Source organism: Mya arenaria, chromosome 14, assembly GCF_026914265.1.
Source record: "Mya arenaria isolate MELC-2E11 chromosome 14, ASM2691426v1".
Classification (NCBI taxonomy): domain Eukaryota; kingdom Metazoa; phylum Mollusca; class Bivalvia; order Myida; family Myidae; genus Mya; species Mya arenaria.
Window position 1 is genome coordinate 14168906 of NC_069135.1, and position 115606 is coordinate 14284511.

At 35.7% G+C, this 115606-nt stretch overlaps 6 protein-coding genes across 21 annotated transcripts in view; 4 read left to right on the forward strand and 2 right to left on the reverse strand.

Moving 5' to 3' along the window:
• Positions 1-8075, forward strand: part of LOC128217831 (serine/threonine-protein kinase Nek4-like) — a 16216-nt gene extending 8141 nt beyond the window's left edge. For both annotated transcript variants that reach the window (XM_052925237.1, XM_052925236.1), the window contains 8 exons: positions 2982-3079; positions 3368-3464; positions 4807-4884; positions 5164-5494; positions 5658-5693; positions 6199-6253; positions 6506-6599; positions 6839-8075. In XM_052925237.1, coding sequence (XP_052781197.1) covers positions 2982-3079; positions 3368-3464; positions 4807-4884; positions 5164-5494; positions 5658-5693; positions 6199-6253; positions 6506-6599; positions 6839-6991 — 942 coding nt within the window. In that variant the 3' untranslated portion in view covers positions 6992-8075. The remainder of the gene's footprint in view (positions 1-2981; positions 3080-3367; positions 3465-4806; positions 4885-5163; positions 5495-5657; positions 5694-6198; positions 6254-6505; positions 6600-6838) is intronic.
• Positions 8076-10539: 2464 nt separating this feature from the next.
• On the reverse strand, positions 10540-22633 carry LOC128218459 (interleukin enhancer-binding factor 2 homolog). Of its 2 annotated transcripts, none has more exons than XM_052926132.1 (13): positions 22515-22633; positions 22100-22200; positions 21567-21666; positions 18724-18852; positions 18262-18364; positions 17499-17564; positions 16203-16319; positions 15736-15814; positions 15357-15444; positions 15024-15085; positions 14465-14579; positions 11665-11752; positions 10540-11327 (listed from the first exon to the last, which is right to left on the reverse strand). In XM_052926132.1, the coding sequence occupies exons 2-13, from the start codon at positions 22195-22197 to the stop codon at positions 11197-11199; spliced, it is 1176 nt and encodes a 391-aa protein (XP_052782092.1). In that variant the 5' UTR covers positions 22198-22200; positions 22515-22633; the 3' UTR covers positions 10540-11196. The 2 variants fall into 2 exon arrangements, with proteins under 2 accessions (XP_052782092.1, XP_052782091.1); XM_052926131.1 differs by having other exon boundaries at positions 18724-18873.
• A 14535-nt stretch (positions 22634-37168) lies between these two features.
• On the forward strand, positions 37169-70132 carry LOC128217143 (uncharacterized). Of its 12 annotated transcripts, none has more exons than XR_008258193.1 (26): positions 37169-37707; positions 39832-39921; positions 41627-41801; positions 43605-43724; positions 44084-44113; positions 45920-46065; positions 46233-46437; positions 46613-46639; positions 48249-48304; positions 48583-48711; positions 49098-49212; positions 49529-49789; positions 50178-50222; positions 51715-51863; positions 53059-53120; positions 53969-54120; positions 54863-54958; positions 56178-56283; positions 57206-57358; positions 57652-57757; positions 58116-58263; positions 58624-59466; positions 60217-60246; positions 63426-63645; positions 65000-65035; positions 68589-68674. XR_008258193.1 is itself a non-coding variant. In XM_052924061.1 (26 exons), the coding sequence occupies exons 1-26, from the start codon at positions 37285-37287 to the stop codon at positions 68601-68603; spliced, it is 3849 nt and encodes a 1282-aa protein (XP_052780021.1). In that variant the 5' UTR covers positions 37169-37284; the 3' UTR covers positions 68604-68736. The 12 variants fall into 12 exon arrangements, 10 of the variants coding, with proteins under 10 accessions (XP_052780021.1, XP_052780019.1, XP_052780020.1 ...); XR_008258194.1 differs by lacking the exon at positions 68589-68674 and adding an exon at positions 65982-65998; XM_052924061.1 differs by lacking the exon at positions 65000-65035 and adding an exon at positions 65982-65999 and having other exon boundaries at positions 63426-63574; positions 68589-68736.
• Positions 70133-74925: 4793 nt separating this feature from the next.
• LOC128216710 (protein lin-7 homolog C-like) lies at positions 74926-76809 on the reverse strand. Its single transcript, XM_052923355.1, has 2 exons — positions 76572-76809; positions 74926-76308 (listed from the first exon to the last, which is right to left on the reverse strand). Exons 1-2 carry the CDS (start codon positions 76797-76799, stop codon positions 75946-75948), a joined length of 591 nt encoding a protein of 196 aa, XP_052779315.1. The 5' UTR covers positions 76800-76809; the 3' UTR covers positions 74926-75945.
• A 2626-nt stretch (positions 76810-79435) lies between these two features.
• On the forward strand, positions 79436-99075 carry LOC128217440 (protein DENND6A-like). Of its 2 annotated transcripts, XM_052924594.1 has the most exons (20): positions 79436-79597; positions 84543-84581; positions 84910-84952; positions 85272-85381; positions 85781-85861; positions 86477-86582; positions 87644-87723; positions 88373-88435; positions 89099-89154; positions 89386-89446; positions 89775-89836; positions 90173-90268; positions 90612-90706; positions 93618-93683; positions 93924-93988; positions 94275-94364; positions 94523-94689; positions 95025-95124; positions 95626-95700; positions 96068-99075. In XM_052924594.1, the coding sequence occupies exons 1-20, from the start codon at positions 79454-79456 to the stop codon at positions 96185-96187; spliced, it is 1719 nt and encodes a 572-aa protein (XP_052780554.1). In that variant the 5' UTR covers positions 79436-79453; the 3' UTR covers positions 96188-99075. The 2 variants fall into 2 exon arrangements, with proteins under 2 accessions (XP_052780554.1, XP_052780555.1); XM_052924595.1 differs by lacking the exon at positions 88373-88435.
• A 2133-nt stretch (positions 99076-101208) lies between these two features.
• On the forward strand, positions 101209-115031 carry LOC128217444 (universal stress protein YxiE-like). Of its 2 annotated transcripts, XM_052924598.1 has the most exons (5): positions 101209-101376; positions 102532-102612; positions 104493-104510; positions 107863-107969; positions 112957-115031. In XM_052924598.1, exons 1-5 carry the CDS (start codon positions 101298-101300, stop codon positions 113167-113169), a joined length of 498 nt encoding a protein of 165 aa, XP_052780558.1. In that variant the 5' UTR covers positions 101209-101297; the 3' UTR covers positions 113170-115031. The 2 variants fall into 2 exon arrangements, with proteins under 2 accessions (XP_052780558.1, XP_052780560.1); XM_052924600.1 differs by lacking the exon at positions 104493-104510 and having other exon boundaries at positions 101211-101376.
• Positions 115032-115606: the final 575 nt, after the last annotated feature.

The window sequence follows — 115606 nt, forward strand, 5'->3', positions numbered from 1 at the left end:
TCAGTTCAGGCCTGGGCCAGCTCTAGTTATGGAATTCGACCCTTGGCTTACACAACAATGTCAGTTCAGGCCTGGGACAGCTCTAGTTATGGAATTCGACCCAAAGCTACCACAACAATGTCAGTTCAGTCCCGGGACAGCTCTAGTTATGGAATTCGACCCAAAGCTACCACAACAATGTCAGTTCAGTCCTGGGACAGCTCTAGTTAAGGAATTCGACCCATAGCTGCCACAATGTCAGTTCAGGCCTGTGCCAGCTCTAGTTATGGAATTCGACCCATAGCTACCACAACAATGTCAGTTCAGGCCTGGGACAGCTCTAGTTATGGAATTCGACCCATAGCTACCACAACAATGTCAGTTCAGTCCTGGGCCAGCTCTAGTTATGGAATTCGACCCATCGCTACCACAACAATGTCAGTTCAGTCCCGGGACAGCTCTAGTTATGGAATTCGATCCATAGCTACCACAACAATGTCAGTTCAGTCCTGGGACAGCTCTAGTTAAGGAATTCGACCCATAGCTACCACAATGTCAGTTCAGTCCTGGGCCAGCTCTAGTTATGGAATTCGACCCATAGCTACCACAACAATGTCAGTTCAGGCCTGGGACAGCTCTAGTTATGGAATTCGACCCATAACTACCACAACAATGTCAGTTCAGGCCTGGGACAGCTCTAGTTATGGAATTCGACCCATAGCTACCACAACAATGTCAGTTCAGGCCTGGGCCAGCTCTAGTTATGGAATTCGACCCTTGGCTTACACAACAATGTCAGTTCAGGCCTGGGACAGCTCTAGTTATGGAATTCGACCCATAGCTACCACAACAATGTCAGTTCAGTCATGGGCCAGCTCTAGTTGTGGAATTCGACCTATAGCTACCACAACAATGTCAGTTCAGGCCTGGGACAGCTCTAGTTATGGAATTCGACCCATAGCTACCACAACAATGTCAGTTCAGGCCTGGGCCAGCTCTAGTTATGGAATTCGACCCTTGGCTTCCACAACAATGTCAGTTCAGGCCTGGGACAGCTCTAGTTATGGAATTCGACCCGTAGCTTACACAACAATGTCAGTTCAGACCTGGGCCAGCTCTAGTTATGGAATTCGACCCTTGGCTTCCACAACAATGTCAGTTCAGGCCTGGGCCAGCTCTAGTTATGGAATTCGACCCTTGGCTTCCACAACAATGTCAGTTCAGGCCTGGGACAGCTCTAGTTATGGAATTCGACCCGTAGCTTACACAACAATGTCAGTTCAGGCCTGGGACAGCTCTAGTTATGGAATTCGACCCGTAGCTTACACAACAATGTCAGTTCAGGCCTGGGACAGCTCTAGTTATGGAATTCGACCCTTGGCTTCCACAACAATGTCAGTTCAGGCCTGGGACAGCTCTAGTTATGGAATTCGACCCTTGGCTTACACAACAATGTCAGTTCAGGCCTGGGACAGCTCTAGTTTTGGAATTCGACCCGTAGCTTACACAACAATGTCAGTTCAGGCCTGGGACAGCTCTAGTTATGGAATTCGACCCTTGGCTTCCACAACAATGTCAGTTCAGTCCTGGGACAGCTATAGTTATGGAATTCGACCCTTGGCTTCCACAACAATGTCAGTTCAGGCCTGGGCCAGCTCTAGTTATGGATTCGACCCGTAGCTTACACAACAATGTCAGTTCAGACCTGGGCCAGCTCTAGTTATGGAATTCGACCCTTGGCTTCCACAACAATGTCAGTTCAGGCCTGGGACAGCTCTAGTTATGGAATTCGACCCTTGGCTTCTACAACAATGTCATTTCAGGCCTGGGCCAGCTCTAGTTATGGAATTCTACCCTTGGCTCCCACAACAATGTCAGTTCAGGCCTGGGACAGCTCTAGTTATGGAATTCGACCCTTGGCTTCCACAACAATGTCGGTTCAGGCCTGGGACAGCTCTAGTTATGGAATTCGACCCTTGGCTTCCACAACAATGTCAGTTCAGACATGGGACAGCTCTTGTTAAGGTATTCGACCCATTGCTACCACAACAATGTCAGTTCAGTCCTAGGACAGCTATAGTTAAGGAATTCGACCCATAGCTACCACAGCAATGTCAGTTCAGTCCTAGGACAGCTCTAGTTAAGGTATTTGACCCATAGCTACCACAATAATGTCAGTTTAGTCCTGGGACAGCTATAGTTAAGGTATTCGAACCATAGCTACCACAACAATGTCAGTTTAGTCCTGGGACAGCTATATTTAAGGTATTCGACCCTTAGCTACCACAACAATGCCAGTTCAGTCCTGGGACAGCTATAGTTAAGGTATTCGACCCATAGCTACCACAACAATGTCAGTTTAGTCCTGGGACAGCTATATTTAAGGTATTCGACCCATAGCTACCACAACAATGTCAGTTTAGTCCTGGGACAGCTATAGTTAAGGTATTCGACCCTTAGCTACCACAACAATGTCAGTTCGGTTATGGGACAGCTCTAGTTATGGAATTCGACCCTTAGCTACCACACATAAGCCTGTTCTCTGGTGGTACCATTTACCTTAATATTAAATTTTGATGCATGTTGACCTGAGATATTTGTTGTATCATTTGAAAGGTATTTGTTTGATGAACAATTATATTCACAACCTATTACCAAAGGTACGTAATACTTAAAGTGATGACAATATGTATGTTTTCTCTTCTATTCAACTGAAAACATAGGTAAAATTAAATATTTTGTTATCTTTAAAGTCAAAAACATATTTTTTGTAATAATATAATGGGAAAAACGTTAACAGATGTTAATGCACAAACAGCGCCTTTCATGTGGAACCAGAATAATGCGGGGTCGACAAGTATCCGAACTTCTGTGTACAGTGGGCCGTATTCCGCTCACGGCAGAGCTCATATTACTCGAGTAACGTCTGCCAACTACCTGGTACAGTCTAACCAATAAAATGAAACCGGTTTCATATGTAGTTGTTCTTCTTTCATGTCCAGTACCTTCACGACAAGCATCTGGTCCACAGGGACGTGAAGTCGACCAACATCTTCATCAAGGACGGGGTCATCAAGGTCGGGGACTTCGGACTCGTCAGGTAAAACATATAAACTGGACCGAACCCGGTTGATTCATTTGACAAAATGGCTTCATCAGCTTACACAATTGATTGGTCAGTTGCCATCGTTGAAAACAAAACTGTCAATACATATTATATTAAATACAAATAGTATAAAGATGTTGTGAACTGAACAGTTAAAGGTCAAAATTACTGACTATTAATTTAAGTTAATTAGTATTTGTCATTTCCCATCATTATAAATAAAATAAGTATGTCATCCAACCTTTCAACGTCCTGTAATCGTTAACCTGTATATGTCCATAGAGACATGAGCCAGGTCGCGTCTCGCCTGACGACGTACGTGGGTACGGTGAACTTCATGAGCCCAGAAATGTTCTCAAATCAACTGTACGACAAATCGGCAAGTACCTAGAACTAGCAATAACATTTTACTCCTACTTTTGTTAAACCTTTCATTCAGCGATGCTGTGTATGCCCCCAACGTATTTGTCAGAATGAAGCGGAGTTTGAAAACACTTATTTCCATGCGCACTATTGGGCATGTTTCTGTTTTAAATGTCATGTCCGCAAAAAAATAAGAACGGTTTCACCTAGGTACATAGACCCTCACCTTGTAGGTGGCCCTGCTAATTGGTCGGTAGATCAAAGGTCAAAAGACATAGGGAACAGTCACAGTCATTTTGTAATCAACACCTCCAATGTTTTAAATGTTAATGTAGAACCATGAAACTGTATGTATGCCACATATTACCACAATATGACCCCGATAGTTTTGAGGGTAAGTAGGTCATAGACTGTTGCTAAAACTGTGTACGCACAATAATTAACACGCGTTCTGATCTAGGGCCATGAAACTCCACCTGTAGGTTAGTGTACTCTTCAACAGTAGATGATATCTTTTGTTTTGGGCAAGTTTAACATAGGTCAAGGTCACAACATACATGTACAGTGTTTCGAACTATGGGTGCACTATTACCCAAATCGGTAATATACAGATATATAACACATCATTTCTGGTTTGTACAGCCAGAAGATGACCCATTTGTTTTCAAGTCAATAGATCAAGCGCAAAGGTCTTCGTTAAAATGGTTTGGAAAGCATTTTCCACATCTATTACCAATTAAGATTTTGGTTATGTTAAAACTCAAGGTAACAACCAACAGTTTTATAACATTGTCCCAACAGTAACGTAATGATCTAGGACTATGAACTTATTTAAGGTTGTACTTGACCAGTTTGATGACCCAACTTCTTTCGGTGTCTCTAAGTCAAGGTCGTATTTAATGTCGTTTTGAATACGTTATTCTCAATATAATTCAAAATGGTTTGACTGAGGAAAAGGAAACTTTAAAAATAAGTACATTGTAGACCCTTTCGTGTTTATTTACATATATAAAGGTTACTGTCCGAGACTGTCCAGGGTTATGGTCAAGGAAAATGTCTAGCACATGTTTCTGACAAAACGGAGCTCATTGCAGGGAGTGGGGATACTCGTTCACAAACATCTCTTGTGTTTTTTTTAGAATTGTTATGTCCAGCGATCACCCGTTTCAAAGTACAGCCATGTCCTGGTGTTTGAGCCGCCTTGAGAACTTTATGTTGTTGGGGGTCGCAGTGATATGAGTGTATATTAGAAATGCCTTTCACTCAAAAGACCTTTTTATTTTACTTTTCTATACACGTTCTGTCGCGTATTAAGCTGGTTCGTCGACTTAAACAACAACACGTCTTATACACTGCAGACGGACATTTGGAGTCTCGGCTGCTGCGTCTATGAAATGGCGGTAAACCCAAAGAAAATGAATATAGATTTACAACAGGTAGATTTACTGACCTATTATTATTATTATAATTATTAGTATCATTATTATTATTACATGTATAATGCAAAATATAGTCACTGAAGAACATATAATGTTGGCAATTGTGCAATACAATATAATATCTTTTACAACTGGACATGTACCTGGTAGACAATGAAATTAAACGCTTCTGAGAACTTCAGCACTGTAAATGGCTAGCGATCTAGTAGTAAAACAAAAGCTATTAAAAGGTGGTATAGTATAATGTTTTAAAATTACTTCGAATGTGTTTTACAGCAGGAATTCTGGAGAAAATGGCCCTGGTCAGAAAAGCTGGCCCGCCTCGTTCGATCTATGTTGAACAAAAACGCTAGCGAACGGCCGACAGTGGACGCGGTCATCAGCGGTCTGGCGGAGAAGCATAGCTCACCACGCCCGAATCAGAGGCCACGCCATGAGGATATGAGCAGGACCTATCCACCCGGACCGCAATATGCGTCTACTAGAGGGAAAATTGTGGCGGAGAGGCGCATCCACAGAGAGAGGGAGGCGGTGACTTCAACTAGCGACTACCACAGTGAGGAGGATGAGGAAGAGGATGAGGGGGAGGAGGAGGAGGAGGTCACGGGTGGGTACAGCGTTAAGGCAGCACTACAAGCCGTGCGTAATCTTTAGATAAACGTAATTGTCTAGCGAAACATTCAGATCAACGATCATAACATAGAACATAGAGAAGTGCTCTGGTATACAGTAACTATTGTTTGTTTTACGTATTTCCGAATATGTTGCAGATTGCGAAGGAGACGAGGTCATCATGGATGTCCGAGGTATGAGACAAAACTTATGTTATTTTACGTTGCTTATAATACTGTATACTCCTTCATATAAATAGGTTATAACGAAATTGACGTTTTAAAAAAAATATGTAACTTTTTTCACTTTTTATATTCATAATATATCTATGTATATTACGATATTCAATCCCTATGACCGGGTAATATGTTTAGATTTGTGGATACCCTGGTAACCACATAGTTTTGGTATCATTTGAAAACAAGATATTTGTAGCTTGGCCATCATAATTAAACGTCATTGTTGGTTTGTCTTCAACAACAGAAACATATCAATAATGTTCGCATTTTTGGCATTCTACCTATATGAGTGTTTGTCCTTATTATCTAAAGGACAGGTGGAAGTTTAAGTCAGAGATGTTGAAATAATAATAATAATAATAATAATAATAATAATAATAATGATAATGATAATAATAATAATAATAATAATAATAATAATAATAATATTATTATTATTATAAAAATATTTTTGTCGTAGTGAAAATGACGCTCAAACAGAAGGATAGCTACGAGGATGCAAAGCGCATCGCCAGGTACAACAAATACTTTTGTATGTATTAAACACAAATAAAAAAATATTGTTCGGTAATAATCAATATTTGTTTTTTTATGGATTGATATTTCTTTCTTTGTACAATATAATTATATGTCTCTCATTCTTATGTTCTGTATGCACAAAGAATTTAGTTCAAACAGAAATGTCGTGTTCATGACATGTTTGAAGACAATTATAAAACGTTCTAATAAAATAAAGTGCGTGCATTCACTGATGTATTTAACTACAGTCGCATCAATGCCAGACTCGGGCCGAAAAGCGGGGACAAGATGAAACAATTGGAACAATTCGTCCATAATGCCAACTCCAAGGAAGAATATACGGTAGTTCTTTGTGATATACTAGTAATTCGTAAACAATGAAATGCTCAATTATACGCACATGTTACAACTATAGCTCCATGAACTCATTTCCAGTACACTTGGTGCGATGCCGAAAATACAAATAGAACTGCCGCCGAGTTTGAAATTCCGTTTTAATATAACAACCTGTAATGCAAACGACAGCAAATCGATGACACCAAATATGTCTTCATCTAAAATATTCCATTGTTTGACTAAAGGCTAAGGTGCGGAAACTGATGGGGAAGCAGTATGGCCAGAACGACACAGCCCTGGATGTACTTTGGCGCTTAATGGAGGACGTAAAGCAGATAAGCAAGCACGTGGCGCTGATCCCTATGGACGACACGCACCTGCTGCACGAGCCCTCGTGACCTCCACGTGCTGCCATTCTTCCAACACACGAGGCGAGACGGCTTCAAAACTAGATGACCTCATAGACTGTATAATTATGTTTATTGGACTATTATGACGCTTAGGACCATGTGTAGAACTTTCATGTAGAGAACAGTCAACAAAACCCATACATGTATACAAATCAGCTTGTAGTATAAGTAGAAAATAGTGCATCACCAAGAAAAGGATTTTGTCCATGGATTAGAGTTGACCTTCACACAAGTATAACATGCATACTGTTACATACATTCTGCATAGCACAGCCCCTAGCCAATACACCGTAAACGATAGCTCAACTCAACTCTTTACACTCTTTATTTCCCCCATGGCTGAAGATATTCGTATATACAAACATTGATAGACAGAGAACATATATACAATAATAATACTGATCAAATTATAGCGTATTTGTGTCAAAATATTTATACAAATATTGTAGGATATAGCTTCATATCTAAACATAAATAAAACGCTTATACTCTGCATGCAAATAATATTAGTCTATTTGACTTTAATGATGGTAAGGTCGTACGTGATCCGCCGTTTGGATGCAGAAATCTTGTCGAAACGAAATACAAGATTTACAGCAGCGAGTTATGGCATACATATTATTGTTTATGTTAATAGAAAGATAACATGAACATGGATTAATTGATAAGTTTAATCCATAAATTGCTTAGCAGTTTTATATGAAATGTGTCACTATGTTACATGGTGATTCCGGCCTAGACGAAACAACACATTGTAAAGCTTGGATTTTACTAAGGGGCCACTGTTACCCTTAAAACGGCGCAGGATGTCATATATGAAGTTATTGCTTGATATTGCGCTATGATTCAAATGTTTTAGAAAACAACCAATACATATGTTATGCTTTATTATGAGACATTTTACACGTGTTCAAACTATACAGTTTAAAAATGCCAGATTGTATGTACATGTATGTACATGTGCATTTTTGTTTTGTTTCCCTGTTCTTTTTAGTTCACTTCAGGCCAGTCACTTTATGTCGTCACTCTTCATTTGCCCATTTGTTTGTAAATAAAGGGTATTTTAACTCTTCCACAATTGTAATTATTGTCCTGCTGACTTATTCGACTCATATAAACACTTTGTTTTAAACTGATAGTATCAATCAATGATATTCTTAGCTGAATATATTATTGGTGTTGCCATTCTGGCAGTAAGGGCATGAGATATAAACACATCAGCTTAGAAATCGGAACAGTTATCGTGCATTTGATTCGTTACAACTAAAATGCAGTGAGCGCACGTGCGCGCTACCTCAGACAACAACGGTACCTGTACATGTTAACTACTGTTGAGTGCTGAGTTATCCGCGTGCAATGCACAAGTTCGACGCATGTAGCTGAGTATATTTAGTATTTATATATCGAAGCTCATATAATGACCCGGAAAAAAAATCATACTTATTTGCTGTATGAGTCAGACTTTTAATTATGCAGTATATATACATGGACAGTTAAGCAAACTATAATTTGCCTTGTAGACTGATGGACTGATGCAACATGAACAACACGCTTGCTTTTGAAGTCCATTGGTTATCAGTAATCAGATTCTACATAGAATGGCAAAGCTAAAACAAAGAATTTGGGGCTTTGTGTAAAGCGATAAAAAACATCATCGTCTAAATAAGCAATATTTCAGTTATACAATCATGTAGTCCATAAAAAGCGACACTGGTAGTGATTGATTGTCATTCAATCTCAGTCTGTCAAACCCCTCAGTGTTTAGTTCATAGTTGTTTGGACTTGCTAAAGCTCCAAACTTCACTACCGTAACAAAAACGGCCATAAGCATCAATAGCTGTAATGCCTTCTTATCTAATCGGTGTAATGCCTTCTTATCTAATCGGAACACGACTTGAATGGATTTGTTAAAATATTGTTGTGGAATTATTTCGAAATTGCACCAGATGTTTCAGAGAAGATGATTTAAAAAAGGTTCCGCTATATATCCGTATAAAGAAATCAAGTATTTGGCGGCCATGTTTTAAAGTTGTTTCTTACGACTACCATCGCAAACAAAGAAACATTGAACCACTTTTATTAAAGAAATCTGAAAGAGGACAAACAAAGGAACATTCCAGAAACGCTAGATTGAAATTGGGAAAATGGTTTTGGAGTGAAGGTTTACGAGACACAGCGTACGTTCAGAATAAAGAGGTCAGGTGGGCGTAACTGTGAGCTCAGGATTGGTAACAAGGCTTTACGATCATATTTATACCTTGTGTTACTGTTTTGACCATACTAATAACATACTCGAAGTTTACCTTTATATTACTACGACATATAGTCTGGCCAAGTTTCATCAAAAATGAAGACGAACATATGGCCTCTAGTGTGACAACGACCGCTTTCCAACAGTTGACCTAATAATCTGAATAAATAGACCCGTTATCTTACATGACTGGCATTCAATCAACACAACCGTTCTGAACATTTTTTAGGAATATTGTCTATAATATTTGTCGGAGTATTTCTCTAATTTGACCTCAGGAACTACTTAATTGGATTAGACCCATCATCAAACTTGGCTTATATATCATAATTTCAATTATTTTGACAGCAAAATATTTGATTTGAACTACATTCTTATATTTTTTGATAAAAATGAATAAAATTTACATTTTACAAAGATAAATTTAACTTCACTTATCGTTCCATTGGCACAGTAGAGCTGATACATTTCATGTTATACGGTAAAGAAAAGCACACAACCACCAGTGGACAACTTGACATGCTGCTCAACATTCTGGTCAAGTTTCATTACTCCATCTTATATACTGCTGCTATAGAAACGACACAACTCTATATGCTATTGTCTAACTAAGTCAAGGGCCATAACTCTGCATTACTAGGTCTCAAGTGCACAACTCTATATGCTATTGTCTAACTAAGTCAAGGGCCATAACTCTGCATTACTAGGTCTCAAGTGCACAACTCTATATGCTATTGTCTAACTAAGTCAAGGGCCATAACTCTGCATTACTAGGTCTCAAGTGCACAACTCTATATGCTATTGTCTAACTAAGTCAAGGGCCATAACTCTGCATTACTAGGTCTCAAGTGCACAACTCTATATGCTATTGTCTAACTAAGTCAAGGGCCATAACTCTGCATTACTAGGTCTCAAGTGCACAACTCTATATGCTACTGTCTAACTAAGTCAAGGGCCATAACTCTGCATTACTAGGTCTCAAGTGCACAACTCTATATGCTATTGTCTAACTAAGTCAAGGGCCATAACTCTGCATTACTAGGTCTCAAGTGCACAACTTCATATGCTATTCAACATAGCTGTTAAGATTTGTGACTCTGACTAAATGTTTAGAGATCGCATGACAATATTTTGTGACGGACGAAAGAGCGGAAGCAAATAAAGGCAGACTAATCTATAATGATGCGCCCCCTCCCCTGAAAGAGTACTCAATTGTATTGGCACATTTTCGGAGTCTGTCTGGACACTTCAAACAATTATTTCTTTATAAATAAACAACACACTATTTGAAGTTTAAGTATTTTATATATACAAGATCACATCACAATAGACTCATTAAAATGATCAATAATATATGACCAATAATGACATAAAGACATTTACAATGATGATCAAAACTTCACACAGAGTTCAATACTGTATAATTAACAGACATGCTGAAGAAGCAGCTTTGATTCTTATTTGAAATTCCTATTAAATGTTAAACCAACCAGTCTATGATGCAGTAAATCCTGTGTGCTCTTCATATACATGTTGTATTTAAAGGTAAGTTCACAGTATTATGCCATGTTGATCCCAATCTTGAAAGCATCTCTTCCCGATATTCCAAAACAGTAACACATTGAAAGTGTCGTATGTTGTCCATCTTTGATTCAATTGCACTAACCACAACAAAACCACCTTTTATAATTTTTTTACAATACACAATATATCCACAGAAAACAAATATCTTTTTAAAACAATACAATATAACTTTTTCGAGAGTTTTCAGTGTGCACAAAATACCTAGGAGCAGTATTCATTGTGTTCTGCTATTCTCTTTTAGTCTTACAGAACATGCGCAAAATTGACTTCAGAAGAGTTTTGTTTGATTAGTGGCCTTATATCATCTAGGACTACTTTCTTTATAGACTTTTCTCCTGGAGGACTACTTTCAGTAGGACTATTTGTTTTCTGTCTCCATTTCGTCTTCTTCCTCTTCCTCTTCTTCTTCCTGTTTCTCCTGTTTCTCGTACGCCTTGTCAGATGGCGTCACCACCACACCCTCCCATACGCTCATCTCTGTGGCTATTGCTGGAATAAAACATGTCTCGACTGTAAAATTATATCATTATAAAGGAGTATGAATTTCATTTTGATGAAGATTTTTATCAAAAGCTAAGAAAGGAAAACATGCTGTTAATATAAAGCCTAATAATCATTAAAATGTTTAATGTTACAATAACCAAATCATATAACTCACTATAGCGACTAAGTCTTTATATAAATTTTATGTTAAAATAAAAGCAAAAAGTGAATATCATCCAAAAAAACTTGTCTCCAAAATAATTTTAATAAACATAAATGGCCATTGTTACATCCGAAACAGTCAGATTGCATTATTCCCAGTAAAGAAATAAAGAAAACATACTGGCATTGCCCTCCATCCCAAGAATCTGTTTAAATCCCCCGTGTGAGAGAACGCGTAGAAGAGTCTGGGCAGTGTAGCATACCTGGTCCTGGAATATAGCATATCACAGTATTATCGAAGAAGTATAATATAGTGAATCACTATTAAATATGGTTGTTAAGGCTTTATACTGATTTACTGTATGGAATGTGTTCCAATTAATTGACAGGTTCTCCTTAATGAGAGCTACACAAAACATATTTTAATATTTAATTCACATGGGGAACACGACAATGTATTTACCTTCTACAATGAACTTATACTTAAAATACAAAACTAGTTCTACTCTTGTGATCACCTACTCCATTAAGTAAGCTGCATTTTTACTGAATTCAGTCCCCTTTATAATCTGGTGTCATGTTGTTGTGAGTGCAGACGGTACCCAGCTTGTAATTGTCTACTTTACATGTTATTCTAGTATCATTATAGTGTGTGTCTGGACGGTGCCCAGCTTGTAATTGCCTACTTTACATGTTATTCTAGTATCATTATAGTGTGTGTCTGGACGGTGCCCAGCTTGTAATTGCCTACTTTACATGTTATTCTAGTATCATTATAGTGTGTGTCTGGACGGTACCCAGCTTGTAATTGTCTACTTTACATGTTATTCTAGTATCATTATAGTGTGTGTCTGGACGGTGCCAAGCTTGTAATTGTCTACTTTACATGTTATTCTAGTATCATTATAGTGTGTGTCTGGACGGTACCCAGCTTGTAATTGTCTACTTTACATGTTATTCTAGTATCATTATAGTGTGTGTCTGGACGGTGCCCAGCTTGTAATTGTCTACTTTACATGTTATTCTAGTATCATTATAGTGTGTGTCTGGACGGTGCCCAGCTTGTAATTGTCTACTTTACATGTTATTCTAGTATCATTATAGTGTGTGTCTGGACGGTGCCCAGCTTGTAATTGTCTACAATATCTATTGTTCTAGTGTCATTAAAGTCTCAGCCTGGACGGTACCCTGCTCGCAATGGTCTACAATATCTGTTGTTCTAGTGTCATAGTGTGTGTCTGGACGGTGCCCTGCTCGCAATGGTTTACTATACCTGTTGTTCTAGTGTCATTATAGTGTTAAGTCTGGACGGTGCCCTGCTCGCAATGGTTTACTATACCTGTTGTTCTAGTGTCATTATAGTGTTAAGTCTGGACAGTGCCCTGCTCGCAATGGTTTACTTTACCTGTTGTTCTAGTGTCATTATAGTGTTAAGTCTGGACAGTGCCCTGCTCGCAATGGTTTACTATACCTGTTGTTCTAGTGCCATTATAGTGTTAAGTCTGGACAGTGCCCTGCTCGCAATGGTTTACTATACCTGTTGTTCTAGTGTCATTATAGTGTTAAGTCTGGACGGTGCCCTGCTCGCAATGGTTTACTATACCTGTTGTTCTAGTGCCATTATAGTGTTAAGTCTGGACGGTGCCCTGCTCGCAATGGTTTACTATACCTGTTGTTCTAGTGTCATTAAAGTGTTAAGTCTGGACGGTGCCCTGCTCGCAATGGTTTACTATACCTGTTGTTCTAGTGCCATTATAGTGTAAAGTCTGGACGGTGCCCTGCTCGCAATGGTTTACTATACCTGTTGTTCTAGTGTCATTATAGTGTTAAGTCTGGATGGTGCCCTGCTCGCAATGGTCTACTATACCTGTTGTTCTAGTGTCATTATAGTGTTAAGTCTGGACGGTGCCCTGCTCGCAATGGTCAACTATACCTGTTGTTCTAGTGTCATTATAGTGTGTGTCTGGACGGTACCCTGCTCGCAATGATCAACTATACCTGTTGTTTTAGTGCCATTATAGTGTGTGTCTGGACGGTACCCTGCTCGCAATGGTTTACTATACCTGTTGTTCTAGTGTCATTATAGTGTTAAGTCTGGACAGTGCCCTGCTCGCAATGGTTTACTATACCTGTTGTTCTAGTGTCATTATAGTGTGTGTCTGGACGGTACCCTGCTCGCAATGATCAACTATACCTGTTGTTCTAGTGCCATTATAGTGTGTGTCTGGACGGTACCCTGCTCGCAATGATCAACTATACCTGTTGTTCTAGTGCCATTATAGTGTGTGTCTGGACAGTGCCCTGCTCGCAATGGTTTACTATACCTGTTGTTCTAGTGTCATTATAGTGTGTGTCTGGACGGTACCCTGCTCACAATGGTCTACAATACCTGTTGTTCTAGTGTCATTATAGTGTTAAGTCTGGACGGTGCCCTGCTCGCAATGGTCTACTATACCTGTTGTTCTAGTGTCATTATAGTGTTAAGTCTGGACGGTGCCCTGCTCGCAATGGTCTACTATACCTGTTGTTCTAGTGTCATTATAGTGTGTGTCTGGACGGTGCCCTGCTCGCAATGGTCAACTATACCTGTTGTTCTAGTGTCATTATAGTGTTAAGTCTGGACGGTGCCCTGCTCGCAATGGTCTACTATACCTGTTGTTCTAGTGTCATTATAGTGTTAAGTCTGGACGGTGCCCTGCTCGCAATGGTTTACTATACCTGTTGTTCTAGTGTCATTATAGTGTTAAGTCTGGACGGTGCCCTGCTCGCAATGGTCTACTATACCTGTTGTTCTAGTGTCATTATAGTGTTAAGTCTGGACGGTGTCCTGCTCGCAATGGTTTACTATACCTGTTGTTCTAGTGTCATTATAGTGTGTGTCTGGACGGTGCCCTGCTCGCAATGGTCTACTATACCTGTTGTTCTAGTGTCATTATAGTGTTAAGTCTGGACGGTGCCTTGCTCGCAATGGTCTACTATACCTGTTGTTCTAGTGTCATGATGGTGTGAACACGGACGGTGCCCTGCTCACACGGATCTGTGATGCCCACAGAGCCAGGAAGGAAAAAGCCTGCTGCAAGAATCTGTAGGCAGCGTCTGAAATATCCATGAGTTTGCATATAACCTCTAGCCTGAGACTTTCTGTTTTCAAAATGTGTGATTGCAGCTGACTATAGGATAGGGGAAGCCAAATGAATGTATTGCAGAATAAGAACTTGTGAAAAATGCAGACTTCCTTTCTAGAAATTTGACTTACAAATAAAGTTTAATTCTAAGTCTTCAAAATTCTGGTTCAATTTTGTTAATGCAGACAGTAAAAACTCCTTATGATAATTTACATGCATACTTTACCAGCACAGAATCAATTAATCACATTGAGAAATGATTTGCCAACATCATATTTAACAGAAAATGGCTTCAAAGATGCATCGTTTTGACCTGATTTTAAAATGTAATGGTAGCATTAATAAAAAAAATCTCACTACTTCTTCAAACATATATCATCTTTTCTCTTTACAATTAGAAGTGTTTTATACATACTTGAATGCTGTGTTGATGGGGAGGGGTTGTCTGGCTGGATTGTTCATGATGGCATAGTGCGACTAAAACAACAACACCCGTATTAACTAAACAAGCCAGCATACAGATTTTATGAACTATTTCAAGAAAACAGAATTTGTACAGAAAATGTTTTTCTCAGAGGATTAAAATTTGTGTTCATAAGCATCCAAGAAAAATAAATTTAAGCAATAATCTGATTAAAACTATATAATTTCTACTGATGTGATGTTATCTATGAAAATTTCAGGTTATATCAATAGAGAGAAGGATGTACACACACAAATTCTGTATGACCACACTAGGTAACATTACCAGGAGATCTATGATCCAGAATGTGAGTGGTGAGAAACCTTCAAACCGATTCTTCAAGTCCTGCAGAAGCCGGTTTAACACTTTAATACTGAAACAATCAAGGCAGTTAGTGAAAAATCATGTGAAGATTTTCATATCTTCACATTTATTAAGAAACAAAACTATTTTACAAAAAGAGATGATTTCCTTGACATGAACATGCAATGGAAGCAACAATGTGTACAACTTAGAACTACTTATGTTTCACTCTTTTTTGCTGATTTCAAACAAAAATACCTGCAATACTGCAAATCAGACTACGGTATGATAGCAATGAATATTAGCACACTTTTGGCTACTTTGGTATACATAAATCAGCCCAGCTCATAACAAGTTTCACCTTGAATGAGATGCATTTTCCTCAAACCAGCGAGCATGTCTTATTGCAGCCAGGTGACTGTTCATGATCTTGGAGTCCACTGAAAACAGAAATAAACAATTATCCCATTATTTTATTACACTATTAACTGGTAGTATACCAATATGCAGTAACTAGAAGAACATTTTACAGCAAAATATTGATTTGGAAACATTTCATCTCTCACACATGCAACATTTTAGTTTTCCTTTTTAAGTTGCACAGAATTTAAGCTATAATGAAAGATATAAGCAATGAAACCAAGTAAAGGTGAATCAAACTTAATGCAGACTGCAGAGGTTCTAAGTGCATGGAAAAGTTGTCATTGGCTTCTACCTCTATCCAGATCTTGTTTGTCACCAAACCACCTTCTTCGCGGTATGATAATGTCATATATAACATTAAAACAGGGTTTAAGCTGTGAACCATATTCTTATGAATAAACTTACAATGAAGGTCAGGGTCAAGTTTCTTCAGGTTTGGAGGTATGGTTGTGATGAGACAGCGGACGGTGGCATCTGAGGAACTGATCTCGAATCCAGTCTCACTCGTCAACATAGACAACACTGAAATAACGTAGTATATTTTACACATATTCAATTTCAGTCTCAAGGTACCAACTTAATATGAATGTTATCTGGTGAATCATTGAAATGTTGTTGCTGTTTTGATAGTTTATAATATGGAAAAGAAGCATGTTTAAACAATCAACTAGAACTCCACGAGACTGATGTGTAGCCTGGCGATTTATTTACTGTCAACATTATAGCTGTTAGATTGGCATTTTATTCATTTATAGACAATGATGTTGCCATTTAACTTTCAAGTGTAGGTGGCATTTAAAGTGAGGGTAACAAAGTTAAGCCGTCCAAAATTAACAACAAAAATAAACAAAGGGCACTCTAAAAATATGGAAGAAAGAGTTACGGTTCTAGTGCACTGCACTTGCCCTCAATGAGATCTATCTACCTATTTAGTTTCAGGTTGATACCTCCAATAGTTTATGATATATGCCCCTGACAAAATTCAAGCTTCAAAATTAACAAAGGGCAATAACTCTAAACATATGGAAGCAAGAGTTACGGTTCTAACGCACTACACTTGCCCTCAATGAGATCTATCTAGCTATGAAGTTTCAAGTTGATACCTCTTATATTCTTTAAGATATGCCCCGGACAAAACTTTAAGCATGAAAATTGCAAAGGACAATAACTCTAAATCTAAGAAAGCAAGAGTTAATGTTATTGTGCACTGCACTTGCCCTCCATGAGATCTACTTACATATGAAGTTTCAAGTTGATAAATCTTATATTCTACAAGATATGCCCGGACTAAACTTTAAGCATGAAAATTAACAAATGGCAATAACTCTGAATATATGGAAGCAAGAGTAACATTTTATGCACTGCACTTGCCCTCAATGAGATCTATTTATGTATGAAATTTCAAGTTAATAACACTAATAGTTTACGAGATATGCCCAGGACAAGAGAAAATGGGACGTGACCGCCACCGCCGACAAAACTAACCCCTATATGTCGCCTAGTCAGGTGACACAAAAAGTATACTGTGTTTATCTGGGAATGAAATGACATTAAATTTCTGATAGATTTCTGTGAATACAATAAAAGGAATCTACATAATGTACAAGACAGCGATGTAATGTTTATACAGGAATAAATGCAATTTTATAAACATGAAATACCACAGAGAACTGATGATATGTTACAAAGCTTGAGACAAACCTTCCCTGGGCTCAGCTGTCCTCAAGTCATCCAACACTTTGTTCCCGAGAGCTGTAACTGCCTCCTCTGAAAGTCAAGGCATTCATCATTAGCTGATGACAACCAATCTACCATTTATTTCTTAATGGAGATTTGCATGTTATTATATTAAATTATATAACTATGACAGAAGCATAATGACTAAATCTGTGCTTTTATTTTCTTTCCTGTTCTGTAGCCGGTCATGGAAATATAGAGACACTTTAACTATCTTACTATCGAGCTCACTGCCACTGAGATTACAGTGGCAAAGCAAGCAGTCCAGCAGTTTTTCCCCACCAGATGAACATTGCATAATTACAATGGATTATACTTGGCACCCAAATGTTATCTTGGCTTGTGGTTAATAAAATGAACATGTATACCAGTACAAGTAGCATTTGTTCTTGTTCAAGTCCAAAAATATACTAATAAAATATTTTTATGCAATCTACATTAATATATGATATATGAACTTTTTACCATTCACAATGAGGAAAAATGAAATGAAACAGAAGCAGTGCAAAGTGAACATCCCCCTTTAACCAGATTAATTCAAAACCTGCATGAATGGTTCGATGGACTCACATACTTCAGAACCATCAGTCATGGGCAAAATTACCGGGTCAAAACAACGAGCCCCAATGAAAAACAATGAGTATAGGACTCAGATGAACAACAAAAAGAATCACTTTCATTCGGACAAGAAGTATTTTCAGACCAAGTAATGCTCAGTTGAACTCACTTGTAGGGAGAGTCTTCAGCATGACCACAATGTCTGCCACATTGCTTCCTGCCATCATTGTGCCCTTCTTGAACGGACCAACCTGACGGACTTCCTCTATTTGCTGAAAGCACACATCAACTCCTTTTTACTCTTAAGTGGTATCTTGGCAAATTAATCAAGTGTACGTTTTGTTAACTAAACAGAAATTACCTTTGAACAGTTAAAAGTTTTAAATAAAATACTTGCACTACATTACAGTGTACACAGCATATTGATTTCTTACATCATAACTATGATACATGATGTAAACAGAATGTGCTTATTATACAACAAATTACTTACCTATGAAGTTAAGAGTATCAATACTTTGAAGAAAGAACTAAAATGATATAGTAAAGTCTGTTACCATCTTCAAGGGGAATAAAATACTAATATGTAATATTCATTCTATTGAGTAAGAACTGTTGTGGCGGGTCTTACAGCAGCATCAAAGTTTCCAGGTGTGATAGTGACGCTGTCAAGGACAGTGTTGATCTTTGTCACGAGGTTCAGTATCGAGGCCTGCTCTGTGGTGGAAGGGGTGAGATCGCCATTCCGTTTTAACAGCGCCTGCCAGGTTGGTAAACGATTCTCGGTAAAGGAAAGGTCATAATAGAACTACACATATTTCATTTGCGAAACAAACATTGTCAACATTAATGTGTGTCCATACAAAAGGCCTTCAAAAAAATTACATAAGACTACCGGTACATACATGCAACACATTTACGGTACTCATTCATTTCAGAGATTTTATGTTTGCAAAAAGTTTTTTCAAATTGATTGAATATCAGACAGTTATTATATTTACTTTATGAAAAAACATGAAACAGCTTCTTATAGATACAGTTACTGATTTCAGCTAAATTTGGTCAATCCAAGCCAAAAGTCATTTAATTTTAAATAAGCGTTCAGAAGCTTTTCGGCAAAATAAAGCATTCCCTCTTCTTTTTATTATTAAAAGTTATGAAAAAAGGGCTATTATTCAACTCCTGATGAGGTTTTATCATTGTTGCAAGCAAATATGTTTGCAATTAAAATGAAACATTTATTTGATAAACTGAGATTATATGGTCATGTAACTTTTAATTCAAAACCCATTCATAAGGGCTAATATTTTTTATTTGTACACAAGTTATACCCATTTTAATTTTGATCATTTTGGTAATTGGAATCAATCTTTATTGTGAGCCTACAACACAAACACGTCCCTTAAATGTGAACAAGTCAAAAGTCCATGAAAATAGCAGTTCCATCTTGACATCATGAAATGCATGTACATGTATGTCAAGCCTTTTTTAGGAACCTCTCTGAGAAAAAAAACTGGTCTCTTAAGACAATTAGTCTCTTAACTAAGGATAAGCATTAAAGATATTGTATAAAAGATATTGTGAACTGGGAGTAAGATTATTGGTCCCAGTTGTGATATAAATCAACAAGAAACGCCACAATGCGCCGAAACCAGGTTTTTAATGATTGACAGAAGAAGTTCAGTCTGTGTCTGTTTTTCTATTTTTAGTAACAGTGACCTTGAACCTAGGGACCCCAAATGCAATCCATTGAAAGGTATCCATAAACTCTTACATTATACCAAGTTGTGTCAGGATATGTCAACCCTAACTTAAGTTATTCAGTTTCAACCATTTTTCTATTTTTAGTAACAGTGACCTTGACCTTGAATCTAGGGACCCCAAACGCAATCCCATGAAAGGTATTTATAAACTCTTCCTGTACACCAAGTTTAGTCAAGATATGTCATACTGAACTTAAGTTATTTAGTTTCAAACGTTTTTCTAGTTTTAGTAACAGTGACCTTGACCTTGACCCTAGGGACCCCAATCGCAATCCCATGAAAGGTACCCTTAAACTCTTTCTATAGACCAAGTTTGGTCAAGATATGTCAACCCTTACTAAAGTTATTCAGTTTTAAGCGTTTTTCTATTTTTAGTAACAGTCACCTTGACCTTGAACCTAGGGACCCCAAACACAATCCCATCAAAGGTCTCCATAAACACTTCCTATAGACCAAGCTTAGTCAAGATATGTCATCCCTCACTAAAGTTATTCAGTTTCAACCGTTCTTCTATTTTTAGCAACACTGACCTTGACCTTGACCCTAGGGACTCCAAACACAATCCCTTGAAAGGTTTCCATAAACTCTTCCTATTGATCAAGTTTGGTCAAGATATGTCAACCCTAACTAAAGTAATTCAGTTTCAACCATTTTTCTATTTTTAGTAACAGTGACCTTGACCCTAGGGACCCCAAACGCAATCCCATGAAAGGTCTCCATAAACTCTTCCTATAGACCAAGTTTAGTCAAGATATGTCATCCCAAACTTAATTCATTCAGTTTCAACCATTTTCCTATTTTTAGTAACAGTGACCTTGACCTTGACCCTAGGGACCCCAAACGCAATCCCATGAAAGGTACCCATAAACTCTTTCTATAGACCAAGTTTGGTCAAGATATGTCAACCCTTACTACAGTTATTCAGTTTCATAGGTGAGTTTCACTATGTGAAAACCTGGTTAAAAATGTGAACCATATTCATTTCACTACAATTAATATGTGTGTTAAAACAGTTTATACAGATAAAAACAGATAAATGTATAAAATAAAAAAATATTATTTGTACAATAAAGGTTTATGAAACTAAATAAAATGATCTTTTAAATAATATTTGAAAAATGTTCCTTAGATGCTGATAAAGTCACAATCTCAGAGTCTGCATATTGTAATTTGCTTGGTAGTCTTAACCACTTTAAAAAAGATATGTTTGTTAATGTATGTCACTATTTTCAGTACTACTAACATTGTTTTTATAAATACCAACCAATAAATTCCAAATTTTGTTACCATTTAGACTGAATCTCCCCTATCATCAGCTATTTTGAAAAATGAAACGCCTCAGTCAAGTTTAAATTTCTCTACAGTTCTCCCTTCTTAAGTTGACATTTTTTTTATCTACTGTACACATTACTATAAACGTTGACCAGACTACTCGATAGGTACGGATAACACTGTTCTGGTTGGTCGAATTAGTAGAAATAATCATAACGCCACCACTTAAAAACTAAGCATCAGGGTTATTTGACAGGTTGACAGGCAGTCGCATAAAAAAAGTTAAATAATTGTTTATAACCACTTGGAAGGAATTTAACACAGCCATACAAGGTTGCATGAAAAACAGGTCGAAAGGCAATTCCTTTGCACACTCATTTTTTGCAAATTGGGCATTTCAATATGCAAAAGGCCAATAACCAAAAAATGCTTTACTTACATCTGCAAGAGGTTTATCATCTGTTGCTGGACGTGCCTGGGGGAAACTTGTCTCACACTGGGTAATGTCGAATGGAATGTGTGGTATAAATGCCCGGAATCTATATAAAGAATAAATAAAAGGGTGAACTTAAATCATTGAAATATATTTATATCATTATTTACAGAGATTTTTTCAAGAAATTACATCATCAATCAAGCTGCACAATTATTATCACCACTTTTTAAAAAATATGCCCTAAAAGTACTCAAAATATAGTTCAGGCTGTAAATAACACTGTGTAACGGAAATGGATGTTTCGGAAATATTGGATTCAGTGGAACTTAGGGATTGTTGGATTATAATGGACTTATTGGATGTTAGGAATGATATAAAAGGAAAGGATTGTTTTTTGAGAATTGAATAGTTTTTGGATTGAGTAAATACATCATGACACTCTGTTACGGGATTACCAAATAAAACGTGGTTGAATGTTTTTCTCTTGTTTATCCTGCCCAGAAAATTTTAGGCGCTACAATTGAAAATATACATACGGTGGTCCTGGTTTGAATCCCATCATGCCACCTCTCATCATCCCGCCACGCATCATCGGACCACCGCGTCCACGCCTAAAAGGTCTACCACCTGGCATTATCTAAAAGTAATAAGCAGGACCTTGGTCACAAAAGATATTCTGCTAACATTTTATTCTTGTATAAGTGTTTAAAAAATACTCTTTAATGATATTTATAAAATGAAAATAAATCTGAACAGTTGTCAATTGTCCGAATAGACATCCGACTTCTATGCCTGTTCAACTATGTATAGAAAATATGCCAACTGTAGCATCATGCACGGAATTTTTCGGATTTGTTAACCTAACATTGTTTATCATATCAAATGCAATATTTATTCATGTTAGTTGAATCATATAACATAAGAAAATGCTTTATTTAGAAAGAAACCCACGCTTTGTTTTGACCGGAAATGTTTAGCGAACAAATGCGCATGCGTAAAATAATGAAAAGCGTAGCACACAACATATGATACAGGAAACTTTCAGTCTTCATGTCAATAATTGAGTCAATCGTAACAACTCGGCCATCTCCGGCAAGCTTCGAGATAGACCATATCTTGATACTAGCCGAGGAGTTCCGATTGTAATTGAGTATATAAAATAACATGAAACAATACAAAGTAGCAAAAGAACAAGTGCATGGCATCTGGGACCAATTCTACTCCCAGATGGTAGATACGAAAGGTTAGAATAAAACACGCCACTGTAATGCAGAATTTTTACATTGCATTAAAATTCTCATTGTAGCCTACAGGTCGCGCTAAAATGCGGTCTTTTAGCGGACGATATAGAAAACGTTGTATAGTGCGGACGACATAAATAAAGAAAGGGTGTGAAAACTGCGACCAATATAGACAAAGAAGGCGTTCTAATACTAATGTTTTCCTTGTTTCGCGATAGCGGAATGTTGCAAATTTTTATGTCGTTATTTTTATTAGAATTAATTTGGGACCAATAACAATATCTAACATGTAATAAGAGCTTTTATTTGTTTAATGATTTTAGTATAAAAAAAATCGGCTTTTTGTGGCGAAAATAAGATAACATTGGCAAAAATAAGCACATATTAAATAGTATTATTGTATTTATTTAAATTGATATAAAACTTATTGTAAGAGTGTACGCGTTTAGTTGTAGATGGATTACTTTTCTAATCATAAGCGATAGAAAATATCTAATTACATCCAGGCCACACCACGTGGAGGCGATCTTGCCACGGATCGTGGGTTGTTGAATGAATGAATGAATGAATGAATGAATGAATGAATGAATGAATGAATGAATGAATGAATGAATCAATGAATGAATGAATGAATCAATCAATCAATCAATCATTCAATGAAAAACATTCCCGACGTATAAATGAATGTACGAGTAGTTTTGCACAAACTGTTAAACATTAAGAACATCAAATATATAATCAAGTGATAACAGAAATATAAATCTGACATGACATGAAATTATCTTGAAACTAGTAACCTGTTATACAAATACACTCATCATTAACTCAAATACACTTTGTGCACACAAATTCGACGCCAATATGAGAAATATCGCATGGTATATTTACAGAGTGCTTATGATACCACTGTGAACACTTATCACACTGTACTTGATCCCTATAACATTCTGGTAAATTGCATATACAATAATTTTCAATAACACTATTTTTTTCTGTTTTTTTTACGTCGCACACCGATTGTCTTTTTAGTATTTGGAAATTCTGTTATTTTTTCGCATTCAAAACATTGTATTAAGTGTACCCTTCGTTAAACAGAATTGAATATGAAATCATGACAAGGTTTTTTATGTAAACAAAATGAAGTCTGATGTGCGATGGCCTATCGCCAACAATCCACAGAATTATCTTGCCTTTGAACAGAAGGCATAATAATATGAAAACTGTTTTTATTTCCACCATACATTTGCGAAAGTTGTATTTTTAAACCGTCGGGTATTATTCTATCATTCAGTCTGTCACATCCTAAACTGTGTATGAGGTATATATATATTGTTTTATAGTTCATTGAAGTTAACCAGTGATCTTCATGTGTATATGGTGAACTTGGCAGGAAAATTCTTCATCTGTTGGTTGCAGCGGAATGTGTGTGGTCCATATATTCTTGTTATCGTCGTATTTCGGTACCTTTTCCGGTTATTGTAATCCGCCAATTTTATTTCCAAATTGATTTTTTAAAAGTTTATTTGCTGCATCAATATGCTGTGAATATAATTTCTTAAATCGGTCACTTAAAATATTTTTTTCTACATTGAAAGTCCAAGGTTTTTTATTGTCATTTTCATAAGCACTTTTATCACAGCGACTGCTTAGTTCAATGATTGCGTCTACTTCTGTAATCTTGGAAAGTTCTGATATTTTGGCGTATTTATTTTAAGTATTGGAATCTGGATATGTAAATGAAAGTTTTCTTTTCTTTTAAGTACTGGTTTGTTTTGAAGTCATTAAAATTGACCTGGGCGTTGAAGGAAATACACTTCTTCGAGCTTCACTATTAGTTAAGCTTTGTTCACTTTCTTCTATTGTATTTAAAGCGAGCGATTTGAGAATGTCCCTAAATTCCTTTTTAATGGTTGAATCAGGCGCCGGATTTTCCACTACATCCGAGTTCTCTTTCCTCCCTTTATTGTGCCACATTTTTATTACTTGTTGGTCGACAGTTTTTTCTTAATTGTGTTAAATTATAAACCTTTTTGGTACCATTTGAGCCTTGTACCATAAACGCACCCATTTGAGGAACTACTAAAGTAATACAATAATATTTTCTTCTACCACTTTAACAGCAAGTCCTTTTTGGGTATTGGATTTTGGTGGCATTTGTTGCGATTTATTTTCAACAACGCTATCCCATGGTTTAATTTCTGTAATGCGGGAAAGTTCCCCTTTTATATATTCTATCATTTTATCCCAGTGACAAACATTTTTAGGTAGTGACACTGTTTCAGGATCGAGGGCCGCAAATTTAAAATTGTGTTTGAGCGTCAATTCACTTTCTCCACAAAAAGCACGTGCTAATTCAGAATGTCCATTTCCTTGTAAATAATACAAAATCAACACAATTTCGTCTATGGCTTTTCTTTATAGTCGATTAAACGTTTTAACAAGTAGCTTTGAGACTTTCACTAACGTTATTAGTAATACCTGAATATGGATTGAAAATGTCTGTTCTTTATAGTATCCACTTAGCGGAGTAATTTAGCAGAGTTATCATCAAATTGGCTTCGAAATAAGTTTTAAAGGCTTCGCTTCAGTTTAACTTCATGGTTGTTAACATTTTTTCAAACAGGTCTTCAAACAACTGTTTTATTTTCCAATTTTCATTTGCACCAACACAACCGCAATAAACCAAACAAAATACATATGTTTGAATAGAACAAAACTCTTCAATAGTGCGGACGACATAGAAATAGAACAAATTTCATCAACTCTGTTTCAATATTGCGGACGATATAGAAGTAGAACAAATCGTAATATATAATCTATTGGAATACTGCGGACGATATAAAAGTAGAACAAAACAAAACAATACATATGTTTGAATACACATTCAACGACGACATAGCAATAGAACAACATTCAACATGTCACCCATAGGAATACTGCGGACTTTGTAGAATCAGAACAAATTTCTTTACACTTTAATTTTGGTCATTAATTCCAAAAGCAACATTTTTACTAAAACTAGCAAAACATTGCCTAAGGAATTGGTGCATGCGCCAAGGTGCTTTTCCTAAGTTGCGCCCCCTGTAACACCAAAACCTATATCAGCCATGGGTTCAACGCTAACGAGTGACACACAATTGAAAAGAATACAAGGACATATTAGATATATATATTCAAATCTCTTTATGAAAAATACTTCGCGCTCGTTATGTTAACATTCAATAACGATGGTAGTAGGTGCTACGCTAGCGCATCAGATGTCCATGTATGCTGTCTTGGCATAACACAATATGAAAAGATAGGACCAGATAAGATTTATTTTTAGCCGGCAAGATAGCAACAAGTTCAACATAAGCTCGCGCGAGCTTTTTTACCGACTGTTACAAATAAATATACATGTATACCTATTTTGAAAAAAAATGGAGGGAGATATTCCAAAAGGACAAAATTTTAGTGTACCTATCACGTGGGTTCTGATATTTCACGATTTTAATTCAATATGATGGCAAAGTATTTCAATACTGGATGTTTAGATAATATATTGATGATAATAAAACAGAAAGTTTAAGTTATTTACCCTGATATATTGTCATTATTTCATAATAATGGGATTGTATGTCACGTTGTTATACGGTCAACTCCGTTACGACGGCTAAAATAGTGAAAATATCAATTACTCAATTGAAACGGCAAGAACTGATGACAAATGGCCACAATGACATTTTGATGAGAAAAACAGAAATTTTGCTAGTATGTCAGTAATTGCATGCGTATAAGATACCTAATAAACTCTGTTCTCGTCTTACAATATATTTTTAAAACATATATCAATCATTTGTAGATAGTTAATGTTAAAAAAACCTTTGTTTACAAAAAAGGCGTCAGCCGATCAGGCTACAATGATACACATGTCCAAATGTCACCTTAAAAGCCGTTACCTACAACTCCGTTACTTAATGACTAATACTAAATGACTACAAGAGTTTTCAGACGCTTTTATTTTTCAAAGGAGTTTTCAAAAAAAAAAAATGAAGTAATGTTAAATCAGCATTAAACAGTTGATTTTTTTTCTTCAAATATTTGGACATCAAGTATTATTTTAAATCAATCTGAACTATTGACTGTCTTTTCTTATTCTTTAAAATATTTCGGTCGTCTATAAATCTACTAAGGTTACATTCAAACTAATTTTAACCCTGAGTTCGTTCCAATCTTACAACAGTTAATCCTTGGTAAAATGTCGTTTTCCGTTATGATGCTTTAATAATAATAATAATAATAATAATAATAATAATAATAATAATAATAATAATAATAATAATAATAAATGGTGGCACATTATCGCTGAAACTGAGCGGCCCCATGCATAATTCAGTTATTTGAAATTGAAATCCAGTCTTTTTGTCGGGTGGTGGTCTCACAGGGACTCTCAAAATACCGCCTATCGGGCACAACTCGAGGTCCACTTTAAGCCCGCTTCATCTCTTATCTCGTTTAGCAAAACATTGGCATATACTACAACTAGGATTTTTTTCTACTGTGTTATGGAATTACGATCTCCCACCTTCCATTTTGTCAAATAACATGCAGGGTTCCACCACCGGAAGATGCACACCATAGCGAAAGCACCGTCGCTGTTTGAGGTGTGCGTACAGCAGGCATATATATAAAGGAATGAAAAATAATATATACTACTGCATTGCTGTTCAGAAATATTGAAACTTGTTGTCTGTTTCAATTTGCTCTTTGTATACAAAAAAAATCAACATTACGGAATTAGCCGAACAATACCGGTAAAATCGACTTTTCGATGGGTCGGTGGAATTACCGAAAACCCGAAAATCTCCGTAAATACCGAAAATCCCTTCCATTCTCTGAGGTATATAGCGTTTTCTTTAATACGCCCGGATTTACTACTTTATTGTGTTCGAATGTTGTATGCCGTAATTGTTGGAGGTTGGAGAGGGGTGGGGAAGCCTAGGGAGGGTGGGGATGGGGGTCGTGGTGACTAAAACCCGGGACCCCCTTTCATTTTACATCGAGTGTGCGAGGTGGTTTGTACGCCGGGAGTAATTACTTATTATTAGTGTCATCGCTTGTATGCCATAGTTGGTTGTAGAGAGGGGGAAGGGGAGTCGGTGGAGGGGTGTTGGGTGACTTAAACGTAATCAAAACCAACGAAGTATGATAACAAGATTTATTCATTCAGTTTCGTTTATGAAAATTGTACTGTATTGGATGACACCGCACAGCAAGACACTTAAATGTGTGATCTGATAAGACAGCAGACGGTAATAAAGATACACAGAAGTTGTGTACTTTACATGGGCTGGAGTTATTTTGTTATCGTAGATATTGATATTTAATGTTTCAACTTCAAACTAGTAATTCAATTGATATCACATTATATTTTTTTATTGATTTTCTGATTTTTAATATGTCGTACATTGATTGTTTAATAGCTTTTGTATTGATATTGCTTGTAATTAGTTTATATTGTTGAAAGCGCCTTTGAACGTGTATATAGAAATGGTGCTGTATAAGTTAATCGATAAATAATAATTAATTGTGTATTGTGAACAAGTTGTGTGTCGAGAAAGGTGAATAACTGGTATCAAGCGGGAGTTGATTATACAATTGTCCTTATGTGTATCATAACGAATTGTATGTGTCTCAACTGTTATGTGGAATCGCTTGGTATGTTTCATTGCACAATCTCGTGAAGAAAGAAATGCAAATTGTACAATTTCACTTAAATACCATCACTGCAACTAAATACGAATCATCAACATCATATTAACATTGGTCAAGATAGGAAAGTGTTATTAATGAATAAAAGCATAATCTAATATTTTATATCGTAAAGCATACCGTTTAAATACGTTCATGCAATACTCGTCTCAATATCGATATGGACATGTCATTGTGAGATATTGGTCCATGTCTGTTATCTATCAGTAATGACACCCCGCTGTGACAGATTCTTATCGTGCGGTCAGTACCTGGAACCATGCTGTCACTGATGACTATATTACGATGTGTATTGAACACCAATCAATGGCGTTCTGGTTCGAAACGGAATGCTCCTATGAACCAGAAATTAAATCTTGTATTTACACGGAGGTAACAAGTAAGAGTACGCGGTGTATGAAATAAACATCGGAAGTCTGAATATTTATTTCTTAGTGTAATGCAGTTCAAGAGTACGTTGCACGTCAGTGTTTACGATATTAAAGAAATTTAATATAATACACCACTGAGGGCCATATGACATAATAAGGACAGGCCATTTACACATCGAAGGTGTATATGGACCGAGGCGTAAGCCGAGGTCTGTTCACCTTCGGGGGCTGAGTAGGCGGTTATTATAATGCCATATGTCCCGAAGTGGTATATTATATGAAAGAGGATGATCTTAAGCGAAGTGATATTGCTAATTTTCGACCATATGAGAGCGTTCAGTTATGGCAGGATGAATGTGGACTTGAATTGGACCAAAGATTTGTATTATATATATATTTTTTTTTCTAATTTAGATGAAAAACAGATTGTTCATTCACCGTGCCATATCCAGGCCACACCACGAGGAGGCGCTCTCGTCATGGCCCACCCCCACCCCCACCCAAAACCTACCCTCATTTAGTTGAAGAAGTTTCAACACATTCCTAATTTGTTACGTACTACAGCTTCAGAGAACATTGAAATGCAACAGCATCTTCAAAAAATCATAAAAAATTGGTCTAATTGCAAATAACCTCCCTCCCTTATGGACTTTCATTTCGTATTATTTTAAGACGGACTGCTTATGCAATGTTAAAAATATTCATCAATTAATCCCGAAAGAAATCGATACTTATTTTGAAATAATCATCCTATTCTGCGAAAACAGTTAGGTTGCCGAAACATTCACGGGAATGACCGTAAAGTGATATGTTCGAATTAAAGGTAATTAACAACCGTCTTGCCACTATGACAGTACTCGTGAACTGTACCTTGTTTGTTATATAGACCTATCTAGCTCACAAACATTTTTCTATAAACCTTAATATCCCGTTTTAGAACTATTCACATAAAGGCATACCAGCATTTAAATGGGTTAGTAATCATACAGAAATGCAATGTTTTAAGTCCACGTAAGAGAGCTATGTAATGGCTCTCTTCAGCAGCAATGTAGCACTAACGCGCAAGGGTTGTGGCAAATGTAAAGCATGTATAATAATAGAAGTTAAATACACATATGATAGCCTGAACATTCAGTGTATAAAACAAAATAAATAAAACATATGTACAAGATGTAAAACTGAGTTGACAAAACAGTTGTATAATGACTGTCAATTATCAATCAAAGCATACAAAGAACCCATGGCTAGAAAGATAGGTATAATGGTGTGACATTGTTGGCAGTACTGTTGAATGTCACGTCAATGCATATGTCTCAGCTTTCCCTAAAGGGGGACATAAACTGAAAACATAAGCACCCTTTTTTTCATTTTTTAAGTACAGTTGTTACTTCATGCGTACCTCAAAGACTCGAAAGCGAAACGCGAGGAAAATATGCCTGTAACATGTCATGTTGTCGAGCAAGTTCGAACTCTTCATGAACTTTTTCTGAACTATTTTTATTTATTTGTTGTTGATGCGATATAGAGAAATATTTTATCATAAAGCGATGATTAAGGAATAATCCATCCCAGTAAATGTAGTCGACATCAGCTAACCGTATTTATTGCTGGCACAAAAGGAGTAATTGCATTTGCGACGTGAGTTGCGCTGAGAGATATGCCACCTCAGTGAGACTGAAGTTTCCCTACAATGGGATTCACGGTGGGTCTCTGCAGCAACAAACTCACGCGCTTAAATGGGTTTCACTGATTGTCTAGCTCTGACATAAATGGTACACCCCAAACTTGAATGTACCATGTATATCGTTTGACCTAAAAGTGCATGTTGACATCAGCTAGCCGCTATTATTGCTTATTATTGGCGCATGGTTTTCGACGACGACCAAAGGTTAACGCAATTTGGAAAAAGGAGTAGTTGCACTTGCGACGCGAGTTGCGCTGAGAGATATGCCACCTCAGTGCGACTGAAGTTTCCCTACAATGGGATTCACGGCGGGTCTCTGTAGCAACAAACTCACGCGCAAGCACTTCAAAAGGTATGACATGTTTTCCAGAGTAGACACAGCATGGCACGAGCAAAAATGATACAAAATGTTACACAATTCAAAAACACATTATATGAACAAAAAGACATACAATAAAACACATAACATCTAAAATGACAAAAAAAAAATGTACCGGACAATGGCGCACAGTAAATCCACAACAAACAATTGAATGCGCCTATGCATGAATTTGATGTTACTCCATTTAATGGGAAATTTTCGTTTGGTAATTTTCAACACGCTTTTTTCGGGTACGTCGGCGTCACATGATCTCCCATATGAGGCGCCCTATCAGATATGGTAAAAAACAGTAAAATTTGGGGTTAGTCCGTAAGTAGCTGGACATGATGAAGGCAACGACATCAGCATTTACGTAGTTTCAATTAATCTAGATGTTCCTGTACATAACGAATGTTCTGGTCTTACCGAGCGCCATATCCGGTGATCTTATATATATATATATATATCGAAACAATTAACACACATAATTACAACACAACTGAGAAGCACAATTAAGGCGTTTTCGAAACACAGCTAGACAAACTGATAGATGACATAGGTCTTTAATATATTTAAATGTCCGCTGACTGGATTTAAATGTATGGTTTTTTTTTAATTTCTTTGCCATTTTGCTTTCATCTATATTTGTTTTAATCGGTGGTAGCTGTGTGAATTATTTTGTTGTATTATTTTCATTTTAAAGAAGGATTTTGAAAAGTTATCTGCATTTCATACAGCGCCCTTAACTGACTGTGAACACAAGTGGAGGTTACACAATTTTTACAAACAGTAAAAAACGGGGACCAAGTGACAGTTGAAAAGGTGGAAATAAACTGGGCAAAAGAAACGCGAAATTATACACCAATAGATTATGTTTGGTAAAATGTGGCAAATATCACAACAACACAAGCATGACATGGACATAAATAATGGTTGCATAGGAGTATTCATGTTGAGCTCCATTTTTTCGAGAACAACCTCAGTTAAGAAGGTCCGTAAATTCTACATTATATAATGAAAAAAAATGTGTAGATTTAAGTTGAAAATAGTTGCCCGTTAATTTTATAAAATTGCAAACATAAGTACAGCTGCTTAATTCAATGTACAACGTATAACGCGATCTACTTGCGTGCGGCGTAGTTAAAGTGTACCGATTTCTTACTTTGTAAACCGTTCATAGACATTTGAGGTTGTTTTCGTAGGAAATGGCCAAGGTGCTCCGAATGAAAACATCGGCGTACATGCATAAATAGATTGCATAGATTATAAATATAACAAAGTGACCACGAAAAAAATATTGCATAGAATAATTAACATCAACTCATTGCACACAATATCTGATACAATACAAATAAAACATTACAAAATCATGTGCTACTGTCACCGACTTTAATGTGAACTGATTGGTAACTGAATGTGAATTTGCAGTGAGCATTAAATGTCCTAAATGAGCTAATTCTTGAAAAATAATTTAAATTAAATTATAATACCATATACATCTTTTCGTAAATTTTTACAGTTGTTACAATCTGTGAAATCTTGTCTTACTTAGCAAGAAGCGATGCTGTACTTTATCAAACAGTCGGCTAACCACAATAGAAAATCTGCACAAGTTAGAGAACAAAAGGTGACACACATTACATATAATATTAACATATATACAAAAACAACACTATCTTGAAATACTCATGTAGTTTAGTATTAAGAATTGTCTTCTGAGAACATTATGCCAAAATATCGAAATGTTAAACCGTCTCATTCTTAACAAATTAAGTTGGTGAATCCCAAACATCTATTTCAGCCGTAATTGCGAGTTAAAAAACGTCAAAGAAGCTAATATATTAATATGTGTAAACATCTATCTCATTACTTTTAATTAAAATACAATTTGAACTTTTGTATAGAAATGTTAGGTAATGAAACAAAAAAAATAAATAAAAAATATTGCAATGTGCTTCTGGCTGGATTCGAACCACTATCATGAAACCCTCAAAATATTCTTAGTCCCTGTGCTTAACACTACAGGCTAAAGCATTGAGTATCGAGTGGAGGTTTTATTAGGGGTGTGCTACCTTAATGGTCGCATACTTCAGGAACTGTACAAATACATTTCTATATTCCCCAATGTTCTTTCATATTATTTGTACACTGGTGACACGTCATCTTGTTTTGAGTAATAGCTGGATTATACACTCAATTCGCCCATTCTTAATCATCATGATTTAATTTCAGCTCATATAACTGTCTTAGAAAACAACACATTGCAGGAAATGTGTATCGGTTTAGTGGCAGTGAACTGCTACTACCATTCATCTTTGTGATTACGCTTGGCTAGAATAAATCGCGTTATTAATCACAAGCTGAGGGATTTCGCTTTCTGTACGGCAAATTGGATTCGCACGCACGCAAGCACGCACGCACGCACGCACAACTGCTTTGACTGTAGTCAGTGGCAAAAGTACAATAAATGAAGACAAACTTCATCCTGCAATGTTTATTATGCTGAACACATGAACAGATACAAATTAACATTATTGACGAATGAAAAGAGCACAATTACATGTACCGGCACACTGCCGACCTAATTCTATACAAAAACTTTTTCAGTCCCTTCTCATTTAAATGTACTTTGTCTCGCATGAACTCGGCTGGAAAACGTATGTGGGGAAGCCGCAAAACTTCAACGAGCTCTCTCTTCCCCAGCAACTGGTTAATTCGTGCGCGCTGGCTTGCAAAAGACCTGTACCCCAACCCGTCCCGGAATGCTCCACGCTCCCCAATCTCCAACACCAGGATGGTAGATACACCACTGTCAAGGAAGTCCTGGGCAATGTCAAGTACGGCCGCCACTATGTCCTTCGGTACGGATGTAGTTGTGATATCTTTGCCGCCCAAACTCACTACCACCAAGTCCGCCCCGTACATATTCACCTGTTTCAAAAGTCCTGGTTTGGGTTTGGAAGCTTTCATCCCGCCCGCACCAAAGAAACGCACCGCCATAGGCACCTAAAAGAATACATTTAATATTGTAAATGGCTTCACAGTCGTTGCCTTTGTAAACTTATTTTTAATTATCACCTCATTGCAACATTGTTTTAATAATTGTCATCCGTATATATTCAATTGAAGTAAAACATAATATATACAAAACAGAATATATATGCGGCCTTTCAATTATAGAATTACTACACAACTTATGACTGTAACATTTCACAGTGTGCAAAGTGCTTAAACATCACATATGAATACATAATATATCATTGTACATTCAGACCTAATATTTAGTACGCTTAATTAGGTTGAGTCATTAAATCGTGACAGTAGGTGTTTACGAAAAGTCTACAAGCTGCACTCTCACAGATTGACCATCCTAAAACTTTTTAGTACGAGTACATTGGCATGTCGTTATATGACAACTAGAAACAAACACGTATAAATCGCCGATGTAAGCTAACTAAATAGGAAGTTAGGTTTTACTGTACATAGTGAGTGAACATGAAAAAACAACGCACCTTGAGGTCCTCATTGCAGAATGCGCCTAGTCGCCAGACGTGACTGTCCCCGAAAATTGCAACTTTCTTCATTTTTAATAACAAGAGTGAACACAACATACATGCAATATATTTGAACACACCTTTATAAATACTGACAATCTGACGATTGTGCTCAAGCCATGCCAAGGTGTTAATTCTGCTTCAAACACTCATTACACGGTTCTAACTTTGATATATCAACAAGCGCTTTCATTAGGTACTGCGAATTCACACCCTTTTACCAAACACGTGAAATTTAACATATCACGTTCTCAAGGTGTTCCGACTTTAATTAGCCAATTTTAAAATCCATATTCGCTTTCAACTATTCCCCAAATATCCCTCGCCTTTCTTTTTAAAAGCAAATGCTTACAACGCTTTTCCTAAAATGTATTCACTAAATCTATATTGTACTATTATTATACCAAGAACAATACGAATATAATTGATAAAACATACATATATATATATAAATAGAAACACTGACGTGCAATGTACTCTTGAACTGAATTGCATTAAGAAATAAATATTCCGACTTCAGATGTTTCTCTCATACACCGCGTACTCTTACTTGTTACCTTCGTGTAAATAGAACAGAACAGATATTTTATTAAGACTTGTACAACGTACATCATCTTCTTAACCACAAATGAAATAGAATCATAAATACATTCAAAAAAATATTCACATCAGGTGAGGATGAACAAAACTATTATAATTATAAGTGAATATTTAAAGTTTATCTTCAAATACTCCTTTGTGTAAATACAAGATTTAATTTCTGGTTCACAGGAGCATCCCGTTTTGAACCTGACCGCCATTGGGGTTCAATACACATCGTATTATAGTCATCAGTGACAGCATGGTTCCAAGTACTGACCGCACGATAAGAATCTGTCACAGCGGGGTGTCATTACTGATAGATAACAGACATGGACCAATATCTCACAATGACATGTCCATATCGATATTGAGACGAATATTTCATGTATGAATTTAAATAGTATGCTTTATGATATTAAATCTTATATTAAGCCTTTATTCATTAAATACACTTTCCTATCATTGTCATGACAAATGTTAAAATATGTTGATGATTCTTATTTAGGTACAGTGATGGTATTTATGTGAAATTGTGCAATTTGCATTTCTTTCTTCGCGAGATTGTGCAATGAAACATACCAAGCGATTCCACATAACAGTTGAGACACATACAAATCGTTATGATACACATAAGAACAATTGTATAAATTAGGCACACAATTGTTAGATATTCTTTTTCTTATGTACAAGTGATTCAAAGGTAATATTTCTACTATTGATACAACCTTATTCATTGTGATTTGACTATAATGTTTTCTGGCTTCATGTGAATGACCGTCCGATACTCGTATTGGGTATCATATGAATTGTAGTTAGAAATTTACATTATATCTGCCGCCATGTTTATATGTTTTGTATAGGACCTCATTTGCCATGTTTATGGTATGAGAGAATAAACCGTGTTTGACTTTGACTTTGAATATAATCAACTCCCGCTTGATACCAATTATTCACCTTTCTCGACACACAACTTGTTCACAATACACAATTATTATTTATCGATTAACTTATACAGCACCATTTTTAACCACACGTTCAAAGGCGCTTTACAACGAAATAAACGGATAACTTATTACAGGAAATATCAATAACAAATAATACACCTTTAAAACATTCAATATACGATATACTTAAAATACGAATAGCAACCAAACACAATGAAATGTGATATTGAACTAGTCGTTAAAACATTAACATATATGAAATTAAAAGGACTTCCCGGGATTTAGCCATCCCCCTCGTCCGACTTCCACACCCCCCTCCACCCACCAACAACTTTGGCATACAGGACGACCAAAATGAAGTATTAAATATCGGCGTACACACCCTCGCATACTTTTTTGTATACGGTAAGGTACGACCCTACCCTCCCTTACCTCTACAATTTGAAATGAGATATGTGAAAGTAGTATTTGAGACTTCTTCGTAGCCACCACCCCCTCCTCCGACTCCCCCACCACTCTCCAACCAACCTCAACCACGACATACAACCCACTTAAACACAATACAGTTTTAAACCATACTGCATACTCTTGTGTATGTACTTAGAAATATGAATGGGGTTCGCGGGGTTTAATCACTCCTTGCCCCTCTCCAACCACCAAGATATACAGCATACAACCCACTAAACACAATGCAGTGGTGAAGGAACGGCGTAAGAACCTCCTCGCATACTCTTCTTTTGTACGAACTTTTGAAAATGAAAGGGGGTCCCGGGTTTTAGTCACCACGACCCCCATCCCCACCCTCCCCAGGCTTCCCCACCCCTCTCCAACCTCCAACAATTACGGCATACAACATTCGAACACAATAAAGTAATAAATCCGGGCGTATTAAAGAAAACGCTATATACCTCAGAGAATGGAAGGGATTTTCGGTATTTACGGAGATTTTCGGGTTTTCGGTAATTCCACCGACCGCTTTTCGATTAAACCGGAACCCCTCGGCCATTATTGAACAGATTAACTATCACGAAGCTTACCGGAGATGGCCGAGTAGTAACGATTGGATTCGGTTCTGCAACGTTTTAGCGAAAAGATCCGAATGATTCCGAGAGTAAATTGAAAACAATAATGGCGACTCCTTAGTTACGAAGTACGCCAAAGTCATTTCCATATTTTGTTTTCCCAAAATGTAGCGTTAGATGATTGCAACAAGAACTATGGCATTAAATCCTCATGGGGAAGAATAAACAAAATGTGCCCGACCTATTGAAAGATAAGTTTATTCCCCGCATAAGTTCTGCCAGTCGAAAACTTGCTGCCCGAAGAATCGAGCAAGCAAGTTTGGATGGTCTCCCTCATTCCATGCGTGAGATAAAATGCCAGTCCAATGCTCCGCTAGGTCCAATAGTTACAAAAGATTCACAGAAACCGCAATTAACTAATGAAGAAGAATCGGAGGATAAATATAATTCAGATCTTGTAAAGTCAGGAAGAGAAGTTTTGAAACCAATCACCATGAATAGTAAACCATTACTGGATGACAATGTGTTTACATTTAAGCCAAAAGTGAGCACTGCCAGTGCAAAAATTGTAGAAAATATGGGAACTGACTTTATGGCTAGGCAACAGCAGCATTTGGAAAAACAAAAGAAAATTGTAAGTACATAATTAAATTATCAAAGTTGTGTGATTTATTTGGCTGTTCATCTTGAGTCCTTGACTCATTATTTCGTGAGGACCCATTACATTAAAACACTTCCATCTACCGGCCACCATCCACAGGATGCATATTTCATTAGTAAGCTGTTAGCAAAGATATTGTTGGGTTTATATGTTAATGTACTGTGAAGGGTTTTTGTGTTTATATGTGTAACTGGGAGTCTATCGTTGAAAGAAGCCACATATGCAGTGTACGCGAAAACACGTCGGACAGTCAGACATTACCGGTAGATTTTCAAACTGTCCGTCGTATCTTCAAAGAAAGTAGGAGAGATTTGTCCGACATTTATGTTTGGGTAAAAATAATATCCAAAGTTGAAATATTCATCGCATATGAAACCTTTTGACATCTGTTATTTTAACCGGATGTTCATACTCCTATTCTGTGTAGTACGCATGTGCAACAGATGGAACTAAAATGCGGCTTCCTGGTAATTCCTGAAAAGACGTTATTTTGATGTAATTTGCCAAGTAAACCAGTATTGCCAAATTAATTAACTATGACAGCTTCTTGGATAATGAACATGTACATGTATCAACATATGTTAGTTTAATAAACAGTTTTTGTTCTAAAGCAATTAATGGTACATTTTCGACGAGACGATAATGCAGTGTTATATCTCAGTTCCACACTTCAAATTGGCTGTCATGAGAGATTCTCGGGTCAAGGTGAATGAGGTCATAGCCTTGTTATTAGTCTCTTTGGAGGTGTAAACAAGTATGTTAGGGTTAAAATATATAACTGGGGCTAAACCCGGTAGTAAGAAAAGAAAACAGCCCGATAGTGAAAAAGTAAATCCTTCCAAAGTAACAAGGCACTTCTCTGAGAAGTGGAAAATCGGTAAGCTTTGGCTACATTATGACGTCATATTTGAAAAAATATCCGGCTGATTTTGGATATTGTGTAAATCAAAAGGACACGATTGTTTCTAGATACAAAGATGGGAAAGGTCATTATGTAATACAACCATTATTTACATGTCTTCTGAAAAATGTCCTACGTAACCAGAAATTGTCCTGCGTAAACTATAAAGATGTCAGACAAAATGTCCAGCGTGTCCAAAAAGTTTTCATGTACACTGCATATGTCACACTTATAAACTGTTACGTTCAGTATACAGAACAGATAATACATTAACTATGATGATGTTTCAATTGATAAAAAGAACAGGTCATATGCACATATGCACATGTATTCCCTTGAGGATAATTTTCATCATATCGATGCAAAATATGCCTTGGCTCTATATTTTAACTCAAGACCCATGGTTTGCATACATGTATGTTATATTCTAGCAGAATTCAAAATGAATCGCTGTATAAACCACAGATATTTTTGTGTATCTCTGACTGAGATGATTGTAGTTTATAGTCTGCCATCAAAAAGTTTTAAGGCGTCAAATTTCTATCATACTTTTTTGGAAATTTGTATTCTTCTTTGGGGATAAGGATTGGTTATTGGTTAAGATATTAAGGGTAATTTTGAGACGGACCAATTTTAAATTCCTTTCGGGCATAAGGTAGCTGCTTCTCATCATATTGGTCACAGATGTCCAATGGTGAAGGCTGGTGTCTCTTACCCAAAAGGCAGTCAAGGTCAACCACAACAGGGGATTTATTCCTTTAAAATGGTAAAATGAACAACATTACTCATTTCTACCCAAGAGACAGATTAAATCACACTTCATTATCACTAGTATAGAAATGATTTAAAATTAGTTTCACTACAAAGATATGATTAGAGCTAATGTTACGCATTTAGCAATGGGAGGGTTTGTTTAATGTATTGAATATGCTGGGAAATTAATCTTACTTTACCTTTTTGGCTTACATGTACCTAAAAATCATAGGTGTTCCAGAATTTTTCATTCAAGTCAGTGTCATTCGTTAAGCCTTTCACGATTATCAAAGGTTGTGGTTTCAGGAAACTATTTCTGACCATGATTCTATACACTGATGATGTTGCTGAAATACTGATAATTTATTTAAGAAAATGCACTTATATGTATGATTTTAAAGACGTCACTTGATTATTATAATGGTTCCTGTTTACTTTTGCAGATTGAGAGAGCTGGGTTTTCCTACAATAGCAGCGGTGGTCGCCTGTCTCCACTGAGTCAGTACAAGAGATTGAAGGAGAGAGGCTTCAAGGTACTCATACTCTGTTCACTGACTAGTGCAAAAATAAATATCACATAGTTATCTCAAATGTTCAGCAGTTGAACCTTTGAGTAAGAAGTTTTTTTACCTGAACTATTCAAAGAATTAGGAGTGCTATTCTACTAACCCCAACATCTCAAAGTCTGCAAGTAAAGGCTTTTAGTAACCATCAAAAACCATACCTTCAATTGACTGGATACTTACACAAGTCTTCAAGGCCATCAGGAAATTAAGTAAGAAAACTCTTAATGATCTTCAATACAAATTATTGCCGCTGGCTGCCTAAGAGATTTCTTGGCAGTTTTTTTGAGAGATTCTCAGTCACTTTTGTTATTTGATAATCAGTTGAAAGGCAAGTACAATGTTATATTCACCTGTTTCAGTTTCGCTTAACATTGTACAAGGTAATCTACTGATATTCCTTAGTTTGTTTTTTTCTTACTTTTTTAGTTGATTATATATATATTGTTGGAAAACTTTTAACCTACCTTGAGGCTGACACCCTCAGGAAACAGAGGCTGTCTGTGAACCAAGGCTTTATTTAGTTTACTGTTATATGGAGGATTGTGATTTGGTGAGAAACATGTATGATAAATTCATAAATATGTTACGTATGACAAATACTATTATATTATAAACTTCTTATTCCACATATATTGAAATACTTCATAAATTATAATGAAACAGATGGACAATTTAGTAATCTTTCCAAGGATGATTTAATGGTTAATATCATATCATGCTGTTTAATAAAATATGTTCATTTGAATGACAAATATTAACAAAGTGGAATGAGCTGTTATATTAAAAGATAAATTGGTGGTAGATCTTTGAGAAAGTAAATCTTTGCTCATGCAGGGAAAGTAAAGATATTCTTTTCATCTTGAGAAATCAATTTTCTGATATCAGTTTTAACTCCACTTTCTACTACGGTTCTTGGGTTAGATCAATAGCTTTAACACGGAGAGGTAGCGGGATGTTACGTTTGTGATTCCTAACTACCTCCACTTCTGGGACACTAAAGTTGTGAACAACGCGTCAACGTCTTAAAAGTGCTGTAAAACTTAGAATCTGTGGAGTTATGAGGTTGTCAACAACTTGAAATGGGATTTTTATTGTACTTTAGAAGGTGAACATTAGAATTATTCTTTGGTTGAGTGTAGGACTGATGGGATGGGAGATGTTTAATGTTATATCTTTCCATAAACTTAATGTTATTTATAATGATTATTGAAGGGGTTTTATACTTTGGTTTTCAATGTGTTACTGGTATGCTTACCTTTAGAAGAAAAACAACATTTAAGCTATTGTTGACACAGTTGCATCTTATTTAATTTGTAAATCATAATGTAGAACTTTGAAATTCATAACTGCAATATTTTACTGCGATATTTTACAGAAGCAATTTCGCAATGTTTATAAAGTTCAGTATTCCTAACTTATGGTCTTCATAGGCTCACAACAGGGTTATAAGCATGTGATAATGTAAACAGTATGATCGATCAAAATAGATGAAATATTCTTATGCTACTTGATATACTTGTATCATTTTACAATATCCATTTATAAAAGTCCCATCACTATGGCTACATTATTTGTTATTATCATTTACAAAATCATCTGAGATGTATGTTGACATATCTGTGTTTAGTATGCTTGTTATTCCCTGTTTTTAATGCTCATCTTGTATTTCCAGATTGAAGAAGGGGAAAATCTTAACAACAACTCATCCGCGATAGACAGTAACGCCCTCGAGGGCCAGGTCCCTGACCGTGTCGACCCTGCAGAAGAGAACGAAATCTCTGACACAATGCCCGCCCTCCATCGCAACAAGACCACTCTCTCACAGAACCTGCAGCGCGTTCTGGATGGTAAGTATCCAGGGGAATGAACTCTGGTGTTACTTTAATGATATTTATGCCTCTTCACTTTTACAACCAATCTTACATTAGTGCTTGGCTTAAAAAAAATTGCTGCTATATAAAATCCAAAATTTGAGTTTTTTACCAGAGAGCACCTGGGCTTGATGGCTTGTGATGACCACTGTAGGATTAAGATATAATCTAGATTCTGAGCGAGACTGAATCAATTGTCCGTTTATACATAAATGCATGGTGAGTTTCAATAAGATTTACATGTAAGATTTTTCTAAAACAGGTCAATGAAAAGTTACTATTTAGACTCTTCGCTTATATTTCTCCTTGTTCAAATGCTTAAAGAGTCTGAACAAAATACACTTCTCAAGGTGTAAAACTAAAAGTATGGTAATGTTTTAATTGATTACCAATCATTTTTTCCTATTCATATATGGCAACAACTACACATGTACCTTCAAACAGTTGATATTCAATTTCACATGATATTAAAACTGTCAACTTTACGTCGTCTTTAATACGTATATTGGTGATAGTGTTGAAGGTTTTAATAGCTTTTTAAATTAAACTAGCGGAGATAGCAATGATTATGGATTTTCCATTAATGTCCTTTGAAGCTCTTATAATAAAATTAAAATTGAAGTCAGATTTTAACAGGGCCTTCACTTTATTAGCTAAGTTCATTTCATCCCAGATTTGAAAGCTATTGCAATTTGTATTGCTACATCGCAGAAAAAGAAATCCATTGATTCATGCAGACATGGAACTAAATCCATGCATTACAAAACATTACATTTCATATTCAATTATTACTAAAGTTACCTTTTGTAGAATTTATTGATGGATTAAGATTCAAATCATGTTTCTGGGGTGTTGTATTGAAAGGAGTGTATGGCAACTTGTATGTCAGGGAATGAGGCATTGTTACTGGCTCTCTCGGCTGCCTTGGTGTTCAATAATGCACAAAGCTTTCTTCATCTGTCATCGTAATGTTTGTTTTTAATTAATAGTTTCTGTTGCAATATTGCCTTTAAATACCAGGCCCGCTCTATTGTAAAATTATTAACAAAGAAATCTGTGTATGTTTATGTGGATTATACATTCATAAATTATTTTATGGACTGTTTCATTGATTGGATTTTTAGAAAATAATTTAAGCAAACAATTTGTGATTTTGTTTCTTTTCCTTTTTTTAAGCTAAATGGTAACAAATAGAAAATCAATAAAAATTATTTCGGTATAAGAATGATGTATTGTCTAATTTTGTCAAAGTGACTTAAAGTGACACTCTTATTCAAAATCAATACATACACATGTATAACAAACATAAATGTTGACCGATAAACCTTAAACTACTTACTAAATAATGCATTTATGGAAAATATCAATTACTGATAACAAGATTGTAACCTTGTCTTTAATAGCAGAAAGCGCAAAAATATCTAATGATTGGTGAATGCTAAAATATTTACCGTGGTCTACTATAGTTTCATAAGGTAGAAATACCGTGTTGTATGCTCATTTCCATCAAATTAAACTTAGTATCCTTCATAAGAACCATTGTTTTCCACATTTATTCATCTTTTGTAAATATTAAAACAATATTATAAATTGTGGTAAATCTTGTTTGGGAGTAAGAGTGCATCTTTAATTGTTATCATACAGGTGATATCTAGGAGCTGGTAAGAGTTACTGCTCTTAATTCAGCTCGAACATATTACACATAAATTTTATTTCGATGATCTGTGTCTTGGTCTATGTCCTGGATTTAATCTGTGCTACGTACCCCTCCTCTTAAAGGTCCATACGCAGGTGGAAACCCAGAGATGGTACTGAAGCGACACAAGACAAGGATCCGCACCCACCTCAAGGGGAACAAATCTGTAGGGGATTCGACCGATCTTATTGATGACCCTAAAGGTAGGTTCTAAATTAAAGAAACCAATCCTGCAATGTTTTGTCTTTCTTTGTTTCTTTTATATGGAAATTAAAAAGCGACTGTCTTTGAGAAAACAGCTTTTTACATAATACTAAACATTTCTTTGAGGCACTGATTCAGTTTTTTGTATATTCACCTTTTTAATCAGACTGGGTGTTGTTGATTTCTGTAACAGGTATTGTTCTTGTCTGCATGAAAACACGCACATTTCTTCAACATGGAAACATGATTATGTTATAATTGAAAATCTGGAGTGATTTGCACAAAATGCATGGTTTGTACACTAAGGTCAAGAGTTTGTTGTGTCACCTGGTATGTAGAGTGTAAGTGATGTTTACAGGCAGCAAGTCAACCATTCTCGAGGAGGAAGGTAGGAGTTACACCCCCTGACCCCAGTGTGACCCTCATGTGTGGTGTGCCCAACCCCCTAACTCTTGCTTTGTAATTAATTTATAAACCCATAGCCATAATCAACCGTGTGGTGTTTCATTTACACAATCATCATACATGAACCTAGTGAGTATGTTTGTTGTCATGGTCATAATGGAGTGAAACAAGACCTGGGTACTTCTTTTGCTTCTTGGCATTTCCCAGTAGTTTCCTTTGTAACATACTGGTAAAGTGGTGTTCTGGAGCCATCCTCCCGGCAGAGATATCTTTGGTTTTGGGTGTTTTCTATTGGCCAGATAGCGCTTATGAGCATACAGACATCTAGTGCTTACTTCTATCCAGGAAGCAAGAATGCTTTCATGGCTAATTTTCAGCTTGTCTAGGGATTTAAAAACAAATACCTTAGCCATTACTCAAAACACATTGTAGATAAAACTTGGTACACTTGTTGCCAAAGAAAAAAGGCAAATGTATTTCAAGACCAGTAACTATGGCTTAAATGATTCAAATTATTTTAATTATGCCCCTTGTTCAAATGAAAAAAACAAACAGCAACACAGCAACAGATGGGCGTTGGGGTTCGCTATGCAGTGCTCTTGTTTAAAATTTATTATTTTTATTTTTTTGGTCTACAATTGAGCAAATTTTATTTCTTCACAAATTGATTTTGAGTGATTGAGCCCTTCACAGCAATTTATTTGAGATTTGAATCCACAAAGAAAACAATATCATTTTGAAAACAAGGCCCTTGTAAGGAAATTGTATTGATGTAGAAGGAAAATTAATAATCAAGTATTCACTCTATTGATTTTAATATAAATTGCTTGATGATGAATGTTCTATTGAGCATTCTGCCTATCAATATGGTGATTTATGGCACTAAAGAAAGGTTCTCTGCTTGAGGTGTTCACTGTTAATTTTCAAGCGAATCTGATTTGTTAAATTATTTATAAAATTGCTTTTTTATTTCACTGTTAATAGATAAGGCTATTTACTCAGTATCTGTGTTGCTGTCAACATAACGATTTGTTTGTGCAACCACTTTTACCAAAGCTGTGACTACATGCAGATTTTTTAAACCTGAATTGTGTTTACTTAGCAAGATTGAGTGTGGAAATTCATTTTTCATCCAGCAAATATTTACAGGATTTAATTCATATCATAGTGGGTTCATGAACTTAAAGTTATTATAAAAATCAACCCTACGGGGTGGAGATGAGCTTGCCACCCCTGGATGAGAGGTTCATGTATACTCTTGAGGCATACAGGAAGTCTAATGGATTACCGCTCCTCTTCCCGAGTAAAACACGCTACCTTCCACCTAGGAAACTGTTAATGAAAATGGGGAATTGTTCGTCAACTAAGTTGGGTAGGCTGGAATGTGCTTGTGTTGACATTTGCTATTCTAATTTAATAATGTTGAGGATGCAGTGTATTTTGAATGTAACAATGTTGAGGTTGCAGTGTATTTCTTAGGTAATAATGTTGAGGGTGAAGTGTATTTCTAATGTGATAATGTTGAGGAGGCAGTGTATTTCTAATGTGATAATGTTGAGGAGGCAGTGTATTTCTTATGTAATAATGCTGAGGGTGCAGAAGTTTTTTTTATATGAAAATCATAAAATGTCTATATTATTAAATCTTCAACTGGGAGTGTGTGTTGATGTATCAGTGATACAGCATGAATTGTTTCACATATCATTGTTTTTCTAGGTTTGAAGTAATTTCTCCACAAATTATAATTGTTATATATCAATGTTTATTAAATTGTTTATGTTTGTTCCAGATGACCTTGAGAATGGCACGGCCCTGTCGCGCAGTAAAACTATGCCCTCTCTTGGAAGGCCAAAAATTACGAGGAAAATCACCAACATGAATGCTGTCAATGAGCGCCTCTCTAAGGCTAAAGATATAGCAGAAAAAGCTATAAAAGTAAGATGTCTAACATAACCTGCTCTTTTAGGGTGTTTTATTAATTGCATGTTGATGATTCCTTATTATGTTACAAAATAACTGAATGAGAATTTTTGTTAGGCCCTGTATTTTTCAAAGTCATGTTGTAGTTCTATAAAATGATGTATTTGAAATGACTTTTTCAGATGAAGAAAGTCTTCACGATCCAGGGTGGGTATTCAGCCATACGTCACAGTCTACGAAAGAGGGGCTGGGTGGAAAAGTTTTACCGCATTCCAGGCCCACAGAAAACCTCCCGAAAACGTCATCGGAAGGGGGGTGATGATGACGATGATGATGATGATGATGACGATGATGATGACGATGATGATGACGATACAGACAGTGATAGTAAGATGACTTGCCCATTTATAGTTATTTTCTTGTATTGTCGTATCTGTGAAAGTACTTTGCATTAACATATATGGGTTAATTGTATTTAAGGATTTTATGGAAGTCCTGCTGAGCAATTCTGAGTAGGAGCACTATCAGTCATTAAACATTGTGTTTGTATATTTCCCATTAGATATTCATTATGATGTTAAGCATACAGGTAAACTCTTTTATCATATAATGCACAAAATATACTCTGGTTTGCTGCATTCCATAGACTACACACAATATCTATATTATAAGTTTTATAGACCTGTAATTAGAAAATATATATATTATTTCTTCCTGTTTCTATCTATTCACATATTCATAAAACTCTTAGCGTGAACTAGGCGGTTCATTTTGTATGTTGCACAGATCAAGTGGTAAGTATATTCTTTAAGCTTTCTCTTCCATCTTTGTTCGTTTCAATAGTTTGAATTTGATTGAACAATTTGTTTTTGATATTATATATATGTTCATTATTGCCTCCAACATGCTGTTGGCTCTTTTAAGTTACATTTATTGACCACAAAAAAGGATTAGCTTAAAACATTTTTTGTTTTTTTGTATTTGACATCTATATATTTTACTTGTAAAGTTCTGTTAGCTAAATCAATGACAATGTTTGCATATAAATAAGGGAACAAACTGGCTGTACATCTATATGAATTTCTTAATTTTTTGAGGTCAACTTTATAATAATACTTTATAACAGTCAGCAGTTCTGTGTAAATATTTGCCTACAGCTTATTGGTGTAGCCACGTATGTGTACTGCTTAATACTTCAAACAAGCATAATTATTTAATTAGATTATGATGGTATATTCACGGTTTTATATAGTTTATGACTTTGCAGATTTAGATTCCCATAACATATTTATTGGGAGTAAAATTAATCAAGTTTTGTTTAATAAAATGTTTATGCCTCAAGATGTTCATGTCTTAAGCAATAAGAAAACTGGTCAAGATTTGGGAAAGCTTGTTTTAAATGACAATGTTTGAATTGATAGATGGACCTGGACATTTAGTCAGCATAGAAATTATAATTAGATTGTGAAAAAGATATCTGAATCCTCAAGTACCGGTACTACATGTCATTTTAGCTACCATCTGCTTTGCAATGACTGGTATACATGCAATTATGCAACCCATATACAAGCCACATCACGCTATTTAGGGCCTTCAGACATAAATTTGCTTTTATTATTTTATTAGGTATTTGAATAATATGACATTTTAGGAAGTACTACACAAAAAATCATGATGATATCAGGTATATTAAGTAAGATACATGTTTACAAGTGAGACCCGCATGTATTGTGCATTACTAAATTTGACACACGCACATGTGAAAACATGAGTAAACTTATGATCAGAAATTATTGAGAAATAATGTACCATTGTGCTTTAAAAGAAAGAAGTTTGGAAGAAATTTATATAATAGAAACTCATTATTTTTTGCCTTTTTTATTAATGATTATTTAATTTGTGAAATTATGTTCTCATAGCACCAAATTGCACAATGCGGCTCATATGCAAATATCATTGGAAAAATTGTAAGATGAATGTGTAAACAGTCACAAATAAATTCATCTAAAGATTGCTTAAATTTGATTCTTGCAATACACCTAGCAAACTCAGTGAGATCAACAAGATTCCTTTGAATAAAAGCACTCGTTTTTGAAACAGCGTGGAATTTATTTTCATTTGTGAACAGAGTGACATGAAGCCTCTATAAACCCTACCATATATAATGTATATGTACAGGTTTTGCTATACATTTTTAGATGACCAGCCGAAGGTTCTACCCTGGGAGGAGGAGGACGGCATATACGGCATCATGGTAAACAAAACACAAGAACTGATTCAATACCAGTATGAAACTCCAACAATCACTTCATCATAATGTTTTCTGGTTTATAAGCTTTAGTAACATAATTTTTCTCAGGGTTGTTTTGTATGCAAAAAAGCTGCTTGTCATAAGAAGATGAATTTTATAAAAAGCATTTGATAACTTAAAGAAGAAGACTTTTGGTTATGATTCCATTGCTTTGATGTATGTTGCAAGAACCACAAATCATTATAGTATTTAGTTTATAAAACCCCACATATATGTTTCAGTCTCGTATAGTTCGCAATGTGAATCCTACGTTTATCTGGGTGCTAAAGCGTGATGTGATAGACTACCGGTTCCTCACCAAGGAGCAGATGGTGAACCACTACTGCAAGGCTGGTTCATTCACCACCAAGGTACGTTTACATCATACCACAATGTATAATAGTTCGGCCACTCACCATCTCTGCTTTCTTATGTAATACTGTTCTAAATGTGTAAATACTTATTCTAGGTTTGGCACAATAAATCTACAAGAATTATAAACACAAAATATAAAAAATAAGCAGTTTTATATTTGAACAATTTTTATTTAATGTTTGAAATCAAATGATTTCTTACCTGCTCCAAATCATTAATGGCAATGAAAATTTTAGAATGTTATTAAATCAGTTAAACAACTTAATCAATTAAATTATCTTTGTTCAAAGTTGTTGCTCCAATAAAGTGGAACAGAGATATATCTCCCTTTATAGTATTTGTTTAAAATCAAACCTGGGTTAATCAGAGTTGTTCGTTGCAGGTTGGACTGTGTGTGAACATGCGTCAGGTGCCATGGTTTGACGAGTCGGACCCGGATGAGTTCTACCCGCGATGTTACCGCCTCTCACACGAGGAAGAGAAGAATGCATTTATAGGTAAACAAGCAAAACGGGGAAGGCATTGTCTCAAGTTACAAAGGGTGTTATATTAAACAATTCCTACCAGAGGGCTATAGGACCGTTAACTCACTGACAAGTCAATTTGTCAACAATACCTTTAAATGATAATTAGCATTAATAAAGATATATAATATAAAAGAATGAAAGCAAAGAGAATATTCTTAATTAAATGGTTATCTTTAAAAAGGTCCGTGGCTTATAAGGAATATAAGATTTTTGCCATAATTAAAATCTTCTGTTTTTCTAATCAAATAGAAAAGTTAAATATGGGTATTGATAATCTTTATTTCAGATGATTACAGATTATCCACATGTGTCAACGTTCTAAAAATAGTAACAAACATGTACATGGAGGGTGGGGCATGCAGCCAGGAGGGTCCCCCGTCTGAGAAGAAAGAGGAACCGGAGATTGAGCCAAGCCTGTACGAATGTAAGAACCCAGAGTGTACGCGGTCACGGCCAAACTCGACCTCGGAAAACCTGTGTGTGCATGCCCAGCAGAAGAAAAGAGAGGAGGAGGAGAAAAAGCGGGAAAAAGAGCTAATTGCTTCAGGTGGGTAATTACCCCCCTTTGGGTGAAACAGAGTACCTCTCTTTCCGCCTCAGATTTTCATTTTGTAAAAAAAACAAGCTGATTTTGAGCAGATGATTTTATTTCTATTGAGAGAGATTTAGAACTAGATATAGAGTATTGTTCATTTTGATAGATTTAGATGTTTGTGTATTAGATAAGTTCCTGTGTGTTGAAAAGAAACTGTTATTATAAATGCTAGAATGTGTGACAAGACAATTTAGTGGAACCAGCCTGGTTGCTGTTATCTGTATTTTGAAAACACTGTATGAGTATGCTCACATTAAAACTGTGTGGCTGAAAATCATGCTTTTAACTGTCATGACCATTTTTTTAACTGTTAATAAACCTATGACTGGTGATTATAAAGATGAAGGGAAAGTGGAAGATCCAGCCGAGGTTGGTGAGGATGGCGGTAAGTGTAGATCACGTGGGGAATGCTCATCTAGTTATGCATGGCAGTTGTTACACACTTGCTGGCACAGGGCATATATCATGTGTTAATGAAGACAAGTGCTATGAAAACTATGAACAACTAAGTATACTTTATGTGATAATTAAAACACAGAAGATCACTGAGAAATATTTCATAAAAAAGGTCCAGGAATTTAGGCGAGGACTTGCTACAGGAATGTTTTTGTTTGAAAAAAACAACATGTCTTTATTGTATTAGTAATGAACCTCAAACCAGCAAGTTGTGTTCCTTTATCTTCTATGGCATGGCTTATGTAGGTGTTTGAAATGAAGTGATTGTCTTATAATTTCCCATGTATGCACACTGTGGCCTGATCTCGTCAAAGAGTGAACTCTCTCTGTCTCTTTTTACTTGTTTCATGGTTTGGAATTTTGCACATCTGAGACATCTGTCAAGAAAAGAAGATCTATCATTTTTCTTATTTATATCTGTTTGTTCTTATTTTTTACTTATTTTTTTGTATTTTTTGTTGGGAATTATCATGATACTTTTATTCTGTTCACTTAATTTCTTTTAGTTTTCAGATGTATGCTTCTTTATCTAAACAGAGTAATCTTATTTGTTCAGGAACATAAACATTTTTAGCTCATCTCTTTTTTAAAGTCTATTTTGATAGCCTTGTTGTTGTCAGCATGGTGTAAAAACAACCTTTAATCTTGACCATAACCCCAAAACTGATCAAAATATTTAAATGAAACTTGGTATGCAGGTTACTGGAAACAATTTTATGCATGTTTAGCATAGCACGTAACTTTGGCTTTCATAATTGGCCAGTTATGTACCTTTTTGATTTGTTTTTATAAAGACAAGCGTTTGGTGTTCACTCCATGGCGCTCTTGTAATCATTAAACAACAGCCTTATTTGTTACTTTGTATTTATATTCAGACTTATCGATTATGAATAGAGGTGTTATTTAAAAGATAGAATTAACATATTTATGTAGGTAGATTAACATGTATTAATGGATCTTTGTACCTTAATACAGGACATTTAATTCAAACAAGTTCTGATATCAAGAGAATTACAAATATAAACATTGACATTTTTAAATACAGACTTTTCTGTGTTTTTGAATATTGTCTTTTGGTGCTGAAAGAATTAGCAGTGTTAAAATATCCCAACTTGGTTCTCTTACGTAGAAAATATTTAATTTTTCTTTGAAGATAAACAAAATATCTAGAATAGAACAGCCTGTTTTTATAGTAGGATTTTCAGTGATTGTTAATCTAACATATCAGTACAGAATTTTAGAAAATATACTTTTTAAGGCATTTGTATTATTTTCATCATCTTTTGCAAGCCTATATATATTATGGTACAGTTTTTATAAAACATCTCATAATACGATCATAATACTAATATTTCACACATAGAATATCACAGTAAACATTTTTATATACATGCACTAATAGAGATATCCTGTATTCACAGTGATTCGTTCCCTGGACTCAAGCCGAAAACCCAAATCTAACAAGCCGAAGCAAGTGATTGTTCCCATGAAGTGCCTAGACCGTGCCATGGTCCAGTGTGAGAAATACATCACCTTTCGAAACCATGACGACATTGACCGCCCAGTCGAGGTACACACAATCTCATTCCTCAACATTCTTACCTAGTAACTAGGCAAAAAACCTTATCTCTAAAGATCTGAACTGAATGTGAATGTTAATGTTTGTAATGTCCCAACATAATCTGATGTTGATGCACACTTGATGTGTTTTTTTTAGCTTGACTATTCGAAGAATAGGTGGGCTATACTACTCGCCCCGGCGATCTTTACACAGATTATGCCCAATGATTGACTATGGAACTTAGGTTAAAGTTTTAGGGCAGGTTGAGATATTTATAAATAACTTCTATACCCTTTGTTTAATTGACTTAATACTTCACACAGTTGTTCAGGACCATCACACAATGAGGTTACATAATACCATATTATCCTTAATACAAGTTATGGCCCCTGATTGACTTAGGTTAAAGTTTTAGGGCAGGTTAAAGTTTTAGGACAAGTTGGGATTTTCACTTAAAACTCCAATACCATTCATTCAATTGACTTAATACTTCACAAAGTTGTTCAGAGCCATCCCATAATGAAGTTAGATAACTCCATATTATCTTGTTTACAAATTGTGGCCCCTGATTGACTATGGAACTTAGGTGAAAGTTTTAGGGCAGGTTGGGATATTTATTAATTACTTCTATACCCTTCATTCAATTGACTTAATACTTTACACAATTGTTCAGGACCATTACCCAATGAGGTTACATAACTCCATATCCTTAATACAAGTTATGGCCCCCGACTGACTTAGGTTAAAGTTTTAGGCAAGTAAAAGTTAAGGGCAAGTTGGGATTTTAATAAAAAAAACTTCTATACCGTTCATTCAATGCACTTAATAAAATTCAAAATTACGACCATCTTACAACAAGAAACATAACTCCATTTTAACCCTAAATACAAATTATGGCCCTTGAATTTTATTATTTTATTTCTTTTGAAAAGCATATTTGTATATTCTTAACCACATTTTCATAATGGGAAATCAAGTTATTTGAATGACTTGCGTCATTGTTCGGGCTGGCTGGTGGGAGCGCAGCATCAGCATCAAAGTAACTAGTTTTAGCTAGGTTTGACATAAAGAGACCAAACTTGTAATATTACATCGTTATTGTATTCACTTCTAAGTCAAAGCGGCGAAGTCGAGCGCGCTGTCTTACGAGGACTCTTAAGCACTGTTATTTCTGTGTAACAAAATAGTGCGTGTGTGTTTTCAGCATGACGCCATGTCCGCTGCCCAGTGGGATGAGCTCATTGCCTGGTACTACCAGCTTGCACAGTATGTACTGGTCTTAATAAAACTGTTGTCTTATGTCAGGGAAACTCTTACATTCATGTTTCAACCGGGTTAAATATTGGAGATCTTACTTCACTAAACCGTACTCAGTTTCAATAGTTCTTGTTCACACCAATTCTTGGTGTGTTCATTATCATTGCTGCCTAATATATCTTACTTACTAATTAGAAAAATTAGATTACAGAATAATGATATATATCATTTGTTTATTGTCTTGATTGAAAATTCCAACATGACAAAGCTTCTTAGTCAGGCCACGCAGTGTGTCCGTTTTTTCAATCCGGATCAAAACAAATGATTGATATTTCTTCTTGCATAATTTGTGTGAAGTTGAAAAAAAACCACAATGATTTTTATTTCTCTAGGCTACTTTGTTAGCTGATGTTCTAATTGCATTGGTGTTTTATTTCAATGCCTATGTCAAAAGTTTCTTCCCGAAACAGCAGTGTTGTAAGATGAGTTATTTTGTTTCATGTTGATTATTTTATGTATTCTCATTTAGTTTTCATAAACTTTATTAAAGAAAATAAGTAAGAAGTTGCACATTGATGCCGCTGTCTAATCTTGCATTGCCAAACATAATATTATAGCATGGCCCAGTACACTGGAAATACCTGTCCTGTGTGCATGAAATAAGTGTGCCTCAATTCCAAATTCAGATTAAGTGATAAACAGCACAAAGGTTTTCCTTAAACTACAAGCAGAGGTTCTTTCCAAAAAACTTATTTGAGGTTGATTGTATTAAAAATGTTGTGAAAGTATATTCATGCTCTAAGCCTATATAATTACTGTGAAACATGACTAAACAATACTTGCATGTTTTCTGGCAGTGAGAAGGGGATCATCCCTAATGTTCCGATGAACATCCTTGGCCAGGTGGAGAATATTCTAAACCGTGTGAAGGCCATCTGGCCGCAGTATGAGCTGGATGGATTGAAGAACGTCTGGATTGTGAAACCCGGGGCAAAGTCACGAGGCAGAGGTACGCCAGTAACAGGGATCAGGGGTGTCAGTTTGTGGCTGATACGCCAGTAACAGGGATCAGGGGTGTCAGTTTGTGGCTGATACGCCAGTAACAGGGATCAGGGGTGTCAGTTTGTGGCTGATACGCCAGTAACAGGGATCAGGGGTGTCAGTTTGTGGCTGATACGCCAGTAACAGGGATCAGGGGTGTCAGTTTGTGGCTGATACGCCAGTAACAGGGATCAGGGGTGTCAGTTTGTGGCTGATACGCCAGTAACAGGGATCAGGGGTGTCAGTTTGTGGCTGATGCCAGTAACAGGGATCAGGGGTGTCAGTTTGTGGCTGATACGCCAGTAACAGGGATCAGGGTGTCAGTTTGTGGCTGATACGCCAGTAACAGGGATCAGTTTGTGGCTGATAACAGTAACAGGGATCAAGGGTGTCAGTTTGTGGCTGATATTCCAGTAACAGGGATCAGGTGTGTCAGTTTGTGCTGATATATATATGAGTAACAGGGATCAGGGTGTCAGTTTGTGGCAAATACATTTTCTTATATGATTTAACATCTTGTTGACTTAAAACATTGTATTTTGATTCAGAACAAATATTGATTGCTGTATATAACTTCTTTATAAATTGAACATTCTATTTTTAGGACATCTTTCTTTTGAATTTACAAGTAAGGACTGTAATGAATTTTCCAGATTACTTTTGTATTTTAACCTGAATTTAGCTTCAACTATGACTGTATAACTTTGCAGGTATCACATGCTACAATCGTCTGGAAGATATGCTGAAACTAGTCAACAGTCAGGTTGTCCGCAAAGACAATAAATATGTCGTTCAGAAGTACATGGGTAAGTTAAATACTTGTCTAGCTTCAATTAAACTTCGATTAAAAATACTTATGAAAATTACAATTTTTAAGAAAAATCAGCTTTTGAAACATAAATGGATCTTCAGTGATGTCTGCAACATGGTAAAACATAGAAATGTTTTGAAAATGTGACAAATGTGGGTTGTCCAGAAAGTTCAATCACAAGGAGGCTTTAAACAACCTGACACATTATATGTTGGTTTCAAAAGTTGGGTGAGATCAGATGTCAAAACTTTCCTCTGATTTACAAAATCAGACTATTTGTCACCATTTTACAGTTTGTTGGATCTTGAATTTTTGCCATAGCTACAACAAAATGTATGGAGCACTTTGAATTACAGACTATTTCGGAGCAAGTGCTGTGTTTCAATTCCTACTTGCATTATTTCTGAAATGCTTTGTAAGCATAAAATGTAGTCTATCTGCAAAGCCATACAAAAATTTTACCTGCAATCGGCAACAGTATACATGAATAAATTAAAATTGTTTGTAGGATGTGACTTGTGTTGTTCCGAAAATGACGCCAAAGACGTCACATGGAGCAGTCTGACGCGAAAATGCACTAGTATTGTTAGAAAACAAGACCTTGATAAAGAAATAGTTAAAATGTAAGATGAAAAGCTAAGGCTAATAAAATATCTTGTGAACTCTTGTAGATTTTGTACTATAGGTGCATAATTATACAAGTGTGCACTTGAATGTTGTTTATGAGATATCTGATGATCTAGGCAACTCTCAGTCAATTTCAATACAATTTTTATGCATTTCATAAGTGTTCAAATAAATATCTTGCATAGATCATTAACACAAATATTCATTTTTCACAAAGAAAACGACTAGAATGAAAGCAATTAAGAAAATATGCAATTTTATGTCATCTGACGTCAAATATTAGATCAAAGGGCTCCGTACAATGGTTTATGGTTGTAGTTCAAGATACATGTATGTCATTTTGTTAACTACATCAGAGTATAATAAAATTATTTGAATATTTTTATATTTAGTAGCTTAGTCTTTCTTACCATTATAGCAAAAATAATTTAAAATAATGACATACAGGACAATATGACTTTGGTGTGTGAGCTGTGAGGACAACCCCTTATAGGGGTAGAAGAATGAATACTTTAAAAAACAACAACTTTTTTTTGGAGGATATTCTTCAAACAATCTAATACAATACATATATTTTCCGTTTACAGAGCGCCCTCTGCTGGTTCACAACTGCAAATTTGACATCCGGCAGTGGTTCCTGGTTACTGACTGGAACCCCCTCACCATTTACTTCTACATGGACAGCTACCTTAGGTAATGAAGTTAGATTAAGGCGTAATTTTTTCTTAACAGTCTTAAGCAGCGAATCTAAATATAAGCGAGATAAAGTTACCAAACTATGTTTTGGACATTTACTGCTGAATTGTACATTTTAATAAAATAATTGAAAGGTAATCTAGCTACTGATCTCTGATAGTAAATGAAAGACTAGAATTGTATTTTCTGCAACATACTGGATTTATGAGGCACTGGAATTGCTATTGTGCATTCAAAGATGCAACAACTAACTGATGAATAAATGAAGCACACTTGTGCTCCTGGAATCTGCATTTCTCCCACCTCAGATAAGTAGATCCAATAATTTAACCATGCCAGATATTCTTATCTTGCCCACGGGCGAAGATAAAATGCCCGTATGGAACTCCTTTTTTTAATGGTCACAACATTGTAATTACCTCCCATGTTGAAGACTGTCGTCAGTAGCATCAAGGAAATCTTGTCTTATGGTAATATTTAGAACACTAATTAGTTATTTCTCGCTTCAAATGTCACCATAAAACAGTTTTCAAGCACCATTCAAGAAATAATGCTTCATTCTCCTTAGAACTATTTAAAAAGACCGATTTGACTATTATCATTAACTGGATCATTGCGCGCATATCCATGACAACCACGTGCTATCACATATCCATACGCAATTATTTTCACTAAGCACAAAAGAGTTTTAGCAAAAAATGTATTTTTACTTAATTTTGTTTAACTGAGGTGGGAGAAAAAGCATCTACCATAGCCGCTCGTGTAAGATAGGTTCATCCCGACCCTCGCGCAGGGTGTTTTGCGGAAACGAGGTTTACCTACGCTCGGGTCGGAATAAACCTATCTTACACTCTCGGCCATGGAAGATACTTATAATCTTATTCAGTCATGTAAACCTTTAGCTTTATTTCCATCGCAGGTTCTGTTCGCAGCAATATACATTGGACAGTTTTGATGAGGCGATTCACCTGTCAAACAACGCTATACAGAAACACTACAAGAACGGCCCTCGCTCCAAGGAACTGCCTAATGATAACATGTGGACACATGATGACTTCATAAATTTTGCAAAGTAATCACTTCTTTTCTTTTAAATTTGTTTAAAATATTAAAGAGAAATTGCACAATATAATTTATATATTGATCTTCTATTGTGCTAAAACTGCTGGTTTAATCGTTTCATTAGGCACCTTTCTTCCGACCAGAGTTTTCCTGGATTTGATTTCAGCAGTATATTTTCTCAACCTGAGACATGTATTGATCAGGAAGAACTGTATTGTCAACATATAAAATGAAATATTATATACAGAGCGATATGTAGACCCAATCCTGCAAGTCAACCTCTATATTCTACATGTATAACAGGAATCAGGGCCAGGCTAATGTATGGGATGATGTGATCTACCCCGGTATGAAGAAGGCCATCATCTGTGCTCTACTGTCCACCCAGGACCATGTGGAGTATAGAAAGGTATGGGCATACATACTCATATTTTATTTTAAATCCCTGAGCAGGATGCTTTGTCAAATTACCTGAGGTGTAGATATTCCAGGCAAACATCTGTCTCACCTGACCATGTCAATATCCCAGCAGACTGTCACACAAATCCATCAAAATCTTACTGGTCTGGGAACTTCTACTATCTTATCAGTAATTAATCAGAACCGGTAATATAGAATTTCAACCATTAGTTAAAAAAGACACCTTCCCACATAAAGGTTATAAATCTACCATCATTTTGTATCTGTGGTCAGACACATCTATTGTCTCTACAGCTGTATCACTGAGCACAATCTGTACCTCAATGCTATCTGGCTATCTGTTACAGTCATCCTTCGAGCTGTACGGTGCTGACTTCATGTTAACAGAGGACTACAAGCCCTGGCTTATAGAGATCAACTCGAGTCCATCCATGGAGAGCAGCACAGAGATCACCTCCCGCCTCTGTTCCAGTGTGCTGGAGGATACTCTAAAAGGTTTGTGCATGTACTCAAGAGTGTTTTTGTAGGGTTGAAAGCAATATTTTCTTCTGCTTGAATTTAAAAGAGTTCAGCACAAGTTAGAGGGCTTTTCGAGATAGAAGAGTGCTCTGAGTGTCCAAATATGCTGATTTTATTGCAATATATAGCTAGTTTTTGCTATGGATTATAATTTTGCTTATGAGTTTTCATATAATATTGTACATGTATATCTCCATCAGAATCATTTGTATGTATCTGCATCTAATAATGAAATTGCAAGGAAACAATGAAAGAATAGAATAATTTGTATTAGTAAGGTCTGTGATCTTACCTTTAATTTTAAACACTAATACTGTTGTTTGTTGTCTGTTTCAGTTGTGCTGGACAGAAAGTGGGACCGTAACTGTGATATTGGGAGGTTTGAGCTGGCATACAAGCAACCCGTGGTTACCGTCCCGCCCTACATAGGCATCACAATGTGTGCCGAGGGCAACATGATCAAGAAACCCAGCTGGATGAACGTACGAAAGAGTGTTGACACAGAGGCTTTATTCTCACCCAGAAAAGAAAAACAAGTTATATTCAATGATAAACTTCAAAATAATGTTCCAGAGTCTGTTGGAAAAAATGGTGGTAATTCAAGAAGGCCGCAAAGTGAAAGTGCTCAAGAGCAGACTTCTGGAAGCTCTAAAAAAAACAATGTCACATCTGCTCCAGTGAAAAAGTCTTCCAGTCGAGAGACAGGCAACGACCTTACTGGGAACCTTCGTGTGAAAAAATCTCACACCACCCAGAGGTCTTCAAAAATAGTGAACAACATTTCAACTGGCCAAAGTAACAGTAACACCAGTATTATTGACAAATTACCTAATGATAATGCTAGTGTACAAAGTCACAACCAGTCTGCGAGTGTACATAGTCGGAACCAGTCTGAGCAGAGCAGAACTGACATGGAAAGTGAGGAGAAAAAGTCTGACAAAGGTGCTATCAGTTCCTCCCCCTCCTCACCCCAGCTTGCACCAAAGATGTCCATATTTGGATCAGGTTCTGTTCCTGCCAGTAGCTATGTTTCCAATTTGGCTGCCAAGAAAATTGTTTCCAAAACTTCAGTGTCTGCCAACTACACGATTCCTCTCAACGATAGCAAGGATCGTCCTGCCCTTACTGTCAACAATGTAGAGACTACTGATCTCCGCACCCTGAAGGCCCAAGCTAAAGGTAATGTTCCCCCACAAATGGCCCTAAATCACAGTAGCACCCAAACGCAGGAAATTCTTAGCGAGTATTACAATATTGATGCCTTTCCCAACCAGCCTCGGCGACCAAAGCGGCGTCAGCTCGGAGTTCTTAGGCAAAACCAGAACTCTGCCCAGAAAAGTTCCAGCCGGGCGAGGAAGCCTGAAGTGACCATCAAGTTTCCCCGTGTGCCCTATGCTAGCATCAATGTGACCTTTGACCCTGGTGAGGAGAAGTGCCCTAAGTTCCGCTACTTTAACCTGACCCGGTCCACAGAAGACCTGTACCGGCCTGGCTCCGGGTCCGTTAGCTCTACCTTCCCTATAGAAAATTGCTAGTGTAGGAAACCTGAACATGTGTGTGCGTGTGTGTGTGCTTTGTAGAATTTGTTTACTCAAAATAATATTATTTGCCTGCAGCATTATATTTGTGTCACAAGGATAAACCTCTCACCAGGGTTGAACGGGTTATGCTGATTGTTACATTTACATGAGACATTTCTTTTGTTTATACCCCATTTGTTACCATTTTATTTATATCTCCTATTTATTTGTTAAGTTTTAAATTGCATGTGTACTAGCTATTTTGTTGTTAGTTTACTAAATGCATTTAATACCTTAATTTAGCATTTACAAGAACTGGTAATGTTTATTATGTTATGTTACCAACTTTTCCTTCATTTATAATGGTTGTTCCTGTTCTGATTGTTTAATTCTGTTTTTATCGATGCAGAAATGTTTCTTGCATTTGATGTAAACCGGGGTAATTTCTATTTCCACAGATTTTATTTCTTGCATTTTTATTCTCTTTTGCTGTTTCTTTTTGGAAATTGGGCAACTATACTCAAGGAAACCTCTCCTGTATCACAACTGTGTGTCACAACCAGCATTGTTAATTATTAGTATTTTTCTTATGACAATATTATTATATACAGGTATTACCCAGAAGAATTATTGTTTTCATATAGCATACAAGGAGCTGTTTTCTGCATTGTTATTTTCTTCTTTTGATTATAAACAAAGAGCATTGGAGTGCAAGTTTTTATATGGGAGACCTCAGCAAAGTATTGCTTTATTTGCAATTATTTGTTTCGTATATTTTACAGTCAATGTGAAACTTCCGAAAATCAGGCGTATGAAATATTTTATGTTAACAAACATTTATAAATTCTTCATTTTGCTTAAATAATATTTCATTGTCATTTAATTAAAAAAAGATGTTTTTTAACGTTAAAGCAAAATCCTACGTCAGCAATAAACCTTCATTATTAATTTTTACCTAAGAATAATAAACGTAACATTCCTTTGACAATACTGGAAGATTTTCAGTATCAAATAAGGACTTAAAAATTTAAAATATTAAGTGTTAAATTAAGACCGTGCTACTGCTATATCGGAAGCCATACGGTTTCATTGTGGAATTGAGAGATTTTGCAGTTCTATGGGAGGAAATCACACATTTATCATGCATGATGCCCCCATTGATTGGTGAGTGCTTGAACATCTCTGGTTTTATGTGAGCCTTGTCTGCCTCTTAACAATGTCACTTCTTCATTGGTTTGTCTCATACATTTGAAAGCTTTGATAACTTATTTTGTCTGTGCTTAAATGAAAGTAACATTGCTTTTGGCTTTTGATTTAATACCAAAAAATTGTTTGAGTTCAGTACACTTCTGTTGATGAGAAGAAAATGAAGAACATTCTTTACTTGTTATGTAAGCCGGATTTCTCTCTTGTCTGTTCCCTAAATAGTATGATTTTTAAGAACTTTTTATGTTATATACTTTTTCCGCTATCTTTTCTTTATACATGAAAATAGTTACTCTACCATGAGTGTTCTATGTTATGTATAAGGAAATACTTTTATTCATTTTTTTTCTTTTGTTTGATTGACAAGTGTACATTTTTGTAGATCTTTATGAAAGTAAACAGATATTTGAGTATTTTTTAATGTTATCCATTATTTCATATGCACATCTACATTGAGAGATTGAATGATATTTCAAGCACATGGGCTCTCCTTCTTACACAGTGGTACATGTGGTTTGGTCCAGTTCCCTCAAGGGTTTGCACAGATAACTGTCATCCAGATTATCTACAATGTAGCCAGTAACTGTCATCCAGATAGTCTACAATGTAGCCAGTAACTGTCATCCAGAAAGTCTACAATGTAGCCAGTAACTGTCATCTGGATAGTCTACAATGTAGCCAGTAACTGTCATCCGGATAGTCTACAATGTAGCCAGTAACTGTCATCCAGATAGTCTACAATGTAGCCAGTAACTGCAATCCAGAAAGTCTACAATGTAGCCAGTAACTGTCATCCAGATAGTCTACAATGTAGCCAGTAACTGTCATCCTGATAGTCTACAATGTAGCCAGTAACTGTCATCCTGATAGTCTACAATGTAGCCAGTAACTGTCATCCTGATAGTCTACAATGTAGCCAGTAACTGTCATCCTGATAGTCTACAATGTAGCCAGTAACTGTCATCCTGATAGTCTACAATGTAGCCAGTAACTGTCATCCGGATAGTCTACAATGTAGCCAGTAACTGTCATCCGGATAGTCTACAATGTAGCCAGTAACTGTCATCCTGATAGTCTACAATGTAGCCAGTAACTGTCATCCTGATAGTCTACAATGTAGTCAGTATCAAGATAGTCCACAAAGCAGTCTGTAACAAGATAGTCTATAATGAAGTCTGTAACAAGATACTTGTAGTCTATAATGAAGTCTATAACAAGATAGTCTACAATGAAGTCTGTATCAATATATTTGTAGTCTATAATGAAGTCTGTAACAAGATAGTCTACAATGAAGTCTGTATCAAGATACTTGTAGCCTACAATGAAGTCTGTAACAAGATAGTCTACAATGAAGTCTGTAACAAGATACTTGTAGTCTACAATGAAGACTGTAACAAGATAGTCTACAATGAAGTCTGTAACAAGATATTCTACAATGAAGTCTGTATCAAGATACTTATAGTCTACAATGAAGTCTGTAACAAGATAGTCTACAGTGAAATCTGTAACAAGATAGTCTACAATGTAGTCTGTAACAAGATAGTACAGTGAAATCTGTAACAAGATAGTCTACAATGTAGTCTGTAACAAGATACTTGTAGTGTATAATGAAGTCTGTAACAAGAAGTCTACAATGTAGTCTGTAACAAGATACTTGTAGTCTACAATGAAGTCTGTAACAAGATAGTCTACAATGAAGTCTGTAACAAGATACTTGTAGTCTACAATGAAGTCTGTAACAAGATAGTCTACAATGTAGTCAGTATCTAACTTTGTCTGGTATTGGACCATATAGTACACAGATGTAGTCAGTATCCTTCTCCATCTGGTGATAGTCTTTAGTGTTGTCAGTTCCAATATCCGGCTCATGTACATCTAGGAGAATAAACCAAGAGCAACCTTTCATTGCATTACACTAGCACGATCTACTGAAACTCTGAATGATCCACACAGTGTTTTCTATATGTTGACAACTGTGTTCATGTAGCCAGTGTAGCAAGCGTGTGTCACAAGGATCATATAGCGAGTGTTAGCAAGTGTGTGTATGGTTTGCTGTGTTGCCAGAGTGGGTAGTGACCTGCAAGTAATGCCTGTTCACACATAAACTCTGACCATTGTGCGCAAAATGTTGCCATTTACCCTGTTTATGATTTGGAGTGAAGAACAATTCAATTAAATTTTTGTTATGAAGTAAACGCTTTATGTACAGGGTAAATGGAATGCTATTTTGAATAAAGGTATAAAGTTAAAGAAGAAGAATGATAATTAAAAGATATCTTATAAAATGATAAGAATCTATATAAGATATCTCTTTAAGAGTTAACGTGTAAGATTAGCGAGTATCTGTTTCTGTGTTTGTGTCATTTAACGGTTCTGCTTTGTGAATACTGACATAGGTGTTTGTATTTTAAGGCCGACGACGTCGCAAGAGGCATCGCTTTGCTCGGAGCGTGCCCGTGTTTCCGTCAGGCCCGACTGAGCCCGTTAAACTGCATTTCCCAAATGGACCCACCTCTACTTCCTCCCCCTACATGATGGTGCAAAAACTGCCAGTCATAAAGGTCCATATCATTAACCACGGACAATAGTGTCAGCTTTACATTATTTCTCTCTCATAGATAGAAAGAAACAGGTACTATATTATTTGTATAAAGCATGTCATATCCTAACCCAACCCAGCCTTAGTTTCAATCACAGTTACTCACTTGTTGCTTGCATACCAGCCAACAACACAGCTTTCTTATATTACTTGCTGCATCACAACAGTAGATTAGAATAAACCACCATATAATCCACACCCATGTAGATTTAGATGCCCCTTCCCCTTCTGGGGTCATCAAAAGCTAGTCCTTGTATAATGGTTGACATGTATACTTGATGTAAGCATATTCAGTTTTCAACTGTTTTTTTACTGAAGTTTTTTGTAAAGAAGCAAGTTTGAACCTATTGAATTCTTAACTAGCACTAGCATGTTAACGCCAACTGAGTCACATTCTGGATATTGACATGCTTTGTACAAGTATATCGTTGTATGTGTGAACAGTTATCGCTTTTTAATGGCTTTGGGATTTACAACCATGATGGCAAGCCTAGCCCTCTCCGTGCTGTTGTTGTAGACCTCTGTGTAATGGTTGATCCCTCCTAAGGCACCTCCCTACATTGCTAGCTCACTGTCCGCGGCGTCGAGTATGCTGATTCTGTTTTTGTTTTGTTGTGTGCTTCCTTCCAGCTGCTATGTATCTAGACTTTGATTTCTGGCTTTGAAAGTTGCTGTATTTATCGCTGCTTCTGCTTTGTCTCGGATCTTATCACCTATCCAATCTTTATGCTTTATATTGGTGCTTTGTATTGGTGGTAGCTGAGCCCCGATGTTTATACTCTAGATGTGTCTACTACTCTCTGTGGAAGCAGCAGTTTCATTTACTCATGTCATTTGATGTTTTTTGTACATTTTGTTATTTTATTATATAATACTTTTTTCTGGATCTGTGTGACTATGTACTATAGGATTTCGCTATTTTGTACATTCTAAACGAAAGTTAATGTGTGGATGATATTGTGACTATAATATATGGAGACGTTTTGTAGTAAGCTATGTTGTAACTCAATATAATACTAATCTGATATTGTATGTATTTTATTTGTGTAGATGTTTTTATAATTCATAATGTTAGTTTGTTTAACTGGATTTGTAGTTAGCATTATGTATTTAACAACTTTATTTACTAGATTATATAGTTTTTAGTATTATTACCAAAATTTGCTTTTTTAGACATTTATATCTTGTTTGAACTAAGACAACTTAACAAGATCCTGAGAGACAGACAGAAAGAATTGACACTTTTTCATTTTTCTAAAAAAAAGCTTTTAACCGTAGTTATTGTTCATGCATGCATGCGTTTTAATTTGGGTTATTATTCACCTCAAATGTTAGATATAACAATACATTCTCCTGTACATGTAGAAAGTTGTATTCCGTATTTCAGGTTCGCCCGGGCTGGCTCACAAGCTCTTTCATATAGGTACTTGGCTTACTAATAATTCTTCAATGTGACTTATATATCCCATGTAACCGTGCATGAAACTGCAAAATGGTTTCTGCAAGCATTCTCCGCTTATACAAGCAGTAGAGAAAAGTCTTAAATTAAGGCTGCGTTACCCCAAACATTTTGCAGTTGTTGATTGAAAGAGGAAGTAGTGCATATATTTTAGCAGTATGGCTTGTTTTAGTTATCACTTGCCTCTTTGGGCATTTATCTGTGTATTTTTACTTATCTATTAACTGTTTTACACAAAACAGATACTTCCATTGCCGCGATTGCTGATATTTTCTTTGCTTTATTCACTTTGTTCACATTTATTATTACCACTAACCTACACACTCTAACATTTTTGTAACACTTTTCTATAACTATTATTTGTGAACAGTTTCTTGTCCTTGTTTTTGTTGCTGTATTTGTAATCAGTAACTATGCCTAACATTCTTGTCTGTATTTCGAAGAAAAATAGTGGAGGTATTATCATAGCCTTGGTTTCATTGTCAGCGATTACAGGTCGCGTGCAAAATCTTAAACCTTGACCATTATTAAAAAATTATTAAAGATATTAAATCGAAGCTTAGAACACATGTTCAATTGAATACATGCCCAACGTGTGTCAACTGCCAAGGCTTAAGACTCTGGCTTTAATTGTATGCCCCTTTAACAATTGAGTTATGCCCCTTTAACAAATGGAAAAAACCACAACCGGTGAGCGTTTGCCTTAGCTCCTCAGCACTCTTGTTATGCTTGTATCAAACTAGTAAATATATGTTTAAATTGTTGCACAGAACTTAGAGTATAGAGTATACCATAGAGTATTGTTTTGTTAAAAAATCAAGCAGTTAAGTAAGTTTAGCATAAACTTTGTGTTCTTGTGTGTTGTCCTACATGCAAGTGAGTGATAGTAATTACTCGTTTTGTTTTCCAGGGAAATCGTATCCTCAAGGTAATAAAGTGGTCTTGCCTCCCCCATGCCCCTTATCAATCATGCAAAGTACGCCCTCTCTAAGAATATGAATAACAAACAGTGCATGAGAGACCTACGTCAGAAACTCCAAATGGCGACACTTAGCTTAAAGCTTTATCCCGCCTTACAGTAGGCTGCATGGAAGATGCAAAAACATCTAATCAGACTTGACATTAATGTCCAACTAATATTGAAATGTTTTAAGGATCAGCCTCATACTGGAGCACTCATTCATTTCATTGTACAGTGGAAACTCACTAAACCAGATCTCCATAAAACCGGAAACCTCGGGATACCGGACTTTTTTCAGAGTCCCGGTTTTCCCCTTCTATTTTCAATGTAAAATAATCCCTACAAAACCGGAACCTCGGGATTCGGGATACTGGACAAAAAATTGAGAAAATTTGTTAGTTGTCAAACCGGACTTATATTTGTTCAAGCATGTCAAAATGATTTTGTGTATTAGGAATTCGCGAATCGCGTGTCACTTTGTTTTGACAGCCGGTCCGTCGTTAAATATTGCACCCATGATGTTGTGTTAACTCGATAATCAGTAATGATGATTGCGCTGTGGATTGACTGCCGCGCGATAATCAAAGGATAATCAAACTTGTGAAAAGAAAATTGATTGAAACATTAATTTGTTTGTTGCAGAAAATAAAGAACTAGAAACGGTTATTAAGTGATCATTTTGGAGGGTTGTTTTATCTAAGACTTCAAATTTGAGCGGTGCGTTAATTAAACTATCAAACATACTTAACAAGCATTAAATTACGCGAGTTGTTTTATTTTAAGACTTGGAAAAAAAGATGATTATAAAAACCCAGAAATGTTTAATTATGTTTATCACTTTTGCATGTGCTTTAATCATGTTTCAACCTCGTCTAAACGTCAACTTCCCTTTAAAGGTTAACGCAGTTAATATTTTGAGTAAACTTACTCCGTACATCAAATCCTCACTAAACTGGAATCCTCACTAAACCGGAAATTTTGCCCAGTCCGGACCTTGTCCGGTTTAGTGAGTTTCCACTGTACTGTACAGTTTCTGTAATGTATGAATTTTACTTCATGTGTAAAAAGTGTAATTTTTAGCTTGTTTTTGACAGATCAAAATTTTAAACCCTCTAACAGGTAAAGACCAGAATTTTTTTTATATGGTTTCAATGATTAATTAATTATGGTTGTTATAATTGTTCTATGTTTTTTTTATAGCTGTTATAACTTAGTGCTTTATTATCTTCTATGAAGAGGTTTAAGTGTCCATTAAATTTTATTTTTTTTGTTGAAAATACATGTTAACTCCATTTCACCACTAAAATTCTTCCAAAGTGTAACAAACGTTACAAATGTGTTAGTTGCTCAGCTCGGAGATATAAGAACTCATTATTCTTTACTCAGAGAGAATTGATATGATGCTTATGTACCTATCAACGTTTTTTCCCACCGAGCGGGGAGGGGGCAGGCTTAAAGGGGATTTAAGATGGCGGGGGATTCCCTGACAGGACCATTAAGACCTCCTCCTGGTAAATAGATGGCCAGATTTAAGACTACATGGAACACGTCCTAACACTGTGATCATTTTCCCTCCCCTATTGGGTCAAAACATAGATTATGTCAGCCTTAAATGATAACCTTCTTTGTTTTACAAAATAATTATTTAATCCAATTATCCAAGTCCGCATGCATTTGATTTACAGTTATGATTCAATATATCGGGGGGAGGTTCGGCATCATATCAATGGAAAAAATGAGCAGCTGGCCAAGCTTATGTCTTCCCTGTATATTAACCCCTGTTCTTGTTGATTGTTGTTCTTAACCACTTTTTACCTAAGAATAATGAAACAACAATGTTAGGGTGCAGTAAGTTCTTTGACTGGTGCATTCTGTCAGTCTTAATTCAATGGTTTTCGGCATTTTAAATGTGTCTATTAAGTCACGATTTCAAAAACAGCATTTAATTTCAAAACCATTTGACAGAATGTATCATTTATGTTGATATCATTGGTGAAGATTATATTTTCGATTTTACTGGTACTGACAATGGTTTCATCTTTTTATTGTAAAAAGTGTAAGTAACTAAATGTGGCCCATTCTAATACATCCTCTTGTTACATTGAGACAGTTGCTTGCTTTTTTGCTTTGAAGGCGTTATAAATGGATGTTGCATAACTCAAGTATGCAACATTCTGTAATATTGGCTGGTCTTCAATCCTTTTAACTACATTTTTGCCCGTATTTCATTGACTGAATAGTACCTAAATATTAAAAAATATATAAATGTTTTTAGTATGAAAATCTTCACTTTTGCTTACATAACTTGACCAATGACAGCCAATTAGGCCAGAGAACAAATATCTTGATTCCCATCGCCACCAAATCCAACATAGTTTGGCAAAAATCTGTTCCTGACAAGAATTTATTGAAAATTGGCACTTCTAACAATTGTTACCTTCACACTTGTTGTCCTTTTTAAAATCTGGATGGGAATCTAAGATTTATTTTTACCGGCCTACTAGCGCAATGTTAACCTAGCCTTATTAACTCACAACTTGTAACCTCTATTAACAGGTGTGTACCCGCTAACCGAGAGCACCTGGGCACGAACCTGCCTAGATTGCGGCAATGGCATGAACTTACATTTAGATAACATTAATCCATTCTGTAAGTGCCGCCAGGATGGGATCAGGCTTTCCCCTGACCCTCAGGAGTCGGCAAGGTCTCTAAGGGCGAAAAGTGCACGAAACCCCGCCTCTCGCTCTCATAGTCGGTTAAGTCCCCGTCCGCCAAGTGCTTCAGGGATCCAGCGACAGAGGTCTGCAAATCAGGGCTTTGATAATATGCCAAACCATCTGGACACTTCCAAAAAGGTGTTGCTGCGATACACAGATGCTGGGATACAGCGGCCAATAACTCCTCATCTTTACACAGGCCCAAACTCTTTACCACGGCTCGTGAGGATATATTGGTCGACGGGTCGGACAATACCATGAACTTTCTGTTTCTCAAAATTCTTCAATCTTTATTGATACGTCCCAGTTAAATGGGGCCCTTTCTATTGTCTCTCATGGATTTTGTTCAAAATAAAGAGCTTCTGATAGTGTCATGTGTATATGTTATATTACTTGTTGTATTTTTGTGTGTTGTTAAATAAGGGATGAATCCTTAATTGTTATAAGGAGTATGTTGAATTATAGAACTATATTCTATGTATACAGGTTGCACCTATATGTTCTGTTTGCCTAGCATGATGATACTGTGATATCTTTTTGATTATTAATTAAGAATTCAGTGCCAAAAAACTGAAATCGATAAAGTTATATAGGTAAAAGTTTTACATAATTGTAATTTTACATAATTGTTGTTATTATATCAATAATAATGTTATTGCGTGAATTTTACTTTTCGTATTCAGTATTAAATCATGTGTGGATGTTTAGCCACGTTCACATTTGTTGAAGTTTTGTAACGATCATTGTTTTAAAAACATTTTATCCTGTGATCTCCTATGACTAAGAGCTGTTATGTTTCTGTTAATTGAATGGATTACTTAAATTTATTGAAAAGTAAAATTAAAAACGTATAGAATTATATCAAAGCATATTCTGTTTTATCTTTATATTTAAATTGTAATACAGAAAATCTTTAAATGTTTAATCTTTAATGGAATGTACACAATTATAAGTTTAAGTTTTTAAATAATGTATACAATTTTTGGACTTCGTTGAATTGATGCTTCAGATGATATTGCTATTATATTAATATAAATTTATATGAATTGGCCAATGTTTTCTCCATGTCCAAACAGGTGTGTATGCTTCCCACAGCACGTTGTTGAAACCAATTTACAGGCAGTGCATTTATGAAAAGAAAATAGTTGTTGTAAACGTTATTGATAAATAGTAAAAAAATAGATGGTTCACGCAGTCTGATGATAATCATGGAAAAGAAAAATATCTTTTGATGATTTGTTTAAATTGATTTGGTCTGAACTTTTGAAGTATTTGGACTTAAATATATCTGTTGTAGTGTTTTACGAGTTTTTGTTGAGATCGATATTTGTTATATTTTGCAAATTTTATCTAGAACATGCTTCGAAACTAATAAACATTGTTAACAAAGTTGGGTTTTTTCTGTTATTATTATTCTTAAAGTTAAACACTCCCTTCTAAAACCTCAAACCCAAACTGTTCTTAGCCATGTTTGAATGAAGTCTGAGCGACACTGAAGTAAAGATTTATGTTATGTCTAACTGATGGACAAGTTATATTTGCTCTGGGGGGTTTTCAGTGTGGCTTTTGAAAAAAAAAAAGACTGATAGATTGGCTTAATAGCCAGATACCATGAAATTTGGTCTCGTTTAATCTAAGCACAAAGATATAGAAAATTACTAGACTCAAATGAAACAAACAAGAACCAAGGGGATGGTCTAGTATGAACTGTTGAGATATTTTTATTCAAATAAATATCGTGATAACCTAATACACAAAATGTCTATATTAGAATGAATATACACTTATAAATATACATTACTGATTAAAACTTGATTTGGGACGAATGTTTTTCAAGAAATATTAAAGTTGTTAAACACTTAAAAAGGACACAATATCAATACCAGTTTGTCATTCTCTCAACTTTACATGGCATTGCTGTTGTAGTTTTTTTACCTTTGGTAAGAGATGTCATCAGTGTGTGCAAACATATGGGTTGGATACAGATTAAAAACACATGCAAGTATTTGAAAACAATTCAACACAAAAGCAAGTATTAAGGGCTATAACTCTTGACTGTTTGGCTTGATCTTGCCAGTTATCAACTTGACTTGAGACCCGGGCAAGATTGGATGAATGTTTTAGTTAGAGCAGAAAGAGCTTATAAGGCCATATAGCGCAATTCATGGGGCATTACTCTGGGGTGTTAAGCCATTTGTAATTGAATTTATATGCCCACACTAAAATTGTGTTTTTATGGCACACAAAGAAGGCACATCTCTACACTCAAGGTCAAGGGTCACACTTGAAGTGCAAAATGCTAACTTTCATAGTGTCAGTGTGAAATGCCTGTCGATGCCTCTAAACTAGCCTCTGGCGGTTACCTTTTCATTACTAAATGGAAACTTGGCTGTTGTTATCTGCTTCATTGATTTTAGGTTGTAAGAACTTCAGTAAGTTATGTCCCCCTGTTTTTGCCCTGTCCGTCAGTCCATACATCACACTTTGTTTTTGCTCAATAATTATGGAACTCTTGGACCCAGAAACTTCATACCAGTACTTAACAGTAGTATGCAGGTTGGTCATGACCAGAAGATGACCCCTAATGATTTTGAGATCAGTAGGTCAAAGTTGTGTTGAGCTTAAGGTGAAAAAAAAGTTTCCTCTCAATAACTGAAGATCCCTTTGGTCCAGCAACTTCATACTTGGTATGCGAGTTGGTCATGACTAGTAGATGAATCCCAATTATTTCGAGATTAGGAGGTCAAAGGTAAAGATCATGGTGACCTTCAGGTGAACAACAATATGTTGACAGTGACCTTCAGCTGAAAAATGGTTTCACCTCAATAACTAATGGTTTCCACCCAGGAACTTCATACTTGCTATGCCAACTGGTCATAAATAGTATATGGCCCCTATTTCTCAATGTGCGATATCTTGAGGTGAATAACCATTTTCCACTCAATTACCGGTACTGAAGAAAGTTTAGGCAGAGGAACTTCGTACCTGGTATGTGTGTTGGTCATGACTGGTCATCGATTTTGAGATCAGTAGATCAAACGTCAAGGTCTCAGTAACCTTCAGGAGAAAAAAAAAACATTGGCAGTGAACTAATGCTACACAAGAGCTATCGTAAGACAGCGCGCTTGACTACGGCGCTTTGACTTAGAAGTGAATACAATAATTTTATATGTGCCTGTAAAAAGCAATACAATAGCGGTCACAGATAGCTATAGCCCCCGCCTCATGGGGACATTTTTTGTAACGAAAGCCAATCAATGGTAAGGGTAGTTACTCAGGAACATAAGAAATGCGTAAAATTAAGAAAGGGCAATAACTCTTTCAAAAATGGTCAAATTGCAAAAGCCTGACAATATGCCCTGCGTCACTATATAGTCATCAATCTGTGAAAGTTTGGTAGAAATCACATGAAAAACGTAAGAGGAGTTGCGAAGAAACCAATTTTAAAAGTAAAATAAACAAAGGGCAATAACTCTTTCAAAAATGGTTGAATCGCAAAAGCCCGACAATATCGCTGCGTCACTATATAGTCATCAATCTGTGAAAGTTTGGTAGAAATCGCATGAAAAAACATAAGAGGAGTTGCGAAGAAACCAATTTTAAATGTAAAATAAGCAAAGGGCAATAACTCTTTCAAAAATGGTCAAATCGCAAAAGCAAGACAATATGCGCTGCTTCACTTTATGATCATCAATCTGTAAAAGTTTGGTAGAAATCGCAAGAAAAACGTAAGAGGAGTTGCGAAGAAACCAATTTTAAATGTAAAATAAGCAAAGGGCAATAACTTTTTCAAAAATGGTCGAATCGGGAAAGCCCGAAAATATTTGCTGCTTCACTTTATGATCATCAAACTGTAAAAGTTTGGTAGAAATCGCATGAAAAATGTAAGAGGAGTCGTGAAGAAACCAATTTTAAATGTAAAATAAGCAAAGGGCAATAACTCTTTCAAAAATGGTCAAATCAGGAAAGCCCGACAATATGCGCTGCTTCACTTTATGATCATCAATCTGTGAAAGTTTGGTAGAAATCGCATGAAAAACGTAAGAGGAGTTGCGAAGAAACCAATTTTAAATGTAAAATAAAAAAGGGCTATAACTCTTTCAAAAATTGTTGAATCGCAAAAGCCCGACAATATGCCCTGCTTCACTTTATGATCATCAATCTGTGAAAGTTTGGTAGAAATCGCATGAGAAATGTAAGAGGAGATGCAAAGAAATGAATGTCAGACGGACGCACACACGCACGCACGCACGGAATCGCGCCATCCATTACTATATCCTTTTCAAGGCGGGGGATAAAAAATCAAATTAAAAAGTAAACAGTGACCATAACTCTTGGGAGCCCATAACACAATCTCATGAAAGGTCTCTATAAACTCTTTATATATACCAAGTTTGCTCGCAATATGTCAACGCTTACTTAAGTTATTCAATACCAACCATTTTTCTATTAATAGTAACTTTGACCTTGACCTTGATCCTATAGGCCTCAAACGCAATCCCATGAAAGGTCTCCATAAACTCTTCCTATAAACCAAGTTTGGTCACTAGATGTCAAACCTAGCTAAAATTATTCCATACATACGGTAACTTTGACGCTGCCCTTCCACCAGCCCGCCCAAACAATGACACAAGTCAATCTTATAACTTGTTTCCCCTTTGTGAAAATCTGGTTAAGAATATGAAAACGTGCTTGTCAAAAAAAAAAAAAAAAAAAAAAAGTCAATCAAGGGCCATAATTGGTATTTAGGGTTTAAATGGTGTTAAGTAACCTTATTGTAAGATGGTCATCATTAATTTTGCGAAGTATTAAGTCATTTATTTATGCAGGGTATAGAAGGTTTTTTTATTAAAATACAAACTTGCCCTAAAACTTAAACGTAAGTTCCTAAGTCAATCAATGGCCATAACTTGTATTAAGGATAGTATGGAGTTATGTAGCCTCATTGTATGATGGTCCTAAATAACTGTGTGAAGTATTAAGCCAACTGAATGAAGGGCATAGAAATTTTAAATAAATATTCCAACCTGCCTTTAACTTTAACCGAAGTTCCATAGTCAATCAGGGGCCATAATTTGTATAAAAGATCATATGGAGTTATCAAACCTCATTATGTTATGGCTCTGAACAACTGTGTGAAATATTAAGTCAATTGAATAAATGATATTGGACTAATAAGTGAAAATCCCAACTTGCCCTAAAACTTAAACCTGCCCTAAAACTTTAACCTAAGTCAATCAGGGGCCAATATGGAGTTTTGTTACCTCCAGGGATGTGATTGACCTGGCAGCTGGAGGGCTGAAACCATTTCGGCCATGGATTCTTGGGGCACTTTTGGGGTCAAAAGCACACTGCCGTAGAAGAAAAACTGGCTTTTTAGAAGCTCTTTTGAGGGTTCTTCTGACTTTAAATTTGAATTGAATTTGAATTTGGGATATCAACTCTAACAACCAAAAGCACACTAGTATCTTTTTTTATTAGCTAATTTTATTTGGGGGGGGGGGCGGGTTCCCTGGGGCCATTAGATCCGCGTAATTCCGCAGAATTCAGCAAATCCGCGGACAAATCACATCCCTGAACCTCATTTTGTGATGGTCCTGAACACCTGTGTGAAGTATTAAGTCAATTGAACGAAGGGTATAGAAGTTATTAATAAATATCCCAACCTGCCCTTAAACTTTAACCTAAGTTCCATAGTCAATCTGGGGCCATGATTTGTATAAAGGATAATATGGAGTTATCTAACCTCATCATGTGATGGCCCTGAACAACTGTGTGAAGTATTTAGTCAATTGAATGAAGGGTATTGGACTTATAAGTGAAAATCCCAACTTGCCCTAAAACTTTAACCGGACGCCGATGCCAACGCTGGGGCGAGTATCATAGCCCTCCTTATTCTTCGAATAGTCTACCTAAAAATGGTTTCTTACTTGGTATGCCAGTTGGTTATGACTTGTAGATGCTGTGACCTTGAGGTGCAATCAGTTTCAGCTCATTAAATAAAGAACGCTTTGGCCCAGGAACTTTCAGTTTGTATGCAAGTTGGTCATGATTTGAGATGACCCCTATTGATTTGAAAATATTTATCTTATGCAGTAGAGGCTCAATATTGAATATGGGTAAAAAGGCCAAACTTCAAGGTCACTGTTGGTCCATCTCCAATCCAAATGTACAAATTTCATTTCCATCATTTATTATTTCTCAGTGATGACCACACAATGGGTGAGACAAGCGCTTTATTCTAGTTAATGTGAATCTGTATGGCAATCCCATTGGGGGAGGCATGAATCTGAGCACTTAGCATTGTATTAAACGTACAGAGATTAATAAATATTGTTATGATGGGTTATAATAAGAAGCTAGTCCTTTACAAGAAAAATCAGTTTATCATTATATATACTGATGATACATACATGTACAAAGAGCTAATTAATATAAATACACAAAACTAGTGGTAAATGGCTATTACAAAATGTAAACATACAGTACACATAAAGAATATATATTTCACAACCATTCCATACAGGTTACTATATACAGTGTTAATGATAAAACATATTTTACAGTTAAGCTTCACTGCTTCAGAATAGGTGAAGGAATGTTTCATGCAGTGATATTATTTACAACTAAACAAATTTACACTCAAAGTTTTATCAAAATCAGACGTTAGTATGCGCTTCTAAGCATCTTGACAAAAGCCGTCTTTTATCTTTTCTAATGAAAAAAAGGATATTTCCAATACCATTGTTTTACTATAGAAAATGGTTTGTGAACTTTACTAATTCTTTTTGAATGAATAACAACTTAATTGAACAAAAAAATATTAAACTACAAATTTATTCTGAAGTATTTATTTCTTAAGATGATTCCAAAGTTGGATGAATTATGACCCAAAGACATATCAAAAGTCATTGAAATATAGCAAGGATAAAATCTGACATTGCTAATGCTATTGTTGTATTAATAAGACAATTGTCTACAAGACATATATGCAACTGCAATGAACAGTCCATCTTTCTTCAACCACAATTTATAACTTAAAGCATAATAATAAATCCACTTATTGGAAAAAAGTGAAGTACAGGGCATCTCATGACACCATAATTATGTAAATCTTATGAAATTCAAAACTGCAATTTTATATATTGAAGATGGTTGATGTAAAAGGTCCTAATATATGTAATTTATTAACAGATCTATGGAGTGCGTCTTTTTGAGCTGCGTGTCTTATCAAATCGAGCTTCCATTTCGTCAAGGACCCTGGGAGTGAATCTGACAACAAGGCGCACCTGCCCCTGCGCCTGCTTCAACAGCTCGACAGCCTTCTCATGGTGCTCACCCTCAACACTCACGCCGTTGACAGAGATAAGCTGATCCCCTCGTTTCAGGCCCTGGTGTCGGTCAGCAACACCATGCGGGATGATACGGGAGATATAGATGGGGGAGTTCTGTTCTTTGCCACCCATCACATTGAACCCAAGCCCCTCTTCAGTCTTTGGTAACTCCACAACTCGTGGATGGGCGTGTCCCTCACTGGCTGCAAAGGCTGCTACTGTTGCCTGTAAAGCAACATTACAAGTTTAAAAATAATATGGCCAGGTATGATTATTTGGTTAACATATTGTGGCATTTCCATTCCATATGTATAAATATAATATAGTGACTTACAAATGTATTAATATTAAAATAAAAAAAATGTAAAATGCGCGGCGCAGCTCAAGTAAAAATTCTCTCTTTATCCTCAATTTCAGTGTATAACTCTTATAAATCACAAAAGGTGTTGAATTACTCATAAATTATGTTCACACAAAATATATCGTACCTTGGCTGTAGCATTAGCCCGGACTTCAGGGTTTCCCTGCACGTCCACCGTGTCGTACACGCTTTCGTATACTTCCCTCACCGCATTCAGGAAATCACTCTGCAGGACACGCTGGAGGGCAACCAGCTTCTGTGGGTTGACCTGATTGCTCTTCTGCAGAGCATCTAGGAGCTCAATGGCTCTGTTTATGTCTTTATCCAAGTGAAGAGGTTCTGTCATCGACGCCATTTTGAGGGTATTTCCGGGTTTGGGTTACGTTACACCAATTTCTTATGACTCAAAAAGCAAACTGCTCACGGGGGCTACTTCCCTTTGGATCATTTTTTATGGTCGAGTCGAACAATTATGGTATCAATTGCATCCGACCTCGCCATGCTCATCGGATTCTTATATTTCTTATACAAAACCATGTCATATTAAGCCCTGCATACTTGCCCGTACATGTCTGGGCTGTATTGCCACACCCAGCATCGCGATGCTGTCGAATCTTACCCGCCTTGTATCGCCTTTACTCGTGTACATCCTACTAGACTTCTGTATCTTATCCTGACCTGCCGGGTCTGTCCTGCCCTTTCCGCTGTTTGAATTTTAATCTGTCTGAACTCACCATGTGTTGCAAAAAGATGCTACTCCCAACAAATCGGTGTCGCCATGTCCTTACCTCAGTTCGAACCAATCTTGACCTAACTGTTATACAAACCAATGTTCACCCTGTTCTGTCTTTTCCCTGCTTCCAGTTTCTCCAGTTTACTGTGTACAGTCTGCGCCATGCTTTACAGTTGCTCGCTCGCACGTACATTTGTACCATGTCGTGTTTTCAACTTTGCCAATCTCTGACTACCTTCACTTACGTTACTCGGCATTGCCCTGTGAAATTCTGCTCTATCTACCCTGTTTGGAATGCTCTGCTTTTCAAGTTACAAAATGTTTATTTTTTATTTTTATTTAGTTTTCAGCGAGAGCTCTTTCTGCTATAGGCATTATGTTATTTAAGAAATAAATGATATAATTGCAATATAATCATTGTGTCTTTGTTTGTTTTATTACCACCCTTCAATAAATCAGACCTAAGTAGGAATTATCTGTAAATTAATATCTAAAATGCACTAACACAGCTTTGCATCCTAATGACGGATGGCTTACCTTAGTTTCATTAATAACAACGGACTTTCACGGTGTGAAATCTAAACTATTTCTGAGTCAGAAGCGAGTTTTAAGCTAAAATGGTATTTATATATAGATTAAATGCATATATTTAAGATGGATGAAAATTAATTAAAAAAGAAGTTATAGATGTGGGTTTTTTTCGTGACAGACGGTCTTATGGCGAATCGTCACGTTCCAACCAACAACGGTGTCAGGCGTTGGAATTTGTGAACAAGTTTACAAGTTTATTCGTCAATACAAAAAAGTACGTTTATATATATATATATATATATATATATAATATATATATATATATATATTATATATATATATATACTTACACTTATTTATTCTTAAGTTAAGTCCACAGCTATTAAACGTTACCGTGAAAATAAGTATGCATTTTATTATTAAAATTGTATAGGGTACATACGTCTTTAAACTAGATGATTTTCAAAGGTGAAGTATTTTCTTAAAAATGATTTTTAAATTCTTGGTACAGTAGGCACATTTCAAACTTGAAATTAGTACTCGATATTATTTATTTAATTAAAACAGAATATTAATATTTAAAACTTTAATATGCATGAAATGCAATACACATATTGAAATAAGGGTATATTTTTATGACAATTGAGATCAATAGTATACCACAAATAGTCTTCATACATAATAAATTGATAGTTGAAACGTAAAGACACTAATTAAGGCAATTTTCTTTAAATGCATTATCAAGTCATTTGAATTTGAATGATTAAAATATGAAAAGGCATATGCTTAAGGTATAGAAAAACAAATATTAGTTATATTTTGGCGCTTTTTAGTTAAGGAATCTGTGGCCACGTAGTTATTAATTTAATCATACATCATCAATATTAAATTAAAAACCACGAAAGAACTTTTATGACCACAGCACGTGCCAATGTTAGTCATAAATATTTTGACACGTATTTTGCTTATCCAATGTCAAATACAATAGCTTTGATACTTATTCATTCACACGTCTTTGAACGTTTTTTTACCCACAACACCCCCAGTTCATTGACTGGCCGCGAAGAATGCATTGACCAAAGACAAATTCTTAGAAGTTGTAATTCATCAATTTATATTGAATGGTTTTTACAAAACACAATCTTATATTTTTATTTTTATATTAAAAAATAAGGGGTGAGATTTCAATTATTTTTTATCCATCTTATCAATATTTTTTATGAATATATGTCTTTTTTTAATTTACAGATCTCATTACAACTTCTTTTGAAAAAAAAGACAATTCATATGTTTTTCTTTATATTTAAAATAAAAAATCTAAAATAAAATTAAGAGGTTGAAAATCAGAAAGGAGCCGAAAGGTCTCGAGTCAATACATTTAAGGGGACGAAATGGCAGGACCGAAATATCTTAGGGGCCGATTTGGTAGTAGGCTGATTTGGTAAGGGGCCGATGTATTTCGCTCCCGGCAAACATTTCCAGAGTGTAAATCCTCGTTCATTCACTCTCTGGCATTCTGGCATACGCCGCTTTGTCCTGCTATGCCATGTCACGCTCAGATATGATCGTGCATATTTCTTATTCAATAGGCTATTGTTGACCAAACTGATGTAGGTTGTTGACGGACATGGAATGTTGACTGCTACTTTTGTAATTCGAAAGCGGTTTTTTTCTACTTTGCCTGTCCCAATTAAAATCCGTGTTTGGATTACCTTGGATTTCTTCGTTCAAGTTAACAAACAAAAATGGAGGAAGAGACTGAGGAAAATCTTACACCAACAGAAGATTCACAGAAATCTCCCAGCGTTTTACCTTGGGATAGATTTTCTAACTGGCTACATTGCGCCTGTGTTGTCACCTTTGATTTAGAACTCGGGCAGGCGATGGAGGTTTGTTTCTAAGGCTAAACAATGAAACCAAAATAACCTCCAAAGTAAACAAAAACTGAAGTGAAGACTGTAGTTCATTCTATAAAGTAATAAATTACAAAAAAAGTCAATAAATTGTAAGATAAAAAATAACATACTATAAAAGTATTTGTGAAGATGATGTTAATCTTGTTAATCTTAATCTTGATGATTTTGTGGTTTAAATAAATGGCTACCAGACAAATCGGCCCCTTACCAAATCGGCCCCTAGCTCAAACGGTTACCTTTTCGGCCCCTTACCAAATCGTCCCCATCCCGTAGACGTTTCGGCCCCTGATTACCGAGACATTTCGGCCCTTATTTTTATTTATTTTTTATTTCTAAATATAAGTAAAAAACATGTAATTTCATTTTTTTTTTTTTTTAATAGACAAAGCTATATACATGTATACAAAGGTACTGTATAGATAAAATAGATTTAATGAAAATATCTGTTCACTTGAAAACATGTAAAGATTTATTCACGAGATGTTTTTATAAAACGAAATATAGTTGAAGAAGAAATGTTTAAACTTCATTTTTTTCAAATAATCTTATTATTATACATAACTATGTTGCTAATATTATGTATAATGACATGTCCATTGTCTAACATCAGTCTTGACCAAACACCTATCGCCCGCCGTAGAGGGCACCAACATTTTTCAGGAATTCCTCGCAGGTGACCTTATGCGAATCGTGTGAGTCCCACTCATCCATGATTCTGGCGTTGATGTCTCTGTAACGCTCTCGACATAAGTTATACATTTTATGAAATTCAGTTATTTATATTCAAATCAGGTAAGGATGAAAAAACTATTTGTATTATTTATCTTATATTTAATACGTATGCAAATCCATACTGGCTTAAACGGTGTTTTTAGACAGATGGTCTTATGGCGAATTGTCACATTCCACAGATGTATCAGGCGTTGGAATTATGACACTTTGTGTTTACAAACTTATAAATACGTCTACAAGGTTTGTTCCGACTTTCCCAACCGCTAATTCTCACACTTAAAGATTAATACCAATTATCTCTTCGCACCTCAAACAGAATATTATTTCACTTTTTTATTACGGATAGTATATTGTTTTACTCTTTTTAAAATGCATATTTATTGTATAATATCTGTAGAACTATCAAGTTGTCACTTGTTTGCAAGTCATATCTATAAAACAAACATTATTTCCTAATTATGTATAGATAAAACACTAATTGTTAAAAGTAATAATTAATAATTATTCTGGAGCAATAGTATGCCACACAGATAACAAACTAATGGTTGAAACATAAAGGCATTTTAAAAAAAAACCTTGCTTAAGCATAAAACGCATATATGTACGTATGGCATGTGGCAATATCATAAGTTCTATTGTATCATAAGTTTGATAAAAAAATATTGTGAGAATGTTATCGATATTAAGGTATAATATAAAAAGGTAATGATTTCGGTGTTATATATACCGCAAGGTTCATGCTGCGTGGTACATACAACACTAAACGAACAAGAATATGTACATCGCGTATGTTCTAAGGATCAACAGAATTATGTTTAAACACTACCGTTTATGATACAATAAACATAACAAAGAAACATAGCAAACATTTTATACTAGGGAATCACAAGTCAGACACGCGTGTAATCAGGAATGATAGCAAAATAAAAACCACGAATGCCAGTCCAGTGTCAATGCTTTGATATACCTTTGGCGCTACGTGCATTTTAATCTAAATTATATGAGTTATGGGAGTACTCGGCGGTAAACATAGCCATACATTTTCTTTGAAGTCTTTAATGATCAATTAATAATTAACATTTATAACATATAAACGTTCTTAGATTTTCTAACATTTAATATTAAAATCAGGGTTAATAGTTATTTAGATTTTAATTATATTTTTATATCAGTCCTATCAATGTTTTTCATGCATATTTGTCTATTTGTAAATTTAAAGATTTTATTTACAACTTATTTACAGATCTCATCTACATTTATAAGACGACCTACAATGTTTTACTTTATACTCAAGATAAAAAATAAAATAAAATTAAGGGGCCGAAATGTCTCTGTTGAAAATCACTAAGGGGCCGAAACGTCTCGAGTCATTTTAATTAAGGGGACGAAATGGCAGGGCCGAAACGTCTTAGGGGCCGATTTGGTAGTAGGCCGATTTGGTAAGGGGCCGATTTGTCTTGATCCCAAATAAATAAGGGCTTTGTTTCAAAATTCCAACATTAAAAATAATTTACATAATTACGTACCTTAACCCTTTAGCGCATGTATACGAGATAGGCCGACATAGCCCATACACATCTGGTCGTGTCCATCGATTACTGGATGTAAATGCATGGTCCATATATTTCAATAGGGTCATTTCAATATTTTAATTTTGCATCTTTCTTTTTGTGAACAATATCCCGGATGTTTATAAAGGTAAAGGTTAGCCTTTTGAGTATTGATTTTCCCTTGAAAATATCGTTTGCTGAAATTAGAAGGTAATTATTTATACTGCCAATCGCAGGTGTGATATCCCATTGTGACGTAATAGACCACGAGGCCGAGTACTGCATGGAAAATCCCCCAAATTCATTGATGCGTAAATCATTGAATATATTACGTCAGTTCAATTTACCATTAAAATCAATAAAGATTATAATTATTTGAAGATTATATTTTGTTTACAACCAATAGAAACAATAAGTAGCTGAGAAAATGATGAGTAATTTTTCTGTGGAGCTGATAAATGTCCAGCATGGTTCCGGTTGTAAAATAGGTCTGGTAAACACATTTGTGCAAGCGTCTGGATGATCTAGATTAATTATTCATACCGGAAAACATTTATCGGCTTTCTATTTGTAAACAATTTTATGAGGGGTAATAAAGTTCAACAGACACCCTGGACTAGATCTCTCAGCTGGATGAAACCGGATATTCCTGCCATATTTCTGTGTATTATACACTAGAACATCAATTGTTGGCTTTTTAATCCAAATGAGTCTTTTTTATGATAGGGGTAATAAAATTTAGATCGATACAAGATACAAGAATCTTTCTTTAAAGTCGGGTATGTGTTAACAAGAAACATTAGCTCAATGAGCTATTTTCCGACATGAATAACAGACATACATAACATATCAAATAAAAATAACAAAGAGCTTGTGACCTGGAAATAAAAGTATATATGTTAAGATGAACACATATTGGAGCATGCATTCAAATACAAATAGGAAAATAGGATTAGAGCATCGAGAACAGTGAAAACACCAACAAGTTTTCCCGGCTGTATGGCCAGTCCACACGCGCACGGTTCCACTAGTTGATATACCACTGTAAAATGGTTAGTTGTTTCAAAAGTATCTAACTTAAAGGGTAATCATATACATGAAGTAGCAAAATATACAAGGGAATAACAGCTTTGTACATCAATGTGTAGTTTGTAAAAAAACTTATGATTAATCTAGCATGATAGGAAAAATTCTTTTAAAGTATTGCTTAGAGGAGGTATGATATGAATCATGTTATAATGATATTACACCTATCACAGTAAAAGAATGTTAATTAAAAAGGTAAAAGCGTAACATCTAAACAAAATACTTGCCGAAAGAAAAACACAAGCAGTTGTATGTGTTCGACAGATGTTATAAATTTGAACAATCATAATTAGATATTAGCCCATGTAATTTAATTTAATTTAATAAGTTGTTATTCAGTCAAAGAAGTCAGCTGAAATCTTTTCCGGTATTTGAATGCCATATCTTGTCCAGTCACAGTGGGTGTAAGCCATCCCACTGAAAACAAAAGTCCTTTTCCATTAAGACAAAGGATAAAAGATATTCAGTTAAACATCTTATAGTTCTCAATTTCTTCTATTTTTTTAAAGCAAAAAGGTATTATTTACACATTGAACATTTACAAGAGGGACCTGTCCAGGTGCAGATCAGCCTTCTAAATACCAGGTAGTTTTGGGAGACCCTTATTTCCTTTAGGAGGCTGTTCCATACCTGACTGGCCTCAAAGCGGAAAGAGTTTTTCCCATATTTAGTTGTTCTTACTGATGGAACGTCTACACAGTTTTTGTATCTCAGATTAAAATTACATGTCTTAAAAGTTACAAGGTTTTGAACATATTCTGGTGAGATACCATACAGACATTTGTAAGTTTCAATAGCAATGTATCTTACCCTGCTCAAATGTAATGTTGGCAATTGAACTCTATGAAGAGTTCCAGCATTTGTTTACCCTTTGAATTGAATTAATGAAATTATGACATTTCAAAGAAATATTACAATTCCATCCTAGGCATGGTTTATATTCAAGGGTTAGGTTAAGGCATAGGTTCTATGTCAACATGATGATGGTTTTATCTCTGTATATTTCTGAATCCATTGCCATATGTAAGTTTGTTCATGATAATTTCTCAAATAAATTCCAATAGCAGAGTCTGACCGAAAATGGTCCAAATCTATATCCATGTATTTACTAGTGCTGAATGTCAGTTACATTGTAACTGGATATTAGATATATATAACATGTATTGTATATAGCAGCACTACTTATTACTGTGTAAAGTTTACTACTAAGCTAGGTTTTATTAAAGCAACACAGTAGGCCTGCAAGGTTAGGGCTTGATAATCACCAGGTGCACAAAATAGTTTGTCTGTTACATGAACATCATGATAATATGTCCATGGATGGGTTTTCCCAAAGACATAGGATTCTGGATATTTAAACAGCCCCAATAATAAATTAAATATGAATACAAAACAAATGTTTATGTTGAGAGGTTCAGAGATTTACCAAAAGTTGGAATAAGTTACCCTTGCGACAATGCCTAAACAAATTGTTAATTGAACAAAATAATTTGAAAAGATTTTTATTGCTTTAATTTCATTTGATATCCATATCTTTTTGTGTTTTTTAGATTATCTACCCAAGCCACATAAGGATGACTGAAAAGGAGGTAAACTTTTAACTCTTATTATATTACATTATGATCAAGTAAATCACACTGCAGTCAGTATGAATAAACAAGAAATACTTGTATTGAACACCTGAACATAAGTATCACATCAAGTACTATGTAGGAAATGAATAGGAAATGATTTTTCCAGAAATAATATCTTACTATTAGGAAATGTTGCTTGATTTTGAATATACTTTAAAAGATGGAGACAGCTAATAATTGCCCTTGATGTACAATCTCTTTAGACTGTGGCATCAGACATTCTTTAATTCATTTATAAACAGACTTAACGTTTTATCACAAAATCTAATATTCTTACTTTCAGAAAATGAACATTTGTTACCTATCTTTTCCGGACTCAAATTCAGGTATGATATGTGTAAGCCTTGATTGAAAACAATGTAACGGGGGAAAGCTTACATGTATAATTGCAGAAATTTGATCTGCTAGACTCACTGAAACCTGATACTTAATTATAGATGAAGAGCTAAAATACCTGAATATGGTTTATTTAAATCATGCATCGATTGGTCTATCTTTATTTAATTTTTTAATGTTTGAATATACATATTACTTGTATATTGTTCAGAATAACAAACACCAAAAACAATGATGCATTCAAATATGGTGAAAAATATATACACAAAATAGCATTGTATTGCTCACCAATCTTGATTTCCTATGTAGGCTGTATGGGTGACACCCAGTTCCATTTCCGAATTCGCCAGTGCCCAGGCAGGAAGCAAGTCATTAAATCTCATATGGAGTTCAACAACGACTGCCCCCAACAACTTAAGGTACACAGAAACTTAATATTTCTTTATTAAAATGTCTAAAGTAAATTAAACACCTAAGCTAAATCTGAACAGTGTTGAATTTATGTTAATAGATTTGGTATTTTAATGACATATACCCGCTTAAGTTTAAAACATATTTTTTGTGGTGAATGCAAGAAGGTAGCAAGTGACACTTAAATATACAATCTTCTGGTACCTCCTGGTATAAACCTCACAATTTATGATATTCTAAAGTCTGTTTATTACTTTAAACTATGTTTTCAAGGTTCACGTTTTTTCTAGACTTATATGTAACAAGTAACTGTAAGATAAGGCTTTTTTGTTCGGAGTTGCATGTATATTTTAGAAATAAATCCCTTATTTAAAACCTGTTCTTCAGTATGTTTGGTCTCCTTTCAGAGTGAAGATGCTCACTACTATGGCTTTGTGTTCTTCCGTCAAACCAAAGACAAATCTATACGCAGGGGATATTTCCAAAAAGTAAATTGTTTTGCTTATAAATAACTCAGCCAAACAGCTTTAAAAAAATGCTGGTTTATTTGGTATGTTTAAATAATGTACATGCGTAAATTAACTATGAGTATATGTGTATAACTACTATTCTAACTTGTGCATTCTTATTCTTTCAATATTATGGCAATTGTAAAAGTCTACTGGCACATTTAAGTGCAACCATGCATGTATTTTACATAAAATCGGCTTGATCCTTAAAGCAGAACTTAATCAATTAAAAAACACCTGACATCACTTCCTTCCCCTTGCATTATATTACACAACGATTGTCAAGGGAAAATTAATGTGAAGAGGAGTTGAATTGATTCTACATCAGTTTAGCTGGTTGTTCCCGCTTTAGTCATAAATGATTGTAGTAACAGTACATCCTTATAATAATTTGTATTCTTCCCGATACAAACAGATGTTTGATTTAATATCATTAAATGCACATTTCTAAGCATATTAAAGCCTTTTATGACCCATATCTGTAGCTCTGTATTTGTCTTTTTGTATGTGTTGCAGCATGTGTATTGTTTTGTATTGTTAATATTAAATAATGAAAAGAAAGCGTACAATTTTATGTTTACTTCTGTGTTGCAGTCAGTGGTGCTGATCTCACGTCTACCTTTTGTGGCACTGTTCTCCCAGCTAGTCAGCATTGTTGCCCCAGAGTACTTTGATAATGGGGAGCCTAGCCTAGAGGCCGGTAAGTTCAAGGCCAGCATTATTGCCGCAGAGTACGTTGACAATGGGGAAGCTAGTCTAGAGGCTGGCAAGTAGGCCAGCATAATTCCCCGAAGTACTTTGAGAATTGGAGCTTAGTTGGTGTTGTTTGTGTTTGTGTTTGTGCTTGAAAGGTGAATCTAGCCTAGAGGCTTGTAAATTGTAGGCCAGTTTTATTGCACCTGAGTACTTTAAGAATGGAGAACCTAGCCTAAAGGCCTGCCAATAGGTTTTGGAGGCTGGTAATTTGTCAGTCAGAATTATTGTCCCGTGGTACTTGAAAATAGAGAACCTAACCCAGATCTACAATCATATACATCATAGCAGGAAACGTTGAAACTGATTAAAACAAATGCAGAGCTTTCATTTCCCTCTGAATCTGACAAGTATTAGGCTACATGTAGCATTAGCCGGTCAATATTTATGCCCTCCTTCAAAGCAGAGGGGGTATATTGCTTTGCATATGCCTGTCAGTCAGTTGTTATGTCGGTCCGTCCGTCGTAGACCAAAGTTTTTCTGAGTGATAACTGTACAATTTCTGGACCCATAGTCATCAAACTTGACATGAAGGTTCAGCCTGACCAGTAGATGCCCCTTTTTGTTTTTAGGGGTCATTGGGTCAAAGTTGATGGTCACAGTGACCTTTAACTCAAAAAGTTTTTTTAAGCTTGGCTGAATGATAACTCAACAATGCCTGGCCCTATGGTCATCAAACTTGACTTAGAGGTTGGGCCTGACTTAGTAGATGTCCCCTATTTATTTTAGGGGTCATCGGATCAAAGATCAAGGTCACAGTGACCTTGAATGCAAAAGCTTGTCTGAGTGATAATTCGACAAATCAGCTGTTATTTCGGTCCATGCATATTTCATTCAATTGCCCAAATATTTCTGACAACATGGCGCTCAGGGGGGCGTAATGTTTGTCAAACATCTCTTGTTAACAGGTTGTTATAAAGGTTTAATGGTAGTGAAAGTGTAGATAAGTTTTTTTTTAGCATATGATTCAAGTCCATGTAGCATTTATATTTATGTTCAATATTTCAGCATGTCATGACATAGACCAGTGGGCCCCCCCTGTCTCTGGGGACACCATGAACCTGCCTATCTTCGGTACAGTCCTCCAGGTACGAGAGGTACACCCTCAGTGTACATGTATCTTTATGTCGGAGAATGGGCTTCTCTTTTAGTTTATACTTATTTTATTTTGCCAATCTGTTTGCTTATAGAATCACTCAGTCCATTTCCTGTATAGAAATCAGTGCTAATATCCATTTTGACAGTACCCCAAGTGGGGATGGAATCCTTGGGTGAGAGGTGGACACCTATAGTACTACACCATTTTGAATGAATTTTTGTATTTATATAGTTCATTATGGAAACTTCAATCTTTGCCATAACTCAAAATAAGTTCATAATCTTAAATGGAACTTGTTAAACATTTTGTCAGAGACAATATGCGCATGTTAAGCAAGGGGCATAACTCTTGTCTTTATAGTTATTGAGTTACGTCCCTTGTTTGAAGAACAGACATGAAGCTCTTATTTTTCATTTCTTGCATATTTTCAAAAACTTTTACCACTAATATACATTCAGTCAGTCTGCTTAGTTAACTTACTCATTCCTAGCCAAATAACATCACTCCATCATTACTCTTTCATACTTGAAATTGTTGTACAGTGTGTATAGGTCTTTTCTTTTGATAATCATTTAGTTTTGTAAGCTCTCCTGAGGACTGCATTGTTTATTTGTTGGTGTTGTGTTTGTGTTGTGTAGGTGCGGATGCCGTCTCGCAGTGATAAGCTTGTAGGCTCCTTACAGAGTCGACCTCAAACCCTGGTGAGTGATCACTCCTGCCTCTGTGTGCTGGCAACAGGTGTACATATAACACCAACTGGTAGTACAACTGTCAATGTTTAAAGGCCCCAAGATGGTGCCTTAGCTGGGGATTCATCCTTGGACCTTTTAGGGGCAAGGTGGACATGCTTATATACATGTAACTGGCTTGATCAATTAATCCAGTCTTTTGCTTGGTAAAAGGAAAGGACTTAAAATATTTAATTGATGAGCACCTTTATATGGCCGTTTTTAAAAAAAGGGACTTACTATAGCTTTAAAGGCGGCCTGTAGGTGGTCGGTGCCCAGTATGTTGTCCACTCAATAACTGTAGAAGCCTTCTTCCAATCTTCACTAAACTTGTCAGAATGTGTATTGGCATAATATCTTGGACAAGTTGGCTTGTTTAAGCTAAGGCACAAAGTTCAGTCAAACTTCCCAAACCATTATGATTATATATTAATATATTTTATTTGTATTTCATTTTACTTATGCTCTATCTTAGTTACTGTAACTTTACTGCTTAATACATTTTGATATTTGATTCTAGCTAGTTCTTGTGCATTAATATAATCCAAATAATGGGCTGTTTTGAGTTGTTTTATCCCAACCTTGAGGAAGAGCCAGGACATAGTTGAAACTAATATTTCATTTTTCCTATTTCAGCCAGTGCTGCCTGCTCACAGTGTTCTGCCATCCTTGTTTGAGGTGGACATCTACAGGTGCGTCACCAGGATTTAGCCAAACTTGTCAATAATCTCACCTTGATGATAAACTTAATAGCTCAGTAGTTTTAATGATATGCATGATGGTTTCCTACATATCAGGAAAAGGTTTTCACGACGATACAATAATGATACAGAAATTATTCTAAGTGTAAAAATCAACCTTGATAATATCTTGAGTTGAAAGAACAGGGTATTTTTATGAACCGGTATTTGTGTGTTTTTCAGTGCATTTCTAAGCATCCTACCTCACATACAAATGTTATGGGAACTTGTCCTCACCGGGGAGGTAGGTACATGCATGGTGGTGCTGAGTGAGCATTAAACTGTTTAAGCTGATCTTTATTGTATTAATGTGTTCAGAAAATATTAAAAGGAAGAAAACAACATTAGAACATGAGTGATTTGGCCAAAAACAGGTATTACCCCCTGTAAGTAAAACAAGGGGACATTAATATTTCCTACCTTTAAAGTTTAAATTTGCTACCTTTCCAATTCAATTAAAATCTCAAATGAGAAACCCTTTTGATTGAAGCAAGCGACAAAATGAAGTAACTTGTTGCAGACTAGATTGTGTTGTGATATATGAATAATGTATAAATATTGCACTTTTTCAGCCCCTGGTGGTGATGGCTGCCTCCCCATCAATAACATCAAACACTGTGCAATCTCTCGTCAGGTACGTGGCTGCATGTGGTTGTCCAACTGTATCTGTGCAGTTGTACAGGCATTCTTACAGCGCTAAATACATGTAACCAGTGTAAACAATGGTTTCTAAGGCCATATTTGATAAGTATTGATTGTATTAGAAATTATACATTAAGTGTGTCATACATCTCATAACAATTGAATACATGAAAATGTAAGGCTGTATATATAACTATAAACAATAAATACACAGACACAAACTACCTGTAAGGTGTCATAAATGAGCCTCAGTCCAAATTGTAGGACAACTGCATATCATACAAGGATCATCAAGGGAAGTTTCAAAATCTGAACCTTTCCATTTCAGCCTGATATCCCCTCTCCACTTCTGCTCCGACTATCGTCCATATTTCACCATACACGACAGCGAGTTCAAAGAATACACTACCAAAACACAGGCGCCGTAAGTCCATTTCTTTGCTATTCTGATGTTTTAAGGGAATGAGGCATATCTACTTATATAACAAATATGTCACCAAACACTTCTGCTTACAAACATGATTCTGGATATGACAGCTGTTATTTAATGCTATCATTGATCATACACAATTGACTTGTAAGCCTTGGACTCATTCAAAATATTTACCGGGTACATACTTTAAATCACTGTTTAACCTTTTCTCTATCTTTTAAATAACAGATCTTTATCAGTTTAATATTCACTTATAATGCCTAGTTTAAATCACAGTAAAAATAGAAGATTGTTCACATCTTGTCTTGTATGTAAATACTGATTACTCTTGCAGTCCATCTGTGATTCTTGGTGTGACAAACCCGTTCTTTGCCAAAACCTTACAACACTGGCCTCACATCATACGCATAGGGGAAATGTCCCATGAAGGTATTACTACAGGGCTTGTATGCACATACCTATTAAATAAGAGAGTAGGATTGCCTCTCTGTGGTATTAGCTCTGTGTCTTACTTTTAAATAGTTGTTGTATTGTCACAGCCTTGGGTTCCACAGCGTTGTCATTGGAAACCTTTAATCTTGGCTATAACTTTAGAATAAAGCCGATATGTTTGGGTTTAATAATGTTTAAGGGAAGGGAAATAATTCATTTGTTTTTTCTTCTTATAATAACAATATATCCATTTTTGGTGTGAAAATTTCATCATTTGACTCAACTAAAGTGCAAGTATTACCAAGGGCAGTAATGTCAGGTGCGTCCATGCTTCATAGTTCATTGTTTTGAGTGATAAACGTCCTCGATTCGGCGAGTATTACCACTGTTTTCTATATGTTTCAACGATAATCTTTAGAAACGACCTTGTGCTCCGAATGAAGAGCAATTGCTCGTTTACGAAGACGCTTGTTTTAGATTAAAATAATGTCTGTATTAAAATATCTCGTGAAAACAATGCACGTTCTTACTAGGCTTCCCGACTCACTCAATGCATTTTTGCTTTAAAACAACTATTTAATGCCATTCTTTTGCATACAAACCCAACCCGATGCTTTGTTTTGGACAATAACAGTATTGCTATTGTTTTACGAATGCAGAAAGCCAATTTTAGAGTTATATCGGCTCATTTACGAAAATGCTTGCTGGTTCATTCTGTACATTTTTAGAACCTAGGTTCATCCCAAATCTTAAAGATCTATGGCACACTGTATTTATCCAAATTACCAGTCGTTTTGTTTTAGTTTTTCAAAAATATTAATTTTGTTAATTATTTAATTAAATAAGAGGGTGTACAGATATATAATTTATATTTTCAAGGAATAAAAGATGAAACGAAAGAAGAGATCAAACCTGAATCTAAATAGACAAAAAACAAGACGCTTTAAGGTAGTTCATATAAACAACATAATAAATGAACTCTGCATACTTGATGATAAAATAAAATAAGAGGTTCTTTATATATTAAAGGCACTATACACCAGCTTGGCACCAAAAAAGGTTTCTTTCTGTAAAGAAATTCAGCACAGGTATTTTAAGAAATGTTTTACTCTTTCGTATTATTAATGTAGAAAAAATCGAGTCAGACCGGGTTGGAACCGGTGTGGCCAAAATTGCAGTCCAGTGTGGTATCCACTGTGCTACGAAGGCTTACCCTAAACGGTTGGAATATTTAAGCTATATAACTAACTTGGTTATATAATGTGATGACATCGACAAGCGAATCATGCATTACGGGAATGAATTCCACTAGTAAACTGTTTTAATTGAAAAAATACAAAAAACTGCGAAAAATAAATTAATTTTGAACTATGTGGTACTTCGGTTAGTAAGTTTCAATGCATTGTACAAATCGATACGAAGTTAGTGTCAGGTTTCGACAATTTTCTCATTTTTTCGCTATTTCATCATACGGAGTACAGCCCCTTTAAAAATTGCTAATGTAATAATAAATTGTGGATTATTTAAAACTACCTCTTTAGGAAATAGCAATAAAAAAGGTACTAAGAGTTTACCTTAAAGAGTGTGCTATATGTTTACTTTGGCAATCGAAATAAAAAGGGAGAAAACCTGCAGGAAACAGTCAACATTTTAAGGTCTTAAAACTGTTTTATGTAAAGACAAAACCGTGTCTCGACTTACTATATAACCTACAAAAAAAACAGTAGACTACTTTAAGTAGAGAGCCCTGTCAGGGTGTGTATACCACGTGATAAATAATGTCATAAACGCTATACGTCCGAAAACAAAATTTTGCTTCGAATGAAGATTTTAAACAAAGATAACTTTCCTATTTCTTCACCATTTTAAATGAAATATAGCGCAGTCTACGCCGCTAACGGAGCCCCACCTTCGGTCATTTACCAGTATTTGATTGAGAGTTTAGTTTCTTAAAACACTTCGACAAAAGGTTTCACAATACGGCCTTCTGATGGAAACAGGTTTGTCAAAGTGTTTGTTGAAACTAATCACCTTATCCGATAACTCAAGTAAAACAACGAAGGCGGGACTCCTTAGGTGGCATAGACGGCCCTTTGTTTCATTTAAAATGGTGTAGTGATTAAAAAGTTATCTTCGATTTAAGTCTTCATTTTCAGCAAAAAGTTGCCTTCCGTCGTAGCATATATGACGTTATTTATCACGAGGTATACACACACACACTGCCTGTACAAAATTACCCTTCTTAGACGTGCTTTAGAACATATACATGAATTTTAAAAAAAATCGACGCCTTTAATTCGTTATTTTAATGTGCCATAGATCTTTAAGATTTGGAATGAACCTAGGTTCTAAAAATGTATAGAATGAACCAGCAAGCATTTTCGTAAATGAGCCGATTTAACTCCATAATTGGCTTTCTGCATTCGGAAAACAATAGCAATACTGTTATTGACCAAAACAAAGCATCGGGTGGGGTTTATACACAAGAGAACGGTATTAAATAGTTGTTTTGAAGCAATAAATGCATTGAGTGAGTCGGGAAGCCTAATAAGAACGTGCATTGTTTTCAGGAGATATTTTAATACAGACATTATTTTGATCTCACACAAGCGTCTTCGTAAATGAGCAATTGCTCTTCATTCCGTGCACAATTTCGTTTCTAAAAATTATCGTTGAAACATATAGAAAACAGTGGTAATATTCACCGAATCGAGGACGTTTTCCACTCAAAACAATGAGCCGGGAAGCATGGACGCACCTGACATTACTGCTCTTGATTACAGCTTTTAAAAAGTTTAAATCTTCCCAACTTCCCATAATATAAAATGGTAACTAACAAGATTGTGTGTTGTAAAATGTTCCCTCTATCACCATTTTTGTTTGTCTAACATTTTCTGTACCATTACAGCTGTGCCAAAGGGATTCAACAAGCTCAAAAAGGCCTCATCCTTGAAAACCCTGGACTGTAAACCAGGTATGGCTAACGTAAACTTCACTCAAATATGATTAGAATACACCTGTTTGGGGACATTAAAATTATTTATTATTGTTAAACTGATTTTTGTATGTAAAATCTTTGTTCTATATATTCTTTGCATAAAGTAGTCTGCAAAAGTTTCTCATTAGCTTTTGGAGTTTTTTGTGGCTGAAAATTTTAGAAATTGTCACAGCCTTTAAAGTGTTAGTGAAGTGAACATTTTCTTTTTTATTTCAGGAGTATATACTCAGTATAAGCCATTCTTGGTGAAAGATAAGGGTATTTTAAAGAGATTAATCAAAGTAAGTCCTTTCTTGAATATTACATTTTATTAAACATAAAAAACAATTCATTTACAGCTTTTCAAATATGGACTTCAATATGGATGTAAATAAAAGATATTTGACCTACGAGTAAATGTACTATGACTTCTATAAAATAATTTAATTTGAATGTTTTGATTTTTGGGAAAAGAAGAATTGTTGTGATTTTTGGGTTAAAAATGTGGATTTTTAAAACGCTGATATTTTTAGAAAATATTATTTATAATATTATACTTATGTAATTGTCATTGAACTTAACTTGCAGGGTATACAGTCAAAACGTCCTGTAGAAGCTCAAAACGCCATCCTCAGACGGCACTTCCTGGAACTCACACAGAGCTTCATGATCCCTCTGGTAAACTTAATAATTAATGTTTAACATGTATTCCATTGGTTAAATGTGTTTTCATTTCCTAAAACAGGTATTGGAAGTTGGGTTTTTAGGAGGATTTAGATGTTTAATCATGTTCTGCTTGTATAAGGTAATTCTATTTGTATCTGTTCCATCTGCAGGAGCGTTACGTGGCGAGCCTGATGCCTCTACAGAGGAATATTTCCCCTCACAAGGGCCCGCCCAGCATGAGCCAGTTTGAAGCGGACGGTTTCTTGCGTACACTCAACCAGGCCGGACCCCAGCTTACCTCCGGGGTCAAGGGAGAGTGGGAGGGGCTGTACAGGAGGTAGCTGGTTAACTTGTATAGGTCATAATTAATGACATAATACCATCATTTTCATTGTTTAATTTTGACTTCTCAGAATCAGTTATCAGAAACAAACCTTGAACAGTAGCTGTACATAAATAGCCAAAAGGAGTTCATTTTGAATGGTTTCTGCACAAGGTTTGTTCAACAAATCTTGGGTCAATCAATAGTAAGCTACATGTACTTTGAACCAAATTGAATTGTTTTCAGTCTTAGTGGTACACATACACGGATTACTGTTTCCTATAGTTTCAACCAGTAATTAGTTGGTCAGTCCTAAGTTGTATTTAGTTACCAAGTGTCCCTCATTGCAGGTTTTTCCGGTCTGCAAACTTCGAGGGTTGGCTTCTACATCGGCAGTACGAGGTGAACCAGAAACTACAGCTGCTACACATGGAGGCCCTCTGCCAGGCTGTGAGTGTGGGGGCTATTAAGCTACTAGTGGATTAATGTTTAACAAGTCTGTACTTTAAATACATTTTAAACTGCATTTTATTTTCATGATCTCAATTATTGTTTATGATGAAAACATAGTCTTTCGTGAGTCAACATTTGATTTTGAGGTCATGTTAAACAATTGTGTGGTTAAGTATGTATTGCTGAACTCCTAATTGAGCCAATATGTTTCCTCTCTCAAGTCATTGGTATTGAGTAGGTTACGTGAAATGATAGTCTAAGACTCATGAGGTCTATGGTTTCTTTCCTGTTATATCCAATGATGCAGGGAGTTTATTTCTAAGGGGCAGCAAAAAGCAGATCTGCTAAAACAATTTGCTGTCTTTTTTGTTCTTGGCTGCTCAGTTATTTATTGATGGACCACTGCTGTTATTTGGATGGAACCAATATGAATTGTAAGTTAATTATGAGCATCAATCACCATGTAGTTTACTGTAAGGCAGTAATTGTTTACTGTAGAATCTGGTGGACTGGATCCAGGACAAGGAGGAGGTGGAGATAGTGGATTTGATACTCCGCATACGGGAAAAACTGGTATGTCCTTGGTGGAGGGGGAGGGGTAGAATCTGTGACAAGGATGAGGTGGAGATTGTGGACCTCATACACATAATACAGAAACTGGTATCTGCTGAATTGAGTGAGATTGGTGGGATGGGGATTGATCATTTTGCCACATTTCAGAATTTGATATGACAGAAAAAAATCAGTTCTTACTTAAAAGGTTTGCTTAATGTATTACTGCTCAGCATAATTATTTTATTTAAGTTGCATGAGTAGGAGCATAATATAGATTAATTATTTTGAAAATAACTCTGAGGTCTGGTGTCCATATTGATACAGTTTGTGCATATATATTAATTCTTTGCTCTGCTGATCCTAAACTGTTCTCTCTCCCTTGCAGAAGTTTGCCACCAGCCAAAGTATAGCGGTGAAGCCAGAGTCTGTGAATAAGCTGGAGAAGCACATGAAGGCGATCATAGCCAACCTGCCTGAGGACCTACAGTCTGTACTCAACACCTGACACGATACTTTAGACATGCATACCATGTCCAACCCTTACACGCAGGGAAGGGGGCCTCAATGTACCACACAGGGACATGTTTTACAATGAATACCTTCATCAAGACTTGAAGCTCATTTCCAGGCCTCAGACAGGGGTCATCATCTTCATATACCTAGACTCCGAGTAGTGGCCTTATTCAAGCCCAAGGACAGTTGTTATATCAACAGTTTTGTGTCAAATACATTGATTCTGATGACATAAGCCCTATTGGTTTTTACTTACACACACAGGGTAGGGCTTTTATGAGACAGAGGGCAGGTGCCACAATCTAGACTTCACAGCAATACTCCATGTTTCCTGCCTGGGGTCTACAGGCTGGCATTTACTGGAGTACAGTGACAAATGTGTTTTACTAGTTTGTTCCTAAACACAAAATGACATAGTAACAATAGTGAAGAAATGAATAAAATGGCCTGTATTTGTCAAACAGTACTCATATAGACATGATGTCCCTAGATAGATTTGTATCGGACATAGACAGGTTAAAAAATAAACTATTGCTTTTAAAGACACCAGTTAGATCAGTGAATAATTTACCATGCTGTGGAAGGTAGGTGTATGTAAATGCCATCAGTTGCCCATATGAGGAAAGTTGATGAGGAATACTTCCATCATAAACAATGCTAGTTTAGTATAGTAAACTAGTATAAACACAAAGAAAGACTTCAAAGACAACCTGTTAAAACCAAAACCAGTGAAATGTAGGCTTACGGCCATTCCATTCAAACAAACAACACAGCTGAGGAAGGAACTTGAGCCATCTCTCTTTAGAAACTTTTGAAATCGTTGAAGTCAAAAACAAACTGGAACCTCCAACTATAGTATTTCTTTGTTTTGCCTAATTGAAACTATAAAGCATTAACTGTTTTGCAATTATATTGTAGTATATGTATTTGGTATTGCTATCAGGGCACACAGAATGCAGTAATGGTTTTGAATGTTCAGAACTTTGTTAAGTTAACAACATTGTTAACAGCATCTTTGTTAAATTTCAAATTGTTACTTGATTGGAAGTTTTATAGTTACACTTGTAATTGTTGTATTTCTAACAAGATTTGAGGCAACTGCTTCAGCTGTACTTGTTTAATAGAAATATATGAGCAAATCAGCAAAGATTTCATGTTAAAAATTTAGTAACGTAACGATCTCATTTGTCAGTATGTTAACTTTAACAAAGTTCTGAACAATCAGCCTATTGTATGTTCAAAGGGCAGAGTAATACTGAAATATCCAGTGTGTTTTTATTGTGTGCTGGTCTATTTAAGAGAGGCAAGGAGTATTGTTAAACATTCACATCTCTTGATTTCTTAAATTCTTGCATCAAATATTGTCATCATATCAGACATTCATTATTTATGGAAGTTATAATTGTTGATCATAAGCAGATTCATTTTAAAGTTTGAATTTTATTTAAAGTACAACCATGTGTGATAAAGCATAACAGACTGAATGCATGTATGCTTTTTATGGATATAAATGGTTGTATTCGCATAATTGACTGAGTCATTTTCACATCACAATGTACTACTGTTGCTGATTTGTGCCTATTGCTACAGTGAAACAGTACTGCCAATAATCATGTTTTTATTCTCATCAAGTAGGATTCATTCTCTTTTTATTGCATGTTGAAATGTTTTATCATAATAATAAGTACAGGTGTATTAAATTTAAATCAGTGATGTTTTAAAAGATGCTAAATGATGAGTTTGCACATGATTTTTTTCTGAACTGGGAGGAGTTGCTTAAGCAGTTTCCTATCAAGCATTATTGACTGACTCCTATCTGGGAGTAGGATGTGAGGGGTCCCATCTCCTATAAAACAGTAAGCCTATGTTAATCTTTTTTTAGATTTAGGTGGTTGGTTTAATAAAGGTCCATCTCACCTAGAGCTGTGGGAAACTATTTTGCACTCTGCCTTTGCAACTCGCTCCCTGATTTTTACAGATTGGCTGGTCCTTTCGTCATCTGATGTTATGGCTTTAAACTCTATAAACATGGTCATGAAATGCATTTAATATTTTGTTTTAAAACTTGATTGGTTTCTAAGAGGAAATGTGTGAACTTTTTAATTTAACAGAAATGGGGTAACTTTTGTTCAACAAATAACTGCAACAAACGGATATTTATGAAACTCTACAAATATTGGCCAGGATGTTTATTTTTGTACTAGTGTCACTTATAGCCACTGTGATCACATACTCCAGTTAAGTCTGGGTAGGGTGTTGATTTCAAATGGAATGTGCCAAATATTATTTGACAATGACACTGCATTACTAACTAGTATTACATTGAAACTGTGAACTCCTCATTCGAATCACTCATTGAATGCAGTTTCATTGGAGATAAAGAAAACTTGGAAGTATCCATTTTGCAATGTTAATGTTGTACTTTTATTGTTTTAAAACATATTTTAACTCATTTTTAAAGGTTTCACCTATATATTGGGTTCAATATTTAAACCGTCTCACATTCCTGTTGAAATCACTCACAGTTCTCATAACATTGATGTGTAAAATATGATTGGACCTAATAGAATTTGCGAGGTACTATGTATTGACTTATTATGCTATTTTATGACTAAAAATATTTTCGTTTGTCCCTTTTGGTGTTAACATTCCAGCTACGAAAACAGTATAATAATGATGACAGAAATCATTCAAGGACTTCTTTGCAAGAAATAACTTGTATCAAAGTTACGATTATTTCATGTGTTTTCATTATTACTAAAACAGTTCTGTTTCCTTTGTTTTAACTTGTATGATATATTTGTATTGTAGTGACCATGTTTGAAGATTGTGCTATATTTTTAAACAAATATAAATGTTGACGTAATGATATTATTTTTTATTTGCCCTATTTGACAAAAAACGTGGATTGTTAATACGACTATTTACATGTATTACCAGTCCAAACATGCCCTTATTTGTTTTCTATGTTCTTCCCAGCTCTCTGACAGCAGTTGCTCTGACAGCAGTTGCTCTTCGAAGATATCAGCTCGTATATTTAGCGACAGGGCTCCTTGACAGATAGTGAAAAGCATCATGTCCTGAAGAAAGACTGGGCTCCTCCACCACAGTTTGAGTTCCCAAAGACACAATGTGGTCAAATGAAACCGTCTCTTCAGAGGGATTGGATCTCAAAATTCCCAGGACATGTATATAGTATTTCCGAAGATGCTGTCTACTGCCACACTGTGTAGTGTTTTATTAGCTGCCAGTGTTGCAGAGTGTAGTGTCATGACAATTTCCTATTTTTTTGTCTAAATAATAAAATTGCACCTCATTTTAATGTGATCTGTTAGTAAAGTTCGTTCAGTTCTTTGCATATAGTCCTTATCAGTGAAAACTTCGAACTTCTTACCATTGCAAATTTTATAGGTAAAATGTGAACTTGTATTAAAGATGGTATGAATATGATTAAGACCTTGTTCGTTGCTGTCTCTCAAGGATTCATGTATACTGATAAGTAAAGAAGTAGGAAATCTCACAACTATGAGGCCAAAAAAGTGTGCTGGAATGACTATCTGCTGGAGAATTCGTCCATTTTAAAAAAACATAATGTGCTACAAAGTAATCAAGTAGCACTGCAAAATACAGCATTTCATCCAAAAAAGTAAAAAAAAAACGGGAGGGGATACCACTCCCAAATCCACCCCTAGTCAGCCCCCCCCCCCTCCCAACACTGACTCGTCTGGACTCGGTCCTGAGTCAATATGAAGTGCTGTAACGTGTACTCGGACAAGAAACAAAATAGCCACTGGAACGGACTATACTATTATGAAAGGCGATGGCACACCCATCAAGGATGTAGTAATGTTATGAATAAAGCACCACTAAAAACATCCATCAAAGGATACCAACAATGAAGTGACAGCATACTAGTACCAATGAACACCGAGATGATGAACACACAATGGTCGAACACACCGCTTCCACAAGTAGGCTATTTTCATGAATAACTAGAGTGATAAACTTAAGATAGGTACCGTAAAAGGAATGATGTAGGGACATAATGCATATAAAGTTTAAACAGAGGGACGGGAAGCAACAGATTACACCAAGAGGGACAGCTACATGTACACATCCCGTTATGTTGAGGTAGGCCAAAACAACAGTAAGAGGAACTGAAAATCACAAGACTGAAAATGACAAGAATGGCATACCCCTCTTAGAGCCTATTTTTTCGGTGTCTGGCGGAGGGATACCATCTCAAGTAGCACGCCCATGCAGCCTCAATCAGAATGGGGCTTGTCAACGATTACTAGCCATCGCTGATTCAACGAACAACGCTGCCGGTAACGATCAGCGGTGCTATTTACTAGTATTAAGTTGTAGTTATTTCATTGATAATAGGGACCAACCCACGAACAGCATTTAATGTTATCTGATTGATGGAGTTTGTGATCGAGGCATTAATAGAATACAGCATAAAGCTTTACTTAAATGGTGACCTGTAAGATCCCTAGACAGATGTACGCATAACATTCGTTACTTCCTGTTTACCGAATACTAAAATAAATTTAGAATTTCAAAGTAAATTCCGTTCTAACGGATACGATATATTAACTATGATTTATTACTTTCTGCCTACAGACATACCACCGGTACCGAAACATGGAACCGTCGTCCTCTTGATGAAAAACAATATATTGTTTTTGATATCATAAGTCTGTGTCGTGCATTTCGCCTTGATCATCAGGTTAAAAGGTACAGCTGTAAACATTATGATCAAAATTATTATGATCGAATTTATACGTAAAGGGTTTTTGGGAAATTTTCTTCCATGTGACAATGCACGGGAGGTGGAATTTGTTTTTTTTTTTATTTACGATACATTCGGAACTCCTCGGCCATTTTATCGAAAAAAATGGCCGAGGAGTTCCGAAGGTTTACGATAGCGTGTCTAGACTGGTACCCTTATTCTCTTTTCTACAAACGTAGGGTACCAGTCTAAGCGTGTCGGGAGATTCTCCGTGAAGAGTATTTCACTTGACCCAGATTCGGCAGTGGCCTACGTTTTGTTTTGCTGTTGACACTATTTCCCGACTGACTGGATAACTGACAGCAAGATGGCAGCCAAGAATGACGACAACAGGATTGTTCTGATAGCCATGGATGGCAGTGAATATTCGGATTATGCTTTTGATTGTAAATATTTTGATATTTATTGTATGTTCGTAATATTTTCGGATACTTAATTCGGATAATCTCCTTATTTATTAATATAAATATTACACATAAATTTCTGCGAATAAGACATCTCATAATGTTATGTAAGTGGTAGCGTTGATATGCCATAGTTGTAACTGACTTGAATGAACTGCCCATTGTGTAGCCACAATAATGCGCGTTTAGGGAACGTTTTTTACCATTTGGATATTTATTGTGTTCCCTATAACGCCAACACAAAAATTATCAAAGACTTTGAAGCGGCTGTTTATATGGACTACCCATTGTGCTGTTCAAATACTTACAACATAGTACCAGCTTAATTTTGAAATATTCTTTGGTTTCGGGAATAGAGTTAGACCTCTTAGCACCTCCTAGGAGTGGGAGTAGTAATAAGTTATTGGTCCCAGGCACCGCTCATAAACCAGGATAAATGTGGTCATTCTACCATAATCTACACATGTACAGTATTTGAAATTATGCAAATTGTTGAACATATATCAATTGAGATGTAAAAGGGAGATTTAATATTCTAGCTGGGTAGGATATGTGGTCTCAGAATCCAGCAACAGGATGTAGTTATTCTTGAAAAGTGTACATGATAATTTTTATTTTATATATTGTTATGAGAATATTTAAAAGACTATAGTTTAGCCAGTGTCAGAACCACCCTATTTTGATATGAAATAGATAATAGTCTGTCTCAGGCTCCAGTGATAGACCCATGGTAGCATTCGTCTGTCCCAGATGAACACAACTCTCAAATGAAATTACAATACACAATGCTGAATTTACTGGGGTACAGGTTATGAAGTACCTTTCCTGTGATTATATTGTTCATTTTCCTACAATGTGAGTTCATGCACAGTGGGTTATTAGGCCCACTTCCCTTTTCCCCTAGGCAGGTGAAAAATCCCTTTAAAGTTATATATATTTTTTTTTTTATTTATATTTTGAATGAACGTTGACCTCTGAACAATTAGCATGTAGCAACAGTATAAGTGACGTTCATGATTGAGTTTATCAGTTTGTTGTATAAAAGATTTGATTTGTAAAAGTGTCTGACTTTAGAGAAAAACTGTTAACTGTAACAAGTAACTGCATTGGGTTGAAACTGTGTTTGTTCTGTTTCAGGGTACTGGGACAATATCCACCGTGACTCGGACCATGTTGTCCTGCTGCATGTGCCAGAATACCACACCGTCGTTCAGTCACGTGAGTATATTACAGGCACACCAGCCCTGTGCCATTACTGTGTACTGTGATTCCTTCTAAAATGCTTATTTAAAGTGTTATGCCATACCAGTTTAAGTTAATAGTAATAGAACATTAAAGTATGAACACAATTAGTTTGGTTGGTGACCACCAAGCCAGAGGAGTGAGTTTCCTCCATGTACAGGGTTCCTCCCACAGCAGAAGACCACATTTATGTTACATCAAAAGGAAATGGTGAGATAAATAAAATTAAACAAAAGTTATAGATAAAAGAAATATTCAGAACATGACTTTTGTGGCTTCTATGAATATATCAAATCATGCACATTGAAATAAAAGAAAACATTAAAACTTTCTTTAGAAAGGGGGATTTTACATGAGTGTGCAAAGTAAAGAGCTCTTTACTGCATACAGCAGTTAAGAGCTCTTTACTTTGCACACTCTTGTTTTGTTTACAAATACCACAGTAGTCAGGCAATTGCTTCAGTTAATTAATCAGTAAAGTTGGACAGTTGGACATTGATGTGAGGCCAAAGGTCAATGGGCAATTAAAACCAAAGAAACATGTCAACATACATTTACTGTTGTTGAAATTAAATTGTGCCTATTACTGTATTTCTCATTTTTTTATTTCAATCTGAAAATGTTTTCACAGATAACCAGGATTTACATGTACAAGAACAAGTCATGATTTGAAATTTCATCAGAAATGTACAGCCATAGTCTGTATATCATTGACAGAATGTCTTAGTAAATTGGCATAGAAAAATTCATACTCAGACCCTTAAACACAAATTTAGCATAACTGAATATTGTGAATACTTCTTATTTAGCTGTGAAGTCATGTAAGTCAGATAGTGATACAACTCCAGTACCTGATCTCCAATCTTCTGTGTACAATGTCATGAAGATTGAGAACAGAATAGCATGCTCAGCAATTAATCGTTTTATGAATCCTTCTCTGCCTAGCTTCATCCACTCTCACTACACAGTTTCCAGTTGTATGCTTTAGAATTGTTGCACCTTTGTTTAATGTTTTGCTTGTAACAGCCTGTGAGCATCTTGTCTGTCTGTTTTGCAAGTGGTTGTTTATACAATATGTTTGATCATTAGATGTTTGCCCATTTGTACATGGCCTTTGTATCATTTGATTATGGTATTCCTGTTATAAAAGGAATTGAGAAATAAGACTAAAAGTCAGTTTTCATACTCCATGACCATATTATTTTGGACCAAGTCAACTGTTATATTGTACTGATAATGTGTGTGTAAGAGGACTGTAATCTGTGTGTGTGATGATGTATTTCCATGTGATGATGTTTTTCTATGTGATGATGTTGTCCGTAATTGAATGGTACAAAATACCAAAGGGAATGCTAAATGATGCACATTGTTTACCCCAACCACAGACCAGGACAATGTTGGGATTCAATCTTTATTACATCTTGCCTTACCGTGCTGAATGTGTTCACCCCATAATTCTCACCCATGTTTTAACGTTCCACAGGCCTGCTAACCCCTAGTCATGGTAAACCCTGCCATAATGTATATAAACGCACTTATTCATATGCACATTATTATGTACTAGTATACATGTACAGTGATTCATTTTGGAGTCTGCTTAAATGCATTTTTTAAACACACATATTTCAAAACCATTGGTGCTGAGAAAAGAAGATTGCAGTCCCAGAAATGGCAGTGCCAGGAATAGTTTTGTGCATAGATTAAAATGGTTCCTCAAGAAAAACAATGATCGAGTTTAGGACTCGGGGAAAGGCAGCAAAATGAATCACTTCATCGATTTTATCATGATCTTGTTTCGTTTTTATTTCCATACTTTTTATATCAATTGTAACTTTAATATTTATATGCCAAAACAGAGGCTGACAGAGTGACAGGTGTGTAACATTTGGCATTGGTTGTGTTTAATGGAAGAAAACAACTAACTGCTTAAAATGTATAGAGAGAAGCTGCTTCAGGGAGTGCTAGAATTATATAAAACAATAGCCAATGAAGATTTACCCAACCTTTTGTCATACCGGTTTGTCAGAGGAAAATCAAATTTTCTGAAAGCATTGACAAAACATCAATTTTTTAAGTTAAATATGAAAAACTGCAATCTAATTTTAAGCCAGCCTTCTTTTATCGCTGGTTTCCTAACATGTACTAAGAATGGCTTATTCCAATACAAAAAAGGAAATAAAAAAGTTGTTGAACAGTCAATCTGTGAGAGTGCCAGAAATCTTGTTTAGTCAATAAATGATTTTATTAAGTTGATTATTTTCAAGGTAGAATAGACTATTGAGGCATTTGGAGCTCAACCCTAAGAAAGTTAGCTTTTATATGCATGGGGCCTTCTAAACAATTGCATTTTTCTGATCTGCGACCAACCTGCAGACATATTGTTTAAAATACCCCCCCCCCCCAAAAAAAAAAAAAAAAAAAAAAAACCCACAAACAAACAAACAACAACAACAACAAACTTTTGGGTAAAAAATATGTTTTAAAACATATAAGGTGAGGTGATCAGATGATTTTTCGAGTGTTGAGATATATGAAATATATAGTATTAACACAAGAAAACACCAGATTGCCTTTTTTCTTTTATGTACATTACACAAGGTTTGGGAATACCGACAGTTTCCATCTGGCACAGGAATCTGATATCAGAATAAAACAAAATCCTTATTGAGAATGCAGAGAATGAAATGTTTGCTTAAGTTTTTCAGTACAATATTTCTTTCATGGTTGATTTTATGTTTCACACACATTTTTATGGCCCCGAAGGTGGGCATATTAAAATCGCACCGTCCGTCCGTCCGGCTCTGTAACTTTCCCTAGTATGGACAGATTTTAAAATAACTTGCCACATGTGTTCCACATACCAAGACGACGTGTGGCGTGCAAGACTCGCGTCCCTACCTCAAAGGTCAAGGTCACACTTAGTGTTTATTCACAATGGAGTGCTGCATATAAGAACATAGAGTATAGGTTGTCGTGTCCGGGCTGTAACTTTCTCTTGTATGGACAGATTTTAAAATCACTTGCCACATGTGTACCATATACCAAGATGACGTGTCGCGTGCAAGACCCGTGTCCCTACCTCAAAGGTCAAGGTCACACTTAGTGTTCATTCACCACAGAGTGCTGCATATAAGCATAGAGTATAGGTTGTCGTGTCTGGACTGTAACTTTCCCTTGTATGGACAGATTTTATAATAACTTGCCACATGTGTACCACATACCAAGACGACGTGTCGCGTGCAAGACCCGTGTCCCTACCTCAAAGGTCAAGGTCACACTTAGTGTTTATTCACCATAGAGTGCTGCATATAAGCATAGAGTATAGGTTGTCGTGTCCGGGCTGTAACTTTCCCTTGTAACGACAGATTTTAAAATCACTTGCTACATGTGTTCCACATACGAAGACGACGTGTCGCGTGCAAGACCCATGTCCCTACCTCTAAGGTGAAAGATACACTAAGGGTTTATTCACATGGGAATTCTGAATATAAGGACATACCAGTGTAGGTTGTCAAGTATGGGTGGTATTTTTTATGTTTAGAGGAAATTTAAAATAACTTGCCATATGTATTTGACACATAAAGGCAAGATCAACTTTTCATGTACTGACCTTGTTCGTAGGTCAATGTCACATTCGGGGGCATTCGTCACATACTGTGACAGCTCTTGTTTATCATAAACACTCTTATACATTAATTTGAATCATAGTTGAATCATTTGATGTGTCATGTATTTTGTAGACAGGCATCATGGTAAAGTTCATAAATTCAGTTACATAAGCTGGGCATGTTGTGGCAGAGGTTTATGCATGTGTTGTGTAGGGAAGCATTCAAGTATGCTCTTTACAAGTTTCATGTGCTTCTATAGCTGACATTATATTGTAAATATTTAACTCAATATTTGGCAGGTTTTCTGCATGCTGATAGGGACTAATAGTCTCAGACAACTGGCCCCAGCAGGTGCTACTGGTGTTTGCTGAAGACTTAATGGTTGTGCTGTATTGCTGTGCTTAACGGAGGGAGGGCCATTATTAAATCTTTTGAAAGCATATAGATGCATGTCTTTTGCTGATACTTCTGTTAAATTATATTGCTACCCTACAACATAAAACACATATATTTTACATATGTACCAATGGATGGAAGATGTTTTGATACAGTATTGAACATATTTCTATCTATTATTATACAGCATAGTTAAGTAATGAGTTTTTGCCTCACTGCAAAAACGTTGTAATATTTTCAGAGGCAAAATAGCAACTCATGATAACCAGTTAGCCATTATCTGATTAAATCATTAAGGAAGCTTGTGGAGAAACCAACTGCCAAAGTTCCATTTAGTCATTAATTGGAATAATTAAGTGGCTTATTCAGGGGTTCCTTCATGCAATCTGGATAGAATAAAGATATTGAGTGCAAACACTAAATCTGTATGGTTTATTCTTGCTTTACTAAACAATTCAATCAATACATGGGCTATGCCAAGCCGTTGCCGATTTTATGGTTGAGTAAAGCAAAAACAAGCATCTCATTGGGATCATATCTACATGATTATATTGCTTTAGTCAACAAGTTTCCTAATGAGAGATCATATAATCTAGATTGGTGGTGATGTTATGCCATGGTATAGTATGGAATATATTGTACCAGCATCATGAAACTTTACTGATTAGAAAGTATGCATGCAAGGACTAAAAGTGGACATATTATATGTGAAATTTAATCATTTTAGCTGAGGTACTTGGATGAACAATATCTCACATCTCATTCAAATGTGTTCCTAAATTTGCTGGACAATTTTTGCAAACAAATCTTAAAAGCCCCTATGTCTTTCTGGATCAATCGCATTTTCAGCATTGTTCAACTCCCAGTTTTTGAGAGGAAAACTTATTTTGAACACAAGTGATTGAATGTTTCTTTCAACAGAATTGGATTTTCATCCAGGCACATTCTTCTGATCAATAGAGCTTTATACTAAAGTACTTTTAAGATTTCAAGACATTTTGTTGAGTTACAAACATTGAAAGATTTTATTCTTAGACATTTGTTTTGATAACAAAAGAATTTGGAAACTTCTATTTCTAAGATTTGTCTAAATCAATCAAACATTTCCACATTTTCAGAAAAGGCTTGCCAAGAAAAACTGTAATTACACCAGGTTTTAATCTAAATATTGTTTGCAAATGATTTGAACTTCTGAAAATTATTTCTCTGTTCTATGTTATAGCCATGGTGATGGCGGATGTGACGGTGATCTCAGAGATGATGGCTGAGGAGGAGAAGAGAATCAAGTCCTTCCTCGAGGGCCTCGGACAGAAACTCAAGGACAAAAAGGTCAGAAACACATGCTTTAAGTCACTAAGATAGTAAGGTGCTTGAAAAAAAAATGGAGAGTGGGGTGATGTGGTATATTTATATCTGCCATTAATCCAAAGGTTTCCAAATGTGAGTCCCAAAGGAGGCACCATCTTGTAGCCTCTCGTCCAAGGGTTTCCAAATGTGAGTCCCACAGGAGGTGCCATCTTGTTGCCTCTCTTCCAAGGGGTTTCAAATCTGAGTCCCACAGGAGGCACCATCTTGAAGCCTCTTGTTCAAGGGGTTTCAAATGTGAGTCCCACAGGAGGCACCATCTTGTAGCCTCTCGTCCAAGGGTTTCCAAATGTGAGTCCAACAGGAGGCGCCATCTTGTTGCCTCTCTTCTAAGGGGTTCCCAATAAGAGTCCCACTGGAGGCGCCATTTTGTTGCCTCTCGTCCAAGGGGTTCCCAATGTGAGTCCCACAGGAGGTGCCATCTTGTTGCCTCTCGTCCAAGAGGTTCCAAATGTGAGGTGCCATCTTGTTGCCACTCGTCCAAGGGGTTCCAAATGTGAGGTGCCATCTTGTTGCCTCTCGTCCAAGGGGTTCCAAATGTGAGTCCCACAGGAGGCGCCATCTTGATGCCACTCGTCAAAGGGGTTCCAAATGTGAGTTCCACAGGAGGTGCCATCTTGATGCCACTTGTCCAAGGGGTTCCAAATGTGAGTTCCACAGGAGGCGCCATCTTGATGCCACTTGTCAAGGGGTTCCAAATGTGAGTTCCACAGGAGGCGCCATCTTGTTGTCTCTCATCCAAGGGTTTCCAAATGTGAGTCCCACTGGAGGCGCCATCTTGATGCCACTTGTCCAAGGGGTTCCAAATTTGAGTCCCACAGGAGGTTGCCACTGACAATTGAAACTGGAACTGGTTTTTTCTCAGACTCCAGCGTGATTTATATTAGGGAAAGTGCTTTCTTCATGATCAGATTGAAATAAAGTATAAACTTAATTTGAAATAGGCAAAATGTAAAAGACTTCGAGCATTTAATTATGACTAGGTAATGATAGTGACATGACTGTGTTCTTGTAAGCTATCGAGCAGAAAGCCATTCTTATCATTAACATCCTTTGGTCTGGGAAACTAATTTGTCACTTAACAAGAAAGAAAGTGTTTGTCAAACATTCTGGTTTTACTGGAAGGAATCGTTTCCCAGAGATAATTGTGATGTGTTTGTGATAGCAGACATTGACCTGTTAACTTCATTACATGAATAATATGTTTTTTAGCTGGATTGTTGTATTTTTAAGAAAAACTGTCTTGATATTGCTGTAGCATTGGTATCCTTTTTGTTCATGCTGTCAATGTTGTACCGTCAGTGTCATGCAATAACTTTAACCATGGCCAAAAGTGAAAATATTTCAGGATATTCAAATGCAACATAGTATACACAGTAATGTATTTAAGGCCAAGTAGCTTTGAATTTAATAATTGTTGAATATGCCCTTTTTCCGAGTATACGCAGTCATGTATTTAAGGCCAAGTAGCTTTGAATTTAATAATTGTTGAATATGCCCTTTTTCCGTAAAAAAAGCAGAAACTTAAATATGGTTACAACCATTCAAGGTCTTGAAATATAACTAATGCACATGTAATAAGGCTTAAATCTTAGTCTTTAATAATTGTTAAGGTTTGCCCCTTTTTCTAAAAAAGTTGTGCTCCATGGAGTACTTGTTTTAACTTACATCCTTCCAAGGAATTAGTATTATGAATAACACTATAAGACTGGTAGGAAACAGGCGTTTCCTTTCAATATAATGTAAAAGACAGGAGATTTCTTAAGCAGGACTATTTTTTGTCCTTATTTTTCATGACAAGATGAAAATGACTGAAGCCAAAGAGAAGCTCTATTAAACTATGTCGTTACATAGTGGAGCTTGACAGTGGTTTGAATGAGATTTGTCTTGACCAGATTAACAGACAGATGTAAACCAGATACATGTTGTGGAGCCTGTTTTATCATGGAGTGAATAAATTGATGGCAAGGCAGCTGACTATGCATGTTAATGTGACAGATAGCTGATCCCTGGTTGGGTCAGTGATGTTAAACATACAGATTTAGACACAATGAGTTTCTTTCAGTCCACTGTTTAACTTACCCAGATTAATTTTTATGCTCTTCAAGAAGGGCATGTTAAAATCACACCTTCTGTCCGTGCGGTTTTAGGTGTACATGCTGTAAAGAACTTGGCTTATGTGGTGAGTACATGAAGACGACAAGACCCATGTTCTTACCTCAAAGGTCAAGGTCACATTTACAGGTTTACGGCTATGGAAGGCTGCTAATATGCATAAACAATATACACTACCAACCACGCGTTTTTTGCACATTTTTCACATCGCAGCAATGTTTCCTTATGTGGATGTTTTCTTTTAAATCTTATTTTCACTATACCATGCGATACAAGCATAAAGCCCAAAGCATTTATTCTACAGCTGTTAATTTTCTGAAGGCTATTACTTTGTTCCTGTCCTAAAAATTATGAAATATATCTATAAGTTTTACTGAACTCATACAAACTTGACCTGTAATCAAAATCACTTGGTTTGTACTGTATAACTGTGCTGTTATTTTCACCTTATTCTTTAGAATCTAAACTATGAATGCCCTCCTTAAACTTGAAATGAGAGAGCTTCTTGTACAAACACTTGTTAAAGGTGTAAAAGCCCCTTCGAAGGTTTGTTTTGGTATCAATGAACTCATTAAAAATGCTGACAAACACTCAATATGCAAGCAACATCATTTTTAAGTGAGATGTGGATGAGTTTGTTGACCCTGTCAATAGGGTGCAACTATGCTGCAAGCATCGTTCAATTTCCATGTACATTCGTCTATTTGTACCAATGCTACCTGTTAAAATACCTGCATATTGCAAGCTGCAACAGCCGCAATATGTTGTATGCATGTTTTCGGATGTCGTACGTGGTAGTAGCAGATGAACAGGGTTATAACATGCACCACCGCAATGGCTATTCCCGAGAGTTTCTGTGATGATGCAATCTCGCCTGTGATTAATTGGTAGTCTAGTTGGACGTTTCCATGCTGTTTCTCTACATGCAGAGAGAAACTTTAAAGTAAACTGACTTGTGTTATGTAAATATAGACAATGTGTCACATGTGATAGCTACAACCCTTCCTTAAAGTTCAAGGTAACACTGGTGTTTAGTCATTATAGTATGCTGCATATATTCACATGGAGTATATATAGTTTGTTGTGTCCGGGTTGTAACTTTGTTATGCAGAGAAGGATTTTAAAATTAATTCGTACATTAACATGGCATACATGTCACATGCAAGCCGCAAGACCCTACCTCAAATGTCCTGGCCACATATACAGGTTCCAAATGCTGCATATATAGCAATATAGCTGGTTGTGTCCCGATTGTAACTTTGTCATGCAGGGATTTTAAAATGTATTGGCACCAGTGTTCAATTAAATGTATGATAGCTGTTCCTTGATGTAGGCATATTAGTAATTGCATAATCCATTGGATGGCACTTAGAGGGCATTTGTCATTTACTGTGACAGCTCTCGTTTTCTACTGATATTCATTGCAACGAACAATCAACATTTTCGTATAGTCATTTATCCATGTTATTATTTCACATATTCACAGGTCTGTCATGGCCTAGAATTTTTGGCAAATTCTTAAGCTTTCTAGCTAAATGGGTTATCTCATTTAGCAAGATTGTTAACAGTCTCATTTAGCAAGATTGTAAACAGGTACTTAGGTTCTGGTATGATTTTGCAAAATAAAAAATACTTCATCTCTACTTTCTCAAATACTATTTCTTTAAAGCCTGAAAACATATTAAACAATTAATACCGAATGAAAACAGTTAGCTGAGCCTTTTATAAACGATATGTTTGTTTGAGAAATGTGGGCCAGTTGAAATGAAGGCGAGTCAGAAAAACATAATTTGTATCTCTGGAGAAAATAAGTTCATCTACATGTAGGTCTTCATGTTTACATATTTGAAGCCACAGTGTTAGAGGGTAATTTAAATAAGTTATTAATACATGATATCAACAGAATTTAGCATGGAGAACAACTACTGAATCTCTCACTTGAGCTGGTCTAAGTAGGAGATTATTTTCAACATACAGTGTCAAAATATGTCCAAAATAAACTTAATTTGTAAAGCAAATGTTTGTTGGCAATATGCTAACCTGCAGTAATCATAACTAGCTCAGATGTAGATCAAGCCCCTTGGAGAAAGCTTCCAAACTGGAAATGAAAGCGGTTAATGGCCAGAGCTTCCATGGACACTATGCTTGGAAGTTGGAATATTGGACATTCATAAGGCATTAACACTCTTAGAAATGTCTTGGAGGAAAATAATTACTGTCAATATATGGCCATTTACATTTATTCAGGAACTTAACAGATGATCCAGAATGTTACATTTATTGATGTTTGTTGTGCCCAGGACCTGATGTTTTGGACTTAAGTCTTAGGTCTATTTCCTCAGATAGATCAGTGAAATTATACAGACCTATTACCGGCTATTAGCCAGTGGTTTTCCTTTATGACTGGGCTTAGTTTGAGACATGTATTCTTCATATTGGGTGATTAATTACTAATTACCATTTCAAACTATCAGAAGTGTTGTGGCATGGTTAGCCAAGATTGGCTTAATATAAAGGCAAAAAATGAAAGAAATGTCAAATCATCATTGTTATACCCCCAAATAAAATCCTAACAATACACCAATGTATAACTTTGTTGGAGTAATGTCCCCTTTATAAAGAAATAGTTTGCCATTCCCGTGTAAAGTTGGAATGTGTGGGTATTTGTCAGTCCTGTGGAAGCTCTTGTCACTATTAAATGTAAATAGGTTACTATTAAAGCAATATTTAGAACAGATTCAAATGAAGGTAATGCACATTCAAGTAATTATTCCGTCAATGTGGAAGTATATTTGGATTATTTGGTTGAACTTATTTACTTGTATCTTTTCTGCAGGTTGGTGGGAAGGTGAAGAGTGTGGGGGGCAACCCCGGGGAGGTGGTGTGCCGTGTGGCCAAGGAAGAGGGTGCCACGCTCATTGTGACAGGCACTCGTGGAATGGGGAAGATAAGACGCACGTTCCTAGGCTCCATCTCCGACTACATCATCCACCACTCCAATGTACCAGTCCTGGTGTGTCGACACAAGGACACCCAGCATCACCACTAGTTACCTCACACACCATTGGTCCAGTTTAATGTATGCCTGATTGGTCCATTGAAATATTTGAATTTAAAAAACCCAGATTTGATTGATTGGTTTATAATTCAGGCTTGATTGGACAGTTTTATGGTTTGATTTGTAATGGACTTTGGAAATGATCTGTCCTTTTTGTTCAGTTAGGTGATGCAGAAAATTAGCATGGTTGATAAATGAAATTAAACAAGATAATAATCATAATTACTATTTGTTGTTTTGTGGTTTTTCACTGTTTCTTTTTCCTTACTAAACTTATAAAAACATATTCAATCAAGAAATCTGGATATCTGTTTGTGGTTTAAACACTTTAAACTCCTTTCTCTCTAATATGCAGTTTTAAGTAATTGCACTTTTTTTTAAATATGAAATAATGAAGCTTTAAAGTTTTGTAATGTGTTTCTCTATATGTTGTTAATGTTGATCTATCCAGCAATTGAGTAAAGCTGTATTTGTTTGAAAGCACATACATATACAATGTTTAAATTTATAGTTTGCGTTTGTTTTCCATCTCAGTAAATTGTATATAATTGTCACCATGAGAGAGCAGTGGTGTTACATTTGTTTTATGAACATTAATCAAGGTATTTGTCTTCATCAATTTGAGAAAGAGTGAAATGAGTTTTAATAAAAAACATTATTATCATTTGTTGATAAGTGATTTTCATAATTTTATCAGAAATAGTCCCGTGCATTAGTTTTCTGTGATGTTTTCAAGTCATGCTAGATTCAATTATCTGTAATTTTGTGATAACAATCATATTATACAAATGAATACATTATGATTTATGTTATTGAAATATGGACCTTTAACTTTCTGTTTACGGAAAGATATGTTTTGAAAGTAAATATAAAATGCTTAATATTATCCAATTTGTAAATATTGGGTAGGATTTAGACAAGGAAACATCTGTATGTTCTTTCTTTTTCACAATATTTGATTATTTCTTTCATTTTGCAAACTGACACTTCATTGGTAATCTAACTGACTTCAGGTCTTTAATGGTACCAGTCTAACTCAGTTTAGCATATGGACCTATAATAATTTAATGGTACCAGTCTGTTTTATAGTGTGATGGGATAATGCATAGCTATGGAGTCTCCTTATATTGTTTAATTAGCAAAATAAATCATACCATTCACATTCGCTGTAAACCAGCCATCATTTTCTCATATATTGATTAAGACTTTTCATCTTTACCTACCTTGCCTTCGTAATCAGATTAATTTGATTTTGTATGCCTTAAATGTATGTGTAATCAAATAATCAGTTAACTTAATCTTAACTTAATAATTACAATCTATATTTTTATGGGTTTTTTTAAATGTTTTAGTGATATATGTTGACAAATGTACCAGTTGTCAACTCCATGTGATCAATTATCAACATTTATCTCCTGCTTAAGATGCCTTAAAGTATAAAGTCCAAAAAACAAGTATGTGCTTAAAAAAAACCTATAAGAAAGTGCAAGTCCCATGAATATGTGTGTTTAATGGTTTAAATTATGGTATATGTATATGAACAGTCACTTGACTGAACTTTTATGGGGGGAACCACCAAGTTGCAATTGCCTGTTAGTATTTGAGTTGCCAGTTACAGTTTCTGTTGTGTTATTTGTTTCTTGACTCTCTTCATCATCAATGATTTTCTCAGCACTGAAATATTGTCATCGTATCTGATATTTACAATTTCTGGAAGTTATAATTATTGATCATAAGCAGATTCATTTTAAGGTTTAATTTTCGTTCATTGAAATTCTAATTGTTGTTCATTTCTGCAGTGCATACTTGTATAAAATGAAACGAATAAAACAAATTAAAAGCCTAAAACAACATTTGTTTTCTTTTTTATATCATTTTTTGTTACAATACGTAATGAAAGTTTACTTTAATGACCAATAATACGACCAACTCACAATATACGCCATTAACGATACATGTATACACAATCTTGTCTTCGCGAACACGTATTCATTTTTCCCCGAGTACTCGATCGAACGATCCTCCGAGTACTGGAGTATTAATTTTACTACTCGTTGCCATCCCCACTTTTTATGGATATAAATGGTTGTATGTGCATGATTGACTGAATCATTTTCTTTTATTGTTTTAAAACATAATTTAACTCATTTTTAAAGGTTTCACCTATATATTAGGTTCAATATTTAAACCGTCTCACATTCCTGTTGAAATCACTCACAGTTCTCATAACATTGATGTGTAAAATATGATTGGACCTAATAGAATTTGCGAGGTACTATGTATTGACTTATTATGCTATTTTATGACTTTAAAAATATTTTCGTTTGTCCCTTTTGGTGTTAACATTCCAGCTACAAAGAAAAACAGTATAACAATGATAAGACAGAAGTCACTCAAGACTTCTTTGGCAAGAACTTGTATCAAAGTT

Coding starts and splice junctions, on each gene's coding strand:
- LOC128218459 (XM_052926131.1), bottom strand. CDS start 22,197: ATGCCAGGTGGTAGACCTTTTAGGCGTGGACGCGGTGGTCCGATGATG. Junction 15,445..15,735: donor GAAAATGCATCTCATTCAAG/GTGAAACTTGTT, acceptor TGATTGTTTCAG/TATTAAAGTGTTAAACCGGC. Junction 11,753..14,464: donor TCATGACACTAGAACAACAG/GTATAGTAGACC, acceptor GCTATATTCCAG/GACCAGGTATGCTACACTGC.
- LOC128217143 (XM_052924056.1), top strand. CDS start 37,285: ATGGGGAAGAATAAACAAAATGTGCCCGACCTATTGAAAGATAAGTTT. Junction 54,959..56,177: donor TGTCGTTCAGAAGTACATGG/GTAAGTTAAATA, acceptor TTCCGTTTACAG/AGCGCCCTCTGCTGGTTCAC. Junction 57,758..58,115: donor ACCATGTGGAGTATAGAAAG/GTATGGGCATAC, acceptor TATCTGTTACAG/TCATCCTTCGAGCTGTACGG.
- LOC128216710 (XM_052923355.1), bottom strand. CDS start 76,799: ATGGCGTCGATGACAGAACCTCTTCACTTGGATAAAGACATAAACAGA. Junction 76,309..76,571: donor GGGCTAATGCTACAGCCAAG/GTACGATATATT, acceptor GTTGCTTTACAG/GCAACAGTAGCAGCCTTTGC.
- LOC128217440 (XM_052924594.1), top strand. CDS start 79,454: ATGGAGGAAGAGACTGAGGAAAATCTTACACCAACAGAAGATTCACAG. Junction 85,382..85,780: donor ACTGCCCCCAACAACTTAAG/GTACACAGAAAC, acceptor GTCTCCTTTCAG/AGTGAAGATGCTCACTACTA. Junction 93,684..93,923: donor AACCCTGGACTGTAAACCAG/GTATGGCTAACG, acceptor TTTTTATTTCAG/GAGTATATACTCAGTATAAG.
- LOC128217444 (XM_052924598.1), top strand. CDS start 101,298: ATGGCAGCCAAGAATGACGACAACAGGATTGTTCTGATAGCCATGGAT. Junction 101,377..102,531: donor TTCGGATTATGCTTTTGATT/GTAAATATTTTG, acceptor GTTCTGTTTCAG/GGTACTGGGACAATATCCAC. Junction 107,970..112,956: donor AGAAACTCAAGGACAAAAAG/GTCAGAAACACA, acceptor TCTTTTCTGCAG/GTTGGTGGGAAGGTGAAGAG.